We start from the raw sequence: 113538 nt of genomic DNA on the forward strand, positions 1-113538 counted from the left end.
TTGTTGGCTCACTAATCATATAATCAGAATAATTGTTGTAAACATGAAATAATATATAAAAAAACCCATTTTACACAGCAGATACTTTAGAAAATCATAGTTTTCTTTTGGCTAATTAGGCCGAAAAGTAGGCAAATGTTGGTGTATTTCCATGGAAATTGGTGCACTATATTGCAAACAACCCTTTTAGCCATGGGGATTATTAAATATTGAAAAAACACATTAATCTTTTTTATTAGAAGTAATAGAACAGAAAATTCATGATTATAGAATAACATTTAATAATTTTAATGAGAGAGTTTCAATTATTTTTTCATATTTTATTATCATTTTTTTTATAATTATGATTTTTACAAATACCATCACAATTACAATACATTCAAACGGGTCCTATTGCAGCTAATTATGCAGATTCAGCAGAGGCAGGGGCGGTGTTTATTGCATTGGATTTGTTCTTATTCATAGGATGGAAGATTAATGGCTAACTTATTGTAGAAATTGGTTTAAAAATGGTGTACAATTGGTGTCTGAATAAGGATATGAGATCATGGTCGTTACAAACAACATTTTCAAATATTGATAAGAAAATTGAGTAGGTGGGTAGTATAGTATTCTCAATGGCAGATCAGAAAGGTATTGAAATGGCTTCAACCTTGACGGTAGTAGGTAGTAATTGTGGTGACATGTTTAAAATTTGGTGATGAGTTTTTTCTTTGATGCCGAGAATTTATTTTTCAATTATAGGAAATGTTTCATGGTGGTATTTCGTAAGTTGTTCCTTTGAATACTGTTTTTGTTGTATTTACAACAGATCAATTTGAATGAAGTCAAAAAGAAAAAAAAGAAAAAAAAAACAAAAGGGTGGCCAATAAGTTGTACTTAAGTTGTCAATTTCATTTCATTTTATTATCCAAAACATGATCTTGGCTAATAAGAATGTGACACTCGATTTGTTCTTATTGGATGTTGTATTCTATTGAAGTAAAGTGAGACGAAATTGATATAATTTTTTTATATTCTTCTTATTCATTTTTATAGTTCATATTCCAAATTTATAACTATCCCTAAAAAATACCACTACCATAAAGGTGGCCAAGGCAAACAACATTATTTTGAAGAGATGTAGAGCTATGGAATCTAAAGAGGGTAGAGGCATTGGCTCCTATTATAGGACGTATCTTCAAATCTCAGCCCCCCATAGTACCGACAGTTCCCAAGCACAAGCTTATATAAAAACTCAACAACTTGCAACCACGAGTGGGGTCTTTTATTATTATTATTATTATTATTATTATTATTACCTGCTAGACTCATAGCCAAAACTTCCCAACTTAACCCCATAGCCAAAACTTCCCAGCTTAACCCCACATACATCACCCCCTAATCTTAGTATCATGTAAAACACTTCCCCCAATCAAGTACCCATTTCTTAATCTACATTTGAGGTGATTATAGTCAGGTCGAAATAGGTTTAGGTAGGGTTGAGTCTATGTTTAGATAGATAACTTGTATTGACTATCGAAGCAGTTGACTCTCACAAATAGAGATATAAATGTGATTGTTTGGATTGACAAAAAATTTGACATGACCGAAGTTAAATTTGTCCTAGATTTGTTTATGAATTTATTCACTTATGATGTTAATTATGTGATTCAATGAAATCTCAAGTAAAAGACTATATGTCTTAACTCATATACTTTGATGTATTCAAAACCTGAGTTCTCATGGTAGTGGGTTGTACATTGGTACATTGGGTACATAACTTCTGCATGGCATGACAGCAATTACATTAATAGTGAAATTCATAGCTCAAATAAAGAGTAAATGATATTCTCTCACTATAGCATTGTATAGATTAGGATGGTTAACATGACTTCGAGTAATTCTTCTGAACAAATGACTATAATTACTATTTGTATGTAATGATCATTTTCATAATGGAAGATACAGTGGTGACCATGGGATAAAATGGATTGAATTAGATGAATAGATTTAACTTGAAGAGATTAAGGGTATCATGTGAGGGTAACACACATATAACAAGGTCATTAGATAAAAGCTATATAATAGGGACTTCAATCATTGTACTTTAGTGGAATGGTTTCGTGACTAAATAATTCAAATATGTTTGATCGGTTTCTTCGCTAGCTCAACACAACTTTGTACGGATTGCATAATAAGAACTATACGAATGATTGGACGAAAATATTGAATAAGAAATAGATTGCAAGAATTATTATCTGTAGTCAATGTGTTTTCTCGAAAGGACAATAGATGACTAGAAATTATTTTGATTTTTTGAGGTATTATTTAACTGTATGAAACTAAATAATTGAGTTCAAAGTGAAAATTGAATTAATTAGTTATCATAGTCATATTTTAATTAGGCAATTAAAATAATTTATGCATAGATTCTATTACGATAAAGTTGTCATCATTTTAATAAAATTAAAATTGAATTATATAAATTAATTAATATTAAAAATAGTAGATAGAAAACCTTTGTAACTAGATTGAATAATTATATGAACTTGTTTTGATACAGATTAAGACTGGCGACCGGTAAACTCGATACAAATTGACTTGAGAAGACTGATAGGGCATATGTGCCATGACACACAATGAGTAAAATTCCTTGGTTTTGCCTACCTCCTCATTTGGGGAGTACTAGTGGACTGCATTTTTTATTAAATAATTATTTTTTATGCTTATTTAATTTAAATATAACTCTTGTGTTTTTTTGTCTACATATAGATGACTTAGGGATATCGAAATTAATATGTAACACTAAGGGTAAATACTATCGAATTTTAGTGAAATTTTATGAGTTTTTTTTAACTCAAACAAATTCTATTTTTTTGAGCTTTCTAGTTATTAATTTATGAGATTATAATTGCTTTCTTCTTGGTAATTATAATTCAAATATGGAATATTTAATTTCAGTTTTGGATCCTCTATTTAGAGGAAGTCGACTTCCTCTTTAAGAAATCTCAATTTTTATTTTGTATTCAGTTCTTTAAGTTAGAGCCTACTCTTTAAGTATATGTGAGTACGATAACAATGGAAAAGATCATTTAGTTGAAAACTTGAAGGATTTGGACTCTAGTTGGATAGTTCAACAAATCTAGCATCCCATATTTTCATTTTCAGCGCCTCTCTCAAAGCTTGAAAACACAAGTACTATATTTGATTAGATTTATTACTATAGATATCATGATAAATGTTTTTTTTAATGAAAAAAGTTTAAAATTCTGCTATATCAACTCAAACATTTTTCATACCAATTTTTTTCCACAATTGGCCTCAGAGCCTAGGTTATGTTCTGTCTATTGATATAAATTAATGATCAAATAGTTTCCTCTTTCTTTTGTGTGATTAAATTAATAGAAAGTGATATTCTCAATCTATTACATGTATGAATATAATTATAAATGAATCATATATTTGTTATCATTTAATTTTGTCAAGGTTGTGGTTTCTAGAATTAGAATGATTGTATTTAGGTTATATTTATATATATAATTAGATTGTGGACTATAATCTGTACATGTTTTTTATTTTTATATTTTGCCATTAGAAAATCTTGTGAGTAGAAAAAAAAAGAGGACTAGAAATCTAGTAATGAAAAATCCAAACAAAGACCCCGGACTAGATAATTGGAAAAGCTGACACCATCCTAGGGAAAATTACCTATAGCACCTTCTCAACCCTTAAATAAAAGGATAATGCGCTTCAGAGCGCTTAAAGTCACATTCTCTAATATTAACAACAATACTAATATTAACCGAGTTAAAACTCAATCTATTATAAATTTACATTGCACACATTATCAAATAGTAATTAGCATAAAATAATAAATAACTGTTCTCAATTTAAAACAGAAGAAACTGTCCTTTATTCTTTAATTAAAAGAAAAAGTAACAATGTGCACAGTAAAGAAGGAAATTTTAAGCAACTTTTGAACTCTCTATCGAGACCAGATTATGGTGTGTAATTAAGGAACAACATGATTAAGGAATTTGCTTTTATTATTTGTACTTTATTCATGCACGCATGGGTGGCTATGATTGCGTTACGTGACATAGATTTTGTGGCGGTGCAATGTCTTAAATGTTTTGGACCAATGTATGTGATGTTGTGGGCTGGCATCGATCCCCATAAAGATTTTCAATATCTCTCACAAAACAGTCCCCCCACGAGTTCATTCCCCATGTTTTTCTGCACGAGCGTTTTGGGGGGGGGGGCGCCTTTGCCTTATTTTTTCTTTGCTTCTCATGATATCAATGCTACAATTAAAGACTTAAACAAAAGTCATTGAACCTTCCTCTCTCTATGTGTAGTGTTCATCATGAAGAAGCATATGTTGACATTTCACACGTGATTTAACTTTTTTTCATATTTGTTTTATGGTTTATTTTGAGGTTTGTATTTACACTTTTTAATAATATTGTCTTTGATATTTTAAAATGCTATGAAAATGGTTAATATTTAATGTATCATTGATAGTGTATAATTTTGTTTGTTGTTAGTGAATTAGATGATGATATATTATGTAAGATGAAGTGATTTCTTTGAAATTAAATGATGATACATCAATGCATTAAATATAGGGTTAATATACAATTTGGCACTTATATTTGGCTTCAATATTTAATTTGATACATGATTTTTTTTTGTCCATACAAGTACCTAAGTTTGACTTTAGTGTTCAATGTGGTAACTAGGTTTTTCTTTTGTCTCAATTAAACACCTATGTACTTTTTTAACTAGAGCACAATGTCCAAAATTTATTGGGCAGATGATTTTGTGTAATTTTGGGTGCTAAATTGAACATTGAAACCAAACTTAAATAATAAATTGAGACAAAAAAATTCAAGTACTAAATTGGACGTTAAAATCAAATATAGGTACCAAACTATTCGTTAACCCTTAAATATAAATCCTTTTAACTATTACAAATTTATATTCGCTTTGCTTATTGATTGCTATAAATAGTGATAAATGGAAGAAGCAAAACTTTTAAAATAATGTTATACTTTCGTGTTGCAACCATTATTTAAATCTTTTGCTTGCATGTTTAATATACATTATCTGTTAGTTCTTATTTGAAATTGAAAATTTGATTTGATCAATTTAAATCTTATTTTGATTTAAACTTGAATTGATTTAAATTCAAAATTGATTAAAACTCGAATCAAGAGCAAAATCTAGCATTTGGTGTTGGGGTCAAAATAAAATTATAAAAGAACCAAAACTAAATATTTTGTTTTAAAAAGATCTAAATTGAATTTTTGATAATTGGAAAGGACCAAAATTGATATTATTCGATTTAACCAAAGGAGATCAAGACCCTACCTATACCTTGACTTGAAATGACTTGAGCATGTATCTAAAAATAACCCAAACTTATAACAAGACAACTTGGAAAACTTAAACTTTAAACCTGAAATTAACTCTTGGCCGAAATAACTCAAAATTTTTAAAATCTAAATTAATCCAAAATTATATGTTTGTAAAATTGAAAGGTGCAAAACGTTATTTTTTCATGGTTTACTTATAATTCCAAATTTCTAATTTAAATGTGGGATTGTCAACCCACCTTTTATTATTTCTTCTTCGTACGTCTGCTCTACTACTGTCTTCTGTTAGGTATAAAAACCTAACAATCACTGATTTCGACATGTGGGAGATGTCATACAATGCATGCTTATATATATAGTTGTTTTCATGATAGTTTCTTGAGATGTTTATATCTTATCTTAAAAGATAACGTGGATTCGGATATTGATCTTTATGCACATTTGACTATCTATGATGAAGAAAATTCTGAAATGAAGTGTTGAAAGGTCTACATTCGTACCTGTAAGATCTTTAGGTCAAAGATTTGTCTTTTGAATGAAATGAATTGTTTTGTTAGTCTATTACTTGAATTCAATAACTTAAAAACATATACTTGAAAATCTTGGACCGCAATATTTTGTTCAAGGGAGAATTCATGTATTCGACTCTTTGATTCAAAAACGGAAGATTCAAGGTGGAGCCATAAAAACTTTAAAAATATTAACTGTGTTCACTAGTAAATTATATTTAAAAAAAAATAAATGTTAATTTTATTCCAATTTGGCTTTATTCAAATCCTTTTAATAGTATAGGAACTAAATTGATCCATTCAATAATAGAGGGACTAATTTAATCATGTTCCAATAATAGAAGGACCTCATATATACATTCACCTTTTTGAACCCCAACCCTAGCCAAAAAGAGTATTGTCACGACACCATTAAAGATAACTGTCACAACATATTCAGTCTCATTCTTTTTTTTTTTCCCTAAACTCACCAATCCCAAAATGGGATACATATAGGTCATATCTTAACCTGAATTTAAATTGGACTTTATCAAGGGGGCAATCATATCATGAGGGACTCAATCCAAACCCTCATTTCCTATAAATATCCCCCTCTTCCAAGATCAGAGATGAGGGTGATATACAAGAGAAACTATTAACAACATCTTGGACCCCCATCCTTAATGACTCTTCGCACCACTCTTAGTGTGAACCACTATAGCAAACCACTCTAAAACTTTGTACAACTTAATTGTTATAATGATTCGTGCCACATGTGGAAATCTAGATGAAAAACTATGGTTGAATTGGCCCAAACATCCTAGAAGTGCAAGAACATTAGGTCGACTGAGCATTACTAGAACCAATATTATAACCATTATGGATATGTATATAACCAATATGGTTAGGGGGTAGTACTAGTACAATAATAAGTAGCAATATCGTCGCAACATCCAAGGATGGAATATCAGACGTAGACTACTTATAGCCAATATGGTTAACCATTCAATCAAGGAAAATACTACCAACAACCTCAAGCTCAAGCTATATGAGTGGCTATAGCCTTAAGGAACCCCACCATGTAGAATTATACTCTCGCATCACAACAACACACCAAACTATATGAGTAGCTCAAGCTCTTGCTAGAAAAATACAACCAACAAGAAGAGACTATATGATAGTACGCTCAAATCATTTGTGAATTAATGGTAGAACAAAACAATCTAGAAACAACAAATTTAACACCAAGGAATAACAATATAACTTCATCAACAAATGATTGTTCAAGGGAGAATTCATGTATTCGACTCTTTGATTCAAAAACGGAAGATTCAAGGTGGAACCATAAAAACTTTAAAATATTAACTGTGTTCAATAGTAAATTATATTTTTAAAAAAATAAATGTTAATTTTATTCCAATTTGGCTTTATTCAAATCCTTTTAATAGTATAGGAACTAAATTGATCCATTCAATAATAGAGGGACTAATTTAATCATGTTCCAATAATAGAAGGACCTCATATATACATTCACCTTTTTGAACCCCAACCCTAGCCAAAAAGAGTATTGTCACGACACCATTAAAGATAACTGTCACAACATATTCAGTCTCATTCTTTTTTTTTTCCCTAAACTCACCAATCCCAAAATGGGATACATATAGGTCATATCTTAACCTGAATTTAAATTGGACTTTATCAAGGGGGCAATCATATCATGAGGGACTCAATCCAAACCCTCATTTCCTATAAATATCCCCCTCTTCCAAGATCAGAGATGAGGGTGATATACAAGAGAAACTATTAACAACATCTTGGACCCCATCCTTAATGACTCTTCGCACCACTCTTAGTGTGAACAACTATAGCAAACCACTCTAAAACTTTGTACAACTTAATTGTTATAACGATTCGTGCCACATGTGGAAATCTAGATGAAAAACTATGGTTGAATTGGCCCAAACATCCTAGAAGTGCAAGAACATTAGGTCGACTGAGCATTACTAGAACCAATATTATAACCATTATGGATATGTATATAACCAATATGGTTAGGGGGTAGTACTAGTACAATAATAAGTAGCAATATCGTCGCAACATCCAAGGATGGAATATCAGACGTAGACTACTTATAGCCAATATGGTTAACCATTCAATCAAGGAAAATACTACCAACAACCTCAAGCTCAAGCTATATGAGTGGCTACAGCCTTAAGGAACCCCACCATGTAGAATTATACTCTCGCATCACAACAACACACCAAACTATATGAGTAGCTCAAGCTCTTGCTAGAAAAATACAACCAACAAGAAGAGACTATATGATAGTACGCTCAAATCATTTGTGAATTAATGGTAGAACAAAACAATCTAGAAACAACAAATTTAACACCAAGGAATAACAATATAACTTCATCAACAAATGATTGTTCAAGGGAGAATTCATGTATTCGACTCTTTGATTCAAAAACGGAAGATTCAAGGTGGAACCATAAAAACTTTAAAAATATTAACTGTGTTCAATAGTAAATTATATTTTTAAAAAATAAATGTTAATTTTATTCCAATTTGGCTTTATTCAAATCCTTTTAATAGTATAGGAACTAAATTGATCCATTCAATAATAGAGGGACTAATTTAATCATTTTCCAATAATAGAAGGACCTCATATATACATTCACCTTTTTGAACCCCAACCCTAGCCAAAAAGAGTATTGTCACGACACCATTAAAGATAACTGTCACAACATATTCAGTCTCATTCTTTTTTTTTTCCCTAAACTCACCAATCCCAAAATGGGATACATATAGGTCATATCTTAACCTGAATTTAAATTGGACTTTATCAAGGGGGCAATCATATCATGAGGGACTCAATCCAAACCCTCATTTCCTATAAATATCCCCCTCTTCCAAGATCAGAGATGAGGGTGATATACAAGAGAAACTATTAACAACATCTTGGACCCCCATCCTTAATGACTCTTCGCACCACTCTTAGTGTGAACAACTATAGCAAACCACTCTAAAACTTTGTACAACTTAATTGTTATAACGATTCGTGCCACATGTGGAAATCTAGATGAAAAACTATGGTTGAATTGGCCCAAACATCCTAGAAGTGCAAGAACATTAGGTCGACTGAGCATTACTAGAACCAATATTATAACCATTATGGATATGTATATAACCAATATGGTTAGGGGGTAGTACTAGTACAATAATAAGTAGCAATATCGTCGCAACATCCAAGGATGGAATATCAGACGTAGACTACTTATAGCCAATATGGTTAACCATTCAATCAAGGAAAATACTACCAACAACCTCAAGCTCAAGCTATATGAGTGGCTACAGCCTTAAGGAACCCCACCATGTAGAATTATACTCTCGCATCACAACAACACACCAAACTATATGAGTAGCTCAAGCTCTTGCTAGAAAAATACAACCAACAAGAAGAGACTATATGATAGTACGCTCAAATCATTTGTGAATTAATGGTAGAACAAAACAATCTAGAAACAACAAATTTAACACCAAGGAATAACAATATAACTTCATCAACAACTAGGCATAGGAATCACCTAAGTAGGGCAAGATCGAGGGAGTAGGGAGTAGCCTAAAAGGAGTGGGCATGGTGCCAACTAGCTCCCCTTTTGAACGATAAATGGAGGCATTAAGGAGAGAAATGGTCCAATTGAAGGAATTGAAAAAGCTAAGAAAGGCTTTATCGGTCTAATACAGAAATGGTCCATTGACTTCCTAGGTTGCTTCAAAGCCAATCCCAATTTCCTTTAATCTAGCAAAGTATATTATAAGGGAATGACAGATCCAAGAGACCACTTATTGGGAAATCTATAAAGGTTTATGTGGATGACATGTTGGTAAAAGTACTTCCATGGAATGGTGTGTAAAAAATTTAGCAAATTACCATCTTGAGAAAACATGGTATCAGATTGATCCTTGCTAAGTGCATTTGCAATTGGCATAGTAAATTTTAAGGGCTTATGGTCTCACAAAGAGTAGTAGAGTCCAACCTAAAAAAATATTAAAGTTGTGTTAGGTCTTCACCCATCAAGGAATACTAAAGAAATTCAAAAGTTGATTGGAAGGCTAGCAGCGCTCCGTAGGTTTGTTTTGATCTCAACAAGCAAATGTCTTCTATTCTTTAAAGCATTGAACCTCAACCATATATGACAAAGATCTCTCTTTCACTAAAAAATAATATCCTTTCACCCCAAAATGGCAATATCAAAGAAGTTCACTTTATAAACTTCTCTTCAACTAGGGGACAATTGTTATACAATCCATGTTTTAACACCACCATGCCACAAAGTGCATTGTCACAATGCTATCATAGACAATTGCCACATCAAATTCAATCTCATTAATGGTTCCAATTTCTCAAGCTCACCAACCTTACATCGGCTACATCCAAGCCATACCTTAAATTGAGTTTAAATTGGACTCTACTAAGAGGCAATTATGTAATAAGGGACCCACTTCAACCCTCATTTTCCTATAAATATCTCCCTCTTCCAAAATCAGTAGAGGAAGATATACAAGAGAAACCATTAACCATCACTCTACTAAACATTATCCTAAAACTTCATCTTTAATGATTCTCCACACCATTTGCAATGTAAACCACTAAAACAAACTACCCTAATGCTCTATATAACTTAATTATTATAATATATGTGCATTAACATCCCGATTTATTATAATTCTCAAAATGAAATATTGATATAATTTGCTTAGATTCTTTTTCAAATTCGATAATATTGATTGATAGTGTAACATAAAATACATTCCTAGCTCACAAGCTCCCTGAATTTTGTAAGGTAATGTACCCCAAAAACCTAGTATAACATCTTTGGATTTCATTGAATTTTCAGCTGAATGAAATTCAAAATTCAAGTAATTTTAGGCATATTCTTTTATGAAAATCTTTAACTTGTAAATGAGTTAAAAAAGAATTTTCCTTTTTACATTTATATTAAAATTGTAAGTGGATATTATTTTTTTAAATAATAAGTGGATAATTTATTCAAATTACTAAATACATATATGAGGTTATAATAATGAAAAAAAATTGATTATAATTATTTCTTTGAGTAAAGTCCCATTAGATCCTCTTGCATGTCATGGACCATGTATTCATAATTTAATTCATCTTTAATATTAATTTATTTAAATATCAAAATATATCTTAAAGATGGTATTGTTGAATTTATATATAATTTTAATTATTTAAATATTGAATCACATCTTAAAGATATATACATTCTAATAAAATCAAAATTTTTATGGACATCTTGAAGATGAATACCAATAAAACTCAATCTTTCTTTGACAATTTTGATTGAATAACCTAACCCATAATTCAATAATTCTTTAAACTTCGTTGACTTAAACATAGAAAATGCTTATAAAAAAACAAATCTTCCTTTATTATTTTTCACAAATAATTTAACTTAAATTAATTAACTTAAATATCGAAAAACATGCAAGAATCTTCTATTTTTCATTTTCACAAATATAACCGAACTCATGATAGCTTCACGACTTACAGCAACGAAAACATGAAGACAAATGATGATATAGAGGACAAAGAGAGTTTAATATTAATATGATAACTAATAATAAGAGGGCAGCTAGCTAGGTTATTATTATGGTCCCTAATTTGACTTTAATGTTTGATTTATATGTAACCTAAGATACATACAAACCAAATCAGCAAATCTTTGTAAAGAAGAAAAATCCGGCTGATGTCTCCACACACTAAGTTTCTCTACAATATGACAATATGATTGATTCAAATCTCTAATTCGAACATGAAATAACCTTAACTTATAAGATTTTTTTTTTTAAAAAAAAACCTAAAAGAGAAAAGAAAATTCTTAAAGATCCTTTTGATGATTACCCAAATTTGAATCATACTTTTAATAATAAAAGAAATTTGGAAACAAAGAAAATTTGGTATACAAGCCTAAAAATTGACCTATGCTTGATTAATATTAGCCCTCTTGAAAAAAAGAAAGAAAAGCAGCCCCACAAGAATGAAAAACCTGTGGGTGGCTGGCTGGCTATAGTTTATAGCTTGAGAAATCTCTGATGATAATACCATAAAAAGATAAAAAAAATGGTCTAATTCTGATTTTAGTCCCTCTATTATAAAGTTATAATTCCAAATTTATAACACTAGTAGCTACTGTTGTTAAAGTAATGACATAGAAATTTCTTTTTATTGATATCTAGTCGCAACCAAAATCCCATGTGGAAATCCAATCAAGTATATTCAACCTATTTAAAGTTGTTTTAAAAACAATTTCACTTCAGAAGTTTAATGACAACAATTAATGGAGGTATCAATCTGGACTTACTAATAATATTATAAAAATAGATGAGCCAATTATAGGGACTAAAATCAAAATTAGACCAAAACACATACTTTAATTAGCCATTGGATAACGACGTCGTTTCTTCCAAAACCTTTCATCGTCTTCCTGCAAAATTGCCTTCACCTTCTATTCATGTATTATGTATATATACATGTACGTGTACGTGTACATATACATATACATACACTTCCCTCCTTTCGCCATCTCTATAAAATGAACGACTCAAAGTCTCTTAAACCAAAGAAAAGAGCTGATAATCACCTTGTTTTCTTTCCCCTCTTCTTTAACCCTTTCTTTTACAAAGCTTTTGATTTGCCATTAAAATGGCTGTAAGCTTCCCAATTCCATCATACTTCACAGCTATATTCATTATAAGCCGTTTGATGTCCATCACGGGGATATCAAAGCATTTGAACAATAAGCTTCTCCCCCCACTTGATAACATTACAGACAAGCTCTCCCTTGACCCTTCCGCCATTGAATCAGCTTCTCAAGATTTCGGTCACATTGTAAAATCCATCCCCAAAGCTGTTCTTCAACCTTCATCCATTGCTGACATTGCCTCCCTCATAAATTTCAGCTACAACAGTTCGATTCCCTTTACTATTGCAGCCAAAGGGCATGGCCATTCGGTGAGGGGCCAAGCGATGGCGAACGATGGGGTCGTCGTCGACATGACGTCGATGAAAAAGCATCGGAACGGGACCGGAATCTGGGTCTCGAACGATGGGGTTTATGCAGATGTTGGTGGTGAACAGCTTTGGATCGATGTGTTGAATGCTACGTTGAAACATGGTGTTGCACCGGTTTCTTGGACTGATTATTTGTACCTTACCGTAGGTGGAACACTCTCTAATGGTGGAATTAGTGGTCAAAGCTTTCGTTATGGTCCTCAAATCAGTAATGTTTATGAAATGGATGTTATAACAGGTAAGATATTTTCATTTTCTAATGCTGAAAAAGATAATAAAACGTAAATAAATAAACTAATAAATTATTTGGGGGTTCATCTTGCTTTCAAATCTAGCTTACGGAGTCTTATCATATACAATTGTTTTGTATAAATACTTAGTTTTGTCGTACGCAGTCGTCATAAATAATTTTTGTAATGTTATTAATTCATTTATGTTTTATATTAATTTAATTATATTTTGTAACTGTTACAACATGCATTTATAATTATTCTATATTTGTACTTATAAACTCTAAAATATTAATTATTAATTTGGATTTAATTTTAAGGGTTTTAACAAGTTGGCTGCCTATAATTTATTATATAATGTCTATAAATGTATTCTTTAGGGCCCTACGATTAGGAAGCCAATGATGTTAGGGTATATACATTAATACAATATATAAAATGGTAATGCATTATTAAAAAAATAAATTAAAAGGGGTGATTTAGGGACTAAACTAAATATTGGATTTATATTTTATGTATAAATCCTTATAAAATGATAAAATTTCAAGACTTTATTTACATGACAGTATGTAAGTTTGATTAATTATAGAATAATAAATTGTTTGTAACACATGTTACGATTTACAGACAGGCAACATAGGACTCTCCAACATTATATATTGCTTGTTTGCATGCATGCAGTTATTATGGAGGGCTAAATTATATATTTGTGATTCTTAAATTCAGGAAAAGCTGAGATTGTGACATGCTCTCCAAATAAGAATTCAGAGCTATTTTATGCTGCTCTTGGAGGTTTAGGCCAGTTTGGAATAATAACCAGAGCAAGAATCCCACTTGAGCCAGCACCAAAAAGGGTAAATATTACATCTAATTTAAATTAGGGTTTAATTCTGCTTTTGAGTTTTTGAAATTTATTTTCTTTATTTTCATTTCTAAAAATTTTGTCTCTCTATTTGTTTAATATAAAAATTAAAATTCAATTAATATCACTGTTAATAAATTTTAATTAAATTTAAATATGAAGAAGTTTAATTAACAAGTCAATTAACAGTGTTATTAATTAAACTTTATTTAAAAAAAAAAGAGTTCGTAAGGGCGGATAGCATCTACTAGTATAAAATTATAGATCTTCAATCCTGTTAGACCAAGCCGACTAAGGGCATTACTACTCTATTGCCCGAATAAGCTACATAATAAAATCCAATGAAATTAAAAAAAAAATAGTAAACATTAGGTCTCATTATGTAAATGACCCAAAAGAGTAGACTTTAATATTTAAATAAATAAGTATAAAGAATAAATTTTAAATCTCCAAAGAGTATATAAAATTAAGGCAAAACCCTTTGTTTAATTAACCCCATTGCTACTTATTAATTTCATGTTCATCTCTAACTTTCATGTCTTTTTTGGGTTGAAATTTAACTTGGGTTTATAACAGGTTAAATGGATAAGAATGTTGTACAACGATTTCACAGCTTTTACTAGAGACCAAGAGCTTTTAATCTCCATTAATGGAAGGCATGACAGTCATGCATTGGGTTATTTAGAAGGTTCACTTTTAATGGATCATGGTTCACCAGATAATTGGAGATCATCTTTTTTTCCACCCAAACATCACCCAAAAATAACCTCTTCGATTATCAATCATCGCATCATTTATTGTCTTGAAGTTGTCAAGCACTATGATTATCAAACTCAAAACACTGTGGACAAGGTAAATTATAAATCAATCATCACATTATCATTTGATGAATATATGGTTTTTAGGTCAACTTTCAGATTTAGTTTATTTGTTTTAATTTGGTATAATTTAGTTTATTTATTTTAGTAATATTTTTATTTAATTTTTAGTGTTGGTTATTCTGATTAAAATGTTTATATAAATTTTTCTTATTGCAACACTAAAAGAAAAAAATTTATCATGTGATGAGTTGGAAATGGTGTTTTCTAGAAGTGATAAAGTAACATTTAGCCCCTAAACTTAGAAACTTTTTTCACCTTGATCCTTGAACATTTATTGTTCCACAACTGTTCGGAAACCTGATAGGTTTTCTTAATTTAGTCTCTAAACTTGGATTATATTAAAGTATGATGATGTGGCATTTTGAAGCTTGTGCCTCATTATCACCTACAAATTTTTTATAATTTTTGTGATACTTTTAAAAAAAAATTGTTTGTATATTTTTAAAATTTCCAGGTGATATCATCATACAGTAATGGAATCTGAGTTCAAGGACTAAAAGCTGAGAAAATTTATCAAGTTTTGAAATTAATGTGGACCCAAAAAAAAATTTAGGAACCAAATTGGGAAAAGTTTCATGGACTAAATATTACTTTATCGCTTTTTAAGAAAAATTCATATGAGCATTTTAACTCAAATGTGTAATGGTCGTATTTATTTGGATTAATTAACATTAATTATGCCAAATTTAACTATAGGGACTAAAACCATAAGTTGACCAATGATTTTATGTTGAATTATAGGGTAATAATTATTATTTTCTTTTGTGTGTGTGTATATATAGGAGTTGGAACAGCTTTTGAAAGGTTTGAGCTACATGCCTGGATTTATATTCGAAAAAGATGTGTTATATGCAGAATTCTTGAATAGAGTCCAAAGAGGAGAGCTGAAAGCTAGGTCACAAGGGTTATGGGATGTTCCTCATCCATGGTTGAATCTTTTTATACCCAAATCTCAAATTCAACGTTTCAATGATGGTGTTTTCAAGGGCATTGTCCTTGAACGAAACATTACTACAGGACCAGTCCTTGTTTACCCCATGAACAGAAAAAAAGTAAATTGCTTTGCCTCCCCCCCTTCTATTTTAGGGTTAATTCCAACTGACATCCCGAACTTGAAATTGGTCCCCGAACTTTAGAATGCTCTAATTGAGTCCTTAAAGTATCAATATCATTTTTGTTAGTCCAACCATCAGCTTGAACATTAAATGCTAGCTCTGATCTAAAGTGAAGTGACACATGAATCATATTTTAAACACGTGCATCTACTACATGGCCAGTTTGAATCTAACGTGCTAAGAAAAATAGATTGTTTTCATTAACATATTATATCCAAGTTGCCCATGTGATAGGTACAAACATGTTTAAAATTTAACTCCATGAATTTTAGATATGAGTCTTGTAAGATCCGAGCTAACATTTAATGCCTAATTGTTGACAGCTAAGCTGACAACAAGACTTGATTGATGCGATAATAATACTTTAAAGACTTAATTAAAATTCGAGGCATATACATATATTTACGGTGGAATTAACCCTATTATGGTCCACAATTTTCTTGAGAACCAAACATCTTACGTCATGATGTTTTGGCAGATGGGATGATAGGATGTCAGCTGTTATACCAGATGAAGAGATTTTCTACACAGTGGGGTTCTTGCATTCAAGTGGATTTGATGATCGGGAGGCTTTTGATGATCAAAATAAAGAAATATTGAAGTTTTGTGAAGAAGCTGGCATTGGGGTTAAACAATATCTTCCTCATTTCACTTCTAAGGACGAATGGGTTCATCATTTTGGTTCAAAATGGGAAACTTTCCAGCAGAGAAAATTTCAGTTTGATCCAAAAATGATATTGTCTCCAGGACAAAGAATTTTCAACAACAATTAAGTCCTTTCTCCTCTTTTTCCTTTTCTAGTTTTTATTGGCTTTCTAGGGGTTAAATGTAGTGTAAGTGTATAACTCTATGAGTTTAGCATATATATTATTTTTCAGAAATTTGACACAATCTTGCTATAGGCTTTTAATATTGTCTACATTTTATTTTATAATAATAGTAATTATTATAAGGTTAATATTTTAATGCATTAACTATATAATTCTATGCACTATTAATTAAATAGATGAATTTAGTTTTAATTTTTTTTGGATAAATATTAAATTTATATATTAATTTTAGACGTCAAATGTGTAATTTGATACATAAATTTAATTTGGTGCAATTTTATACATGAAACTTGAATTATAGTTCATATGTATACATAAAACTTTGATTTTAATTCAATTGTACACATTTAAAAAAAATAAATACATATATTTATTTTCATATTAGATTAATATAATTGTCTGTGTATGTAATATCAATATAAAATTATGCTAATTCGATAATGTTATTAGTGATTTGTGAAAAATGAATCAAATCAATTTTTCATGTATAAAATCGTAAAAAAAAATAAAAAAACAAAGTTCACATAAGACATTGCACATTAAATCAAAGTTCGTGTATAGTTTTAATATTTATCCTCTTTGACTTATAATGTGTCATTAGATTATGTGACACTTGAGTGATGAAAATATTATATAAAAATATATAAAATCAACATTAAAGATTGAACCCACACCCAAAGAATTTTATATCCCTCGATTAAACTTATCATCCCTATTAATATTAATATTTGGGTTAGTTTTTGGTAAATTGATAGTTTACTTTTTTTTATTCCATAAATCGTTTTAAAAAATTGTCATGTGTCTATCTTTTTTTAAAATATATTTTTTTAATATTTTATTATATAGGACACTTGCCAATCCCTAACCCTAGCTAGTAGAGTCTAAAAACTCTATTGATAGTGTACCAAATATTTTCGCTTAATTTTTTATTAAAGTTGTTGTTTAAGTTATTTAATTTAAAATATTATAAAATTATTGAAATAGATAAATACCTTTATAATAAAAAATTATTAGTCTTTAAAAGTTTTGATGTTTTAATTTTTCAAACTAAATTAATGTTTAATTAAATGATTATATAATTCAATAAAAAATTATAAATAATATAGATAATAATTCAAAACAAAATCATTACCAAGAATATCCTAAAAGGCTCATATTTCATGTGCGTGCATTTATGATTTATGTATAAATTAATAAGAGCATCCTAATAATTAGAGCTTATCTTCCTTCATGGTCTTACAATATTTAATAATAATACTCAAAAAAATATAATATTATTTTATTATTTTATTTATAATTAAATGTGAGTTTAGATGAGTAGTGTGTTTATCTGTGATTAGTATAAAAACAACCGTGATAGTGAGATTAGATATTGTAACATAAGACAAAAGGTAATCTAAACACACTGCACTATACCCCACCGTCCATCCAAATTTACCTTAAGCGGATAAGTTTAGTAAGCATTACATATACACATAAGGTAGTTTATGCTCCCGAGTCTTATATTTTTTGTACAATTAAAATTTAATCTCTTTATTTTTAATTTTAGGAGTTTAGTCTCTTTACTCTTTTTATCTAATAATTAAAGCACAGTTAATAACTCCATCAAAAGAATTTCGTTAAATTAAATTATGTGACATTTTAAAATAAAAGAAATTTATTTACATAATCAATTTAAAGTCATGTGGAAGTCGATAAGCAAAGATGAAAAATGATACACAATTCATTTTAGAATAAAAAACCATACAATCCTATCTATAACATATTTATTTTTCTTGTTTCACCTTCCACGTCAGATCGACGCACTCCTCAAATGTCAAATTATTATTTTAGTCTCTTTTAAGTTTTTAAAATTATAAATTAGATTAATTGTAAAAATACACTTTGTCTCCCAAAGATGAAAAAGTTATCAGTTTAATTATTTTAGAATTATAAAATAATAAACATATACAAAATAAAATTATACTTTAACTCTTTTAACTTTATCCCTATTCCATACGTATAAGATTCGCCGCGTGTATAATATTTTATCACATGAGCAAATCTTTTTTATTTTAAAAATGATACACAATCTAATTTAATCAAATTCTTTTGACTACAGTTGGACTTTAATTGTTAAATCAAAATTAGAATTAAAAATAGAAAAAAAATAATTTTTAAATGGGAAAAAGTAAAAGAAATAATTAAAGGAGAAAAAAATAAAAAAAGAGTATGATTGGTGTGGTAGGCAGCATTGCCTCCAATAGTGAAGGCACATCAATTAACACTACCACTTTATATCAAGGTAGCTAAACAATGTCTATTAAAAAGGGTACAGCTTTTAGGGTTTCATATTCCCTTCACTTTATTTATAAAATAAAAAACTATAGTATTAATTTAGTATGTGAATTATGATGTTAGCCGCAAGAATCACATTAAAAATAATTTATTTTCTCTTTTTTTCTATTTTAAAAAAATGCTTATTATAGTGTTTCGCAATGTTGGCATCTCTTACTGCATCTTGCTTAAAACCAGGAAACATAAACAGCATTTTGGCTGCTCCTTTTCCCATCATTTATTTATTACCAATAAAAGCTTGTTTGTGTTTTTAATTCTTTGTTAATCACTGTCTTAATTCCAACACCATTATTATGTTGTAGATTATTAACATCTTCTTTTCATATGTAACATGTTGAAGGATAAGCAAATATTTTCTTTTTCAAATTCGTAATCCTCATTATTTATATATTGTGTTAATTTAATTTTGATTCTAAAAAGAAAATTTTAACTCTCAATATTTATATATTGTGTAATTTGATTTTTTCTTTGTGACATTGAGGTTTAATTTTAAAATAATGAGAAAAGATGAAAATTATTATCTTGAATTTTTTTAGTATTTTCATTTTTTGGTATATTTTAGATCAAATTTAGTTGATTTTTTTTAAAAATTTTTTAGATGAAAGAAAAAGAAAACTACCAAAAAAAATTAGATTGCACAATATATAAATATTGAGAGTTAAAAATGCTATTATGCTAACTTTAAAAACTGTCACGTCATCTTTCCATTAGTCATTTAATGACTGGTGACAATAAGATAAAATTAAATAGTTAGGTGACCAAAAAAGAAACTTATCAATAATTAGGTGGGTATCAGTAATTTACCCTTTTATTTAATTATGAAAAATGTTTTTTTTTATGCAGAGCAAATCCAATTAACATGGAAAAATTAGGTTGCAAAACTTTAGAACATTCCTAAAGCTTCAAATACATGTGGAAGCAGTTTTTTTTCGTTTTGTTTATAATATGTACTTTTCCATGTTCTTGTGTTTCAAAATGAATTTCCTCTTAATTTCATAATATTCATTATTTCCATTATTTCATTTTGGTAAAAACATCTTTATGGGGTTTTTCTTAATCTCAAATTGATTCCTTTTAAAGAGACTGTTAATTTTGAAAATGAGTAACTAAAGACAATTATGTCTAAATATTTTTACTTTTAAATATGAACCCAAAAAAAGTTAATTATGCTTAAATACATTTTTCATACTACTATTTCTTTTATATTTACTAAATATATTGTGAATGTATCGTATTATCAAAGGTCTTAAAATTAAGAATAAAGCTAATTGAATCGAGAATCAATTAGTTTGACAGTTCAATCATAAAGGCTAAACTAAAAAATTAGATAATCGAGTCAAATCAATGTTGTTTGAATTAGATTGTCCAGTTGAGCTAATTAGACTAAGAATAGTTCAAGGTATCGATCTGAAGAAAGTCATTAGATCATTTGATCAGGAAATTAATACAGACTAATTAAACCAGACAAAAAATATTAAACCCGATTTTTAATTTTTTATAATTTATTTAATTAAACCGATTAAATCGATAACCTGATTGATTAGATCAACCGACTGGACTTTTTCATTATATTTTTTTATTCAACCCTGATCTTATCTATTTTGTGTTTTAGGTGTTAGTTCAACCATTGAAACCAATTATTTTTCTATTCAATTCTAAAATGAGGACTCTTCTTTGGACCCAAGCCACAAGGGATGGGCCAACCAGCCTGCCTGGCCAGTAAAGCTCCTACACACCCACAAATTCTTCACTTATGGGTTAACCAGCCCCCTCGGTTTTAGGGTGATATCACCACTTACTTACAAAAATCAAGTTCCAACTTTAGAAATAATATTGTTTGAAAAAAATTATATGTTTAGGTATTTAAAGATAACTGTGTAAAATGCTTAATATTTGATTTAGATTTTAAGATTGATTTGATAAAAATTAATTGCTATTATTATTATATTTAAACTTTTAATGATCTTGTTAATAAAATAATATTAGTGTTTGAATTTGTTAAATTTTTTATTTGTCAAATACAGTCTTATGAATGTGACTTAATTCAAGTTTTAGGGTTGATTTATGAAATTTAATTACTAATATTATGAATTTTCATCAAATAAACTCTAAAACACGAATTAAACACTAAGAAATTAACACCGCTACTTTCATGTACCAAAATGTAAATACAAGCACCTTGGACCAAAAAATATCATAAATTCCTCATCAGAAAAAGTGTTAAACTCAAGTACCAAATTATGTATTAAACTTTTTTTTATTAGTACCTAGAAATATTCAAGCAGATAAATATATAAATCAATATCGAATAACTGTTGAGTGCAATGATAAAATATATCGTTTTCTTAAGAAAATAACGTAAATTCAAATTTTTAAAAATATATTATTGATAGAAATAATCATAAACTTTAAAAAAATATATTTTTATAAATAGTAAAATTTTAATTAAAAGATAAATTTTAATTGAATGTTACTAATTGACAAAAGTATTCATTTTTCAGGTGGGGCACATGTATAGTATCAACATCATATGTAGTTGTTTAATCTTAATTCGAAATATGAGCTTCATATTTACCTAAGTTTATCTAGATTTGTAAATGATTAATTTAAAATTTAATTATTTCGTAAACAAGCGGTGCAAAGTTTTAAGAAATTGAAATTTTGATACATGTCTTCTTCTTTTTTTAATTTAGGCTCAAACATATTATTTTTAATATTTTATTTATTATTTATTATTTATTATTTATTATTTAGTCATTTGATATTTTTTTCCTTAATTAAATATACGAATATAAACTTAACATATTTTTAATGCTAGTTTTTAATGCCATGCATGTTACATGTGATTCACATATTTATTGTTTTAATTCATAAAATAAGTTCTTTTCTTGAAAAATAAAATAAGATGTTTTTATTTCATGTAATTAAAGTAAAAAAATATTATTTGGATTGTTTAACGTAATTAGAATATATTAATTATTTTGATAATTAAATATTAACAATAAAAGCTTAAAATCATAATTAAACTATGAATGAAAAATGAAACTCAAACTTTTCGTGACATTTTAGCTATTAATTTAATGAAAATACATGAATGCTAATATATCTATTTTGTGGTAGTAAATTTTAATTTTACATTAATGAAATAGCAGTAAAAATGTAATTCAAAAAATAATTTAAATTATAATAAAAGTGTAATTTAACATGGATAAAAAATGTCATTTAACATGCACGGATGGAGTGAAATTTACTAAATTCCATTCACCAGAAAATCAATCGAGTTGTGACGATATTTTAGATGGGAGCTAGACATTTTTTGGGTTTAGATGTCTTCATAGCGTTTGAAGATCTATCTTTTAGCTTTGAAACATATTTTGAATTACTCAATTTTGAGTTTGATATATTAAGTTATGATTATTTAGTAAAGACTAGGCGATCAAAATTTTTTGATTGGATTTTTACAAAAATTACAAGTTTTGGGCTTATAATTCCAGTTTAATTCATATTGGGTTCAACTTTTAGACTTAATTTTTATTATATACGAGCCACATATTGTATTTATTAGGTTTTATTATTTTATTATTTATTTATTCGGGATTTTAGATATTAAAAGGTTTAGCTTCCATTTAAGCACTTTTATAAATGTTAGACCATTATATGACCATTTTGAAATATTAAACCCTTACGAGAACATCCTCTAAAAGGTTAGATTCCAACATTTAGCCTTGTTTTTTCCTCTTTTAAGTAGTTAGATTTATGACCTCATTTGTCTTTATTAGTACGAGACACAAGTACTGTAACATCCCAAATAATATAAGGTAATCCTTCTCACACTTAACTTCGAAATATGTTTTGTTTGTTTGCACTTATCGTCCAATATCAAATATATATATGGAAGAATATTTGATGTACTGTTGGTGCACAAGTTTTGTTGTAGGCCAATTTTGGGCCCTTCTACAAAATACCCACAGCCCAATAAACCCAAATATTTAAACCACTGACCCACAAAACCCAATACACAGAAGCCCAAACCCCTTACAAACCCAAAACTCAAAACCCCAAAACCCTAATCAGCCGAACCACTCACCGTTGCCCCATGTGCGCAATCACCCAGCCCCCACGCGAGCTGCCAGACCACTTCCTCCTCTGCCCGAGACCTGGCACTGCCCATACCGTCTGACACTCCCACCACCAACACCGGCCATACCTTGCAAAACAAAGGGGACACGCAAACATCAAGTTGTAGAGAAATAAGACAGTGCACGAATGACTATAAAGAGCCAAAAACACAACATTGTAAGAGGGGGGATTTTGCGATGAATAAAAAGGAGTTTATTTTTGCATCAATATTAGTAGATTGAATACAAGAAATATTCAAAAATACACATACAATCAGTGACTCTAACATCAAATCAGAGATTGAGAAAACAAAAAACGATAAGGCCTAAGGTAAATTTTTCATTTTCTTTACTGTTTTGTTTCTTTTTTTTACATATAAATATTTAAAAACATTATAAATATAAATATATTATTAAGTAAAAAGAAAAAGAAAAAATCTAAAATTTTACCTCATCCGGCCACCGTGCGCCGGCGCCGGCGAGCCTCCGGTGGCCGTCCAGTGACCGGTCCGTGGCCGGTGCTCTCCCCTCTCCTTTCTCCCCTCTCTTCTTCTCTCCCTTTTTTTTCTTTCTCCCTTTCCCAAATGAAATTTTTTAAATTTTTTTATCTTTTATAGGGGACCAAAACGCACCATTTTGGTCCCCCCTTAATGCAGAAAACGACGCCGTTTTGAGTATGGGTTGGGTTGACCCGACCCGCTCCGACAGGATCCGCGTGTTTTTTTAAAGCGGAAGGGCTATTTGCGCAATCAGCCCTTCCGCATTTTCATATTTTGCAATCAAGTTATTTTGTTTATAAATTAGCCCTGAAATCTATTACGCTTTGCGATCTAGTCCTCCTTTCAATGACGCCGTTTCAAATGTTCGGGTAAATTGCTTATTTAACCCTCTGCAGTTACACGCGCTTTCAAATTGATCCTTTTATTTATCTTTTTGCTTTAAAATTCGCCCACAACTCTGTTTTTATTTAATTTTAGTCATTTTTTTGTGTTTTTTTGTTGTTTATTCTTATTTTCTTATTAAATATTCTTATTATTTATATAATATTAGTACCATTACTATTACTATTGTTCTTCTTATTATTATTATTACTATTATTATTATTATTATTATTATTATTATTATTATTATTATGTATTAGTTTATGTTTTATTATACAATTATATATTTATAATACGTATATATATACTTAATATAGTTGTATATGCCTAAGTATTATTACCTTTTTTATATGTATATATTACCTAAATGTTTTAGTATTATGTATATTCTTCATATGTCGTATATATGTGTTCTGAATATACTATACTTTATATGTATCATATATTTTTAATGTCGTATTATTATGTTTTAATATTATATATTTTCATATTATATTATATACATATACTTTTATATATTACTATGTGTATATTTTGATATTATCAGTTATATATTTCTTATGTATCTCCATGTATATATTTGATATTGTCCCATGCGTATGTTTGCGTAGTCTTATTAATATTATTTATGTTATTAGCATTTTAAATATGTATCATATATGTTCATCGTTATATATTATGTATGTATATATATTTTCAATATTATTAGTCATATTTATATATATATATATTATTCCATGTACATATTTCTTACTCTTATGTATATATATATCCTTAGTACCACGTTACATATATATTGTGTATATACTTGTTTTCTTACCCCTATTATATTCATTGTTAATACATTTATTTTTTTTATATATGTATACATACCCTTTTTGTAATAGTATTTTTTACACATATATGTATATATTTTATTTTATTGTTGCTAGTTATGTACTTTTTTTACTATCTTATACGTACTTCAAACATTATACATATAGTATATTTCTAACACTACTACTATTTATATAAATATTTTACGTATATACTCTTAATTATCTTCGTATGTGTATTCATTGTATTCTTATTACGTTCTCGTATTCAATGCTAACATTGCATTTGATCTTGCATGCACGGTTATTATTTTCTAATATTATTGTTATGTTTGTTATTTGTTTCAAATATATCAAGCCGTTTCATTTGCTTATTTTCATTTCGTATCAATTATGTCTTGCATTCCCTTGAAAATTACGTTCCGATTTTCTAATTAATTTCAATAGTCAAGGCAATATATCGATTTAACATTAAGTCATCAAGTTCATCGCTATGTTGGGTGAACGTCAATTGACTCGTGTTAAAGCGATATACCCTTCTCAAAAAATGGAATAAACTAAAATTTCTCGTTTTTAATCGGATCACGACTAAATTTTACATTGAACCCGTATTTTTGAAAATCAAGACAACCTGTGTTTATGAGATACCAATTTTGGGCGTCGCGAGGGTGCTAATACCTTCCTCGCACGTAACAGACTCCCGAGCCCTATTTTTTCTCTGGATTTCGACGTAGACCCGAACTTAGCCTTCTTTTGTTTTAAAAATAGATCTAATAGGTGTTCGATCACACCTATAAAAAAGGATCGATGGCGACTCCTTTTTATTTCAAAATCGAATTTCAGTTTTCAAACTTTTTCACTAGATCGCCACAATTAGCGACCCCAAACTAAAATTTCTACGTCGCTACAAGTTTCATGCACCATAGTAAATAGTAATGTGACACATCATCATTAAATAACACAAAAAATAATGAAGGGTTTATAAATAAATACTAATAAATTTATCTAAACATAATTAAATAATAATTCCATTATAAATTTTAGACTCTAAACCCTAAACCCTTAAACACAATATCCTAAATTTGATAATTATTAATATTTTTTTTAAAATAATTACAATTAATGTTTAATTATATTTAGATAAAATTATTAATAATTATTTACAAGTTTTCTATTTTTTATTTAATTTAATAACGATATTTTATATTATTATTCACTAATCATGACTATACTCCGAGGGTACATTAAATCCTATTTCTATATGCGTGCGGTGTTGGGGATGTAGAAATACAAATCATATGCGGTCGTTAAGTTAAAAGAGAATTAGCCAAAAGTCTTAACCGTTCAAAAACATTTCCAATTCTTCGTCTTCACTTGACTTTTCCAATATGGTAGGTAATTAGTAATAGTATTAATTAAAATAAGCTTACTAATTATTAATGAAAAAAAAATTTGGTAAGACACAAGTTGAAGATGGGAGCATGTATTAATAATTCTTCGATTCAGATATAATCACGTGAGTCTTAAAAAATCGATAACATATTAAAATCATTAGGAACAACTAGGAAAAAAATATTTTATTATAAAGTATTTTATATATTTTCATATATCAACATGACATAAATAAATAAATAAAGAACAAATATTTGCTTTCCTTTTAGATTTAGTGTTAGTGACACACACTAAAATGGGAAAGGATTGTGTTCATACAATGGTAGACTCAATCCAACATGGATTTATAAAATTAGGGCATGGTGTTTAGGTCATTAAAAACAATTATAAAAGTATTTTTCATATAATATTATTAGATATGTGAATGTTTTAAATGAATTTTTATTTCATCTGCTATATTTTATATTGATTTAATTTTATGTTATAATTGTTGTAAATGTATTTTTTTATACAATATTAAAATTAAAAACGGGATAATACGATTCAAATTCATGTTAAATGAATATTTGATAAAAAATAAAAAATTTAAAAAAATATATTTAAAAAACTAATTGCAATATTATAGTACATTTTTATTTAACAAAAACACTTTAAATAAAAGAAACTTTTTTTAAAAGAAAAATAAAAAAGTGGGGTAAAAGGGAATCTGCATTCCCTGACTGACTATTTTCAAAGAAAATCATGGAGAAGGAAGACTTTGAAGTTTGACCATTACTTTGGCAGGCTGGTGGGCTGGGCGGGGTCTGCCTATTCTCTTTATTTAGTGTTAAATTCTATTTTAGTCCCTCTAGTATATTCAAATTGGGGATTTAGTCCCTATACTTTAAATTACCATAATTTAATCTTTAGTATTTTCGTTAATAAGCTTATACGAAGTTTTCTTTTAAAACCCTGAAATTCCTAATTTTAACCTCAAGTTTCAAACTTTTTTTTTTTAAATCCACATCACCCGATTAACAAAACTTTTTTAAACGGAACTACTGATATAAACGAAGGTATAACATTAATAGCAATAGAAAGATGAAATTATATCTAAAGAACTAACCTTCCACCAAAGGACTAAAATCATAATTTAACCTTTTTTGCTTTGAGTATATCAATCAATCTCCTGAATACTTTTCCAAGTTCTCCCCTTGTATATATATAAAGCTTAATTTGTTCTACTTTTCAAAAAAATAAAAAACCTCTTGTACCGCTCAGCTATCTTAGTTTCTTATCATTTATTTTTCTAAAAATAAAAAAAAAACAATCAAATGACATGAACCCTAAACCAGCAGTATATGGGTCCGTAAAAGGATCTACCTGCTAAGAAAAAACCCCAAAGAAAAAAAAGGTTGGAATAATATTTGATTTTCATGGACGCCATCTTCAACCTCGATGAAGCATCACGAGCTGAATTCCTGAATTTACTCATGCAATCAACTTGCTGTTCTTACATTTGCTTATGGTCCTACTCTTTCTTGCAGCAAGCCAAGTATTTATCTATCTATCTCTCCTTCATCATCATCTCTTTTCTCTCTATATATTTCCTTTAAAATATATATAAACACCATGCTTACATGGGTAAAAGTTAAAAGTGGTAAAATTGCATTTTAATCCTTTTAAATATTTGAAATTTTTGGGTAACTGGTGTTTTGTTTTGTTTTGTTTTTCAAAAACAGCTGTTTAATCGGTTTGGATGGGTGTTGTAGTGAAGAGAACAGCCAAGCTTTGGGGTTGTTTCTTGAATATAAGCAATTAATATTTCGTCTCGAAAATGATAAGTATGGGCAAATTTTTCTTACATTTTTTTTTTGGGGGGGGGGGGGGTGGGTTTCTAGTTTTAGACCAGTTTGCCATTAATCTGTGTGGGAATTTTCTGTATTACAGTGGACTAGTTCCAGGTTTTGCTTTTAAGAATAATCAACGTTACATTGAATTAAGGGAATTGGAGCTTCAAAACCGAGCATTCCATGAGACACAAAGGCAATTTTATCGGGTAATAAAAATAAAATGCAAATTTTACATTACAAAAGAACTAACTGTAATAAATTTTGGTTTTCACTTGAAAATAACCAGACATATAACTCTGTTTTTATTATTGCAGGTAGCGGGGATTAAGGTTTGTTTTCAAACCAATGTATGATTATGGAGCGTTTCAAACTTTTTGAATTATTTCTGCTTGATGTTAAGATTTCCAAAGTAGTTTTGAATTTGTGCCATTCTAATTAATTAATCTATTCCTTCTTTGGGATCATTTTGGATCTGATTTATCTAGGTTTTTGGTGAATCAATGTATAAATTTTAAAGTTTTTTTTTTTTGTTAATCACCCTAAAATTTTCTATTCAAATCATTTTAAATTCACATCATTTTAACTTGTTTTGGTTTTTGGTGAGCAAATGTATCATTAAGTAGGTTTTAACATTTTCAAGGTTCACAACCCTCAAGTAATTAAGTCAAGTTATTTCGAATTTGGGCATTCTAAATTACTTATTTGAGTATTTTTTATTGGATCTAACCTGTTTCGGTTTTTGGTGAATCAATATATAATTAAGTAGGTTTTAAATTTTCGATGTCATTTTAAGTTTATGATATTCAAGTTTCTGGGTCAAGCCATTTATATTTATCATTTGGATTTCGATTTATTTCAATTTTTTATAATTTTGAGTTCGAATTTAATAGGTTAAGAATGGTACTTTTTTATGATGAAATTAATAGAATAAATTTATATTAACATCCCTCGTTAAAGCTTGGATTGTATAAAAAAAATATTATCCTAACATGTACTTGATTTTGTGTGTTATATAATTAAATATCACAGACGGCAGTATTCATGGCATGCAGAAGTGGAGAGATTGAGTTAGGGTCGTCAAGTATGGTACAAGTAAACAAAAATAAACTCTCCACATATTATAATGCCGCCATTGCTTTTGTTTATTATATATATACATGTATATGTATATCTAATTTGTCAATAATTGTAGCTTAACATGGAGAAGGAGATGAGAAGTTTCTTCTCAGAAGATCAGCTTCCTCAATCAACTGACCAGAATAGGCCGTCTTCGTCTTCGTCGTCGTTAAGATCGTTATCGACGAGTAGTCCGGATTCTTCTTTGATCTTCACCGTCCCGACCACTCATGAACCCGCACCCTCTTCCTTGCAACAAGACGCAATCACTCCCTCCTCGATCAACGATCCGCGTCGAGCCATGCAAGCCTTTTCTCAAACGCGGAGCAACATTCCGCTACCGACGTTGGAGAGCGAAAACGCCGCGATGACGAGAGCGATTCTCGCCGTTTTAACTTCTCCTTCTTCTTCTTCCTCCTCCTCGTCGACTCCCTTTCATCGAAACCAAAGTTTACCCTACAATAACTACCGGCTAAACCCTAAAGCTAGCGCGTTTAAGCGCTACGCGACTGGGTTAGGCGCTAGCCCGGCGACGACGCCGGCGAGGGCTAGTTTACGAGCTCAAGCTATGATGAAAAGGGCCATTTTGTTTTATCGAAAATTCAATTTAGCGAGGCGCGAACAACTACTGCGAAGCCGCCCCGGCCCCACTAGCAACCAGTTGCACCATATGATGTCGGAACGGAAAAGAAGAGAAAAACTCAATGAAAGTTTCGTGGCATTACGATCCCTTCTTCCTTCAGGCACCAAGGTACCCTTTAACACCATTCCTCCCTCAATTACATTTCTTATTTTCTTTATTTAAAAATCTTAATCCTAAATTAAAGGGATAAAATCATATTTATTTTCTTTAACTTTAAATTTTTTCCCATCTTACTCTTAGCTCTAACTTAACACTATTTCTCAATTTAGCACATCATCACTCTTGAATAGAATTCCTAGGGGTCAAATTGAAAAAAAAAATCAAATTTCGAGACTAATGTGAACTCAAAAAAGTTCTGAGATTACTTTATCCCCAATTTAAACAAGATAATTTAATTTTTCAAGTATAGGGACTAAATCTCAAACTTTGTTAAAATACAGGGATTGATGATAAATTAACCATAATTTTGTTGGGTATTGATGTAGAGAGACAAAGCATCTGTGCTGACGACGGCGAGGGAATACTTGGTTTCATTGAAAGCTCAAATTTTGGAACTCAATCGGCAAAAACAGTTATTAGAAGCCCAGATTTTGCCGTCCAAAGGAGGAGCTGCTGCCATAGAAGTTAATGATCCATCAAACGAGAGAGTTAATGTTCGGGTCATACCCGTACCCGAATCAACATCCGAAGAAAGACTCGCCGACCTGAGAGTTACCGTCAGAGGTGAACGGCCGATCATCGATATCTTAATCCATTTGCTTGAATTCTTGAAGCTCGATAGAAATGTGAGCTTGATGTCCATTGAAGCTAACACGGGTGTATCGGAATTTGGCTCCGTTAATCTTGTTAGCTTGAGACTCAGAATCAAGGTATGCAAATTCTGATTGGTTTTGGATTCGAGTTTAAGTTATTTTGAGTTTAAGTTAATTTTTAGTTCGAATTTATTTTTTAGGTTTGATATTCAGGTTAGAGTGGTTTCGAATCAACTTGAGACTAGATTTGTAAGTTGGGAAGGGATGATAGTTTCGGGTTGGATTAATGTTTTTGGATCTTCCGAGTTATTTTGGGTTGATTATTAAAAGTTCGAGTCAACTTTTACTTCGGGTCATTTTGAGTTTGGGTTATCTTAAGTCCAATTCACTTTGAGTTCAAATTTACTCAGGTTTCAAGTTTACTCAAGTTTGTTAGTTGTGTTTTCAAGTTAAATCATTTTTAGGTTTTTTTTCATTTAAATTTGATATTAGGGTCAAATTACTTTTCATTATTTCAAGTTGAAGTCATTTTAAATTTGAATAGCACTGACTCTCCGCATCAAGTTAGGAGAGAGCTTAGTTATTTTTTTAAAAAGTTTTTTGGGTTTTAGTGAGATTTCTCAAAAAAAATTTGAAGATTTAATGAAAAATTATTTTTTAAAAAAATAAGATTTTTAAAAATTTTGAAAGGTTTAATGAAATTTTTTTCAAAAAATTTTAAAGGAATTAAATCCCAAACTTCCATTACTTTACTGTTCGCCTCTAACCATTTGGTTCATTCCAGATTCAAATTATTTGGAATTTAAAGTATTTTAAGTGAAATTATTTTAAATTCAAATTTGTGAAAATTTTGTAGGGCGATGGATGGGATGAATCCACCTTCCAGGAAGCAGTGAGAAGGCTAATCACAGACTTGGCACAGTGATTTAATCACCAGTGGTCAAACTAATTTTTTTCTGCGGTCAGCAGCTATAATTTGTTTTTCTTTAATACTGTAATTATATTCATTGACATTTAACCATTATAATATGTAATTTTGAATTTTGATCGGCTTATTCTAGTAAATTCTTCTACTTCCTATACTTTTTTTTATATAATTATGTTATTGTATATCAAATTATAAATACGTGTATTTATTACATAAATAATTTTGATTTTATGTGTTAACAAACAGGCAATGCCAATAAAATTTAAGAATGTATTTTCTTTTGTTCTCACACATCAAAATCCAAAACATCTATGTCGTCAGTACACATTAGTCATCATGTTTTAAATATATTCCACTTAAATTAGAAAATCGTTTTAAACTTTGAATCATAGAGTGAGGACCACTAGAGCAATTAAACCTTATCAATCAAAGCTTTGCATATATATAAATGAATTAGTTTGATTTTCTAAATGTATGACTAAATAAATTGTCGCCCAAATTGACTGACAGTACTGTATGGATGAAGTGGAAATTATGAAAGCAACCCCTTTTTTTGAATGAGCAAGCAACCCACCTATAAAATCCAAGAATAAAACTTTTAACAATATGCATTCAAAGTTGGTCCAAATGTCAATACTACTTTACTTTTCAATACAATCAAACTATTGAAACTATATTTCAGGTGGGTTGGCTAGCTACTTACATAGTAATGTATACCATGGAAATTATGGAATATTTATATTGTATTTAAAGTTCTTAATTGAGTTATTATTATAAGTCGGTTGGGTATCAAATTTCATTAAAAAATATTTATTTTAGTATTTTTTATAAAATAAATTATATTATTATCAGGCTATTTCTTCCTTTTTGTATTTTTATATAAAATATAATGGGACTTTGAATCTTTCACTTTTACATTTTCTATTCTATCATTTCACTTAAAATTTTATTCCATTTTTACGTGTGTATCGTGGGTGCGTCATAATCTATATAGTTGGAATTATGCATGTGTAATACTATGCTTCGCAATTTAAAAGGTACAATGTTAAATTATGGTTTTAATTTCTTTACTATGCTAAAAATTACAATTTAATCTCTTTATTTTAATTTGATTTGATTTAATCATATGCTTTTGTAATGTTATTAGTAAGCCTAAATTGTTGTAGTTAAATTGATTTTTTTTAATACAATAGAATCTCAAACTCACACACTTATACACACAATCATCTAAGCTACCACACAGGCACGACTTGTAGATCGATCTCATGATTTTGGGGATATGGTGAACGCTCTTTACCAATAGACTAAATGTTGGGGGTCGTTGTAATTAAAATAATGATCATTAATTTAATTAGACAATTTTTAAAAGGTAAAATGTTTAATTATTGTTTTGGTCTCTCTTATGCTAAAATAAATTTTGGATTTAATCCTTTTACTTTAACTTGACATAATTTAATTATCTACTTTAGGCCCAAATTGAAAATACTGTTAATTGTTATCGTTAAAGTGACTATATAATTCTTTTTTACTATCATTCAATCACGCAATTAGAGTTCGTGAAAATCCAGACAATTTTATTCTATTGATAATAAATTTATTTGTCAAGTACAAATAATATTGTTTATTAAAAAAATCATATCATTTTAATGGCAACTAAAAAATGACGTTGTCAATTTGCACTTACTAATAATATTGTAGAGGTAAAAAAATCAAATTATGCTAAACAATATAAAGAGATTAAATCTTAAGTTTTTGTATAATAACAAGACTAAAACCTGAATTAAGGGATCTTTTTTCTCAATTCTTTTTAGTGTTTATAACATTAAAATACCATGAAGGTCATTATACTATAATTAGATTGAATTTTACCTCCTCTACTCAGAAAATGGATAATTAGTCTTTATATGTTGACTAAAGAGTAAATTGGTCTTTTTGTTAAAAATTTCATCAATTTTCTATTGTTAAAAGCTGGTTCATGTATGCCAATATGAGGTACACATCACACGCCAAATGTAATTGCCTAGTTATTTCGTTTGCCATGCCAGTTTTTAATAGTAAAAATGGATAAAATTTTTAATAGAAAAATTAATTTACTCTTTAATTTATCATATAATGACTAATTTACCTTTTTTTAATAAATGGAGTAAAATATAATCTAACTTCTCGTACAAGGGCCTCCATGACATTTTTACCTTTTTATAATTTTTTTGAAGAAAACTATTTTTCTTATTTTTAAATTACAAATATTAAGGAAATAAATAAACATTTGACCAACCCAAAACTTTATTCCTTGCGTAATTTTTCTTTTTTGTTTTGTTTATCATTTTCGGGGGTTGAGACGGCGCTTTTGACTGAGAAAAATAGGCGAGTGGAACTTTAGTATATCCATGTTTTTTGATGTCTCGTTTCCAACTGACTTGTCTAAACCTAATCTCTATTGCTTTTAGGAGAGGATTTCGACTACACACGGACCAATACTAGAATATATAAGTTAAATATATTGTTAGTACTTGTATTTTCATTGTTAGGATCGTCCCGAATAAGCAACGAACAAGTAAAAATAGTAGAAGAAATTGAGAAGATGAACACACAAATTTAACGTGGAAAAACCCCTCAAAAGAGGATAAAAAATCACGGGCAAAGATAATTTTACTATAATGGCAAAAGAATGAAGAGTACAAAAGATGGAGATAAAAACTAAACCCCAAAAACCCGAAAAACAAAGAACCCTCAAACGTAAACACAAAATTCTCTGAATGTGTTATGAGTTCTAATCTAATGGGTGTCTCTTAATTCTAAGATTGTAAAGGAGCCTATTTATAGGCTAAATTAGTAAGTCAAATAAACTATACTAATAAATGCTAAATATATTATACTAATAAATACTAAATCTTCTAGAAAGAAAATATATTTTTGTTTAACTTGACTTGCAAGCAATCTCTTAGAATTTGGGTCACATAATTCTAACAATCTCCACCTTGACACGAATTCTTTCAATGCCATCTTTGCCAAAACCCGCCACGGGCCTATCTTGAACTATGCAGGGAATTAACTGAGTCGAATCTATGCTTAGAAGCTGGAAGACTTCTAGCCTTCGACTTGTGCACTGCCAAATCAAAACTAACCCGGGTCTGGTTTTCACGAATACAGTGCCCTAACTTTTCAAAACCTGCATCCAAAAGAGAACCTCTCTTCAACGAAACGGTCATACCTTTTTCCCTCCTATGACCAAGTTGCCTCCGCTTCAAATGAGTTGACTTTGACTCCGTAACGGACGAGGGACGTCCGATTTCACCGGTCACTGTAGAACCTTCCAGAATATAAAGACTGCCGGTTCTTTTACCTTTTAACAAAACGAGAGCTCCACGAGATACTTTAATGTCGCTCGACTCGATGTTGATTCTGCATCCTTTCAAGTCTAAAATACTCAAGGAGATGAGATTCTTTCGTAAATCAGTACATACCTGACATCTGAGAGTGTCCTAATCGTCCCATCGTGTATCCTAATTTTAACAGTACCAATACCGATTATTTTACTAGATGAATCGTTTCCCATGTGCACAACTCCACCTTCAACTGAACTGTATGTGGAGAACCATTCTCTATTGGGACACATGTGGAAAGAACATCCTGAATCTAGGATCCACTCAGACGTAAGCTTGGAGTTATCGCTCGTTGACACTAACAAGAAATCATCACCGCCTTCATCGACCAAATTAGCACCAGCTACATCTTCCTCGTTACTCTCAGCAGCTCTTTTATTTCGCAGTTTATAACAATCTGCTTTGACGTGACCTAACTTTTTGCAATAGCGACACCTTTTGTCTCGTTTCTTTGATGCTACCAAAACGGAAGCTTGTCTATCTGCTTTGCTATTCAAATCAAACTCATTGTCGAGTTTGTCTCTACTCAACAAATGACCCTTCACATCTTCGAACGAGAGTTTGTCTCTGCCATAAATCAGGGTCTCCCTGAAAGACTTGTATGAAGAGGGTAAAGAGCACAATAATAGCATAGTTTGATCTTCATCGTCAATATAAACCTCAACGTTCTTTAAATCATTTAAAAGAGTAATGAATTGACTAATGTGATCTTTAAGAAGCTCACCTTCGTTCATGCGAAACGTAAATAGACGTTGTTTCAACACTAAACGGTTAGCCAGAGACTTAGTCGCATAAAGAGTTTCTAACATTTTCCACAAGGCGAATGAGGTCTTCTCCATCAATACCTCCTGCAATACTGTATTCGCGAGGCACAACTGGATTGCAGACAAGGCCTTTTCATCAAGCTCTTCCCATTCTGTTTGATTTAGATTCTCAGGCTTTTTCCCTGTAACAACCTTTTTCAAGCCATTTTGAACTAGAATTGCCATCATCCGAACTTGCCACAGATTGAAATTTGTCTCACCATCGAACTTCTCAATTTCAAACCTTGTTGCTGCCATCTCTGACCGGGCTGATCTATGAAAATTAAACTAGCTCTGATACCACTTGTTAGGATCGTCCCGAATAAGCAACGAACAAGTAAAAATAGTAGAAGAAATTGAGAAGATGAACACACAAATTTAACGTGGAAAAACCCCTCAAAAGAGGATAAAAAACCACGGGCAAAGATAATTTTACTATAATGGCAAAAGAATGAAGAGTACAAAAGATGGAGATAAAAACTAAACCCCAAAAACCCGAAAAACAAAGAACCCTCAAACGTAAACACAAAATTCTCTGAATGTTTTATGAGTTCTAATCTAATGGGTGTCTCTTAATTCTAAGATTGTAAAGGAGCCTATTTATAGGCTAAATTAGTAAGTCAAATAAACTATACTAATAAATGCTAAATATATTATACTAATAAATACTAAATCTTCTAGAAAGAAAATATATTTTTGTTTAACTTGACTTGCAAGCAATCTCTTAGAATTTGGGTCACATAATTCTAACATTCATAAAACTTGAATTTTAGTCTTTGTACTTTGTTGACATAAAGAATTAGTGAAGGGTAGAGAGTAATGTTGATAGCAGTTCACCTTGATAGGACGAAGAGCTGCAATATTCGATAGGGAGAGAAAAGTGACAATAATGGAGAGAAAAGAGTATTTATAATGTTTTGTTGTGTGTTCAATGATCTCTTCACTGTAATAAATAAATTTATATATATATGAGACAAAGGGTGTCACATGTTAGGATCTCGTTGACGGTAAAGTCACATCTTGTCTTCTTATAAGGGTAACGATATGACCTTTTAGGTTGATGATATAATACTTTGGGACAGCCGAGTAATCAACGAGCACAAGGTTCTACATGCTCCTAATAAAGGTAGCCTTATACGAAAGTCCTTTGGGTTTACTATGGAGTTGCCTAATGTTGGAGTTCCACTTGGTGTTGAAGTCCTCTTACTTTTTTATTTTAAAATCTCAATCCATCATTAAAAGCATAATATATACTTAGGGTTTGATTTAATACATTGTTTTTGAATTTTTCATATTTTCTAAGTTTGAAAGAGAGATGTATCTATACATATAAGTAAGCGGTCTAAACTTTAGAGATGAGATTATCGAGAATGACAACTACAACATGTTTGGGGTAAAACGAAACGAATTGATAGTTAAGATATCACTCTTGACAAAAAAAAAACTTTAAGTACCTAAGTGAGAAACGTAATATAATTTGAGACTAATTTTGTAATTAAACTTAATAAAAAATTAAATTTTTTGGTAAAAAAAATTATTTAACACATTGATCATGTTTTTTTTAAATTTTACAAACCACCTTAAAAAATCAACAAGCATCATTAATTAATTTCTAAAAAAATAAATAAGACAATGATAAAATTTTAATTTACTTATGAAATTAAAAAAAAAGCTATCAATAAATCAAATAATAATCATGTTTAACTCTTATAAAATTAAAATATTCTGAAATAATAATTTATGGACCGGAGAGGTCAATATTAGATGGCTACCCCCACAACTTTTTTACCCTATAGAATCCAAAGCAGATTTCATAAAATAAGATTAAATATTACATGGTGGCTTGAACTTTAAACAGTAAAAAAACAATAATTTACCTTTAAATTTACAGTAGATTATGGGACACCGTGGTTGAAAAAAATATGGATGAAAAAAACTCTTTTTTGGAAAAAATTAGAAATAATTTATATTGGTATTAATATGTTTTTATAGTATTAATATCAAAATTATATATGATTTTCGATTTAATGTGTAATTTAATATATGAAATTTTGATCTGATGTAATTATATAAAAGAAACTTTGATTGTGGTTTAAATATATACGTAAAACTTTAATTTCGATTCAATTATCCACATTCAAAAAATAAATGTATCAATTTATTGTTATATTGGATAAATATAATTATTTGTATATGTAATATATAAACATAAAATAATGTTGTATAAATAATTGTGTTAATAATTTATAAAAATTAAATTAAATCAAAATTTAATGTATAAAATTACATGTTACATTCAAACAATAATTGAAAATGATATAGCTTCAATTCATTTACATACTATTATTTGTAAAGTTAGAAAAATATATATCCCAAAAATACATAAATTTGAATTTAAAATTCAATTAAGTCATTATCACTAATGTTATCAAAGTGAGTCAAAGGAGTTGGCCAAATATACCTCAATATTCAATTTCAATGTTGAGAAATAAAAATTTGATGAGTCTTTAAAGTAACAAAAGTCCCCCTTTTTTTAAAGGCGAAATTGACTGCCATGTCCATATATAATTACCAAAAGTTTTTATTGGATCAATAAATCGTAAGTGTAATAGTAAAATATATTACGTTTTTGATAAAAATATTCAAATTTAAATTCTAAAAACGGCATTTAAGAGAAAAATAACTATAAACCCTAAAAAATAATATTATTGAGAAAATTAACTATAAACCTTAAAAATTGACATTATAAAAAAAATTTACACTTTGAAAAAATTAATCTTCGTGGACTATAAGAAAAATTACTTTGAATTTTTTTTTCTTTTAAAATGTCTCAAAACATTGCATGAAGCCATTTTCAAGGCTTGTAAGTTCCTAGTAGTTGCCTTTTTCTTTTTATGCCTTTTTCCCTATTTTAACACAACCTTGCATTTAAACCTATAAACCAATCACTCAACTCAAAAGGCAATGGAACCCACTTCTAGAAACTAAAATTATTTCTACTTTTATAATTATTATATCATGATATTTGTTAATGATAATGAATTTCATGGTGACAATATCATCATCATCAATTACGTTTATAAAAAGAAATGATTATTATGTCAATTGAATCTTAGTTTGATTAGTATGGGTATTGATGCCAATACAAGATGATGTGGGTTCGAGTGTGTTGAAACATATTATCCTGATATTTATGGGTTGGGAGACTGTGGGTAGTTCTAAACATTGTGTCAAAAAGAACAAATATTATCAAAACTTAAAACGAGAGTATTAAAAAACTGGTTATAGACGAATTTAATTCTGTTTATATTAAATTTAAATTTGATTTAATTGATAACCCCTTTGAAATGTTAAAAATATTTATTAGCAACAAAAACATTGTAAAATACTTAGCTTTTAAAAACAAAAGTACTCAAAGTAAACAAGCTCGGGTTAAGGCATTTTTTTGGGTTATAAGTTTTAAAAGGAAACTATAAAAATATCCTCATTTACATTATCTGTTTAAAAATATTTAAAATTTATATTAAATTATTTTTTATAAATGATTATTTAAATATCATTTATCATTATATTTAATATATTAAAATATTTCATGTATCATTAATTTTACAAATAATTTATATTAATTATTTAAAATTTTATATTTCATGTATCATTATATTAAATAATTTAAATATAATTTAAATATATTTATTTTTTTTGATTTCGTTAAAATAAATATCTTTTTAACGTTTCAAATTGCAAACCACATTCTTGTTGTATCCGATAATCAACTCAAATTCATATAAGAAAGAAACTAAAATAAGTATTTCTTGCTTGCTTTTGAACTTTTTTTTATAAGTGATGTTTGGTAGGATGTAAAATGTTTACTTTTCATGGATTTTTTTTTAATTCCTTAAAATTTTGTTACGAGTAAGCTACACCTAATATCACTAAACTATTAGTAAGTTTATATTTTAGTCGTTCAACTTTAAAAAATTATAAAATGATAATTAAACTATTAGAAAGTTGTCGTTTACGTCATTAAGCTATTAAAATCGATGTTGTATAACATTGTTTAGTTGCACCGCTTGTCTACAAGTTGACTGTCACAAATCTGTAAATAAAAATTCAAATAACTTTCTTCTCCAATCTTTGACATTAACCATCAAATCAACTTAAATCTTAAGTATGTACTTCAACTCGTAAATAGATACTGATCCTTCATATCAATCATCGAATAATCCATCTACTAGCTAGACTTTTAATTTAAATAAACAACTTTCAAATAATTTAATAATCATTCTATAATTTTTTAAAATCGAATGAACAAAATATTAACTTACTAATAATTTAATAATTTTTACCAAAATTTAATTACTTTCCTACAAACTTATGATCAACCGCCAAAAATTATCTTTTTCCACGTAAATAAAAAGTTGAAAAAGTGTTAGACAAATTACTAGTTTTTCTTTTTTTTTTAAAAAAAAAAGGCAATAGTTAGTATAATTTTCTATCACATTCACATTCCAAAAAAAGCATTTCACAAATTACACAAGTTGATATAAATTTCCCACTATCTAAAGTAAGAAATTCCACTTCAAAAACTCTTTTAAAAAGAGTTCATTTTGGATTTATAATTATTTTTTAAAATATATATAAAGATTTACAAATATGGAATAATAAAATTAAATAAATCTCAAGTATAAAATACACATCAATAAACTTTTCAAATACAAATCCACAAATTGATCCATAAGCAATAAAATGCAAAATCCATCATTCAATAACAATAACAAAAAAATTAAGTATTTTTACCGGCTGGCATATACCGGAACACAATGGTACCGTCTCCAAAACGAAACTGAAAGTTTGTTACTGAAATGGAGCATTCCAGGCAGTACCAGAACAGAATTTGACTACTTTTTCTGCAATCAACCTAGCCCAACACTACTTTATATTTAAATTAATTATAAAAATATGTGAAAGTTCAACAATCCATGTAGGCTTTTAGAAGGCAAAATACTCATGGTGCTTCCTTTTGAACCATGGAGCAAATCCAAGTAAAAAAAGAATCAACTGTAAGAATTGGCAAGTAATTAAAAAATAACTACAATCACACAAGCCATAAAATAATTGATGACAAGCTATGTATATATAATAAGAACACTATGGCAGACATATACTCGAGTTCCTGGGAACATGCACATAGAGAAAATCTCATACTAACAGTCACATCCTAGTAAATCAACCCACCCTAAAACAAGGGGAAAGAAGGGTTCTCCAAACCAATCATATTTCATGGTTTTAACATGTATAAATAACCACCAAACCTGCAATCAACCTTACCCCTTTTCTTCCATGAAACATATCATATATAGACCATGCAAGCTTTAACATTGCCATGCATCTTGCAAAGCAGCAATTAGAGCCCCCTATTGCTGCTTGCAATCTGGCGGCCTCACACCTTGCTGCCCATCCCCTTGTGCTCTTCCACTCTTCTACGATACATAATAAAAATAATCAGGCATCAATTTCATCATGAGGGGGCAAGGGTAAAATAAATAAATTACATGAAATTTATGTACCTTTCGTGCAAATGAGGACTGCAGCAACATTTTCATGCATTGTAACAAGGATCGAATGAAAAATTAGCATCACTTGAAATTCCAAAAGGAAAATAAGCCGTATTCATATAAGATGAGACAAATCAAGGATCATGTACCTTTTTGGTCTTACTTCCTTCATCATCCTCATCATCGTCATCGTCATCTCCATCTTCATCTTCATCCTCATCATCCTCGTCCTCATCCTCGTCCACATCATCATCATCATCTCCTATCTCTAACTCATCTCCTTGAATAGCTTCTCCTGTAAACCATGACACTGCATGTGGAATAATCTTGTCTCGAATTGCTGACCTGCACAAAAAAACAGGTAGAAGATGAGAAAAAAGAGCCAACAAATATATAGTTTATATGAAGCTAGAAGAGGACTTCAAACTGAGAAAAGCTGAAAAGAGAATGCACCCTATGTCATAATCCTGTTCCATTTGATTTTGTAGCTCTTCAGCCTGTGAAGAAAGAAAGAATGATTAGAAAAGTAGAAGTAATTAATCAATCATCAAATTTTACATGGCTATTTTAATGTTTGCATACAGCATCTTCATCAATGTCTTCATCATCATCGGGAACTTCAGGAGGATTGAAGAAGTTGAAGAAACTTTCACAGTCTTCTGTTTTAGTGATTGGCTTGGCGTTCTTCGATCCCTTCTTAGGCTTCTTTTTGAGGATCTTCTGCGTCAAGCACTTTCCTGGATACCGTTCAATCTCCGTTCTATAAAACATGAGGAAAACAATTTCAGTTAAAATGTAAGATGTCTTGTAATCTAATAATCCAATGAGACATTTGAAAAAGGAAAAGGTAACCGTAATTACCCAATAGCTCTCTCAAGAATAGGTTCATCTTCATCAATCATGTGATATGTCTTTGTCAACAAAGTATTCTTGAAATAAGGATTGGGGTCAAAGTAAAACTCAAGCTTGAATCCTTTGGGTTCCTCTATCCTATGCCACTTGATATCCTTGAGATATTTGAGAGCTCCTTCATCACGCTCAGTGATCTGCTTCCAAAATCATAAGTACAATTGAGCATCACTATTTCCAAAAAGGAGAAAAAATAAAAAATAAGTAACCAAAGAACAATTATAACCGGATAACCAACCTCATCAGAAAGCACATCATTGTTTTTCATGGCAGTAAGCCAAAAATCAGGTACTCCTTTCTCTGCATATAAAGTATAATTGCATGAATACCAGTCCATTTCTATAGAGGAAAGGGAGGAGGGGGAGGGAACCAAACTAATAAGATCATACCTTCAGCAGTGTTATCCTCTTTCTGGTCCATGGCTGCATCATTTGTAGTTCCCTCAGCTTCAGCAACACCATTCACAATATCATATCGCTACATATATGATAATTAATCAAATAAATACCACGGTGACCAATTAAACAGAATTAAAATCACAAACCTTGGCATACAAAGGTTGATATAATTTCTGATATTTAGCTTCGAGTGCTGCCCTCTCCTCAAAATATTTAGCCTCTAACTCATCATGTTGACCCTGTTGAAAAAATAAAAAAGAACCCAATCAAAAAACGGACTCTCTTTTTCAACCACATTGTAAGCAAAAAAAAAAAAACTAAAATTAAAATACAACAATCTTAACTGGCTAGATAAGAACAAGAGAGTCAATGTACAGCAAGAACATAGAACTTTGTACTCTATCAAAGTAACTTGAATCAAAATCAGTACAGATATTAACATAAATTCAACAAATTAAGTTCGACTTTCTCAACTATGAAAGTAAATCCCACCCTAAATTAAATAAATATGACAAAAAAACAAAACAAACAACAAGCAAATATAGTAATGAACATCACACAGCAAAAGCAACAACAAGAAGCATAAAAAGAAAGAACATGCCTGGATCTCTCTGAGAACCTCAACACGCTTTCTAACATTTGGTGAAAGGCTCTCCAACATATCAGTGTGCTCCCTAGCAAGATTCTGAAGTTTATTCTGCCAAATTTTTTTTAAATTTTAAAAATTAAAATATTGAAAAATCAAATAAACCAAAAATGACATAATTCGAGTAGTCACCAACCTTTAGAGCGTTAACGAGACCAGCTCGAGCTTCCTCGTTAAGAGCTGAAACTCAAAAAATATATATTTATGAGAAGCGAAAAAAAAAACAATTAAGGGTAGGATTTTAGAGGAGAAAATTAAGTTACCGTCGCCGAGATCGGACATGTTGAAATTAATTGCTTCTTTGCTCATTTGGGGATTTCTTTTTAAAAATTTAATTCGGAGAAATGAGGGCGGGCACTAAAACCCTAGATGAGAGAAATTGGAGCGAAAAGGGAATATGGGAGTTTTTAAGATTTTAAGTGAGCAGCGTTTATAGGTTAAAATTAAAATTTAAAAATATAGCCCTCTTTTCAAACAAATATACAAAATCCTTTAGCTTTAAAAAACCTAACTCCATTAATGGAGAGGATTGTTTGAATTAAATCATATTAGTTGAGATATTAGTTCAGAGAAAGTTAATAAATTGGTTGATATGTGAATCAAATTTTTGGGGGTAATATGTAGCGATGATAAACTAATATTACACATCCGATAATATGTATGGCATCTCAATTTTTGAAAAAAAATAGAATTTAATGAATTTAATAGTTCTTGCTAGGATTAAAATTTTATAATTCTAAAAGTACAAAGACTAAAAATAATTAAATTAACGGTACTAAAACTACAACTTACTCAAAGTATAATGTCTAATAACACAATTTGACCTTTTCTTATGGAGCAATCTATTTTATGATCGAGGTATGATTTCTCTTATATTCTGCTAATCATAGTTGTGCATACACTTTGCTATCTTTTCTTTCATCGTGTCTTTTTCTGAGCACAGGGGCGAAGTTAGGAGGGCTGGCAAGGGTCCGGTTTCCTATAAACTGTAAAATTGTTATTTAGGTCATTATAATTTTTTTAAAAATTTAAATTAATAAAGGTAAAATTGTACTTTGACCTCCTCTAAAATTATAAAAATTTGATTTAATATTTTACAAATTATAAAGATATAGACTATAAAAAATTAAAAGCTTATCCGACTCCCTCTAAAAAATTGTTCTGGCTTCGACCCTGTCTGAGCATAATTTCCAATAAATGTTTTTGGATTTAAAAAATATATATTTTTCTATTGTTATGATATGGTTCCGCAAAAATTTTGCATTTGTATAAAAATATTTATTCATACAATTGTTTTTTTTGTCCTTTTCAAGGTAATTTATCGTTATTTATATATAAGGCTTGAAGTAACCAAGCTACATACGGGATGAAATGTTATCTTCCTAAAAATTGCATGTGTCCTAACAAAGGACTCACCAGACCATAGGCGAGCTGTTGGGGAACTCGCCAAATTGATAGCGAGCAAGACCCTGGCTAGCCGAACCATAAGTTACCAACTAGGATGATTGGCGAGCGCACGGGCGAGCAGATTTTACGTGGCACGTTTTATATTATTTGTATAACAATAGTCAAAAGTGTTACAGAGTTAAGAAATGAAATACATATTGAGTTGTGATTTTTAATACAACTAAGCGGCATATAGATAGAGCTATGGTGCTTGTCTCCTGGGTTGAACCTTTAGAGAGGAATATCAAGACCTTTGCCAACATCTACCCCGATCGTCTGAAGTATTCCTTTGTTTATAATCTGAAAAACGCAACACCGTAAATTCGAAAATCTATTGCCAATGGACGATGCAGAAAAGGTGGAGACACACTTTACCAGTTCTACAATGAAAACACCGATTATGCCAATCATACAGGCCCTAGAATTCCATATCTCAGCTGTCCTCGTAAATCCAAGAAATGGTGCTTTGAATTTTGGCTCTACTTTTGGGACTTCAACCTGAATTTGTTTTTTCTTATAAACAAAAACCCAGTATAGATTAAAAGATAAAAACAATAAGAAGGCAGGAGAAAAGAACGTACACCAGCAGGAAGCTTGGCAGCTAGAAGCTTGAAGGATGCTCGATTTCTGAAGGTTGTCGTGTAATGATACTGATTTTGCCGATGAATTGTTAATGGCTTAGTTGGAAGAAGTGATGGGGAGGAAATGAGTGAAGCAGTAGCCATTGCAGCCAAAGCTAAAGCTAAAGCTATCGTGTGGCTTTTATCTACTTCAAACGTAAAAGCCGGTCCACCATAACAAGAGCTTTGTGGCTGTGGTTAGACCTTATTATCCCCGTACCACCTTGGATAAAAATATAGCTTCAAAAAAATAAAATTTATTTTTTAAATGGGTTGAGTCTGAGATAAACATTTTATGGCCCCGAGCCCGACCTGACTTTTGCTGAGATTTTGTTATTATATTGTTAATATTTTGTTGTTGTTATTAGAAATTGTTTTATTCTTAATTTTGATATTATTTTAGATGCATTTATTTGTTAATTATACCTAATTTAGTATTATTTAAGTATAAATATTTTTTTAATTTATTAAGAAATATTTATTTTAATATTTTTAATATATTTGATGTATTATATTTTTAAAATTTGTTTTTATATAAAAATAATGTTATAAAAGAATTTAATATGAGCGGGTTGGCCTAAGCTACGGCTTAGATAAAATTTTAATCTGAGTCAAGTTTGGATAAAATTTTAGACCCATTTTCAAACCAGGCTTAAAAAACAAACTTAAAATTCTGTTACTCAACCCATGATCACCAATAACTATGGTTGTTGAATTTTAATTTTCGTAAATATTAAAAAAAGTCTTAATCTACTACACTTTGTTCCTTAAAATTATTTTATTTAACAATCATCACCACCATCACTGTCGTACCCCGATCATCGAAATAGACAGCAACCAATAAACACAATGAAAAAAGAAAAAGAAAGCGGCAAAAAAGAGAGAGAGAAAGAAGGCCTCTTTTGTTCCTACTCAAACCTGCAAAGTAGAAGCAAAACAAAAATTAGAGAGAGGAATGAGAAAAATAAATTTCCTTTTACTCATAAATTAAACTAAATTTTTATTTTAATTCCGTACATATTACGTATATGTTTCTCAAGCCTCACGTTTCTTAATTTATTCTTTGTTATTTTTAAATATAATATATTTATATTTTAAATACGTAATTTTTACATGTATACATATATGATAGATTTTTAATATTTAATAATTTTGTGAATTATAAAACTTAGCTTAGAGGTTAGATTAGATAATCGAGTTGGATACTTTTAGAGTGGATTCTAATTTGGTTGAATAAATTTTCTTAAAATTTTTTTGAATAAATTTGATTATACTGATTAAATTGAGTCAATTTAAATAAATAATTTTTTATTTTTTATTAGTTGAAATAGCCGATTAAAACTTATTAAGGGTGGGTTTGGATGGACGGTGTGGTACTTTAACTTACTTTTTTGTCTCACACTACAGTGTCGCTATAATATCTAATTTCACTATCATCGTTGTTGTTACACTAACCATAAACAAACACGCCGCTTATCCAAACCCATAATAAATTAATTAGATTTCATTTTCCAAATCTAAAATCGAATTAATTAATTTAAATATTTTTAAATTATTTAAATCTAGGCCCAAAATCAAAATAAACGAACACAACCCAAATAAATTATCCAAACCCAAATCCCATATAAAACAAATTAAATCTAATCTTAATTATGCAAATTAGAATTTGAATATAAATTGTAATGCAATAAAAATAAAATGGTAAAATTTTGCTTGTAGTTCCTATACTTTATGAAAATTATAGATTTAGTTCTTATGCTTTAATTTGATTTATTTTAGTTCTTTACTTTTCGAATTGGTCACTTTTAGTCCTTGACTTTTTGAATTTTGAAAATTTAATATTAACCCAAACAATAGCAGTTGAATTTACTTAGTTAAATTCAATTACTAGTCATGTCCTGTGCATACAGTTGTAGATTTAACCCATATTATCCAATTTGATCATTCTAAGTCCTTATATTTTTTGAATTTTGAAATTTCAATTTTGACGCAAATGGCATTCGTTATTCCATTAATTTTATTTTCAAGTAATATGTGAAAAAACAAGTTGACACGACTTTACACACGATAATACATTTATTGCATCAGATTTTGAAAAACAATAGAACTTAAATTAATGAATTTAAAATTTTAAAAATACAAATATCAAATTAAAATATAAAAATTAAATCTACAATTTTCATAAAATATAAATAATATTTCAAAGAAAGTTTGAAAATGTGGCGATGGATTACTCACATTCGTGGTTCTCAAATGTAATTATAATGTGTAATTTCTGTGTTTTATTAAAAAATATATGAAATTTTCTATTACATCATGATGAAAATCAAATTAGTATAATCATTTTTACGAAAATATTTATTTAATTATAATTTAAAGAAAATATAAAATCAATTGAGAAAATAATGGGGTAGGTTACGCCACCTAAGGATTAGATTGCGGATTGAGATATTTGTAAATTTTGAATATACGAATATAGATAATATTTTTTTGATATTTAGGTAGGAAATAAAAATGATACGGTTTGAATTTGTATTATATAAGTGTATGGTTTTTTTCACGTTTCAAAACACGGTTAAATAACATGTTAATTAATTAATTATGATAAATTGGATCGAATTTTGAAGTATTTTCTTCTATAATACTTCAACGTGATATTAGCGTGAAAGGGATTTAAAAATTCATTTTCATTTTATAGGGGTTAAAATAATTTATTTAGGCCTTTTAACCCCATATTGTAAGGTGAACCTCGAAATGTATGAAAAATGTTCCCACAAAACTGTACATGTAACTTTCATCGAATATGATTTTCTACGAAAGTCCATAAGTATCTAGAAGATTGAGTGTGAAATTCTCTTTACTCGCTTTAAACTGAATATATGTCTCTCTCTCTTTGCTGTTAGGATTGAAAATCACGAGGGTGTTGGTAAACAAAATTTCGAACCCTTTTTAGTTGTTTTGGGCACAAATAAATGATTGAGTAGTCAAACATTCTAATTGCGGTGTTTGGTTAATAGAGGTTTGCAATAAATTGTTGAGCTAAAACCTCCAAATATATATATATGGGATGCCCAACTTTTTCTTATAGTTGATTGAGAATGAGATATGTGGGATGAAATATTTGATCATGCTTGCTCAAAAATTACTTGACAAATTTGTTCAAAGTGTGACATAATTATTACTAATTTACATACTAAGAACATGACATAATTATCACTGAGAATATAGTTTACAATTATATTGATATACTGTTAATATTTATCAATTTCCATAATGTTAATATTTGCAAAATAAGGAACTTAAGAAATTTTACATATTCAAATAGGACTCATATATTTTACATATTTATACGATAAGGAACTTAAGAAATTTTACATATTCAAATAGGGCTCATATATTTTACATATTTATACGATTGAGTCTTTGAATTTTTTATATAGGGTAAAATAAGTGTCTCAAAATTTTAACTATCACTCCAAATAAACACTAAATAATATTTAAATTAATATGTTTATTTGAATGTTCATTATCACGGAGTTAATTCTACTATACATCCCTAAGCTATAAATTTTATTTTAAATTAGTCTCTAAATTTTAAAACATTCTAATTATAACCTTAAACGATCAAAGGTATATCAATAAGGTTATTCCATTACCCAAAATTGTTAATACAAAAATTAAATGAGATGTCAAATTTTATGTAATATAGTTTAAAATAAAAAATTTAAAGAAAAATAAAGGTTGTAAAAATATCGGTTTTGAGATTTTCAAAGCTTTTACCAAAGTTTTATCGTTCACCCATTTTTTTTTTTAAATTTACTTTATTTTTAGTTCTAACATTTAAAAATTTATGCGCTAACGTTCTATTATTCTTTACAATTTTCATTTTAATTTATGCTACATGAAATTTTATGTGTCATTTAACGGATTGAATAATATAATTTGATTGATGTAACATTAATAATTTTGAAACTAATTTAAAATGAAAATTCATAAACTGAAGACATCTATTTCAATTAACTATATATTTATGAATCTAAATAGGATTCAACTCAATGCTCAAATTTAATGTAAATAATAAATAAATTTTTTTGTTAACAACTAAATTTTATAAAAAATTACAAACATCCAACTATTAGTGTTGTTTCTTTAACTGAAAGAGCCTTCCTCTCATATATGTGTTGTTAGAATCGAATCTTATCAATCAATAGACTGAAAATTGATGATTTTATCAGTTCAATCAATAATATATAATCGAAAATAAAATAAACTCTTGTAAATCGATGAAAACTTATAAAAAATCAAAATTAAATTAATGGTCAATTAATTATTCTTTTTATTTTATTAATATTTATTTAATTATTATTGACCCGATAGTTTAACAAAATGAATAAAAAACAAACTATATAACATTTGACCAATGATCTCCATTTTTATTGGCAAAAATATTATGGAGGCATTTCTACTAAGAGTCAATTTGTATTTTATCCTCTACTCAAAAAATAAGTAAATTAGTCCATGTACATTTCATTAATTGTTTAAATATATAACAATTTTTACTCGAGGGCGAAGCCATTTTTTTTGAGAGGCTGAAATTAAATGCATATTTTCATGATAATAAAAATGTAATTTTACCATTTTAATAGCATATATTTTTATAATTTTTAAAATGATCAAATCAAATTTTTATCATTTTTAAAGAGGTCAAAATGCAATCTTACTATTATTGATTTAAAATCTAATAAATTATAAAAAAAAGTTAAAAGAGAAATTTCCATTTAAGGGAGGTAAAACCGTAAAAGCCCCCGTTAGTTTTCTAGCTTCACCATATTTTTATTAATCATTATATATTAGAATGAGCCATATAATTATTTGGTTATTTTAATTACTACATTAAAAATTGATGAAATTTTTAATAAAATGGTGATTTTTATCTTTAATTTAACATATAAAAATTAATTGATTCTAAGTTTGAATAAAAAGACAAAAATACAGTTGGAGCCTCTGTAATATTTTTGCTGATTTTTACTTTTTTTCATTTTGTGACACCTGTGCGGCTACCCATTCTTTTTTTGGTCATATCCAAGAAATGGGTTCATAAAGCTGAATCTAATCTTCTTCAAAGCAGCTTTTATTTCCCCCAAAATAAAAAACCTCGATTCGAACAAAATAATAATATAATAAAACCTCAAACCATTTTTGCAAGCAATACCGTCAACGTGGCATGACCTTATTGGTGGAATATTGTTTCCTATTTTGTGTGGTCGAACTCATACCTCAGAAATGGACATTTGTAGACAATAAGCTCGAAACGTGGACACCGTGCAGTGGGCAGTTGGGGAACCAACACGGTTGTCTTGTAATCACCGCACGATCGTCTCCATCATGTTTTCCCTGTGATGATATCTAACGGCTACGAGACGCAATTGCAGTGTAAAGATTTTGAAGATTATAGCACCAGAACAACGATGTGAGGATTAGAAAGCAAAAATTGTAGGAGCTTCATGAAAAATTTGGGGCCTTCTTTGTAATGATGATGATGATGATGATGATGGCCACAAATAAAACAAACACGTTTGTCTAGGCACTAATATACTTGAGAGGTAATCCAAAGTTGAAAATGAAGACAAAACGACAAGTATTTGGATAATTGTCTGATTTTCTTCCCTTTTTACAAATAATTAATTTACATACCAACAACAACAATAACACTTCAACACATTTTTACTAATTTCATCAATATTAAATAACTTAATTTTTTAATTATATATAATTTGTAATCTAATATTTTTTTTATTTTTATTTCTTGTATATTTATAAATAATTAATCTAATTTCAAATATTAACTTAATATATATTTTTAATATTTAATTTGTAGTATTATAAGACTGTTAGATATTTTTACTATTTTATGCTTTATAAATTATATAATATAATATATTACACTGTTAGATGGTGGGTCTGGTTTTGTATGTGAAATGTAAAACTCAAACCCAGGGGCGAAGATAAGGGTGGATAGTGGTCTTAGCCCTGAAAAAGAAAAAATAATTATTAATCCCTTTAGTTTTTATGAAATTATAATTTAGTATAATAATAAATTCGCATTGGCCGAATTGATTAGGTCACTAATTACAATCCAATTAAATAAATTTTAAAAAAATTAATTTAGCTCAATTGTTTCATATTAATTATCAAATCAACTTATTTAATATTATTTTTTAAATTGATAATTTAACCAATTCTCATAAAATCATAACTTTAGCCTCTCCAAATTTTTTATTCATTTCTAGCCCTTAAAATATTTTTTTAGTAAAAGTAGTAATTTTTTAAAAAAATATTTTTCATATTTAATATTTTTGTTAAAATATTATCAAATATCTAGTTTCTTTTAGATAAAAGTGCCATTTATCCTCACAAAAAAGGACAACAACCAAAGTTCTCCCATTGTTTTTCATCAACGTGGCACAATTTTATTGGATTGAATTAAAAAAAGGGCCTGATATGTAAATAAAGAAAACTAGAAGGGTTTAGATTAGGTGGAGATAACAAAAAAAGGTAGCTACAAATGGCAGTAAAATATGGCGATAGGCTTTGAACACTGTCAACTTCAATTCCAAATTTTCCTTCCTATTTAATTTCTTCATTGTTCTGACATTACAGCTTTCAGTTCCTCTTTTTTCAAAAATAAAAAAAATGGTAGCTTGGGAGCATGGTAATGGCGGTGGTGAATTGAGCTACACGACTGGGTTTTTGAATGAACCGACCGGAAAAGGGGATCAAACCGAGTCAAGTATCGTCAAGGAAGAGCCGGATGAAGAAATGAGGCTCTTTGATGATATGATTAACGGCGTCGGAGATTGGAACAATGGGTGGCCGTCAGCGAGTTTGCCGGATGTTTTGCCGAAGCCAATGGAAGGGTTAAACGATTTGGGTCCGCCGCCGTTTCTGAGGAAAACGTTTGAAATGGTGGAGGATCCGAAAACCGACCCTATTGTTTCATGGAGCTCCGGTCGTAATAGCTTCGTCGTTTGGGATTGTCACCGGTTATCTGAAAATCTACTGCCTAAATATTTCAAGCACAAGAATTTCTCCAGTTTTGTTCGTCAACTCAACACTTACGTAAGTATTTTTATTTACCACTTTCCCCCATTAAAATTTTCACTGAACTTTCATAGTTTCTATATTTCTAGTGGGTATAATTACGGGTTTAGTCCCTATAATATGCTGAAATTTAGATTTAGTTCTTTTTTATTTTTATTTTTTACTTTCATTTAGCGTATATTTGGTTTTGATTTTAATAATGTTAATAATAAGTTTAAACTGATAACAGGGTTGTCACTGTTTAACAGGGGCGCTGTTTCGGTCTTAGCCGGAGCCTTTAAAAATATTGTTAAATTTGAAACGGTACATTAAAACGCATCGTTTTCGATAATACGGTAGGGTAACAGTTAACAGTGTTATCAATTTGGAATGCTCGAATTATCTTAGAAGAATTTTTGTGATTAATCTGATGGTGAAGAGATATTTACCTTAAAACTCACTCGGGTTCGAATCTGTAGGAGTCTCTTGAAATTTTTAAAAATTAAATATTTACTTTTGCCTCTCAAAGCCCTAGATAGTGGAGTTGTTTATTGGATGTGCGAGTGTGCGTGTATGGTATGAGTATATCTATGTCGTACGTGTAAGTTTAACCTTCTAAACAATATTAAAAAAGTATAGGAATTAAATTTAAATTTCAGAGGACTAAACTCAAAATTAGACATTTTTAAATTTAACATATTCTTTTTTTGTGTTTTTAGGGTTTTAGGAAGATTGATTCAGACAGATGGGAGTTTGCAAATGAAGGGTTTCAAGGAGGAAGGAAGCATTTATTAAAAAATATTAAGAGAAGAAGTAGATATAATAAGCAGCAGCAACAAGGAGGAGTTATATGCATTGATAATTCAACTAATAGTAGAGTTGGATTAGAAGCTGATGTTGAGGTTCTAAAGCAAGATCACAATTCATTACAAATGGACGTATCGAAACTTAGACAAAAACAAGACAACTCGAATCATCGGCTAAGCATCGTTGAGGAGCGGATTCATTTCGCCGATTGTAAGCAACGACGGATGTGCAGCTTCTTAGCTAAAATGATCAAATACCCCAACTTCATTCAACAGTTGCTTCACAAAGGGAAAGAGCTTGATCATGGAAAGAAGTTTAACAAAAGGAGGAGATTGCTTGAGACTCAAGTCACAACGAACCCTATTGAAGAACCTATGGACCCAATTCAAGATGAAGAGTTTTTGGTTTCCATGGATGATAGGGTTGTACCAGAGATGTCAAGAAATGAAGAGGTAGATGTGAATGATTCAAAGATTTATGTTGAATTAGAGCAGTTGGTGAATTGGAAGCCATGTAGCTAGGGTGGGTTTCCAAGTGAGCCTGTGGAGCAAACTGGCTGTTGAATAATATATACATATTTGTGTGTATGTATATGTATAATCTATGCTCTTGTCATGCAAGTGATTCCTTAATTGCATGGATGGGCGTTGGTCACATGCATGATAAACCCTTGAAGATGATGACAAATTTCATCTGATTTTACCACTGTTTTCCATTAGGTTGTAAAGATTTCGGTCCTATATAAAATTTGGATTATGCAGAAAGAGAGTAGAGTGTAGATATCGGTATTTCACTATACGAAATTTAATATTAATTAACTAAAGTCTGCGTGCTTTGCTTTAAAGCTTTCTAAAAATGGCGGTTTGTGTTTTAGTCCAACACATGGCAAAGCTAAAGGCTTTGAGCATAGATTATGGCAGACCAGTAGATAGTGTGGTCATTTCCCATCATCATAACTACACCTTTGCTTCAATTTATCATTATAAAGAACTTCTTCTTCTTTTTCTGCTTTCTTTTAAATGTAAATTATGATCTAAACTTTTAATCTCTACTAGTGAAAAAGACAGAATGATAGATTAACATTTTTTTTTAATTTGATGTATATATTTTTTAGTTAAATTGGATATTTTTCTCTATAAAATGAGATTAAAATGTTATTTTTTAACGGAATTGGCATAATAATTTATGATGTAATTTATATGTTCATATTAATATGATATTTTCATATCTTGTCTATAAATAATTTTAAAATTATAAAAAATTATAAAAAATCATAAAAATTAAGAAAAAAAAGAGTATGAAGTACACACTAAATTGTTTTGTGGGTTGTCATTCTAAAAACTTAACATTTTAAGTAGTAATTTCTTTTAAAAAAATTAGAAATCAATTTGACTTCTTTTTTCAAAATGTTGTGTGTCAAATTTAATTTTTTTTAAAAAAAGGATAAGAGATAAATTGACAAAAGAAGTAAATATTAGAAGCTAATTTTTTCACTATGCCTATGTAGCTTATAAATAAGTCAAATTAGTCAATTATTAATTTATAAATTTTTATAATTGAACCGGTCAATTTAACCAACTTTTAATATGTATTATTTTTAAATTTTTATAATATATAATCCAATGAAAAGTAAATTACAGTGACAGTAATCAAATTATTAGTAAGTTTCTTTTTGAATCACCTGATTTATTCGTGTTTTATTTTTCATATTTGAAAAGGATTAAGAGAGAGAGAAAAATGCTTTAACCAACTTAGGGCTAATTTGTCATTCGGTTTAAAAAGTGCTTTTAAAATGTGGTTTAATAATATTATTATGATATATCAAATATAATAATTGCAATAAAAATTATAATTGACTTAAATATAAAATATCTTTATTTTCACGTGTTATTATTAACACGATGCCAAATTATTATTTTTTGGTATTAGTAAACAACTTAAATTATAGTACAAATAAAATAAAACAATTTATTGCAACTTATTGTTAATATTGTAGAATATAAATTTTAAATATAAATTATTTGTAAATTTTAATTTGTACATATAAATAATATTTATCTTTTATAATTAATATAAATGAAGGGCAAAATTATAATTTGCACCGAAATTGGCCTTTGAAAAGTCAAAAGCTAGAGCTTTTAGGTTTTTGGGTTGAATTGAAAAATCAGTTTAAAAAGTTGGATTTGGTTTAAAAAACTACATTTTAATTAAAAAAAGAAGAAATTAATTTTGCAATTTTGAAACTCAATGGCAAATAAAGCATTAACCAACTAATGATAAGTTTATTGGGTTAAATCAATTAAAACTTAAGTTAGTTGGTTGATTGAGTTTATTTAATAAAATGAGCCTTTTTGTAAGGGTTGGACCTATTCGAAAACGGTTTGGATTTGAAATTTCTTTTGAAACCGAGCTTTAACTTAATTTATTTCAACCCATGAAATCTTTTATGTATGAATATATTTGAATTCTTTAAACATGTTAAACGTGTATTTATATAATTTTTATAATTATTAAAAATGTTTCTCATAAATTTTTATTAATTTTCAATAATTTTTTTTTTGAAAAGCATGTTTAGGATGAAACAAATTAGGATAACCATTTGTATAGGTTCATAGTTTTTTTTAATAATTATAAAAAAAAAACATTTATTTTTAAGATTTTAAAATTTTTAAAATATTATCACGTTAACATGAGGTATACATGATACATTATGTGTTAGAGTTTGGTTCCTTTGCCAGCAACATCATCATTTAATAGTAGAAATAAATATAATTTTTAACACAAGAACCGATTTGTTCTTTGGTTCAACATATAAGGGCTATTATGTCCATTTTTTAGCTAAGGCGATAAAAAGCAACTTGATTCTACTATAGGTGTTGCTATGGTACTTTTATTTAATCTTATATAAAAAATAAAAAAAATTAAATCATGATTTAACAAAACATATAAATAAAATTTTTAACGGAAAAATTAATTTGTATAAATATATATTTTAATGTACATCCCACTCCACCCATGTTCAAAGCTTACCCAAAATAGTTAAAATTCCACAAAATATGCCTTTGTTTAACACGTGGCAAGATTAAAGACTTTGAGCATAAATTATTCCAGAGAGGTGGATTGTTTAGGTTTGGGTGAGAAGATAAGAATTGCCATCACTCATCACCATCATAACAACACCTACTTCAAAGAAAAATCATAATGAAAAGCATCTTTTATTAGTTTGAACTATACCTAAAGCAATATTTTAAATATTAGTTTATTATCTAATCTTTGGACTTATATTGAAACTTTTTATTTTTAGAATAGGCTAGAAAATGAAGTTGTTTAAATAGTGGTAACATTGAGGTAACTTAGCTGTGAAGGACTTTGGTCTGATAGATTTTTCATTTTATTTTTTTATGAAATTATATGATAGTATAATTACACTTTCATCCTCTAATAATTTATAATTCATTTTTGACTATTTTAAAATAATTTTCTAACTTCGTCTGTTGGTTGGAGGAAAAAAATAGAAAAAAAAAAGAAGAAAAATGAAGTGTAGATAGAAGGAGTGTTGAGAATTTTGTTGCCAGTATATATATACACACTTTTGGACAGGTAATTTCATTTTGATGTTTATGAGATGAGTCTTGTGACTTTGTTGATAGGTGCATTCGTATATATCCCATCAGTCATATATTACCTTGTTGAGCTTTTAGAGTTTACAAGATAGTAAGTCGAGCCCTATAAGTTATGTTGAAAATGTGTCATGATCTTTACTCTTAATAAAACAATGAACCTTGATTAATGAACAAAGCTTCCACCGAGCGATCAACTAATTTGATTAAAAAAATCGATTTGAAAAAATGAAAAATGGAGAGAACTACTAGGTCTTGCTCAAACTTTTATACATTATATATCATAAATATTAAAAATATTATATATTAAGAGTCAATTAAATGAATTAGTTCGATTATAAAACTAAATTAATCATCATAACCAATTATAATCGAATTGACTTGAATGAAAGTTTAGTTATTGGTTATCTGTTAAATTCAATTAAAACCAACTTTTATTCGCTCGTAACTACATGTTCTATGAAGTACATTCAAAGCCAATGAAATTCTAGTTGAAAGAAATTATGGTTAGTTCTAGGCATTGTAGAAAAAAATAAAAAGCGAATGAGTTTCTTTGCTCACCCTTTCAAATTGCTAGATTATATGCTGGCTTATGTGCAGTCAAAGATGTTCCATATCCTTCATTTGCTTCCATGGGGCATATAAAGTTCGCCACTACAACTGCAAAAATGCAAGATAAGTTTCAAGACAGGCCAGGACCATATTTTGTTAGGGAACATAAATCAGTGTTGTCGAGGCGTGTGCTAAGGCGTGCCCCTGCTTGTGCCTGTGCCTGTGCCTTGCACGTCTTAGCATTATATAGTAAAAACGCCTCAAAACCTTTTGAGCAAGTAGTGGTGAAACCAAAAAATTACTTTAGGAAAGGAGCAACGCATAGGGGGCAAAGTACAATTTAACTTAATATTTTCATTAAAATTTGAGCATTCAACAATAAATATCAACCATAAGGAAATCATGGATATAATACAGAATTGTGAAAACATCTATGGTTAAAGAAAGACCAGCATATATGATCAATGAATGGAATAAATTGTGATTAAAAAACAGACAACCGGCAAAGTCTAACATAAGCAACTTCCAAAGACACGAGCACTTCCGCGTCAAATCAAATCAAGAAAAGGAATGGAGAAGACATTGGATTCACCAAAATCTCGAAGCAAACATCGACAAAGAGTACAACAATATCTTAATGTTTTCATGGGATTTTTTCAGCAAACAAATAGGTAAGAATCCAAACCATACAAAAGCTCGCCATTAATCTCTCTTGCTGCCCCAGGGATGGCATACTTTTTCCAATCCCATTCCAAGGCAATGTCTGAACCCTCCTTCCTTCAATTCGGAACCAGAATCATTTGATCCTATCTTCGGATGTATTGTTCCCACAATAGCTTCGATTTCTTCTTTAGCCCTTTCAAACACATTAGGTGCTTTAACTTCATTCAGTGGGGTGGTTTCATCAATATCATTATTCTTCCCATGAGTTTCTTTGTGGTGATAGTTTGATGATTTGTCATGGGGAAAGATGGCCCCTATCTCTTCCTTAGCTCTTTCAATCAAATTAGGGGCCTTGACACCATTTTCTAGTAACATGTAACACAAAGTAAGCACAACACAATGTTCATCATCATAAGTTCATGACAATTTAAACTACAAAAATGTATATAAGAAAGGTCAAAATATGTCATCAATCTCTGTGCTTGAATGAAGTTTGATCGATTATAAAGGAAAGAAAATGATATATATTTATTTTGTTAGGATGGATAAACTGAGTAAGGGAAAGGAAAGTAAATGAACTCTCACAAACTTTGGTTAAAAAGGGGAAAGAAAAGGAAATGATTGATTACAATGATATTTTCTAATTATGTAAAAAATAGACAAGATAAAAATGGGATTTCATATTTTTTATTTTCTAATTATGTAAAAAATAGACAAGATAGAAATGGTATTTCATATTTTTATTTTCCAAAATTGAGGTAAAGTGTTTCAAGGGAAAGCACCTTTGCTTTCTCTTGCTTAAATAAAATACTTATGTAAACACGAAAAAGGGTCTCACTTTCCTTCCTTTTTTTTTTTACTTCTTTTAGTTCCTGTGCTTAAAAGGTTAAAAGTTGAATCCTTTTTTTAACTTAAAAATTCAAGTTCAATAATTGACATAGTTAGTATTTTCTGTCAAAATTTGCCATCAATACAGCTATGCTATCATACTAACTTTAGAGTCAAAATTTACCATCAATGCACCTATGCAATGATATTAACTTCCAGAAGCAATTCATTATAAACTCAAAATGCATATTCGATAATGAGAAATTTTTGACCATTCAGTAATAAGTATGAGCCAGGAAATTAGCAAAAGAACCTGGTTTGTCATGTTTTGCTTGTTCCTTGTCAGAATGGCCCCTGAAAATTCAGTGTGAAGTGAAATTAAACATATAGAAAAAATAAAAGTCCACTCCAAGACTTTGTTTACCATTGAAGTTGAAAAATACTGGTTAACCACGCCTTGATTTTAAACCAAAAAAATTGGTAAATAATCAACTTTTCAAGCCAAATCTTGATTTTAAACTAGAACTCTAACCCAAGTTAAAAAATCAAAATTTTTAGCTTTTGACTTTTGAAAAAGTCTTTTGATGAAGTTACCTTTTTATCCCCATTAAATCTTTCACTTTACAACATCATATTTAAAATTAACATTTTATCTTCTCAAAAGTACTTTTTGACAACAATGGTAAACACTATCAAACTTTTCAAAAGTTCTTTTTCATAGCACTTTTCAAAAGTAATTTTCAACTTCAACTTCAATAGTAAACTAGCCCTAAGCCATTAATAGATTCTCATATTCAATTTCCAATGATAAAAATTGGATCCCAACCTTTCATCAACATGAGTTTGAGACTCTTTTTTGTGATGGACTGTTTCAACAAGGGCCTCAAACTCCTCCTTTACTCTTTCAAACACATTAGGTGCTTTCACATCATCCAATGGGGTGTTTTCATTAATATCATCTCGCTTCCCATGAGTTTCCTTACCAAAAGGATGTATTTTCCCAACATGAATCACAGCCTCAATCTCTTCCTTTGCTCTTTCAAATATATTAGGTGCTTTTACATCCTCATCTGCTAGCATTACATAGCATTAGCACCAAAAGAACATTTATTTGATCATTCAAAGAACCACTAATCTAATCTCTCACAGGTTCAACCATTGAAAGGTCTAACTTCTTTACTATGCTGAAATTTAGAATTTAATCCTTCTAGTTTGGCATAATTTTGTCCCTCTACTAGCAAGTCCAAATTGATAATGCTGTTAGAAGTGTGACTTTTTTTTTCTTAAAACAGCTTTAAGCATTCAACAGACATAAAATCATTACTCGTTAAACATGGTTGGCTAGATTTTCGCGTGCCCTTAACTATGCGACTGGGTACGAAAATGATTAACAGTGTTATCAATTCGGAACTACTAATACTATTGTAAAAGTAAAGTGATCAAATTAAGCAGTAGAAAGACTAAAACCATAACTAAACCAAACAAAGATTGACCCATAAATTGCAGAATGAACAAAGTAAAAAATTACATCCAAAAGATTAAATTCTGCTATGAGTTCCTCTGTTATGCGTGCAGTAGTAGATTTGATCCATATTCTTCAATTAGATATTCTAAGTCAGTATATTTTTCAAATTTTGAAATTTTAATCTTTTCGCAAATGGTAGTTGTTAATGAATTTAACAATAATAATTTTTGACGGATCAAATTTTCAAAATAACATGAGTTAATGAATTTAACAATTATCTTTTGGCAGACTAAAACTTTAAAATTGGAAAAGCATAGGGACTAAAAAAGACCAAATTAAAATACAAGAATTAAATCCACAACTTTAGTAATGTACATGGACTAAAATCAGAATTTAACCACAAAAAAACTATTACGAATCTAATATATAATTTCCGGTTCTTAGGAATTCAAATTGAAAATACTTTTAACGATCACTCAAAAGAATCACTAACCTAATCTCATACATTCAGCATTGAAAGGTGAAAGAACATGCAAAACAAAACCAAAAGACAGGAGATAAAACTAAAGGACCCCATCATAAATTACAGACAAACAATAAATATTACGAATTCAAGATAATATCTCCATATCTGTACTGGGATTTCTCAAAAAAAAAAAGAACATACAGAAAGGGATTGAAGAAAAGGAAAAAGAGAAAGATACCTGAGGAGGAATTGGATGAATTTGATTTGGGCATTTCAGATTTGGATGAAATGTGATGTAAGTTGGGATTTTGATTTTAATGGTTTTGAAGAGCAGAGGTTTTTACGCCTCCGCCAGACTGGAAACAAAAGCAGAGAGGAGGTTGCGTTGGTGGCCTACTTGGCTGAATATTGAAAAAAAGTATACTCTAACAAAAGGATCTTTTTCTATCATCTACTATTCACAACTTAACAACTGTACTGTCATGGCCATGTCTGTTGTTCTCAAATGGCAAATTTTTTTATTTCAGCCTTAAATTTTATAAAAAATTATTTTAGTTCTTTATTTAATTTTTTTAAATTTTAAACTTACATTGTTTAAGTCTCTTAACTTTAGAGAGGTGGCATCCACTTGGTACGTATATGCCCATTAATAATTCATTATTTTTTTTAAATTATTAAAAGATATATTATGACAATCCACAAAATGAAGTTGATTATGTTAAATTATACCTAAGAGAACCAAATTGCATAAAAACAAAAATTACAAAAGTATTAATATGATAAAATAAAGTGGTTGATTGATATTCATTTTGCTAATTAACTCCTCAACTAGTGATCTAAATTGTTTAAACTCCTAATTGGTCTAATTTTACCTCTCAATCACCATTTTATGCAATTAAACAATTTAGTCCAATTTATCCCTCGGCCTCACTAGACTAAATCGAGAAAATCAAATTTGTTTACAGTAGGATCTCCTCTCGATCTCACCTTCTAAATGTTACCTAAATTCGTCAATTCTAGGTTTTGAAGTTTATTCAATTTAATCTAATTTTTACGATTTAGACTCTAACCCTAAAATTAATCATGCAACATTTCAAGCAATCCAACTACTATGAAGTTTAGCTCTTACCTATCATCAAAACACAAATCCCAACCAATTTCATGCTAAAATGAATCATCAAATAATCACAAAATAGGTAAGGGATAAGAAATGCTTAATAAATCTTGAAGAGATCCTTGATGGAAATGATGACGAGTAAGAATATTCCACAAAACTACAGAACAGTTTAATACTTTGCAACTTTTGGTAACTAAAACATTTAAATCTATTTAATACTTGGAAGAAAAACTCAAAATTACATAATAGGTCCTTATATATTTTTTAACTAAAAGAGAAAAGTGCTGCAAAATAAAGACTAAGCTAGAAAAAGAAAACCTAGGAATCTAAAATGATTGAAGGAATAAAAGGATGATGATAGATAATGGATGTCTGAATTTTTGTGTCATAAAAATGCTTTAAATGCTTTCTGAATTTTCTAACCTTAATATTGATAAAAATGCCTTTTAAAAATATGACGACTTAGAACTTGTTTGGATACAAAATTACCCTTATAGTTTTTTCAATCGTCAGACTTCAATGTCACGACACCCATGGTAGTTGGCACAAAAGGGTCATGGAAGGCTCTTAATGTCGTGGCACACCCTTGCTAGTGTCGTGACACTAAGCCCAAAAATTATGGTAAAAAAGTATGGACATAACTTATTTATGTATTCATACTATATATTATAAAAATAATATAATGTTTATAAAAAATGTTATAGTTTTTTATCATAATTTATTTGTAAAAAATAACTTTTTTAAAATTATGACAAAAAATTATATTATTTATAAAAAGTATTATAAAAGTTCTGAACAATTTATATTTTTTTATGAAAATTATATATTATTATTTTTACTTAATTTATGTATTATAAGAAGGGATATAACCTAGCATATGTCATTCTCCCAATTAAGTTTATATAAGTTGTTATAATTATATCTACAAATTATTTGACTGTGAACCCAAATATTATATAAGGTTGATGCTAATTATGCAACTAACAAAGATTTTCTTACAATATATCGTAGAATATGATACCATTAGAGAAAATTGTACCTAACATAAACACTATAGATAGCTCGCGAACTCTTTATTTTGAGATATTCAAGGCTTTAAAATGTGGTTTCAAAAGACATTAGTTGTTCTAAAAAAATATTTTTCATATTAACAACATCACCTTAGTATAACATAAAAAAAAAAGGTTGGTTTCATAACTTCAAAAATAGGTGGATTTAAAATGATTCATATTTCGTAGAGTACATGGAAAAAGAAAATCTTGATAATTTCAACGATGCATATTCATTTTTGGGACGAACAAATGATAAAATTGTATATGATGTATTTTTCTTGTTATTTTTATTAGTAATCATATTATCAATTACTTTTTTAGATTAACATAATACATATGGTGATTTAAGTTTAATTTGTTTCGGTTTTTATCAATTCCATTCCTCTTTTTTTTGTTCGATTTAACCGATTGGAATGAACCATATTAAGTTGAAGAAAATATTAAATGAAGAAATTTTCGAAAGAATATATATTAGCAAATTAATATTTGAATATACAAATGCCTAGCAATAAAACAAAACAAAATAAAAAGATACCATCTAAATTGTGAGATATGTACTTATCATAGTTGTTGCAGTTGGATCCTTGAGCAAGTGCCTAATAAGCAACATTTTCATATCCATTGGTGCTGTAACGAACATAGAAAAGGCAAATACGACGAGATCGATCGAAGAAAGAGTCGAACCGAGAAACCCTTGCCACATCCTGCAACATGATATCACGAAAGTATAAAGAAGAAAACTCACAACTTCAAACTTGTTGAATGCCATTGGTAAACACAATAACAAATGGCGAATATCAAGTTTAACTCTTACCAACTTGGCAAACGGAAGAATATGCGGAAGAATGTTCGACTGCCTTCGGTATCCAGCTGCAATAGGAGTGCTAACCCTAAGAGAAAGAATGACCTTTGCCGTTTCCTTTCTTGTGGCCAAAGAGTATTCCAAGCTGAATGAAATTAAAACCGAAATTAAGTGTTGGGCTACGTTATGTATTCGACATGAGTATGTTTGATATTTTCTATATGAAAGATACGAGCCGAGTAAGAGATATATAACACATCATACAACCAGAAATAATGCATGCATACCTTGCATGCATGAGTACCAACTTTTGCTTGCATACCTTCAATTGACATATTCCAATTATTTCTTTTAAAAGTAAGAAAGCCTTTCGAATAATCTCTCTTGAGGATTTTCTCAATCACGGAAGCGTAATTCGGAGCCTCAGATAATGATCTGGCAATTGAATAACCAGTAGCAGGATGCACCATGCTTGCGGCAGCACCGAATGCAAGGTTCTTCTGTTTCATGTTCGGCAAGGAACCGCCAAGGGGAACATAAGACCACTCCTGGATGAGATAAATGGTTTTGGTAACTTCCTAACATAATTTGGCATAATCAAACATATTTATAAGGGGCAATTTGGTTATGCAAATTACCTCTTCGTAAACTTTTACAATCCGAATTCTCATGGCCCGTAACCTTGACATTAGCTTCTTCTTCAAGAAATCCATAGGCACGGCCTCTTTTAAAGCCAAACAAGTTTCCTGCAAGGCAAGTTTATGGAATCATTTTACATGTGATCATGACATATACAAGATGAAGATTGGCATGGCTTAAACCTCAAAGAAAACTCTTGTTGATGACATGGGCATGCCATAAAGGAATGAAGGATACTGATCTTGTAAACATGGAACTTGTTCTTTAGCATAGTCTCTATAATCCATGAATACCATCATGCTAGGATCATAAGGATTGTTCTCCACCTGTCAAACATGGTCCTCATAAAGGGGCAACTTTTTTGGAGCATAAAAACTTGAAAGTAGCGCTTTGGCATTTCATGTATTTGTACCTCGACCTCGATTCCGTACGCGGATTGCATGGCGACCCTTGGACCTCCCACCTCATATTGCAATAATTTACCAGAAGCTGCTCCTGAAGCAACAACAACAAGCCTATAATAACATATTAGGAGCTTGAAAGGAGCTATGGTGTACTTATACACCGATGGCAGTAGGGGAAAAAGAAATCATCCTACCTGCAAGGAACAACATGCTCGTATTCGCAGGCTACGAGATTATGACCATCGATAGCTTCGACAATTGATTCAACCTTTGAGCTAAGATACATTACGCCTGATTCGACACACCTATTGAAATTCAAATCAAAATAAATGTTGATGTAAAAACATTATTGGCAAAGGACCTATATGACTACCTCTTCAACAACTCCTCATGGAGCAAACGTCGATCGACACGTCCATAAGCACGACCAATGGTGATGGGCTTATCATCATCGAGGTATACTATTGTATTCGGCCAAACATGCTCCATACACTTTTCGAGTCCAAGATCTGTAGAAGACATTAGATAAACTTACAAGTTAATGAGATTGTGATGGAACAAAGTTAAAAGTATCATAAAAATTGCTATATTAGGAGTTAAATTACATTTTGCCTGTATACGTTAGATCAAACAGTAAATTGATTTTATTTGTTAAAAAATTCATCTATTTGTACTTTTAAAAGTTGACATGACTGATGAAATGACTAGATAACAACATGTAGTGTACTACATGTACCTCATATCTAGTTACAAGAATTAGTGTTTAATAGAAGAAATTTATGAAATTTTTAATAAAAAGATTAATTTGTTCTTTGAACTAATGTATAAAGATTAATTTATTTATTTTTTAATAGAAAAGATAAAATATAACCCAACTCTTAATAGGGATCTTACAATACTTTTACCATGAATCAACAAATGTAGAAAGATTATAAATTTATGAAAAGAGCAAGATATAATACCTTTAATCTCATCCTCCCACAATCCATAATTATTGGTGAAAGGAAGATCAGGGCTTATTAGTCCAACATTTAAACCCAACTTAGCAGACTCTGCAGCAAGGGCAAGACCAGCTGGTCCACTGCCAATGACCACTAGGTCTAGTATATTGTCTTCGATTGATATTGGTGGTAACTGTGGAATAATATAAGATTTATATTTTAGTTTGAAAAGATAAAAAAAAAGTATAATGATAAATTTAATCTTTAATATTTATTTATTTTATCTCTTTGATTCTATTTTTTTTTTATCACTTTGACTTTTTTCGAGGTAAAAAATTTTATTGAAATGTTAAAATTTTAATAGTGTGATATTATAACTTATATGGCATGGTAGTCTGTATATACTTTACAAAAAAAATTTAAATAAAAATAATAAATTTAGCTTTCAATGTTTATTTTTATTTTTTTTATCAATTTAGCTCTTAATCTTTTTTTAACTAAATTTGATCCTCAACCTTTTAAAAAGAATCGAATTTGACCATCAATCTTTCAAAAAGAGTCGAATTGTTGTTTTTTAACAGGAATGCTTACTAAAACGTTAAAATTTTTAACATTGTAGCATGTATGGAAACCTACGTGTAATTCATATATACTAATTTTAAAAAAAAAATTATGAACTTTTTATATATTTTTTGAACTTTGAATATTATTATAAATTATATATTGATGTGACATATAAGATAATAGTGTCACATCAACATGAAGTATACATGAACTGTTATGCCAATATCGTTAAAAATTTAATGTTTTAGTTAGCATTTTTATTAAAAAAAGTTATTTGACTCTTTTTTTAAGGTTAATGGTCAAATTTAGCTAAAAAATAATACAAGCTAAATTTTAAAAAATATATAAATATTGAAGACTAAATTTATCATTTATGTCTAAAATAACATGTTAACACTAAGGTATATATGAATTGTCATATAAGATGCCACATAACAACCACTAAAAAATTAACAGTTGGATCATTTTTTTCTCAAGAAAATAATTTAATTAAAATTTAAAGATTAAATATCAAAACAATTCAAAATAAAAACAAATAAGAAAAATTAACCATTCATTTCTAGCCCGTAATAGTTAGACATGAAACTAAAACTTAGTCAAATTCCCGCAAAGGCAAAAAGAAAGCTAGGAGTAACGTGTCATAATTCTCATAACTAATTTTCATTCCTATTTCATGACCTTAATTCCCCCTTAGAAATATAATAAAAAAGAAAAGATCCCTAAATTCTAGGATAGATAATAAGTTGGTTAAAACTCATTTAATTGATTTAATTATTTCCATAATTTATTTTTTTTCCATTAAATCTGTTAAGGTCTGTATAAAATAAATATATGTAATAAGAGTTGATTAAATTTATTGATATTTTAATATAAATAACTAAATTATATATCATAATGTGATGTGTCAAGTCGGGTCACAAGTTTATTTTTTAAATAATAATAAGACATGAACTCAAAAAATTTACTTAACGTTGCTATTTTGGTTTTGAAATGCTTTTTAAAAATTCAGTTTGGAAAAATTGTTCCTGTAAAGTACAAATATGGGTTATTCATTTCAAGTGTTCCACATTACTATTAAAAATTATAATGAAAAGTTATAATGTCCATTTTAAATATAATGTTAAAATTTTTAAAAATAATTTAATATAATTATACATAACATATAATTTTAAATAGTTTGATACATGACATATTTTGAAATTTTAAATATAATAATAAATAATATTTGAGCAATTTAATATAATAATACATAAAATATATTTTTAAAATTTTTAAATATAATTTAAATAATTAATGTAAATAAAAATATTTTGATAATTTATCTTTTTTACGTTTAGATGAAAAAATATCTGTCCACTATAATTTCATATTTTCAATGTGATAAATTTTATAACTAATTTCCATTCTTATTTCATGACCTTAATGTCCCGCTTACAAACGCAATCCAAAAAAGTGCCGCAAATTTTAGGATTAAAATTTAGTTGTTTCATTCGCGTAAGTCTATTTCGGTTAATTCGACTTTTTATTAAATCATTGATTAGGATTATTTTATCAATTATTAAAATTTATAATCAATTAATTTAATTGAATTATATATTATTTTTAATATATAATCAATATTTTTATCAATTATAATGCTTTTAATATATATCATTAGGTCTTATTTTAACAAAGTAATTAATATTAATTTGTGAGTATTTTTTGTCTTCTTATATAATATTTACTCACTTTTTCTATTTGAACCAAAGTGTTACTAAATATTAATATTAATTTTAAATAAATATAAGTTGATTAATCGAACAAAAAAAAATGAGTAGGGAAAAAGTAATGAAAACCTTGTCCGCTAACTTCGATTGCTCATCCATTTCCTTATGCTGTTGCATTTGAACGAAGAGAAGTTGAGATCCGCCGGCTTTTACGTAATCTTCTTCATCGGCGAAACCTTCCTTAACCGCCACGTAACTCTCCCTCACCGCTCCGCTACCGCTCACGTCCAACGATATCAACCGTTGATTATTCGAAACCGCCATTTTCGTACTCACCGGATCTTTTCTCCTATGAGACCTCCAAGTGGCGGACTTAGAAACCGCCACGGCCTCGAAGTTCCGAGCTCCGACAGACGTCGTTATCATCATCACCACTGAAATTGACAAATAAAAATAATTTTAAGAAAAACTCTCTCTCTTCTTCACGTCGCCATTGTTGTTTTCCTTGAATGAAACGAAGTGCAGATATTGAGAACAAAAGGAAATGATTCTTCTTCTTGTATAAACGGAAGAACTTTTGTTTTGTTTCCTTTTTGGTTAAAAGGCATTTCCGATCCCTCTCAATTTCGGTATTAAACAAATTTGTCCCTCTAAATTGAATCAATTCATTCTTGTCAATTTCAAAAAGTAAGGAAAATCACAAAATTAACATTTTTGTCAATTGTATACAATTTTGATTGGTATAATAACATATTTAGTCTTTAAAATTTATACTTTATGTCAATTTGATCCTAACTTAATAGTAGACCCGCTCATGGGTTGGGCCACCCGCTCAAGCCCGAAGGCTCGCCCAAAAAATAGGAGGATTTGGGTAAAAATATAAGCTCAAAAAAATTAGCTTGGACAAAAAAATAATGTCCATTTTCTAAAAGAGTAGGGACTCGTGTAGGATTTTATGCCTAGGCCAGACCCGACCTGGTTGTTTCGCTGATGTGTTATTGCAGTTTTGGTGTTGTTTTATTGTTATTTCGCTATTATATTTCTACTATTTTGTTATTAATGTTTGGATATTGTATAACTCTTGTTTTATTGTTAATTTTGTTACTATTTTAGAAGTAAGTACTTGCTAAGTTGCAACTATCTTAATATTATTTACTTTTAATGTATCTTCAATTTATTGGGAAATATTTATTTTAATGTTTTTAGTGTATTTGATATATTATATTCTTAAAAAATATTTTTATATAAAAAATAATCTAAAAAAATTCATATGAATGAGCCGGGTTGAACTCGAGTCTAGCATTTTTAATCTGGGTTGGGCTTCAACAAAATTTTAGACAATTTTTCAGGTCGGGCCGAGCTTAAGCCTAAAATTTTTCTCCAACTCGATCCAATCCACGTAGAAGTTTATTTAATAGAATGTATAAATATTACAAGTTACACTTGTTAAATAAATACTAAATTGACAGAATATGCAAATCTCGTGAGTTAAATTTGGACTAAATTGATATAATGTGTAAAATTTAAAAGTTAAATTTATTATTATATCGATAAATTTTATGTACAATTCATGAAAAACATTTTATGTACAATTCATGAAAAATATTAACTTCGTAATTAATTATCCTTAGTTGCTTACTTTCAAAATTGATAACAATTAAATTACTCTAATTTTTTTTAGAAGGACCAATTTGCTTGATATTAAAATTGAGAATGATTAAAATGGGTAATCACCTTTCTTTAAATTTTTTTTTTGTATATTTGTTTGTGTTTGAATTTTGCTCAAATGTTTAGCTGTCATCACGTATTCAAGTGGACAACTCTTTGCAAAGAAAAAAAAAAACCTAAAACGCAGCCGTATAAAATATTAATCTCAAATCCTTACCAGCATGTAGATAATATCAAAATTACCTTCATCATAATAGATATTTTATCTAGAAAAGTCACATGAAGCTCTGGGGTTAATTCAACTATAAGTCCCCATGTTTTAGATTGGTCTTCCAACTTTAAAATTTAAGTGATTGACTTTGCAGTTTAGCGAAAAACCTATCCAAACAAGATTAATAACAATGAACCAAACCTATCAATAATCCAAGTATTCTCTTTCGGATTTAGAAATAGTTATCAGAGATCATTTTTTCCTTTTGGAAGAAACAGGAGCGAACAATCAATCTATTGATATTGGAAGACCCAAAAGATTCTTCTAATGTATCATTTCTAAGTCCAATGAAATTTCTAAGTAGAGATTTTTTCTTTCGACCATATTTCAATTGTTAATACGATATATAAGCATTGCTACTACAAATAGTACTACACCTTCGATTGTGAAATATCGATTGCTTGTTGAACCCTGTGAATTGCGTGAAAGTAGGATACTCCAAATTTGGGGGTCTAAGAGTTTTATAAAATGTTCTAAAATTAGTGGTTTCACAAGCCAGATCTAATTTAACTTGCCTAAATTTTGTCCTTATCCACTCATATTTGTAAATGATCAACTCAAGTCCATTTTAGGTTCACCAATATTAATTTTTAGAGTTTTTTTAAAATATTTATATTATAGTATTATATAGTATTACAGATTTACTTTTTATGTGTTATAAATTACATAATATATATAATAACCTAATATGATATTAGATTATGATACACTTACAATGTGGGTAAAAAATAATGTAACAAATTAAAAATATATATATAAAAACCAAATATGGCTTTAGTTGAAATAGTAAATTTGTGATAGTGAAGATTATAATGATTTGAGTTCAAATCATGATTCTCGTTATAAGTATGTATTTTCTAGATTTATCAAAATTAAAAAATACATTAATACCCTCAGCTCAATATTTGTTCATTTGTAAAGGGAACTGACTCTTGATAATTTCACAACCAAATCAAGACTTGGTTGTTGGATGACACCAACTTAGTCAAATATTTTATTTATAGTATGAATATTACATACTTAAATCATTAGTTGGACCCGGCTTGAGCCTAACCCATATTTTAAAAGTGTCATTTCTATGTTCATGTTATTTTTCAAGCCTAATATTTTTGTCAAAATTGTCTCAAATTTCAAGCTAGTTTTTGGGCTTAGACAAGTAACTCCAAGGACGGGTAGGGATGAATAAGAAAAAACGAAAAATCAATAATTGACCTGAACCAAGTTATTTGAATGGTTTATAAAATGTAAGTTCAAAAATCATGATTAATTGAAACCAAATTAAATTAAATTTTTATTTATATATTATTAATTTTATGTTTTATGATATAAAAATAAATATTTTATATTTAAAATAGTAAAAATAATTTAAAAGTTCAAGAATTGTTATATTTTAAAAATATTAATGAAAAAATTCATAAAAAATTACCAGACAATATTAAATAAATTATAAAATAATGCTCATTTTATCAAAATAAATTTAAAAAATTAAAAAAAAAATTTAACCAACCCAACCTAATCCAGTCAGCAAAAAAGGCAAAAGTCCACTCAGAAGCCATAAAAACAAAACGGTGCCGTATAAGTAACAAGAAAAGAGATTAAAAATATTAATGAAAAAATTCATAAAAAATTACCAGACAATATTAAATAAATTATAAAATAATGCTCATTTTATCAAAATAAATTTAAAAAATTAAAAAAAAAATTTAACCAACCCAACCTAATCCAGTCAGCAAAAAAGGCAAAAGTCCACTCAGAAGCCATAAAAATAAAACGGTGCCGTATAAGTAACAAGAAAAGAGAGGCAAATTTTTGTCTTTTGTAAACCGCCACGTGACCCGAGAGCATTCAAACTATTTCAAAAGCTGAAACGTCACCGTCGTTATAGAAAGGAAAAGAAAAACTAATAACAAAAAAAATAATTAAAAAAAAATCCTTTGCTGCCGAGTGGCGCTCACTGGCAGCAGTAGCGGCGGCTGCCGGAAGCAAAAAAATCGTGTAGCTCATCGTCGTATGTGATAGTGAGATGGGGAATCCAAAGCAGAAGTGGACGGCGGAGGAAGAAGAAGCATTAAGGGCGGGAGTGGCTAAATACGGCAAAGGGAATTGGAAATTAATTCAAAGAGACCCTGAGTTAAGCCCTTTCCTCTTTGCTCGCTCCAACATTGATCTCAAGGTTCCTTTTCCCTCTCTAGTATTTTTATTTATTTTTTTAATTTTTATTTATTTTTCGTCGATTTTGAAAAAAAATAGGACAAGTGGCGGAACTTGAGTGGTGGTCCCGGCGGCCATGGTTCACGGGAAAAATCAAGGGCGTCGAAGCCCAAGCCGAGCTCCGACGGTTCGCAGGGCGCTGTTGTTGTTAAGCAAACTGCATTGCCTAAACCACTTGTTGATGATTCTTCGAAAAGCTTTGCTCCAAAGTATGTAACTTCTCTCTCTCTTTTATTTATTTTTAAACCCCTAAAATGAATCTATTTGGTCAGTTTGTTCTAATATGTTGACGGTTCTGTACTTTAATGAAGTTTTAGATTTAATCTCTGCACTTAGAAAAGTTAATTTCGAGTTAAAAATCTCAGTCTATTTAGTGATACTGTTATTATTTTTCGATAAAATTTGTAATCAATGTACTCATGCAATAAATAATTATGAGTCCAGTAAGCAATTGACAAATGATACTAATTGCGGCAACGATTGGACTAGAATTTTTAAACAGAAAAAGTAATAATGTTCACAATATTTGGGAACAAATCACAATGCTTTATGGTTAATTGATGCATAGGGTTTAGCAGAACTAAGAAATGAGAGTTAATTTGAGGGTTTTTCTTGATTGTGGTAGTGAATTTTATGGAATATAACTCATTTAGTTTAATTTATCAAGAAGAAAAGGTTTCTTTTTCGTCTAATACAACATAAAGGGGTCTAGCCTGCTGTTTATTTTAAAGATGTTTTGATGGTTTAGTACTCTGTTGCTCTCTTTGTGATGAGCGTTTTGTTGTATTGTGATGTTTGACATAATTACATGAGTGTAGCCGGTACAATGAAATGATTATTGAAGCCATATCAGCGTTGAAAGAGCCAAACGGATCAGATAACAGAGCGATTGTCGGCTACATTGAGGTAGGATTTAATTTCTTTTTTGTCACCATTTCATTTTTTTTTTTGTATCCTTCATGTCTGTTTTACAGTCCATGTTTGGGGTTCGTGGTTGCCCCTCTTAACAATGCCATCTCCAAGTTTCAAACTTGCGTTCTCTCTTTGGGAGTGCAATGTGCCTTACCATTTTATTCATGCCAAAAGCATATATGTGAAAAGGGAAGACTTGATTTGTGCTCCTACATTTTGTATATGTCCAGATCAGTTTCTAGATATTGTTTCTAATCATCATCATGGTTGAACTTAATTTTGAATGAACCATACATCTTATTATTGATGATAAGATTGAACTTTGAGAAACTATACATCTTGTTATTGATGATAAGATTGAACTTGAGAAACTATACATCTCGTTATTGGTTTAAAGTTGTGTGTGATCAATGTCTGAACCCAGAATTTTCTCTGGCTAACTACAACCACCATTAAGTTCCTTGCCTCATATAAATTCTCATTAAGACGCATGGAAATATAATCGATGGTTAACTTTGAATTGTTAGATGTGCTATTCAAATTTGCTAATGCTATATGATTTTTATGTCCATCTATCTCAACATCATAGCCTAGTTTATCATTAGTTATGAGCTTACATTATCAAAATCATGAGTACGTTATTTCCTTAATATACCAAATGCATGTGAACCTTGAAAACTTAGACATGGCAGTCAAAGTCACTTATGCTTGACAATTTCTAGTATCTCATGAGTATGATATTTCCTTAATATATTACGCAGCAAAGGCAAGAGGTACCTCAAAGTTTTAAGAAGCAGTTATGTTCAAGGTTGAAAAGGCTGGTTGCTATAGAAAAACTAGAAAAGGTAAATCATAAATGGTTTTATCCTTCTTTTTATCAATTGCCATTTACTAGTATTATTCCTACTTAAAGGGTCACATATTGTGGAGCTGACTTTGGGTTTCTTTGGTGTTCCATGGTCATGGCACTTCTATAGTAAGATCAAAAGTAAACTATTTATATGAGTTCTGGGCAAGAGACTGAATGACCTTTAATATGTTTTTTTTTATTCATTGGAATGGAAGGAAAATATAACTAGACTTGAATTGCTGATATAACTTTTTTCTAAATACATAAATGTACTTATTCACTGTCAATGTGATTTTTATTAGTAGAACTGCTTCTGATAGATTCATTCAATCGAGTAGAACCGCTTAGAGCTTTCCTTGAATCTCTTTGTTGCCTTATAATAGCAAACTTTTATGTTTTAGAATTAACCCAGTCATTTAGATGATCCAATCACTCCTAACCCGTTATTCGACATATCATTCTCGGGATCAACATAAAGGAACTTAGGGATGTCTATAACACTTATGGTATGCTTATTGTTCAAAATTTTTCCCCACTTCAAGGAACTTCAGAATCATTGGTCATGGAAGTTGAACTAAAATAAGATTGACAATACTTGTGCTTAAAGAAGGAAACATTAGGTCTGATTATGGTTTTATTCCCTCTACTATGTAGAAATTTGAGGAAGACATGTAAATTTATTATCGGTTGAATCTGGCTGACTGGATTTTCACATGACCTTAACTGTGTGCCCGAATAGTAGTTAAAAAAATCCATATCATCACTTTAGTAGCAGCAGTTAAAAAATGTAATCAATTTGAACCTACTAATAACATTATAAAAGTATAGGAACCAAATTATGCTAAATTAAGGTATAATGACCAAATCCCAAAGTTTAGCATGGTAAAGGAGCTAAAACCATAATTAGGTATTTTCTTTACAATGAGTAAAAGCAACTTTAGTCAAAAGTTAATACAATCATTGTAGGCATTCTTTGAATCAAGAAGAAACATATCTAAGTTGTGTAAATACCAATAAGATATATATTTTTCTGAGAATAAAATTGTGTTCACAGTTTGTTTTGTTAGCTTAAACCCTATATATGGAATTTGTTTTGCTTTATCTTTGTAATAATGCAGGTGCAAAATCGGTACAAGATACGAAAAGATGAGACATTCGGGATGAAGACGACAAGCCCAAAACAAAAAGGCACGAAGCTTAAGCAGTCGCAAAATGCTGGTCATACAACTTGCGATGCAGTTGAAGAAGCTTCAATGACTGCTGCCTATCTTATTGCTGAAGCAGAAAATAAGTCATTTGTTGCAGCTGAAGCAGTTAAAGAGGCAGAACGAGTCTCGAAAATGGCTGAAGATGCAGATTCACTACTACAGTTGGCCAAAGAGATTTTTGAAACATGTAATGTTTCTGCGACTCTTCATTTTTTTTCAAGTTCTCGTGTTTGATACCATGCCCGATCCATATATGGACATACATACGAGCATATCACTCTTCAAACACCCTTAGGATTCATAGAAAATGTACTAGAAAAAATAAGTCTAGACCTATCAATTTTGACTGGAACCTAAAAACCTTGCCCAGTCAACTGAAACCTGAGCTCGATTCAACCCAATTTGATCATAATTTGTCACTAACTTGAATCCTCCCAACCTGAACTTGAAACTGACTTAAACTCGAAATGATACCGCCCCAAAAGCTCGAGCATTAAACTGACTGTGTTGAACCCAAAATTATCTGTAAGTGTCCAAAACCAAAATGACCAAAACAGTTTAAATAATTTATATTTATTTGATCCAAAACCAACTCAATTCATCCAATTAATGGTAAAAGTACCATGGAGAGCCCTTTTTATTCACTTGTCCGTTAGATCAAATAGCAAACTTATCTTTTCTGTTAAAATTTTCATTAATTTTTACTGTTAAAAATTAGTGTAGCTGACAGAATAATTAGACAGTTATACATGACCGTGCTATACGTATCTTATATTGACGTACAAAGACCACTTTTTAACAATAGAAAGGGATAGAATTTTTAACAGAAAAATTTGTTTGCTCTTTAATCTAGCTTGCAAGGATTAAATTCACAATTTTTTAATAGAGAAGACAAAATAAACTTAAACACCTAATACAAGGGCTTTCATTATATTTTTACCCCCAATTTACAGATCTAATAAAGTTCTTGTTGAACACATTCTTGTACTCAACACTCACATTTGAAGGTCAAATAAACTTCATGATGAACACATACACGGATTTAGCACTTTCAGCACATACTTTTGTTTCTTTTTAGGCATTATGTTTCTATTCTTATGAATTTTGCATCTTTTCAATTGGTTTTTGCAGGTTCTCAAGGTGAAATTGTGCTGGTAGCATAATAGGACATGATAGAGATGATGACCCCTCCCCCCTTCAATTAGAATTTGTATATAATGTTTTCTCTTGTTTCTCTCCAGATTTAACTTTGACTAATTTGTATGACTGATAAACTCGACTATTTTGAATATTTATTAATTTAAAATCATTTCTGAAATATTTGTAAAGTACAAAGTTATGAATGAGTTAAAATTTATATAATATTTTAGATATAATTATTGGAAAAAAATCATGGTCAGAATCGAATCTACCAATAGAATCAGTTGAACTGAATATTGGTGTAGTAATCAATTCAACTAATATCATAAAATTGGAAAATGGTTGAACTGAGAAAAAATCGGTGGAATTAGATTTAATTTTGTTATAATTTTTAATAAAAGCTTATTATATCATTTATTATCTGAGTTTGACTGAGTTTGACATTTTTTAAATTTAGTGCTTACGTTATTTTTTGGTTCAATATAGCATTGTATTTGGCACTTGATATCCTAGTTAATGTTGTTAATTAATTAAAGGTTTTTTGGTTGAAATAATGAAAATTCGTAATTAATTAATAATATTAACAATTTACTTTTATCGAATCTTAAAATTAAAATAAAAAATAAATTAATGTTAAAAGTAAGACAAAATCATAAACATTTTTAGTTAACAAATTAAATACAAAATTAAATAAATTTACGATAACATTATTTGTTCTATTATAAAATAATGAGAATTCAAACTTAATAATACTAACAATTAACTTTCATTAAATCAACCCTAAAGCTTGAATTAAACTCTAAAAGGTAAACATTGTTACCTTTGGATATTAAATTGTATATTTTTTTTCTTAAATATAAGTATCATGTTTGATAAAAAAGTAATACAAGTATCATATTAAAAAAATTGTCAAATTCGGGTATCAAATAATATGATAGCCTTTATAAAATTATATTTACATCAAGGTTTTTAGAATTGAATCGGTGGTTGAATTAACCAGACCATTGGTTTCTTGTTTCGATCAGTTCCATTAATAATAATTAAAAAATCGTTAAAATATTAAAAATTCAGTTAAACTGGTTTAATATTTTTCTTCGAACTAGTACTCGATTGGCTCCAAATTCAACTAGTTCGACCAACCAGTTCAATTTGATTCAAACAACCTTGATTTATGTTTCTATTATTTGTGTTTATTATTTTCTTATGATTTTTTTGAATGATTTTATTTTATAACAATTCAACCAACAATGTAATAGATGAATTGAAAATTGATAATCAGTCAATTTCATCATTGATTTGGTTGTTCAATCATTAAAAAAAGGGGTTAAATCATTATTTGGAGATTAAACTTGGTAATTTTTTTTATATTGGGTCTGAACTTTTTTTCTGTTTAAATTAAGTCCTGAACTTAACAATTGTTCTAATATCGAGACTTGAATTTGATAACTTTTTCCACATTGGGCCTGAACTTTTTTTTATCCAAGTTAAGCTCTGAACTTGACAACTATTTCCATATTGGAGCCGAACTTTGGGGTTTTTAAGGATTAACATGGACAAAATAAATTTCAAGTCTTAGTGTGAGAACATTTGCCAACTTCATGACCTAACTTGGACAAAAAAAATTCAATACCTAACTTAAATAAAACAAAAAATCAAACACCAATATAAAAAAGATTATCAAATTTAAACCCAAAATATGATTTAACCAAAAAAAAATCCCACCATCCCGAATGTATTGTCACTTATCTGAAGTTATGGTGGATTGCATTTCCTTTACATAGGTGGGTCCTTTCTTTGCCTTTTGTTGATGGGACAGCTTTAATTATCCCAACAATTAACTTTTTCCATTACTAATTAATTATTAAATTTCGACACAAAGAATATATTAACTTAATCCATTAAAAATATATATTAAATGATCTAATAATAGCCTAACATCATTAATAGGATTTAGGGCCAATTGATTTGCTTTATCAACCTACATTGATATTGTTAGGATTTAGAGTTTATTATATGAATTTTAAATTAAAAAATATGGAAATTCGAACCACAGTGCTAAAAATATTAAATTGGTCAAAAAGATTTAGGGTTTAAGGTGTCTTGCGAATGTAATACTAAAAGTAAGGGGCTTAGCCAAGAGTGCAATATAACCCTTAGCCCCTTGGATAAATGGAAGAATACAATTATCAATTATTTAACTAATTATATTTGGCATCTCAAAAATTTAAAATTTTATTTTGGGTCCTTTAATATCAAATTCTTGTCATCACTCGTCTATTGATATTCTTTTTGGGTCCCTTATAATCCACGTGTTTAGTAATGGGAGGTTGTCTATCGAGTCATGGAGGAGTTTTAACATGTGTATTTTTTATGTGATTAGAATATATATGAGCGTAGTTAATTAGGCCAAGCAGTGGTTTTAGCCCTAAAATTAGTAAAATTATTTTGTAACTTATTTAAAATTTAAAAAATTACAAGTTAAAGTAACGATAAATTTACAAATTGACCTTAAAAAATTTATAATTCATCTCTGACTTCTATAGTTCAATTTTCTAGTTTCATCCCTAATTATCTTGTTAAAATATCTCCATATAAGTTCGAATGTGATTGGCAAGGAGTGAAGGACCAATTAAGTAACATTTTTCTTTCTTTCGTATCAAGCAAAGCGAATGTGGTAAAAACTGTCCAATTAGACAAAAACATTTGATAATTGTATGGATTTTCTTAGTGTTAGATTAGATCCAAAAATTATTTCGAGGTTTCCAAAGTATGCTTTTTATTGATTTTAATGACTATATTTGTATGCTTCAAGAGAATATTAGAGAGGGCAATGGGAAGTTTTTACTTAATGGTGAAATTTTCCTTAAAACGTAAAAAAAATGGCGAGGATAACTAAAAAGATAGTAACATATTCAATTTTTCTTTTCATAAATTATCGATAGAATAGTGAAAATAAAAATACAATTTTCGAAGTTAATCACTCAATTATGTGAAAATTTGTATTTTTATCACTAAATTATGAAATGTTATGATTTCGTCACCCTACTAAATGGCTAAAGGAAAGATAATGCATTCTTTTTTAAGTTCATATAATAATAAATTTAACCTTCAACATTTACATATCATGTCAAATTGGTCATAATTCTAAAAAATTAACTTTAATCGTTTATATATTGTTTCAATTTGATATTAATTCTAAATAATATATATAACTCAAATTTCAAAATTTATGATAAATTAAAGTTGCATAAAAATTATTAAAATTATAAAAATGGTAAATTGCACTAGTGATCACCTAACTATTAGTATTTTTTTTAACACCCAAGTATGAAAAGTTACAAAATGGTCACCCAACTACTAGTATATTTCTTTTTTTTTTATCACCCAACTATGAAAAATTACAAAATGGCCACCAACTATTCAATTTTGTCATTTTTCGTCACCAGGCTAAGGTAGTAGCTTTTAGAATTGGCATAATAACAACTTTAACCCTCAACATTTATAAACATGTCAATTTAGTCTTGATTCTAAAAAAATTTAAACTTCAACATTTACACATTGTGTAATTTTATTTTATTTTGCAATTTTGCTTTTCTTTATAACATCGAAGGTTAATTTTAAAAGAATGAGAAAAAAATAAAAATTATTATCTTAGATTTTTTGGTGTTTCCATTTCTTGTATATTTTCAATCAAATTTAGTTGATAAATTCGTTTTTCTAGCTTTTTAGGGGAAATGGTCACAATGAAAAGTAAAACTGCAAAAAAGACCAAATTACACAATGTGTAAATGTTGAATATTATATTTTTTAAAATCAAAACTTAATTGACACAATGTATAAATGGTGAGGGTTAAAGTCACTATTATGCCAATTTTAAATTTTGTCATCGTTAGCCTTCTAGTGACCAAAAAAGAAAATTACTAATAATTAAATAAGATTTTTAAATAAGTTTATTACATAATATGTCAATATTTTCATAAATTTTAATTATGGGTTAAATTTTCAAATAAATTATAAGTTTAATCATGTAAAAAAAAATTGGCCATTTTGTATTTTTACTAGAATTCATTTTATCGCTATTGTTGTATTTAAATCTAAATATTTATCTCATCCTTGACATTAATATTCCCACTAAAATATTGAATCTCACAACAACCACGATTTTAAATATCGTTGGAACTAATTTCATCACTCATCTTAGTGGATCTTTAGTTTTATTTTCAGTTTAAATCTCACCATATTCAGGTTCTATTGAAGGGGATTGACTCCTTCAAGAGAAGTTTTTAAAGTGTTATTCGTTGAGCAGTTGACCGAATCCCCAACAATGTCTGGTATTATCCCTTGGTAGAGGCTTTTGTCTCTCATACTTTGTCGAGAACCAACATGCCTTAAGCAGCTACCCGATTGGTGGATCTACAAAACTCAAGAGAGATATTAGTATTGTACATGAGAATAATTATGAAGTTACCTTAGAGCAAGGGAACTCAAACCACCAACCTATGGCATATAGACCACTTACCTGTAACCATAGTACCACTTTGGCTACGTAATGGTATCTTGATTGTAGGCAAATGGTCTTATATGCTTCAAGTTGTTTGTTTGAATCCTCGCACATTTAGGTGGCTTCATAATTATTACATGCCCTATATTAATACCTCTCTTTTAAATTTTGTAATCGTTCATTACATGCTAGCCCTTAGTAAAATAAGGAGGCAAAACCTCTATCAATCTAATCAATTGTCCGATAAATAACATTTCAAAATTTTTTTTTAAAAAAGAGTTGACTTTACTCATAAATTTTGTTTGAATATATTTTAATTTTAATTTTACTCAACTTTGTATTAATTTGACTCAAATTATAGTTATTCAAATACGTTTTTGGAAAAAAATTAAATGAAATATTTATGTCCTGATGGATTAGTATGAGAAGAATATCATCTTATAGAAAGAGAATATTCTGACAATTATGCCTACAAACATCACTTTTAATTTTATTTTATTTATTGAAACTGTAAGCAAATCATTGCTATTAAATCTGAATCATTGGGCAAAGGCTGTTGGCAACAAGACCCAAATTAATGATGCCATCATATATGTTAATTGATTTAATTTCTTTTGTTGTTTTCCTTTTATTTTATATATATTTAGTGAAGTGGGGAGATTCGTTCTATGGAAAAAATTAAAAATGATATATAAATTTTAATTCAAACTGTAATTATATATATAAATTTTGTGATTTAAATATATACATAAAATTTTATTATTATTTAATTATAAATATTAAATAAATAAATATATCAAATTATTTTATATTAGATGAATATAATGTGTATGTAATATATAGACATAAATGATGTTATATTAATAACTATGTTAATAATTTCTGAGAATTAAATCAAATTAAAAATTTATATATAAAATTACACAAAATCAAAATTTATATATATAATTATATATTAAACTAAAATTCGTGTATAATTTAAAATTTATTCCTTCAAATATAATTTTTTAATAAATTACATTAATAATCATTCAATTATTAATAAATTTATTTTTTTAATTATCTAACTAGAAAAAGCTACAAAATAGCTTACTTATCAATCAATCATGGTGGCATAAAACTTTAAGAAGAAGCACAAAATTCCAAATTCAGATGCCACACAATATATTAATGTTATATATATCAAGTGGGAGTTTGAAACATAACCAAAACCACTAATAAATAAAGTAATGTTTACACATATTAATTTAATCTTAATTTTTTAATTAATTTAATAACTAACTTTTTAAAGAGTTAATTTACTTTTTATCGAGAATATTATTTTTTAATCAAATTGAAGTCACAAATTCATAAACAGTTTATGTTTATTTAATGTTAATATAATAATATTTGTCTAACATATCATGTCAAAAAAATAATTTAAAAATTATAAAATATTCAGAAAAATCTAAAAATGTATAAAGAGAAAAACATAAAAGTACGGGTTATTATATTTAAAATTTTAACATTTTAGTCTATATTTCGTTAAAAAACAACAATTCTATTTATTTTAAAATGCTGATTCTTTTTAAAAGGATGAGATCTAAATTAACTCAAAACAGACTAAATTGACAAAAAAATTAAAAATTAAAGATTAAATTTATCATTAAATTTAAAACAATTGTTAAACGTAATTACTAGATATTAAAGAATCTTGGAGAAAAAAAAATGCAGAAAGAGATAAGATAGGCATAAAAGAATGAAATAAAGAGAACAAAGGCATCCAGTTGTAGTTGAAGTTTTAAATTATAATTTTCTTTCCAACTAAGAAAAGGCAAATCGAAATTGAGAATTGGAGTGCATTAAGTAACACGTATTTGGTCCGTTTGACTTTCCCATCAGACAAAACCAACACGCATTGCACCACCTCCTTAATTCTCCGTACGCACAACGCGAGACGCCAAAAACAATCTTAAAAATTGTACTTTACATCACTAAATATATACAAGGAATTAGGTAAAATTATTACGAGGTTATTGTACACGAAATCAGATTATATTTTGTATTTTTTATTTAAAAATAATAAATTAATTTATGTATATTAGATTTAAAAGAAAATTGGTCATTTTCTGTCAAATTTTTTATTCATTTCTACTGTTAAAGATTTAATAATTTGATGTGTACTTCATTCTAATGTACATAGATTAGTTTTTAATAGTAGAAATTGATAAAATTTTTAATAAAATGACCGGTTTGCTATTTGGTCTAATATATAAGGACTAATTTTCTTATTTTTTAGCAAAGGCAGCAAGATGTAATCCAACTTCTAGTACAAAGGTTTTCATGGTACTTTTTACCTAGGAAATATAATACATATATAATAGAATTAAGGTTTTTAGAACTGAATTGATAATCCAATTGATTAATCCACTGATTCCCGATTCAACCTATTCTAATAACAATGAATGAAATATACAAGTGTTTTTTTGGGTACATATACAAATGAGGGAAGGAAGTAATAACCAGAGAGTTTGAACTATAGTATTTGAGATGCAAACGAGGGGTTTAATACTACACAAGTAGTGGAAAGTTTTTATTCTATAAGTAGGGTTGAGAATTTGATGAAATTAAGTTGATATTTTGATAGTTATTAGATTTCTAGATATTGTCCATGTTAAATAAAATGATGAATTAAGGGCTAAATTGATAGAAATTCAAGTAAAAATGATACAAGGATTGAATTGTAAAGTGATTCATAAGTTTTATGCTTTAAGGACTAAATTGAAAGAATTTCAAAATTATGGTTTTATGATGAAAAATAGATAATTATGTCTAAGTTTGGTTAAAAATTGAGTAGAAATAAAGTATGAATTAAGATAGAAAAGTAAGTGAATTTAGTTAGAATTAAATTGAAATTAAAGTAAATCATCATTTTGTACTAAGACTATTTTGGACAGCAGCAGTAGTTCAAGTTTGAAAAATCACCAAAAATTGTAGAAATTGAATTAGAGGATGAATAAAATATGGAATTAAATATTATTGAGTCTAGTTTCTTATAGAAAAACGATATAAGCAATTGGATTGTAAATGATGAGATATAATGAATTTTGTGAGACAAGGTCAAAATGAATTCGGGTTCCCCTGTTCTGACTTTGAAAAATCACCAAAAATTGAAGAAAAAATAATTAGGGGCTTAAAGTTATATGTTTAGAATCCCTAATGAGTCTATTTTCAGGAGAAATCAACAGGAATATTATCCGAGTTCTGTATTGTGAGATAATTAATTTTTAGTGAAGAAGGGACGAAACTGTCAGACAGCAGAATAGGGGTGAATTTAAAGAATAAACTGTACTTAATGGCTAAACCAGAAATTCTGAAAATTTTATTGTAAGAAGATTTATGAGTCTAGTTTCAGGAAAAATTAGTGGATCTTAATTTAGAATTCTGTAACTCAATATATGAATTAGTAATGTATTAATGAGTATGAATTGTATTAATTTCGTAGTCAATGTGGTACCGGAAATCTCGGCTAAGAAAGGACAAGACAAAGTCAACGGGAGTTAGCTCGAAAATTACAGTTTGTATTTCTATAATCTGAACTTAGTTATTATTTGTTATATTTATATACATATGGCAATTGTTAGTGTTAGAATTATGATGTTTTACAATTTGAACGGATTGATTTTGGTATGCGATGAATTTATTGAATTTATATTGATTGAATTATATAATATATATGATTTATGTAGAAATTTGAATATTGAATGAATATTATATTGAAAAATATATTGATTGGAAATATGAAGAAATTGATATGAATATATGAGATTGTGATATTTGAATATTTGATATTGAAAAGTGAATTGAATTGTATTGAATTATGAATTAATGTGAATAATTGAAATATATTTTTGAATTGAATGAAATTGTATGGATTGTGAAAATGGGTGAATATATGTGATTATCAGAATGGTATATTGATGAAAGAATTATTAAATTGAGAAAGTGAATGAAATACCCTATTAACTAGTCGGGCTGAGTCGGATATAATTGGCATGCCATAGGATCTGGAAGTGTACGGGATTTACCAGCTTTATCGATCAGGCACTTTATGTGTCGTATTTCAGGCACCTCGTGTGTCGTATCAGACACCTTGTGTGTCGTATCAGGCACCTCGTGTGTCGTTTTAGGCACTTTATGTGTCGTATACTGATCAGGTACTATGTACCGTTTTAGGCACAATGTGCCGTACTGGTGTGTTTGGGTTGGAATCCGTGTATCCGTCAAAGTCCGGGTTTGTTAATAGGGGTAAATAAGTGAAAGATAAATCGAATAAATTTGATTGATCAAGCTATTGAAATGAAACGAGAAATTGAATTGAGAATTGAAAAATTAGATATGAAATTGAAAATATGAACCAAAGGTTCATGAAATGATTGGAGTTCGAATTGATGATATATGATGCCACTTGATGAATTGAAATGTGATTTGAGATATATGAATCGTATGTATATACTGAAAGCTATCAGGGATAGTAAGTTGATATGATATAAATGAAATTGACTGTTATTGAAATGAATTAAAATGGAATATGATTGATAAGTGTATAGTTGAATATAGTTTAATGATATTGAATTGTGAGTAAATTAAGGAAAGCTATACCGAGTAGTAAGTGAAAGAATGGAGTAAATAATAATGAATTTAGTTAAGAATTGAACAATTATGTTATTGTGTTTATTATATGATTTGTATAAAATTTATATGGTAAGTATATTTATTTTTTCAATACAATTAAATGACAAATGACTTATGAGGTTAAAATTTTTCGATATATGAATAAAATATATAAAAATTATTTTAAATATATAAAAAGTGTGATTTAAACTAAATGGAGAGGGGCTTTTTCCAAATTATAAACAATACATATACCTATTATTAGAATTATAGTTATAGTTATAATGAGATTTAAATTAGAACTAATTTTGGATTAAAAACTTAAATTTTTTATCTTAAAATCTCTTGTTATGTATATTGTTGGCAAAAACCTTTAGAATACTTAAATTCAAGTAAGGGCGCAGGCAAGAGACATGGAAGGAAACTGGCTTCCTTAAATTGGGAAAATCATGTTTTAGAAAGTTTATAAATTACAAGTTAATATATAGTAAAATTATAATTAAGTTCCAAAATAATAAATATTTGATCTAATTCTTCGAAAAACTATAAAGGCATAAATCAATATAACAATGAAAATATATTTCAACTTCTCGTAAAGATATATACCTTAATCTCGAGCCCTTAAAAAATTTTTCTACTTTCGCATGCGGATTCAAATCTCATCATGCACAATTATCGTGAATAAATTTTAACTTGGATTATTCCAAAATTTTATTTTATTTATACTTAATATTAATTTAATTTAATTTTATAATTACTATGATTATAAAATTTAACATCAAGTTGAAACGCTTAACAAAGACATTTGACCTTCCGACAGCTTTTATTTCATGGAAAAAAGAAGCAATAACAACAAATAAAATATATAATAAAGTTCTTTAAAAGGATTTTTCATTTCCCATAATTATTTTTTAAATGTAAAATTTTTCTCAATTTTTTTTAATTCCTTTTCCAAAATTATTTTTATTTTTGGTTTGGCAATCGGCAATGCAACGGAAATTTGTTTGTATAGACCAACTTGACCTTACTTGCTATAATTACGTAGTACATTGGATTTGGTCTTATATCGTAATCATGAAAAATTAAATGGACAATATTTTATCATTAAATGCTTAATTTAAAATTGCCATATGAAAATTTTAAATAATTATTTAAAATATAAGTTAATTCCATCATATATCCCAAATTATAACATTAATTAAAATTGGACCTTAAAATTTAAAACATTTTAATTATATTTTTTTAATTATCAAAATTATATCAACAAAATCTTTCCATTACTAAAATGGTTAAATAATATATAAAATATTATATTACATAATTTAAAAAACAAAAAAAAAATCAAAGAAAAATAAATGTCCTAAAGATTTTTGAATCTTTTACGAAAACTTTATTATTCATTTTCTTTTTTTGATTCTACTTTATTTTTAATTTTTAAAATTTTTATATAATATTTAATATATCATTTAACGATTTTAATAATTAAAATTTTTTATTGATATAATATTAATAATTTAAGATATAATTACAACGCGGGTGAATTTAAAATGATAATAAATAGTTTGAGAATATATAGTAATATCAAATCTCAAATAACTAGAAAATATATACTTCTATGTATAATGGTTCTTAATCACACGCATCAGTATTATCCATCTTATAGTGGAAATGCCTAAATGTTCAATTTAGGCAATGCTAGTAATTATGGTATCTATCCGACACCATTCATTTTATGGTATTTTATTAATTATATTATTTAAATAAAATTATTTTCTTAATTAGAATATTTGTGAATATGTTATTTTTTATAATATTTGGATTTAAATTATTTTTTTGTTTGTTTTATAATAATATGAAAAATTTTGTTCACATTGAATAGTTAATTACAATTTTTCAAAAAATTAAATTATAAAATTTTCATTTTTTAAGAGATTATAATTGAATTTTAAATTTAAAAAAAGAATTAAAATATAATTTTATTAGTAAATTAATTTAAAATCTTATTCTTCTTAAGAAATATAATATGAGTAAAGTTTAAAAAATTATAAATTTTAAAATTTTTTAAATATACAAATCTTATTCGATTGAGCTTGTACAGATAACTCGAGTTAAAGAAGCAAAAGGCAAAGTTCCTTTTTCCACCCCTATTTTGCAACGTTACCCATCGTCAAACAAACAGGGAAGTAAGGAGCAAAGTTCTAGTCTTCTAGAGGGACCAAAGCGGCTAATTTTGGCGATTATGATTCACAATCCCCATCCTATCACTACACCGCTTTTACGTCATTCTTTTAATTTATTTTGAACTTTATATATAAATATTTAAAATTTTATAGTTTATTCGAGTTTATATTTTGACACCAAAAACCGTTTCAACTTTCCACTCATTCATCGCCACTTCGCGTGATTTCGCTTTTGCCTCTGTGTATTCGCTTTTTTATTTTTTAAAAAAAAATTAATTTTTATTTTATTTGCATGAATGAATTACTTATTTATGTTTAAGTTTCTGATTTTATTCTAATTCGTTAAACGTTTATTCCTTTCTAGAATTCTCTTTCTCTGTTTGTGTGTGTGTGTGTGTTTTGAATGGCGATGTCCGAGTCACAGGAGATTTCAGGGAGTAGTACGGCGACGGTGATCGGTACCTCACGTAGCGAGTCAGATCTTAATCATTTTGCGCCCCGTCGTCGAGCCGTGAATAACGCGGTCGATGCACGAACTAGAGTTGTGGAGCGTAACAATTCCGGTAATGGCGAGACAGTGGACGCTAGGGATCGAATGGAATCGGCTAATTTCTCGAGGGAAAACGTGAATGAGAATCCGACTAATTCAGATACGAGGTTCACGTATCGGCCTTCTGTTCCTGCTCATTGGAGGATCAAAGAAAGCCCTCTGAGCTCTGACAATATCTTCCAACAGGTTACGTTTACACGTGTTTTTTCATTTGAGATGTTCTTCATCCCGCTCTGTGTTGGAGTTTTTTTTTAATATTATTTTCTTTTATGTTGGTTGTGGTAGTTAGTTTAGGTTTATTACCGTTTATGACGAGCTTAATAGCTAAAAGAAACAGTAAAATGCTTGAGTTGTGTTGAATTTAGCATTTCTAGCTCTGATTACCGATTTTTCTTTGTAACATAAGCAGAGTCATGCAGGCCTGTTTAACCTATGTGTTGTAGTGCTTGTTGCTGTAAACAGCCGGCTTATTATTGAGAACCTGATGAAGGTTTGTTTCTTAATTTTAGTTCCCTTGGTGATTGGTTATGAACTTATGATTATCGGATTAAAGTCTTGTTGTTGATAAATGCTGCAGTATGGGTGGTTAATCAGATCTGGCTTTTGGTTTAGTTCGAGGTCATTGAGGGATTGGCCTCTTTTTATGTGCTGGTAATGCTTCCTTAATCTAATCCTAATTTTAGATTTTCTAAGAATAGGTTAGGGCTAGGCTTGCCTTTTTGGATTACCATTTTCATGTTTGTTATCATCATTTAACTTATTATCCGTTTCTGCTGGTTCACATTGCAGTCTTTCTCTCCCAATATTCCCAATCGCGGCCTTTGTAGTTGAAAAGTTGTTGCAACAGAATCAAATTTCTGAACGAGTAAGTGTTTCAACAGTAGTTTGCACCTATTGCTTTTGTTATTTCTGTACTTGAAATTTTAATTGAAATGAAGCGGCAATTAAGAAATTTCTTTGCTTTTTAATTATGTTTGGCTTCAGACATTAATGAAGTGTACTTATTCTTCTTAGAGAACAAAACAAAACTATGTCTTTTGAAGTTGCAGAAAGGTTGACTGCTAATTTCTATATTGCAGACTCTTATTTTACTTCATATACTGATTAGCACGCTTGCAGTTCTATATCCAGTTGTTGTTATTCTCAGGTGAACTTTTTTCCACCTTTAAAAGTTTTCAGTTGATTTTCTTTTTCTTCCAAGTATGTGGTTATCTGTTGATAATCTACTTAGCATTCAAAGATGTTACGATTGTCAGATTTTCCAATACTAGGATATATATATATGATATGTGTCCGAAAGGAGTATGTGTCAACATTGTATACTCATTTCTTAAAAGAAAATGCACATATTTATAGGATCATATCTTCATGATCATGTCTGAATATGTGTCAGACACAAGTGTCAGCCACATGTACTTTGGCGAAAACGAAGAGTCTAGGTACATGGATACCCATTTATGTAAATTTGCATTAGATGAATGCCAGAAAAGCTCATTTAAGGAATTTTAAATCCTTTTCTTCAATCATCACTAAACAATTTACCTGTTCTTCTTGGAGGTGGCTTGAGATTGGCAACTTTGCCAAAGTCTGTTTCCTGTCTGCTTCATTCTTTTCTGTTTAAACTTTTGTTTTTGAGGTCTTCTACTTGTCTTGTGCCTATTCAGTTTTCACATGTTATTTAAAAGTAAAATATGAAAGGGTAGTTGTTGAACAGTCTAAATTGATTGGACTTACTCTGAACTGTGCAGGTGTGATTCTGCATTCTTATCAGGCATTGCATTGATGCTACTTGCTTGCATTGTCTGGTTAAAATTGGTCTCCTATGCTCATACTAACAGTGATATGAGATCAGTTGCGAAGTTGACTGAAAAGGTAGGCTGCTTTCTGGTAGTAGCATGTTTATATTCATTAATATAAAATGAAAAATTGTGCAGGCTTAATACAGACAACAGCATGTAGCTCTATTTATGCTTCCCTGCAGTTCAGTTCCTCTTTCTCTCTTTTTACAGTTGAACCACATGTGAAATTAACAATTTCTTCATTGTTTTTGGGGTTTGTTTGGGAATTGAGAAATATGGTCCGGAGAAAAAGAAGTTGATCATAAATGCTTCTTGCTTCACATCACAAATCTTGTTAAAATGTTGGGTACATTTTAATTTGCATTAGAACCAGAAGGGAAATGCAGGGAGGTTTAGAATACATTTTAATTTGCATTAGAATCAGAAGGGAAAGGCAGGGAGGTTTAGAATAATAGCTGTTCACCAATTTCATTTTTCAACCCAAGACAAAACTGGATAGCCAACCCATATAGGGAATTTGGTAGCCAACTGTCTTCAGGTGGGGATACAAACACAGTTTGATCTGGGGCCGAGCTTTCCTTTCATTACTTCTTTCACAAGCTGCATTTGCATCCCCCCCCCACCTCCGAGTCAAAGGGAGAGCTTCCACATGTCTCTCTATCTGTATCTTCTCCCTTGTTTCCAATTTTATCAGTGTTATATTCTCTACTTAATTATTATTGGTTATTCAAATGATGTTGTTGCTGTTAGGGAAGTGAAGGCTGCATGTACAATGTTAGCTTCAGGAGTCTGGCATACTTCATGGCAGCTCCCACATTATGTTACCAGGTAACAATATTTTACTTTTTGCTGCACTGTAGTGCATTTTAGTGCCCAATGCTTAAGCCAGAATCTATTTTTTCTATGTACGTCATTTACCGAAATAGTTATTTTTTTTCAATTTCTAGTTTTGGTATGTTCACCTAGTCTGTGATTATGATTTGTCTTAAATTTTTGTTACTGTTTTCATAATTCTGATTCATATTTGTATTAAACAGCATTATGATTCGTCTATTGTTTTAAATGTTGATGAATTCTGTGCAGACAAGCTATCCTCGTACTGCATCAATTAGAAAAAATTGGGTGGTTCGTCAATTTATCAAGTTAATAATATTTACTGGACTCATGGGTTTCATAATAGAACAGGTGAGTGTCAATTCTTCAATTTCTACTACCGATGTTCATTTTTCTACCTGTTTTTTTTAGTCAGAATTTTTTGTCAAATGTTAAAATATTTTGTCTGTTTATAATTTGCAGTATATCAATCCAATTGTTCAGAACTCTCAGCACCCTTTGAAGGCGAACTTTTTATATGCCATAGAAAGAATTTTGAAGCTTTCAGTTCCAAATACATATGTCTGGCTTTGCATGTTCTACAGCTTCTTTCATCTCTGGTACATATCCAGTTATTATTTCCCGAAAATACAGACGTTTATCTCTTTTGATTTTTTATGGAAGTTCTGAAGTATTTCATATTCTGATTAATTGCTGCAAGTGCTTCATTTCTGCTTTTGACTATGTACATGTGAACTAGCTCTTTGCTTGATCATACAACTGACTATCTAGAACAGTATTGAACCACTCTCGAGCACCCAAATCTCTTCCCTTATTGATTGTTAGGGGGCTAGGAAATGCCATCAGTCTTTGCCAACCATGGTGCATCTGTTTTTTTTCTTTACCAACTTTTCTAGAATCTGCTCCTCTAGATGGATTGTTAATGCAAAACATTGCTGTTGCTGTTCATGCACTTGCATTAGGTTACATGCACATTAGGCCTAGATCAACCTTTTCTGGACACTTAAAAAGCATTGGCAGCCTGATATTTATATTGCATGCTGCATTTTACCCTTACTTATAGTTATAAATACAGGTTAAATATATTGGCTGAGCTTCTTCGTTTTGGGGACCGTGAGTTTTATAAAGATTGGTGGAATGCAAAAACTGTTGAGGAGGTAAGTTCTAGAATCTAGAGCTCCTTAAATGCTTTCTTCGGTTACATTGAGGGCAATGATTTGGTGAAATTCATTGAACCTTTTCTGTTCCTTGCATGGGTTTCGATTTATGGCTATCATCAGTATTGGAGAATGTGGAATATGGTACGCTTCATTTTACTCTCTCCTCATTGCTGTTGCATTATAGTGGTGGCCAAAATTCTAATGCTATATTTGGAAGATGAATTCGAGTGAATTTTATTTACTATATAAATTATAACAAGGAAATGCACATGCTATGCACAAATTAGTTTTGAAAATTAATATATTGTGTTTTAACGCATCACACTAGTTTTGAACTTTAAAGACCTTAAAAATTCAAGTTTCCGAGTACAACCTAAATGTTTTTATGACTTTCTTGTTTCCAACTATAGCATTCAACGTTATTGGGATCTTAATGCATTGTTGAATCCCCGTCTCTGTTTTTGCTCTCCTTAATTTTAATAAATTTCAGAATAAAATGGCTTCCATTGCGTTATATCTACTCTCCAGCTTTCTATATTTTCCCCTTCTCCCGATTCCCATTTCACACTCGCAAGAAAAAATATCGCTGACTGAATTTTATTTTATTACAGCCTGTTCATAAATGGATGGTTCGCCATATCTATTTGCCATGCTTAAGGAACGGTATACCAAAGGTGAATTCCCCCTTCTGAATGCTTAAGTGATTTAGTTATGATTTTTAACTCTTTAGTGGCAATATAAATAATTTAATTTGTTTTCATTTTTTCCTTGTTATTCAGGGAGTTGCCGTTCTTATCGCCTTCTTGGTTTCTGCTATATTTCATGAGGTATGTATTTTCGCCAGTCTCTTATTCTTTTCACTCGCCCTCGGTAGAGAGTTATGTTTCTCGTAATTATTCAACTTTCTTTAATTGCATCACCGTTTTGCCACATTGACTTTTGCTTATATTGCTTCGTAACTGTGTTCGATTCATTGCAGCTCTGCATTGCTGTTCCTTGCCACTTATTTAAGTTATGGGCTTTCTTTGGCATCATGTTTCAGGTACTAGCAACATACTCGTTTCTTGCACATGAATATAGCAAAGTGAAGATCAATAATGATCACTTTACAACTAATATCAGGCATTGGGATTTATGAAAACTTCTCTTCTTTTCCTTTTTAAATATTTTATCAGGCTCCCTTGGTCTTGATCACGAGTTATCTTCAAAATAAGTTCCAGAGTTCAATGGTATGTGCCTTTTCTTTTTTAAGTTAATTGTATCAAACATTTTCTTTGAACTATGGTTGAGAATTTAAATTGGTTTTAAAATATGTATCAATCAGGTTCTTCCGTCTATCTAGCGTAACATATTTAAATTTATTTTAGACACTTATATTCATATTGCATGAACAACTTTTATCTAATATGTTAAAAAGGAGTCTCCTTAAATTTCAATGACATTGTCCATATTTCTTAAAACGTACGATTATGCAAGTTGTTCATGTGATCAGGACCTTTCACATCAATGGTGAAGCTCAGGGTGGCAGTGGCCTTGGCCACCCGAAAGTGGTAGAATTGCTTTAGAGCCCATTTAAAAATTTTAAGAATACAAATTAGTAGTGGTAAAATTTTATTTTGCCCCCGCCAAATATTTATAATTCGCTTCTGGCCCCTCAAAAAAAATTTCTGACTTCCCCCTATTTCACATCATACCCTAGGTAGCATGTAATGCCTGGCAGCTAAGTTGACCGTAGGACTTGATTGAAATGATATTATATTTTGAGGATTTAATTAGAACATTCTATTGTTTTTTATTGGTTAAATTATGTGTGGTAATGACAGGTGGGAAATATGATATTCTGGTTCATATTCTGCATTCTTGGTCAACCAACGTGCGTACTTTTATATTATCATGATTTGATGAATCGCAAAGGATCAGCAGATTAAAAACAAGGATCAGCAGATCAAAAACTTACTTAAAGAACCATAACAAACACTTCAGTCCCTGATTAGAACATAATTCAGTAGCTGCTGAAGGTTTGGTAAATTTTTTTATTAATTTTGTTGTGCTTTGCTTTTGGATTTTTTTTTGTATATTCTTCATTTCATCATTCCGCATGCTGTTCCTCTATGCTGGGAAGATCAAATTCATAAGCAATTTTGGAAAGAAGAAAAATGCAAAAAAAAAAAAAAAAAAGAAAGAAAAAGAAAGAGAGAAGCATAAAGCACTTGCAAAGTCACAAATGTAATTCGCTTTTTACTTTGTTATATCAGTATTTAGATGATGATTTAGGCTTAGCCTTTTTGTCTTCTATTTAGTGTTTTTATTTTTTATTTTTTATAGATTTGTGCCTTAATTTAGTTTTGCAGTTTTAACAATTAGAGGTTTCTTGGTTGGTCGGTTTCCAAATTTTAAAAAAATTATTTTTGCCAAAATGTGGTCCTAAGTCCAGAAATCCGATAAATATATTTTTAATATTAATATTACAAAATTAAAAATTTCCATGCGTATCAAATATTTAGTTTTTTCATTTTATTTTTGGATTTGGTCTGGCTTTTTCCCTGATATGGTCTAAGAATTTTGGCTTCAAAACATAAAAAAGCAATTCAACTGGTTTCTGATTGGCGGTTCAGTTAATCTAATTTCTATTGGTTTTCGTTACAATTGGTTTGATCGATCAATTCAAATGATCTGATTTAGACAACATAAGGTAGAACTAATCATTTGAAGAAGTAGATTTTGATTTTATTTTACATTCATGATAAAAGATAAAAAATCGAAGAACCGAAAATTGGTTGAAATCGTAATATTTGAATGATTTTTTCAATGCAAATGAAAATAACGTGGTTATTGAAAAAATTAAAAAAATCTGACCAAACTAAAACATTATCAATGACAATGACCCAACCTTGGTTGGTCCTGTCATTTAAATTTGATCTTATTTAAAGTCAGGGCATCAAAAACTCAATAACAAGAAAAATTGTCTCCTCAATCCCGATGAAAACGAGGAAACAATATTCCATGGTATATTTCTGATTTTAGTTCCTTTACTTCGAAGTTTAAGATTTGATTCTCACCATTAGCTGTTGTCATTAAAGTGGCAATGGCACTGTTTTTCTTTATCCTGTCGATGTTTAAGATTGTTATGAAAAAAGCATGTAATCACTTTAAATATAGACTACTAACAATGTTATTAATTTGAATGTAAAATAATCAGATTATATCAATTTTTAATGTAATAAAGGGAAAATCTTTATAGTTAGACATATGATTTTGTTGTATTCAGTCACACAGCCGAAAGTACTCGAAATTTTAATTAATTATTTTCAATCAATAATACAAATTATATTTTAATAAAAAATAACTATGTCAATTGGGACTTACTAAGTATATCATATCAAATTAATATATATTAAAATCTCAAATTTTAACGTAAAAACGGGATTAAAACTACAATTTAACTTAATTCCCTACACACAAGGCTCCAAACCACAAAAATCCACTCATCCTATTAGGCATATCAGCTCACACAGCTCTAGGCAGATAAAAACTAAAAATGAAAAAGAAAAGCTAAATGCTCCCATAGAAAGAACAAAGGTATTCAAATTTCAATTCCTTTCTTCTTCTCTTAGAACCATTCCATGGAAAATTTTAGATCCAAATCATGTAGGGAAGGAAAGGCTCAACAAATGGAGAGCAAGAATGGCATAAATGGCATGCAAGATCTAAGGTGTTACAGTGCTTCCAATGGTGGTTCAACGATGAACAATGGACAAACCCAGATCCCGAATAACGTCGATAAGTTCAAGAAAAGCAAATCCAGCAATGGGTCTTGCTCGAAAAGCTGGAATCTCAATGACCCAGAGTTGAGGAGGAAAAAAAGGGTAGCTAGTTATAGGGTTTATAGTGTTGAAGGGAAAGTGAAAGGATCATTGAAGAAGAGTTTTAGATGGCTTAAAGAGAGGTATGTTAGGGTTGTTTATGGATGGTGGTAATATTAATAATAATTTATTAGTAAATTTGGATTTGTTTTTACCTTGTTTTGTTTTTTTTATGCTTCACTGAGATGGACCCTCTCGTTTTTCTTTTGGGGTTTGTACAATTTGGTTGGTGGATTTAAGTTGAGGAATGTTGATTAATTGAAGAATAGTATTCGAAATTTTGATCCAAACGGTAGGATAGTAACTGAATTTGTTATGTTAAATTCTGTATAATTGTAAGTTTAATTCATGTTTTTTAATTTTATCGTTTTTAATGCGTACTATTTTATCAATTGAATGCTTTTTTTTAAAAAGAAATTATTAAACAATGGGTAAATTATAAAAATAGTTACTGAGACATTATTGGTCGTTAATAATTTAATAATAAACTGATTTAACACGTTAAATCATTTTTTAAATAAAAATTTTAAGTTAAATTATACAATTAATTTCTATATGTTTTTATTTTGAACAATTTAGTTCTTTTTTATATTTTGTAACTTTTTTTTCTTTTTCGCTTCTCCTTCTATTTTTTTTCCTTCTTCATTTTTTTAATATAAATTTTCTATATTTTTTATTTGTTAAAATTAGTCCCTATATTTTTATTTTGGTATTAAATATTTCCTATGCGTTTTATTTAATCTTTTTTTAATTAGTTTTTTTATATGTTTTCAACTTTAGGTAAGAATTTTGTATTGATCTTTAATGAAAATCTAAAGGTCCTTTTTTTTAATTTTTAATCTTGCTTATTATAGACAATTTTGAATTAAGATTTATGATATTTTATAGTTATTGCTGAAGCTATGCAAATGATCGAAAAATAGATTATTGTAGTAATTTTACAGAATTGTTTGAACTTGATATTTCAATGAAGATTTTCATGAATCTGGTTAACCCTTTTGATCTCCTTAGGGTTAGCTTAGTTTCTAGTTCTTGGCATCAATTTGGTAAGCAAATCAATGTCTTTGGTAGAATCTAGCTTAGTGTTCTATATTATATATCGAAGAAGTATTGGTATTGGTTAATTCAATAGGATTGATTTTATTCATCTTGCAATGATCGAAAACAGTCTTTGGGCTTACACTGTTAGTATGTAATCAAATATATTTGACTTTAACAAATAAAGAAATAAAAAAATTAAATTATTCAAAAAAATAATAATTTAGGGACTAGTTTTAACAAATAGAAAACATAAAAAAAAACAAATGGAAATGGGAGGGGAAATAGAGGAAGAAATAAAAGAGAACACAAAAAAAAAGAAAAAAAAAAGTTAAAAGAACATAAAAGAAGAGTTAAATTACTCAAAACGAAAAAAAAAATATAAGAAGCAATTATATAATTTAACCTAAAATTTTTATTTGATATGATGATTGAACTTGCCACATTATATTATCGTTACACTGTTAATGACAATTAATGCTCAGTACTAAAATGTTACAACACGGTACCATAAGTGGCTAAAACGTAACATTTTAAACATAAGTGACTAAAATCCAACTTGAGACAAACAAAAATATTTTAATAGTTTAGCCTAAAACAATTTTAAATTATCACAAATTTACGAATTAAAACCAAATTCCACATTTACTATGAAATCAAATTTTATAAACAAATAATAATACAAAATTAAAATATATAAGTTAAATTTACTATAAATGCATTACAAAATTAGATTTAATCTTTATATTTTAAATTAATATTTTTAATTCAATCTTCATCAAATGATATCTATTAACTTCTTCAAATTTTACTATTTTCAAGATTTAATCATATGTAATACCTTATCAACTTGTTATTTTTACATTTTACTCATTAAAATATAATTAATAAATTAACTAAAATTTCAAATTTCAAAAAATATAACGATTCAAAATAATCCCATTAAAAATACAAACTAAATTTAAAACTACACATAATAAAAAACTAATAATTGAATTTAACATTACCATTGTTTTTTGAAAAATACAAAAATTAAAATTATCTAATTCAAAACATATATATATACTATCAATGCATCAAAGAGATGTAGCACAAATAAACAAAAAGAAAAGAAAGATATGAATACAAGTAAATAATTTACAATGCCATATAATTTCACATCTCAAATAAGCAACAACCACATGACTGACAAAACATATATATCTTTAAAAACAGGAAAGCAATACCATTTAATTAAAACAACAAAAATAAGACATGCCATACGACAAACACTGCTAAAAACTTTGACAGCCCAACACCATCCAAATTTTAAGCACTCAAAATGTTTGTCTACTTCACAAAGCTTTCCATCATCCAAGTGGATCACAAATTTTATGCTTTTCGGGTGTGCACTTGCCCACCCCATTAGTCCAAAATCAAGGAGAGCTCCAAGTTGCAAATTCCTTCGATAACTCGGACCTTTCCTCGAATACTCTGTTGGAAAATGTATTAGTACATCAACCATTTTCACGGTTTTACAACAAATTTTGTATATCCAAGCGTTTAATAGTGAATTCTCTCGTCGCTTTCAAATTGCAGGCCCTCGATTCCTTTGAGGGCCGCTTCATAGTTCTTGACATGACTGGTGTTTCTTGCAGACATTGACCGCTTAGGGTCGGCAGAATCAATGGGACTTCTTTGTCGACTTGAATTCTTTTGCAGTGCTCCGGGGCTAGCGTAGGCTGTACGAGAACGTTGTGGGTCAACATCGCTACCAGCAAATGCATCACGACTGCTAGAAACACCAGCTTGTCTTGAAGATGATCCACCTGACTGCCCAATAAACTAGGTTGAAGTAAAATCCAAATTAGCTGGCACTTGAAAGATAATAATGAAAACATAAAACAGTAATGAGACTACTTCATAGGAGCAGTTCAAAACAATACCAAATACATGTTACTAATTGAATTAAATGGTATCAAAAGCACATATCCAACTTTGGAACGTGCTTCTTGATTTAATGAAAAAAACTGACATGGTTGCGCCAGAGAAATTATGGAAAATTATTAGAATTTAGGTTAATGTTGGTCTCAACTACTAACACAAATGAAACCTTACAGATATAGATAAAAATACTATGGAGGCTTCTGTACTAGGAGTCAGATTGCATTTTGCCCCTCTACTCAAAAAATGGATAAATTAATCCTTGTTAGTTCAAAAAGCAAGTTGATCCTTTCTGTTAAAACTTCAACCATTTGTACTGTTGATCCGTGTACCTCATGCTGACGTACAGTGACTAGTTTTTAACGGTTTGCTCTTTGATATAAAGTACAGAGACTAGTTTACTCATTTTCTTAATAGAGGACAAAATGCAATCCGACTTCTAATACAAGGGCCTACATGGTACTTTTACCACAAATATATCATAAAATATAAATAGGAAGCAAGACAGTAACTGAAATGAAAGATTGACAAAAAAATATTGAACAACTATATATGCATAAGCACACAACCGTATAATGAAAGAATTACAATACTCTTTACTTACATGATCATTTGCAACTGGACTCTTCTGCTTTGCATAATTTCCAGAACTCATCAAGGGTCCTGATGCTCTCCGCCGAGAAGAATCCATGGATGACAAACCAGCTGCTCGTGTGTCCTCTGCAGCTGCAAGCAAGAGATGTGAATGGTCTAGTTCCAAGCATAACATGATCTTTTAGCTTGAAAGAAACATAAAAGCAATACAAGTTCCTAATCAAATATCAAAGAGAATTTGAAAACACGGGAAAAGGAATAGCATGCATGCCAGGTATGCAAACTATGCATGTATGTGTGAAACACGCACTTGAGTAACCAAAAACATGGATAGTAAAAACTAAAGCTATTTAAGACAATCATGTGGAGGAGAAAAGTAACCTGTGTGTCTGTCAGCATTCGCAATTGCAGGTGGCAGGGGAGAACTTGTTCCAGCACCGAGGCCCTAACAAAGACGAGCATTACAAAAGATGAATTCCACAGTGATTACTACTAAAAGATGTAAAACACTCTGCAAGCACTCACAAGGGCTCGAGCTGGAGGATTGGTCAACTGTGATTGCTGATACTTCAAAATGGTCCAATCAAAGACATAATCGAACTGGAAGCCTATTTTAGCAAGGAACAAAAACAGTACAGAGAAAATGCTGTCTCAAATTGATCTTCGTATATTAATACAAGTTAACAAAACGGACTGCTAAAAAAGCAAACCCCAACCTTCACGAATAAAGAGGTCACGAAAGATTCTTTTAAGATAAGCATAGTCTGGCTTATCATCAAACCTTAGTGAACGGCAATAATGGAAGTATGAGGCAAACTCTGTAGGATAACCTCGACATAAGGCCTGCAACAATGTCAATCTTCAGTCACAAGTCCAAATAAAAATCATAACTCTAAGGCATAACTCTACCTGTTTTTATTACCTCAAATTCTCTTTATAAAAAACCTATTGCCACTGCAGGATTTAAGAGCTCATTACCTCAATTGAAGTAGAAACTTTCTTCTCACTAATTTTCTCGTATTTCTGTTTTTTGGTGCCAGCTTTCAGGCCTTGCCAAGGAAGACTGTAAAAAGAATAGGCATTAATATTGAAAATTACCAAGGAATTGAACGCAAGACAATAAATAAATAAATAGCAGTGTAGATGGCAAGAATCACCTTCCTCTTAGGAAGTACATAAGCACAAATCCAAGAGACTCTAAATCATCCCTACGGCTTTGCTCTAGATGGTATAGAAGGGCCAAGAATCAAAATTAAGAAGACTTCAAGTAAGGTCTATATGTTGAAGAAAGGAGAACAGAAATAAAGATTGATCGTACATACCAATGCCCAAGTGTGTATTCATGCTTGCATATCTTGCAGTTCCAGTCAGATTCTTATTTTCCCTGAAACAGACATGACCAGGTAAATATATATATATAAATGGCTAGGAACATCAACAATTATCACAGAATAAATCAGCAAGGGAGCACTGAAACATAGACATGCCGGTGTCAATAAGTTTGTGGATCATCATTACCGCTGCTACAAGAAATATGCAATGTACAAAACAAATCATTAGGAGTCATGTGGGTTTTTTTTTTCTTTTGGGGAGGGGGGGAGGATGAAACAAATCCAGGTCTTTAAAACCATATGTAAAATACAACAGATTGCATGCAAGCTAAGTTCTTTCACCTGTATGGAATGTGCTGATGGGTTGAACTGTCTCTATATTTCTTAGCTAGACCATAGTCGATGATGTATACCTACGTGAAAGTGAAAAGCAATAACACATTAATTCTCCTGCAACATAATATATGCATATTAATATTTTGCACAGAAATCAGAAACCTGATTCGTACGCCTTCCCAAGCCCATAAGAAAATTATCTGGCTTAATATCTCGATGTAGGAATGCTTTTGAATGAAAAAATTCAACACGGTTGATCTGGAGAGAAAAAAAATAAAATGGCATGAAGTGACAAGACATTATCGGAAGAGGAACTAAAGTTGCAAATTTATGAGTCTACAGTATTACCATTTGATCTGCAAGCATTAGAACTGACTTCAATGAGAGTTTCCGACTGCAGAAATTAAATAGATCTTCAAGACTAGGTCCAAGCAGATCTATAACCAGGACATTATAGTCTCCCTCAACTCCAAACCATCTCAAATTTGGAATCCCAGCTGCCAAGACAAAAACGTCATGAGTAGAGCTCGTTACCATAGCTTATTGAGAAGAGGAAATTTAACAATTGCAGTCAGAAGAAACAAAAGTGAAAAATAAATAAACATGAAATTCAGAAACAACCACAATTTGAAACAAACACTTTATGTTTTAGAAAGACAAAGAAAATTCATATCATACTTCCTCCCTGCAGGATCCTGTATAACTTCGATTCGTATAACAACTGGGGATGCTTTGTCTTCACATTTTCCTGATCATTAAAGAAAAGGTCATTAACTTCCTCAGGTACCAAAAAGAATTTATTATAGCTAAAACAACCACAACATAGGAGAAACCACTACCAAAACTAAATATAAGCAAGCAATTCTTATACAGAAAATCAAAAGTTTAAAGTTTTGAGTAATTGGGTCAAACCAATAACTCGAGCAGAAAATTAATATAACCGAAACTGAATGCCTCCTGACAGAAACTTATAAGCATCATTGATTGATTGATAAACATTAAATGAATTCAGACCAAGTGAGAGAAAATAATGAGAATAACATGCATAAAATGATAAATCAGTAATCAACAATAAAAAGAAAGTCACCCTATTCAACCTTATTTATCTCAGGATATAACCATCCAGAGCATGTTCTTCATGTCCACTTGATGCAAATATTCACTTATTAACAAATTTGATCCTCTTTCTGATGAGATATGATGATCCCATCATTTTGAACCATAACTAATAATATGCTTTCCATTAATGGAGTTTGTGAAAAACCATAAGCATAATGTCAAGTTGCTCCAAACATCAGAGCACAATTTCCATGCTTCCCCTGAACCACCTCAAAGAAATCGAAATAGAATTTCTCCTTCACATGCACCTCGGCTAGAAGCCAACTAACTAATGAATAAAAGATTTCCACAACTCCTTACCTTAACATTATCCTATGGCTCGACTGCATCACTAAGTTCTAAACATTAGTTAACACATGAAATTTAATAGACACAAGCTCAGGTTAAAACCTAAACAGAGCAGCAACTACATCGCTACTTTTTAGAATGTTAAACTTAAAACTTAAAAGCAACAAACTACAGTCACCATACAAGAAAACAACCAAAGAGCAAGAAAATCAACAAAAATAGAAAGTAAATTTTAAACAAAGACTACTCACAAGCTTAATGGCAACTTCTTCGTTGGTCTGAATGTTCGTACCTGAAAAGGGAGATTATAAAAAATTAAAAAAAAAACACACACACAGCAAATTACACTCAAATAGGCAAAGGGAAAAAAAGAAGCACAGGACGAACCTAGATAGATCTCTCCAAAAGAACCACTGCCGATCTTACGACCAAGTCGAAACTTATTACCAACACAAGGTTCCATCAATCAACTTCAAATAAGTAACTAAAAAAAAAAGGAAATTCACAACCCTAAACTATAACCGAAACCCTAATTTAGAAAAAAAATCCCTCACGTTAAATAAGCGAGGAAATTATACGGCGACACTAAACTTCAAATCAACCGCACCGACAACCCATAAACATCCAGATGATCAATCAAGTAAAAAAATCTTTTAAAAAAATAAAATAAAAGAAGGGAGAAAAAAACTAGAATTGCGTCTTTTACCTTAAACCACAAACAAATACAAAATTAACAAGAACACCAAAAAAAAAACCTAGGGTTAGGTTAGGTTAATCTAAATGCGAAGAAGAAAGAAAAGAAGAAGAAGGAAAAGTAGCTACGAAATCATAATTCTACTTTTTTTTCCTATCACTATCTAAAAAAAACCAAAAAAATTAGCTTAATTTTCAATCTCTTAAAAAAGCAAAAAAAAAAAAAAGTTTGCCACTCTGATGATTTGATCGTATCGAAGCAAAGAAAAAAAATTAAAAACTTGCTTTAAACGACGGAGATGGATGTGTGTGCTTTTTTTTTTTTTCCTTAATTGAATGATGTTTGGGTCTCTCTCTTTTTTTCCTTAGCTTTTTCTAAATTCTAATTCTTGTTTTATTTTTTAATATTAATAAAATAAAATTCTTTGGCGAGAAAGAGAGAGGAGAGAGATGGGAATGGGTTAGCCACGCGTTTTTACTAAGCGTGTAAGGGATGCGAAGGTTCCTCTAAGGAAAAAGGTTTATTTTTCTCCGAGTCCCTATATCTTTCGGATCATTGAAAATTTAGTCTTTCTGTTTTAATTTCAAATTTTTGCCTTGTTTGCTTTAAAATTTATAATTATTATTAAAGGAACTTTCATTAAATTTTAATATTCAAAGGGCTTGAATTTAAATTAAAAGTTGTATTCATTAGAAGTATGTTTAAACACCATAGAGTAAATTAAAAAAATAAATTATTAGACTAATAATTACATTTTATAATTATAAAAAATTTAATTCCTTAGATATATTTGGCTAATAATAATTACATCATAATTTTTCATTTGTTTTTAGTGCGAACCGTAATTACACTACTTTATAACCAGAAAAATATTAATTATCATAAAAAATATCAATAATGTTTGAAAACAAAGTTATCTAAACAAGTAATAAAACCTGTATGGAAATATTTAGTAAGTCAAATATATGGAAATATAATTATAATTTAAAATAAAATATATTTTCTAAATTTAAAATATTCTATTAAATAAAATTAATTTCATTTACTTAAATCATGTATGAGTGTATTTAGAAAGTAATGATGGTAATTGAATTTAAATGTGGTTAATTATAATTATCCATATAATTATCTTAATTCTCAATATTTTCATAAAATTGGAGAATGTAATTTGAGTGTTTAAATTAGACTCAAATTAATGAGACCTATTAATTACAATCATTATTTAAACATTCCTCCATGTATAATTATAAGTAATTGCACTCATATCATTAGTTTTCAAATGTAGCATAATTTTAAATTAGAAATCCTGATGACTAAATTGTTAAAACTAAAAGTAAATGGATTAAATTTGTAAAGTTCAAAGAATACAAGGGCTGAGGCAAAATTACCCTAAAAGTAAAGTATTTTTGGCGCCAGTCTCAAGTGGGCCCCCCTCACGTGCTTGTTATCCGACTGTGATTTTATTATAATCTATTGTCACGTGATCTTGCTGCCTTTAGGAGTTTCGTTTTAGTGAAAAAAAGGTGGAACTATGATAGCAAGTTAGCCTTTGTTAATTATATTAAAATTTAATCATTCATTTTTGCTTTTTAAATATTCAATTCCACTGGAATTTATATATAATAATTCACATGATTTTATTCGTAGTTAATAAATTTAAATTTCTACATGCTTATTTTATAGAAAGTTAAAACACTGGTTTAGATGGGCAATGAGTTTAGTATAAAAACAGTGGTAGTGGTAAGATTAAATATTATAGTAATACTATAGCATGAGAAAAAAAGTAAGTTAAATGCACCGCACTCACTACTCATCCAAACCCTCACTTAATCAGTGCTCTTCATACATATTTATTTATAGAAAAAAAATATCTTGAAAAAATCAAGTGACAAATCTAGAATTTTATCTTTAGAGTTAAAATTAAATTATAAAATTTTAAAACGATTAAAGTATAATTTTATTTTTGTATATACTTGTTATTCTATAATTTTGAAGGGATTGAAGTAAAAGATTTCATCTTTAGGAGCCAAAATGTATTCTAACCATTAAATTAACTTATAATTTTAAAAAATGCAAGGGACTAAAACAACAACTTGTCATTTTGAGGGTGCTAGACCTCTATCTGCTCCTTTAGCGTCGTCCCTACGAGGTTATAAGATCAACAAATTAATCACTAGGTAATTAGCATACTAACATAACCAAACGACCAACTCATAAATAATCTTCAAGTAATTCCTCGAAGGATTAATAAATCAATAATAAATATTCAAGGTTTTCTCTTTCCACTCCCGATTTTATTATTTTTTTAATTTATCTTACTTATTGATTGAAGTATCAAAGAATATTCCAAAACATAAATTCACACACAATTATCATACTTCCAGATGACATCAATCAACTTATTTAGAAGTTAATCACTTTAACCAATACTATATTAAAAAAAACATAAAATATGACATATTTTTTAAAACAATAATTAAGTTATAAATAAATTAATTAAGTGTTTATAAATAATTTTATAGGTTGGGGTTGAATTTTAGACATTTAATTTTTAGTTGTTTTGTTTAAATTTTACTACTTCCCTAATTTATCTTGCTTGCTTACTATGATTACACCATGTGATGACTAGGGTATTAAATAACAGTCCTAAACACAAGCTCCTTTGCATCTAGCTTACCCTTGTCTTGCAAGAGCTCATTCTACTCATCTAAATGGTATAGTTGGTTTTTCAGCCTCTCTTAAAATTAATACTTCAATTTAATTATTTTTAATCTATTAAAAAGTATTCACTTTTAAGTCCCTTAAAAAAATTACAATTCAATCTCAACTATTTTAATGTAAAATGCTTAGCTTTAGCCTTTGAAACTTTTTAATCTCATATAAATTCAATACAGAATCTATGGTTTTATCCTATTTTTAACTCTAGAGTTAATTTTAAGTGTGATTCAATGTAAAAAGACAACAACTTCTCATTTTAATAAATGTATTATATATTAAGCTCTTAACTAAGTTAATATCACAAGTTAATCGGACACAAATTTAATTGAGAAATCAGTAAAATAACATTACTTTACAAAGTAAATTATGTTGTTTTAAAAGTGTTTTTGACTTTTTATATATTTTATATAAAAAAAATAAAATATATATATACGTAATGGAATGAACTTAAGACAGTATGTTTTCAACATTTATATTTTACTATTTCAACTAAAATCTTATTTGTTATTTATATAAATTTTTATCACCCACATCATAAATGTGTCATAATTTATACTATTATTTAAACTCTTAATTAAGTTAGCGCTATGAGTCAATCGGACACCAACTCAATTAGAAGATTATAAAAATGTCTTTTTGTAATTAAAATAAGTAATATAATTTGAGGGTGTTTTAGTCAATTCACTTTAAAAACCAATAAAAAATATGCTTACAATGGAATTTGAACCCTCACCAACTGCATTAGTAAAATCCTTAATTTACCACTCAACTAAATGTTTTTATTATTATTACATATTTTTATACATTTTGATCTTATTATGCACACTCTATTATCTCCATTAGTTCTATATGTATACTATTAATAAAATTACTGGCTGAGTTGATGTCACGGATTAACCAGGTGCAACTCAATTAGGAAATGACTAACATACCAATTTATTAAATAACTATTATTATTATTTTGATGACATTTTTTACTTTTCATACTTTTTAAATAAAATAACTAAAAATTAATATGTCTAAGGATTAAACTCGTGTTTAGTGAAACGATAAATAAATTATTCACTGCTACACTAATAATAATTATTGAGTAAATTTAAAAAATAACTTTTAACATAAAATGTTTTCTTTCACCAAACTTGTGTATCTATAATTATTAATAAAATCCTTAACTGAATTGGCATCAAGGATTAGTACAAACTTGGTTAGGAATTGACAATATACTCTTTCTATTAAATGATTACTATTATTATTTTGATGGCATTTTTATCTTTTCATATTTTTATATAGTTTTTAAATAAAATAACTAACTATATATAAGAACTGAACCTGTGTTTAATAAATTTATAAATAAATTATTTATTGCTACACTAATAATAATATAATTTTTTTCATTTTAATATCGTTGATATTACATACGTTATTATTGATTATTTTCAAGCCTTTAAGTTCTAATTATTTATTGCATAAATAATGGCTGCAATGATGCCATGGAAGGTATAGACAAAAACATAAGGACATCAAAACATGAAAAATAAACCACATGAGAACAAAGGCCAAGCAATTTAGGAACATTTATGCAGGTTTCAACTTTGGATATAATATTGTTGGAAGGGATAGTCACAAATTTCAATTATAGAAGATAAATACAGATATGAAAAAAAAATTTAAAAAATATTTTGAAGTTTATTGTTTTGCAAATGTACAGTTGTTATTTAAGAAATAATATAATGAAATGCTCGTCAAAAAGTATTACAAAGATTGAACCCATAGAATTGAATGTATCGTTTAGGAAATAAGAATTGAAACTATAAGAATGAAAATATTAGCGATTTATCAATCTAAAATACCAACAAAATTTGTGGGCTAATTATTGATGCAAACGATAATTGAATGCATAAAGAATGAATAAATGAATTAAATTTAAACTATCAACTAAGAACTTAATATTGTAAACTAGATGCAAAGTAATCAATTTGTGACTAATGAGTTGATTGGTATGCTAATAGGGCTATAAGAACAATGGTCCATGCACCCCTTATACTCTGGTACTCTTTTAGTACACGTCCAGTATAACTATCACTTCTAACCCTCAACTCTAACAATCTTGAGTTAGCACAAACTTTGTTTATCAATGTCGATGCTCGGTGTGTTAATGGGATGGTTCTAATAAGGATCAACTCTTCCTACTTGGGATCATATCTCCTAAGCAGTGCAAGTGATTTCAATTTATGAACACTTTGCATGTATTTTCAACTAAATCAATCAAACTCATTTGCATGCTTCATTATATCATTGACCACCTAGAGATTTAGCTATCTATGGAACAAGAACAATTGTTTGAATTGAAATATAAAGGTCTTACAAAGTATCTAAAAGGGAAAATACAAAATATTGCAAATAAAAATGAAAGTGGCTAAAATAAGCTAAAAAAACAACAACAAAGTAAAACTCTATCCTAAAATTCTCTATCAGCCTCCTCTCCTCTCAATAGCTAAATAATACAATTTTATACAAAGTGTTTGGATGAGATTTTATGGATATTTTATATTTTAATTTTTCATGTGTTTATATATTTTTAAATTTTATATTTTTTATAAATATTCTAAAATTGATATTGTTTTTTTTTGTTTTATATTTTATATAGAGTCAATGTCAAAATTGATGATTAAATTTATTATTATACCAATTAAAAAGTGGCATATTATCATCCTGTTAGTCACTTAACGGTCGGGTGACAAAAAAAATCTCGAAAACATTGGTGACTAAATTATAACTTTTTTAGTTATATGACCAAAATGAAAACTTGCACATAGTTAGATGACTACTAGTATAGTTTACCCTACTAAAAATATTTAAAGCAACAAAATTCAGAAAAAAAAAGTCAACTACAATAGTTTAGTATGAAATTAATTGCACCAGATCTCCCCAAGCTATGACTCTTGTTATAAATTGGTTCTAAAACTTCAAAACATTCTAATTGTATCTCCAAACTATTGATGTTATATCAATTAGATTATTTTATTATTAAAATTGTTATTTTAACCATTAAATGATATACTAAATCTTATGTAGCATAATTTAAAATGAACATTTCAAATAAAAGTATAGAGTTGTTACACAACCTTAAAAAAGTAAAACAAAGAAAATAAAGAGAAGGTCAACAATAAAAATTTTGTAAAAGTTTTAAAAACTTCAAAATCAATATTTTTAAAACATCAAATTTCTTTAAAATTTTCATCTTAAATTATGTCACAAAATATCTAATGTTTTATTTAACAGATAAATTGACGATTTTAGTAATAGAATGACGTAATTGATATAACCTTAATAGAACGATGATGTAATTAAAATGTTTTGAACTTTAAGGACTAATTTAAAATGAGGGGCATAGTTTAAGGATATCTAGTGCAATTAAATCTTTAATATGAGACAATAAAATATTTATTACAGAGTCATAAAACTTAGTTGGGATAATATAAAATTTTGTTCCTAAATTTGGTAACTAGGTCCAATTTAGTACCTAAATGTAACATGACCTCAAGGTGCTACATGCATTTATTTCATTGAAAATAATTTTCAAAAAATTATTTCTAAAAAATGGATTGATTTTTTGGAAAAACTTATACTTTTGTAATACCCCGAAAAATTTTAAGGTAATATATTATCCTTGATATAGTAAAAAAAGGAAATAAAATGACAAAAAGGAAAATTTTGAGTTATGTCAAAATTGAGAAGTATATTATGATATATTAATTCAAGAAAGGACTAAATTGTAAAAGTGAGAAAAGTTTTGTTGCACAAGAAAAAATACTCAAAATTTGAGGGGCTAAAGTGTAAATATGAAAATTTTGAAGGACCAATAGTGTAAATATTTAAAGATTGGAATGATCTAGAAACTAAGGAAAATGGATGAATTAGGACCAAATTGAATAGGTGAAGAACTATGAGGGACTAAATTGCAATTTTATCAAATTAAATGATGACTCAATGATGGAATTTTAAAGGATAATAAAGGGCAAAATGATCAATTGGAAGAGAGAGAAATCTAGAAAGCAATAATGATGTTGGAGATATTTTAGATTAAATAAATAAATAAATATTAGTTTATTAATATTTTAATTTAATTTTTAAATGATATTTTATTATTTTATTATTATTTTATTTAGTATATATAAGGAAAGAAAGATGAAGAATCATCATCTTTTTCCCATGCACCCAACGTATGAAGAGAAAATGTAGAAAGAAACTTTCTTTTCTTTACAATTTGGTCCTTCTACCAAAAATTCACCATTTTCACCCAAAAATCAAAAGAATTTCCATAGCTACCAAGAGAGAAAAATGTTAAGGAGGCTATGGGAGGTTAAAATATCAAGTTGGATTCAATAAATGGAAGCTGAAGGAGAGAGAAAATCAAGATGAAGGTTGAAATCAATAGAACAAGGTAAGAACATCATGATTTCAATATATTTTTAAGTATGATATTATTGAAAAGGCATGGGATTGATGTTAATGTAGAGTTTCCTTACATATGATCCTAAGTTCTTGATATGTTAATGAATAGAAAATAAGAGAAAGTGATGAAAAATAGTGTAGAGAAAGAAAATAAGGGTGTTATAAACATGGTAATTAAGATCTTGCACTAAAATAGTTTTGGACAACAGCAGTGGTCTAACTTTGAAAAATCATCAAAAATTGTGGAAATTGAATTAGAAGTTGAATAAAATATGAAATTAAATTTTATTGAGTCTAGTTTTTCATAGAAGAAACGGTGTAAGCAATGAAATTGTAAATTGTGAGATATAACAAATTTAGTTAGATAAGGTCAGAATGATTTCGGGTTCCCCTGTTCTGACTTTGGAAAATCATCAAAAATTGAAGAAAAATAATTAGGCTCTTAAAGTTATATGTTTAAAATACTGAATGAGTCTATTTTTAATAGAAACAAACGAGAATATCATCGAATCCTGTATAATGAGATAATTAATTTTTAGTAAAGAAGGGTCGGAACTATCAGACAGCAGAATAAGGGTGACTTTAAAGAATAAACTGTACTTATTGACTAAACTAAAAATTCTGAAAATTTTATGGAAAGAAGATATATGAGTCTAGTTTCAGGAAAAAGTAGAGGATCTTAATTTGGAGTTCTATAGCTTCAGATATAAATAATTTAGTGATTATGACGCAGATAGACAGCTTGAATATTCATAAAAGTAAATAATAAAAATTATAGATAATGTTAATTACAAGTGTGTATATACATTAAGGATGTGGAATAGAGAGGAGGAGGAGGAAAAATATGTATGAATATTCATCTAGCATGGCTAATTTGCATATTTTAGGCTCAGGGACTAAATTGAATAAAAGCGAAATTTTATGGGTAATTTTGTAAAAATATCAGAAATGACCAAATTCCATGAAATGGATTATTTTATTATTTAAATTATAAAATTGAGTGAAATTATTAATTTAGTTCAAGATCAAGGGAAAACATGTTTTAGGGATTAAATTGAAAAGTGTTGAAATTATGGAAAATTATGATATTTTATAGAATTCATGGACTGTTATCAATATGTATGAGAATAATAGCTGGAAGTAAGGATTAAATTGCAAGAATTTTATTTTCTTGACCCTAAAGATGAAATCGTCATTAATTAAAAGTTTAGGGGCAAAATGGTAATTTTTCCTAGAGCATTAATTAAATGCATTAGAATATGAAATGAATGAAAATGATGATTAAATTTATTTATAAAGATCCAGACGACTCAAATACTAGACTTGATCATGGAAAAGAAAAGATATCGGGTTAATGAAATTATAAACACAAACAAGTAATGAGGTAAGCTTGTGTAACTTGAATTGTATTTTTAAATACTTGAAATATGTGGTTATGTGATGAAAATATGATTTGAATGTTCAATTCATTGGAAAAGGAATTGACGGTAAAAAGGATCTAGCCAGGATTGGTGATCCTATTCTGATATAGCCCTCCTGAATAATACGTGTAAAATGGATTTAGCCCGGAGGGTAATCCGAATTAGGGTCTAAATTTAGCCTGAACTGGTAATTCAGATCCAAGCTCATTAAAGTAATTGTCGTTGCAGGGGATTTAGCCTAGACTGGTAATCCCGACAATACTCTATGAGTTTATATTACAGGGGATTTAGCTTGGACTGGTAATCCCGCTGTAAGGATGAGGTTCGCGAGAGTGTGCTTTCTGAAATGAAATGTGTAAGACCATGGTTGAAAGATACCATGGCAATAGGATATAAAATGTGTAAGGCCATGGTTGAAAGACACCATCGCAACATGATATGAAATGTGTAAGACCATGGTTGAAAGATACCATGGCAACAGGATATAAAATGTGTAAGACCATGGTTGAAAGATACCATGGCAACGTGACATGAAAAGAATAAGACAATGGTTGAAAGATACCATGGCAACATGACGGAAATGAATAAGACCATGGTTGAATACCATGGCAATGTAACATGAAATGAATAAGACCATGGTTGAAGGATACCATGGCAACCTGACAGAAATGAGTAAGACCATAGTTGAAAGACACTATGGCATCATGTTGAAGATAAATAAGACCGTGGATGGGAAATGCTATGACATCAGTTGAACAATTGATATTCAGGTAATATGTATCAGATGATGAATGGTTATATGAAATGGTTTTGTGAAATGTTTACAAGAATTAGTCATATGGAAATATATGTACAAAATAGTTGAATGAAATAATTAAGAAGATAGATAAATGAAATAAGTATAGGTACATGGAATTTAATTTATGTTAATTTTAATATGAGCTATTACCGAAATAAATATACATAAGATGTATGGAAATTATGGTGCATGAAATAATGATATAACGAAATGAATGATATGCTTATGAAGAAATAGCAAGAGAATAATATGTCTCTTGACATGTACATATATGATTATCTTGATATGTTGATACAAGGAAATTATGTAAGTAAAGACAATTATTAAACTCAAGTGTGACACGTCGAGAAATTAAGTATATCAATGTTGAATTTATATGAAATATGTTCTAGTATACTAACAATGTTGTTGTTTGATGCTTATACAAGTGTCAAGCTGTTGATTGAATGGTAATATATTTATTTATACGATGCATTAAATCGGTAAGTATTTAATTGTTTTTTTAGGTGATTTGCAAATTCTAGTAATGCTCCGAAACCCTGTTTCAACGACGGATACGGGTTAGGGGTGTTATAACTTTCTAGTGTTTGGATGATTTTGCGTAAAATATTTTCCGTTATTTGGCAAAATTTCTTGAAATCATTTTCTAAAAGTTATTATTTGTGAAACAAATATGACATAAATATATTTGTTACAAAATATGATAGTACAATTTCTTTTTGACAATCAAAATTTATTTTATAACAATATAATATATTGTAATAATCAATATCATATATATTAAAACCTAATTTAAATTACATATATTATCATATTAGAGTTGCAAGGGATAAATGCAATTAAGTATTATTTAAACAGATGCTCATGTTTATATAAT

The 113538-nt window shown here is 29.0% G+C and overlaps 10 protein-coding genes across 23 annotated transcripts; 6 read left to right on the forward strand and 4 right to left on the reverse strand.

The window, feature by feature from the left end:
• Positions 1–12455: 12455 nt before the first annotated feature.
• LOC121231949 (cytokinin dehydrogenase 3) lies at positions 12456–16982 on the forward strand. Its single transcript, XM_041117097.1, has 5 exons — positions 12456–13185; positions 13904–14031; positions 14616–14891; positions 15703–15972; positions 16514–16982. The coding sequence occupies exons 1-5, from the start codon at positions 12579–12581 to the stop codon at positions 16520–16522; spliced, it is 1290 nt and encodes a 429-aa protein (XP_040973031.1). The 5' UTR covers positions 12456–12578; the 3' UTR covers positions 16523–16982.
• A 10661-nt stretch (positions 16983–27643) lies between these two features.
• LOC121231950 (putative transcription factor bHLH041) lies at positions 27644–31916 on the forward strand. 4 transcript variants are annotated; one of them, XM_041117098.1, is made up of 8 exons: positions 27644–27942; positions 28130–28231; positions 28338–28446; positions 28555–28587; positions 29270–29332; positions 29433–30107; positions 30485–30868; positions 31608–31916. In XM_041117098.1, exons 1-8 carry the CDS (start codon positions 27824–27826, stop codon positions 31674–31676), a joined length of 1554 nt encoding a protein of 517 aa, XP_040973032.1. In that variant the 5' UTR covers positions 27644–27823; the 3' UTR covers positions 31677–31916. The 4 variants fall into 4 exon arrangements, with proteins under 4 accessions (XP_040973032.1, XP_040973033.1, XP_040973034.1 ...); XM_041117099.1 differs by having other exon boundaries at positions 29270–29326; XM_041117100.1 differs by having other exon boundaries at positions 28555–28569.
• Positions 31917–40972: 9056 nt separating this feature from the next.
• On the reverse strand, positions 40973–43840 carry LOC121231951 (nucleosome assembly protein 1;3). Its single transcript, XM_041117102.1, has 12 exons — positions 43637–43840; positions 43510–43553; positions 43329–43424; positions 42874–42966; positions 42719–42806; positions 42568–42629; positions 42282–42466; positions 42003–42180; positions 41874–41917; positions 41570–41765; positions 41433–41450; positions 40973–41345 (listed from the first exon to the last, which is right to left on the reverse strand). The coding sequence occupies exons 1-12, from the start codon at positions 43680–43682 to the stop codon at positions 41280–41282; spliced, it is 1116 nt and encodes a 371-aa protein (XP_040973036.1). The 5' UTR covers positions 43683–43840; the 3' UTR covers positions 40973–41279.
• Positions 43841–44902: 1062 nt separating this feature from the next.
• LOC121231952 (light-harvesting complex-like protein OHP1, chloroplastic) lies at positions 44903–45743 on the reverse strand. The gene is made up of 3 exons (XM_041117103.1): positions 45401–45743; positions 45195–45317; positions 44903–45119 (listed from the first exon to the last, which is right to left on the reverse strand). The coding sequence occupies exons 1-3, from the start codon at positions 45542–45544 to the stop codon at positions 45051–45053; spliced, it is 336 nt and encodes a 111-aa protein (XP_040973037.1). The 5' UTR covers positions 45545–45743; the 3' UTR covers positions 44903–45050.
• A 6234-nt stretch (positions 45744–51977) lies between these two features.
• LOC121231953 (heat stress transcription factor A-2) lies at positions 51978–54086 on the forward strand. Its single transcript, XM_041117104.1, has 2 exons — positions 51978–52558; positions 53239–54086. Exons 1-2 carry the CDS (start codon positions 52133–52135, stop codon positions 53845–53847), a joined length of 1035 nt encoding a protein of 344 aa, XP_040973038.1. The 5' UTR covers positions 51978–52132; the 3' UTR covers positions 53848–54086.
• A 3868-nt stretch (positions 54087–57954) lies between these two features.
• LOC107944259 (lycopene epsilon cyclase, chloroplastic) lies at positions 57955–68786 on the reverse strand. Of its 8 annotated transcripts, none has more exons than XM_041117106.1 (13): positions 68275–68768; positions 65897–66068; positions 65308–65443; positions 65129–65239; positions 64949–65045; positions 64713–64856; positions 64530–64637; positions 64214–64439; positions 63904–64036; positions 63648–63793; positions 59816–60059; positions 59303–59343; positions 57955–58526 (listed from the first exon to the last, which is right to left on the reverse strand). In XM_041117106.1, exons 1-13 carry the CDS (start codon positions 68572–68574, stop codon positions 58201–58203), a joined length of 2184 nt encoding a protein of 727 aa, XP_040973040.1. In that variant the 5' UTR covers positions 68575–68768; the 3' UTR covers positions 57955–58200. The 8 variants fall into 8 exon arrangements, 7 of the variants coding, with proteins under 7 accessions (XP_040973040.1, XP_040973039.1, XP_040973044.1 ...); XM_041117105.1 differs by having other exon boundaries at positions 64943–65045; positions 68275–68767; XM_041117110.1 differs by lacking the exons at positions 65897–66068; positions 68275–68768 and having other exon boundaries at positions 64943–65025; positions 65129–65225.
• A 3113-nt stretch (positions 68787–71899) lies between these two features.
• Positions 71900–76583, forward strand: LOC107932276 (telomere repeat-binding factor 4). Its single transcript, XM_016864245.2, has 6 exons — positions 71900–72257; positions 72335–72504; positions 73114–73201; positions 73969–74052; positions 75176–75452; positions 76397–76583. The coding sequence occupies exons 1-6, from the start codon at positions 72108–72110 to the stop codon at positions 76426–76428; spliced, it is 801 nt and encodes a 266-aa protein (XP_016719734.2). The 5' UTR covers positions 71900–72107; the 3' UTR covers positions 76429–76583.
• Positions 76584–87651: 11068 nt separating this feature from the next.
• LOC121231954 (diacylglycerol O-acyltransferase 1C) lies at positions 87652–94361 on the forward strand. The gene is made up of 16 exons (XM_041117112.1): positions 87652–88475; positions 88699–88779; positions 88867–88940; positions 89079–89154; positions 89369–89436; positions 90038–90161; positions 90839–90916; positions 91172–91273; positions 91385–91521; positions 91998–92079; positions 92203–92223; positions 92694–92756; positions 92862–92909; positions 93062–93124; positions 93258–93311; positions 93906–94361. The coding sequence occupies exons 1-16, from the start codon at positions 88143–88145 to the stop codon at positions 94008–94010; spliced, it is 1509 nt and encodes a 502-aa protein (XP_040973046.1). The 5' UTR covers positions 87652–88142; the 3' UTR covers positions 94011–94361.
• Positions 94362–95465: 1104 nt separating this feature from the next.
• On the forward strand, positions 95466–96217 carry LOC121231955 (uncharacterized). Its single transcript, XM_041117113.1, has one exon. It carries the CDS (start codon positions 95706–95708, stop codon positions 96057–96059), a length of 354 nt encoding a protein of 117 aa, XP_040973047.1. The 5' UTR covers positions 95466–95705; the 3' UTR covers positions 96060–96217.
• A 1885-nt stretch (positions 96218–98102) lies between these two features.
• LOC107932235 (casein kinase I) lies at positions 98103–103675 on the reverse strand. 4 transcript variants are annotated; one of them, XM_016864201.2, is made up of 14 exons: positions 102962–103675; positions 102826–102866; positions 101846–101915; positions 101516–101664; positions 101330–101425; positions 101174–101244; positions 100823–100884; positions 100658–100721; positions 100479–100563; positions 100217–100343; positions 100026–100108; positions 99882–99945; positions 99511–99632; positions 98103–98795 (listed from the first exon to the last, which is right to left on the reverse strand). In XM_016864201.2, exons 1-14 carry the CDS (start codon positions 103035–103037, stop codon positions 98526–98528), a joined length of 1380 nt encoding a protein of 459 aa, XP_016719690.2. In that variant the 5' UTR covers positions 103038–103675; the 3' UTR covers positions 98103–98525.
• Between the last annotated feature and the right edge of the window lie 9863 nt (positions 103676–113538).

Source organism: Gossypium hirsutum, chromosome A07 (genome assembly GCF_007990345.1).
Source record: "Gossypium hirsutum isolate 1008001.06 chromosome A07, Gossypium_hirsutum_v2.1, whole genome shotgun sequence".
In the NCBI taxonomy this organism is placed as follows: Eukaryota; Viridiplantae; Streptophyta; class Magnoliopsida; order Malvales; family Malvaceae; genus Gossypium; species Gossypium hirsutum.

What these genes read in the sequence shown, in the direction of transcription:
- LOC107932235 (XM_016864200.2), bottom strand. Translation starts at nt 103,037, where the DNA reads ATGGAACCTTGTGTTGGTAATAAGTTTCGACTTGGTCGTAAGATCGGC. An exon ending in TAATGCTTGCAGATCAAATG is followed by an intron (nt 101,426 to 101,515) that starts GTAATACTGTAG and finishes TTTTCTCTCCAG; the next exon opens with ATCAACCGTGTTGAATTTTT. An exon ending in GAATACACACTTGGGCATTG is followed by an intron (nt 100,722 to 100,822) that starts GTATGTACGATC and finishes TATACCATCTAG; the next exon opens with AGCAAAGCCGTAGGGATGAT.
- LOC121231949 (XM_041117097.1), top strand. Translation starts at nt 12,579, where the DNA reads ATGGCTGTAAGCTTCCCAATTCCATCATACTTCACAGCTATATTCATT. An exon ending in TGAAATGGATGTTATAACAG is followed by an intron (nt 13,186 to 13,903) that starts GTAAGATATTTT and finishes TCTTAAATTCAG; the next exon opens with GAAAAGCTGAGATTGTGACA. An exon ending in TTGAGCCAGCACCAAAAAGG is followed by an intron (nt 14,032 to 14,615) that starts GTAAATATTACA and finishes GGTTTATAACAG; the next exon opens with GTTAAATGGATAAGAATGTT.
- LOC121231953 (XM_041117104.1), top strand. Translation starts at nt 52,133, where the DNA reads ATGGTAGCTTGGGAGCATGGTAATGGCGGTGGTGAATTGAGCTACACG. An exon ending in TTCGTCAACTCAACACTTAC is followed by an intron (nt 52,559 to 53,238) that starts GTAAGTATTTTT and finishes TTGTGTTTTTAG; the next exon opens with GGTTTTAGGAAGATTGATTC.
- LOC107932276 (XM_016864245.2), top strand. Translation starts at nt 72,108, where the DNA reads ATGGGGAATCCAAAGCAGAAGTGGACGGCGGAGGAAGAAGAAGCATTA. An exon ending in CGATTGTCGGCTACATTGAG is followed by an intron (nt 73,202 to 73,968) that starts GTAGGATTTAAT and finishes TATATTACGCAG; the next exon opens with CAAAGGCAAGAGGTACCTCA. An exon ending in CTATAGAAAAACTAGAAAAG is followed by an intron (nt 74,053 to 75,175) that starts GTAAATCATAAA and finishes GTAATAATGCAG; the next exon opens with GTGCAAAATCGGTACAAGAT.
- LOC121231950 (XM_041117098.1), top strand. Translation starts at nt 27,824, where the DNA reads ATGGACGCCATCTTCAACCTCGATGAAGCATCACGAGCTGAATTCCTG. An exon ending in TCTTTCTTGCAGCAAGCCAA is followed by an intron (nt 27,943 to 28,129) that starts GTATTTATCTAT and finishes TTTCAAAAACAG; the next exon opens with CTGTTTAATCGGTTTGGATG. An exon ending in TTCTTCCTTCAGGCACCAAG is followed by an intron (nt 30,108 to 30,484) that starts GTACCCTTTAAC and finishes GTATTGATGTAG; the next exon opens with AGAGACAAAGCATCTGTGCT.
- LOC121231954 (XM_041117112.1), top strand. Translation starts at nt 88,143, where the DNA reads ATGGCGATGTCCGAGTCACAGGAGATTTCAGGGAGTAGTACGGCGACG. An exon ending in TGGGTTTCATAATAGAACAG is followed by an intron (nt 91,274 to 91,384) that starts GTGAGTGTCAAT and finishes TATAATTTGCAG; the next exon opens with TATATCAATCCAATTGTTCA. An exon ending in ATTGGAGAATGTGGAATATG is followed by an intron (nt 92,224 to 92,693) that starts GTACGCTTCATT and finishes ATTTTATTACAG; the next exon opens with CCTGTTCATAAATGGATGGT.
- LOC121231955 (XM_041117113.1), top strand. Translation starts at nt 95,706, where the DNA reads ATGGAAAATTTTAGATCCAAATCATGTAGGGAAGGAAAGGCTCAACAA.
- LOC121231951 (XM_041117102.1), bottom strand. Translation starts at nt 43,682, where the DNA reads ATGAGCAAAGAAGCAATTAATTTCAACATGTCCGATCTCGGCGACG. An exon ending in CATGTCCGATCTCGGCGACG is followed by an intron (nt 43,554 to 43,636) that starts GTAACTTAATTT and finishes TTTGAGTTTCAG; the next exon opens with CTCTTAACGAGGAAGCTCGA. An exon ending in AAGACATTGATGAAGATGCT is followed by an intron (nt 41,918 to 42,002) that starts GTATGCAAACAT and finishes CTTTCTTCACAG; the next exon opens with GCTGAAGAGCTACAAAATCA.
- LOC121231952 (XM_041117103.1), bottom strand. Translation starts at nt 45,544, where the DNA reads ATGGCTACTGCTTCACTCATTTCCTCCCCATCACTTCTTCCAACTAAG. An exon ending in CTGCCAAGCTTCCTGCTGGT is followed by an intron (nt 45,318 to 45,400) that starts GTACGTTCTTTT and finishes AAACAAATTCAG; the next exon opens with GTTGAAGTCCCAAAAGTAGA. An exon ending in GTGTTTTCATTGTAGAACTG is followed by an intron (nt 45,120 to 45,194) that starts GTAAAGTGTGTC and finishes TGCGTTTTTCAG; the next exon opens with ATTATAAACAAAGGAATACT.
- LOC107944259 (XM_041117105.1), bottom strand. Translation starts at nt 68,574, where the DNA reads ATGATGATAACGACGTCTGTCGGAGCTCGGAACTTCGAGGCCGTGGCG. An exon ending in GTGGGAGGATGAGATTAAAG is followed by an intron (nt 65,444 to 65,896) that starts GTATTATATCTT and finishes TGTCTTCTACAG; the next exon opens with ATCTTGGACTCGAAAAGTGT. An exon ending in CATGAGGAGTTGTTGAAGAG is followed by an intron (nt 65,240 to 65,307) that starts GTAGTCATATAG and finishes GAATTTCAATAG; the next exon opens with GTGTGTCGAATCAGGCGTAA.